The following is a 144179-nucleotide window of genomic DNA, read 5'->3' on the forward strand; positions in this document are numbered from 1 at the left end:
ACCCAGGAACCTCTGGGGTGATCAGCAATACCCTTTGTTGCTGTTTGTAGGTCCACTAACCAGTTTGTGAACAGCTGGTGAATTGGGGAGAAAGACAGATTGGAAAGGCAAGTCAGCTGGCTTTTACTCATGACTTTTCTGCTGTAGGTAATGAGAGAAGACACTACTTGCTGTCACTGAGCCACCTCCACAGTATAAATATAGCATACCTGGGCTGCTGCCTTTTTGGTCTGAAAAAAGAAGGGATCATCCTGTCTCTGCAGAGACCAACAGATCTTATAGTGCCCCTAGTGGGAAGAAGAGTAAACTGCAGCTATTCTCTAGCACCAAAAGCTATCTGTAGTTGCATTCAATACTAGTATAGCTTACTACAAAAACCTTGCTAGGAAAGAAAAACAATGTACTATATTGTTTTCACACACATACCTCATTAACCATTACTAGAGCTGCCAACTAAGTAATAATATTTATTGCAGCAATTTGTTTTGCAGTTAAATTTGCATACTATCAACATTTCACTCAGGATGTTTTGTGTAGATGACTGTATAATTTATAAATAAACACTACCACTCGTTGGAATGAAAGGACATCTTTAATTTATATTACAGTAACATAAGAGATTCAAAGTATTCACAAAAATACAGAAGTGTGCCCTTAACTTTCAGCAGTACCGATTGAAATTTGTCTCTGTTGTTAAATTAACTGAAGTTATATTTGGCTATATACCATTGAAAACAATTGGAGCGCATAGCACAAATCTTTGCTTGTGTGTATGCAAGTGAAAGTGGTTGCTGTGAAAGCTTGTGGCCCAGAGCATTGACTCATCCAGTTATGCATGACTAGTGCATTTGATCGACTTGGCTGGTTCAGATGTTGTTCTGGGCTCTGTTCAGAAAGATGTATTATTGCATGAAACGTGGCTTATGTGGAAGTTTTGTGTCTTATTGCATGCATCCCATGTAGTCATGTTGGACTGGTGAATTTGGTGGGTCTGGCTGATTGGGAAGTCGCCGTTCCAGGCTGTTTTATATAAAAGTGTATTATAGCCCAGAACGGGTATCGGAACGTGGTTTTCGTGGAAGTTTTGTGTCTTATTGCATGAATCCCATGTAGTCATGTGGGACTGGTGAATTTGGGAGGTCTGGCTCACTGGGAAGTCGCTGTTCCGGGCTGTTTCATTCCGTTCCGGAGGGCATTTTGGTTGTTAAAGGGTTAATAAAAATCCTATCGGAATGGTTTTTGTTCCTAAATGTTGTTCTCAAGTGTCTCTAACACATCCCAGTGTTTTTGGCATCAATTTCTTTTATAAAGGGCTCGTTCCGGCCTGTTCCGTTCCGGCTTTTACACCGTCCCCCTTTTCTCTAAACTAGGTTCCACACTGGGCCCAGGGCCCATTATGAAGTATCCAGGTTTCTACTTATGTAATTGTGATGGGTATTTCCTAACACTTGCTATAGTAACGTTTACTAGTGTATCTGAATTTTCAGGCATTCACATTTATCTGGAATAGTCAAATTGTAGATAAATATATACTCAAATGTCAGAATTCACCAATATATTTTTCAACTGAAACAGTACATTGACTGTATTGTCTTTTAATTCTGCATATGCATATTGTTGTACTACCTGGCCAACCTATTATACTATCTTGAAAAATGGAAATGGACTGCCTTCAAGTCAATTCCGACTTATGGTGACCCTATGAATAGGGTTTTCATGGTAAGCAGTATTCAGAGGTTTACCATTGCCTTCATCTGAGAGGCAGTGACTGGCCCAGGGTCACCCAGTGAGCTTCATGGCTGTGTGGGGATTTGAACCCTGGTCTTCCAGGTCGTAGTCCAACACTTCAACCACTACACCACACTGGCCCTCTACTATTTTGAAGGATGATAAATGATGGCCAGCAGGCACAGAGATGCTGCTTTGCAGATGAAAAGCAAGAAAGATCTAGTAAGATCTCATGTTATGAAGACAAAGACATGAAAGGAAGACAAAAGCATACCCAACAAAACAATTTATTTTCCAAAATATGTTACTAAGCAAAACAAAATTAACCACCAGACGATATAGTTGATGCTAACTTTCTTAACAGACACAAACTGTACCAAATTATAACAGTGCAATATTAAACAGCACTATTTACATGCATATTTACAAGCTCTGTTGTCTTTACAGACATTATTTTACCTACTTCTTGGGAAGTTCAACACATACATTTCATGTTAGGAAACAGATCCTACTTAAATCTATTCCATATAAAATGAGGAACAAAAAATATAGGAGTGTCGTGGGCAACATTTTATAAAGACAAAAACAGATGCTTAAAAAGGAAGATAGAATGATGAGCAGACATTTAGAATTTTATTTTCTGTAATATAAAAACTGTTTACAATACAAGTGATTGTATATGGTACCTAAATTACCAAACTGAAGAGGAGCAGAAATGTTGATTTCCTAGCATATTTCAAAGCTACACACATTATTGTGCAACTTTGAACTAAAATCAGTATTGTGTCATTTTTGAAAAACGCAGGGAGGGTAACTAATAGAATTCAGACTTTATACTTTAGTCCTCAAAACAATGAGATGTTGTGGGACTGTCCTCTATCCCTGTTTGCAAACCATGATTTGAAAGCAATCCTGATTAGCACTAATATAGTTTGCCCAGTTTAGGCATTATGGCAAACTGTGTCTAAGGCAAATCAGGAAAAGGGGGCACGGAGTAGTGCTTACAATTTTCATGATTGTGAAATATGATTTGGCAGTTATTGGGATGACAGGTATGTCCTACACAAAGGAGAGGAAGTACTAATGCATTCCATAAGTGATAGTGTAATTTTTGATTCTAGAGTTTTTACTTTCAGAAAGTGATAATATAACAACCCTCAAATTTGTAGATTAATGTAACGTTTGAAATAAAATTTGTTCCAGCCAAAACACTGTTTATTGAACTGTACATAAAATAAACTATGATATATATATACACATTATTTAAGTTACAGGATTTAAGTTTACATTTTTTTTGGCAGATTCTGTTTAACAAAATGGAAATTGCATAACTTGAGTATGAGGAGAAACTTAATTTCCTTTGTTTGGTATGGACATTAAAGATTTTCCATCCTTTATACTTGCTATTCATATCTATGCTGCTCTGTTTTTCTTAAAAAACCACGCAACACCAATATTCATGTGCCGCATCTCACTGTTTCCTCTTGCATTCTGATTCTAAGCAAAATTTTTCATATGCTTCTTCAATTTCTGGGTCCATCTCATCATCATCATCATCGTCGTCAAAATACCTACAAAAGAAATCCAGAAGCTAGATGCATATTAAATACTAGAATTAATGCCCAAGTTCTATACATATATGTGGCCAATGAACAGAGTGTGCTGAATTGACATAACAGCATTCTGTGCAAGTTCATTTGTCCAACTGCATAATTAATAGGTAACACAAAATACTGAGCCCAAGTGCTTAATGAATCAGGCTTTGCAAACTTTCAGAACAGAAACTTACATAGGGCTGAATGCAAGTAAATGTGAATGGAAGGAGTTTATTTATTAAATTTCTATCCTGCCCTTCCAGAGGTTTACGCATTAGTGCAATTCTGCAAAATGTTGCACAAGTGCTAGTAGACAATAAAGTATCTAGAGTGGTGTCATAGTATGCCTGCAACATGTGCCAACATAGGGTGCATTCAATTCCCTGTTGCAAAGCAAGCGTAATGGCCAAAGTGCAGTTTCCCTTTGGAAAGTGCTACAGTACGTAAATTCTCATGTGCAAAGCAAGCCTTGCTTTCCAATGAGGAACGGTTTGTGCTCCAGCCACTAGGTTCTGCTTTGTACATATGTAAAGGATTCCAACTATAAATGTATGGAGATCTTATAAGAAAAAAGCAAACAATCTTGTGCAAACTGATGCACAAGGGTACATACAAACTGATGCACAAGGGTATGTGCAAATAGAAGAACATCTCTTGAAATTAGTTTGCCTTTCCTTGTACAGCACTCTTCTTCTAAGTTTGAAACAGTACCTCTGTCAGTGAACAGGCTTTCTGGTCAGAGCCAAGTCATTTTTTTCTGAACTATTATGGGAATACTATCTTCAAAGCAATTTGATAATGCACCAGAGTATGCAATGAAACAAAATTGGAAGAGGAGAGGCATGCCAATCATGAACGGTATTGTTTATAAGAAGCACAATATTTTTAAAAAGCCAAGCTTTGACAATTGAGCTCTTGAAAAGTGGTGCCCTAATTCAAGATTTCTAAAATCTAAATGAAGTGATGATGTATCTGGGTAAGAAATTCTGACTGTAAGAAAGAACTTACGGATCTCCAGCTCCTGGTAAGACTGTTCCATTTTCCTCATATTCATGAAACAAATCTTGTCTATCAAGGAGTTCTTGATATTTCTCTTGATAATCTACAACAGCATTTTTTTAAAAAAGAAATTAAATTGTACTTCCAAGTTTGGTTTATTCATTATACCCATAACAAAACCTGTAAAATTTGTAAAATAAACAAATGCTTAGAAACACCTAAGTAACAGATGTATAAGCACAATCAGTGTAAATCTCCTGCTCTGTGGGCTCCATTCAGAGAGTTTAGGCACTGCATTTCATCACCCTTTTGTTTCCTGTGGTTTGTATTTTCCAATCAAACCTTGACCTTCCTTAACTTTTCTTAAAATAATGTTGAATTTGCTTAATTGAACTGTGCAAAAATTCATCTCCCTGCTACATGGGAATGCAGTGTTCCACCTGGTAAAGAAAGGTATAGGAGGGACTGTAATGTAAACCAAAGTGGAAACGTTTAGCATCAGGTTACAAAGATCAGATGAAACTAAAAAGGTACCTAAGCAAGCGAGTGTACTGATACAAATTCGCACTCACAAAAATAAAAAAGTTGCAAGAACAAATAAAAGAGGTAGAATTATCACAAGACTTCAACACATAGCAATAATGGGAAAAGCTGCATTTCAATTCTCTAATTTTGCCAATAACTTGCTAACAAATGAAAAAACAGCAATGGTTCTATATTTGGGTGTAGAGTGTCAATATACAAGCCCTGTTCAGGTGTATTGCCTGAATAGGGAATGGCAACATAAGCAGGGGCTGCAGGGACACCCATGCCACCCGCACATGCAGCATCCCTGGCAGCACAACTCCCAAGGCTTCCCACATTGAGCAGAAAGGTCCGAAGGGAGCTTCTAAGCAGTTGAACACAATGTGGGAAGGTCGGAGGTGGAGCAGACAGAGCTAGGGCTGCCACTCACTGTTCAGGCATAAAGAGTCAAGAGTTTCCTGTTGCAGTTCTGTTCTTGTTGAAAAAAAGAGAACGAAGTTCTTGTTTAGCTTCCTGACTGGCGTGTCCTCTACTCCTTCCATAACAGACTTTAAAACTATTTTAATACATTTTTAAAGAGGTTCTCTTTGACATCTGATTTCATTAGTTCCTCAGTTATTTTTTGCATAAAAAGCAAAAATCAAGTTGTTGACGTACCTGGATCTGCTGCAGTGAAAGGCACACCTTCAGATGTATAAAATGTTGGTTCATTCTAAAATGAAAATACAGCTCTTGTATATTTATCAGTAACTACTTCAACTAATTTATCAACCTTAGTACTTTTATACATATTCTGGTAAATGTATCTGAAGCAAGATAAATGCAAGTATTCGTTACCATAAAGTAATTAGGGTCATTTTCTGGAGTTGCTTCTCTGTATGTTGAAGATATATGTACCCTTCCCCAGTTACTTGACCGTAGTTCTACTAGTTTCAGAAGCATATGCTTTACATCTCTGTAACAGACAAAAGTACAAATAAAAATCATTGCGTTCCCAACACTAGGGAGAGGTTTACTCATATGGCTTGTAATCAGAACATAAGGGAGATCACAAAACAAAACTCTGACATCCTTTGATAATTCATTCATGAACTCAGTTTGAAAATGTTTTATTATTTATTTTCACTAGGAACTATAATAACGCTGTGAAAAACAGAAGGGAGCAGAAAAAGAGGAAGACCAAACAAGAGATGGATTGATTCCATAAAGGAAGCCACAGACCTGAACTTACAGGATCTGAACAGGGTGGTTTACAACAGATGCTGTTGGAGGTTGCCGATTCATAGGGTTGCCATAAGTCGTAATCGACTTGAAGGCACATAATATTTATTTATTATTTGATTTATATCCCGCCCTTCCTCCCAGTAGTTTTAACGCATTGCCAAAGGCAATTTAATTTGGAAACGCTAATAGCTCACATTCCCTTATGAACAATTTTGAACTTGAAGTCAATACTCTCATTCAGTCAACAAAAACATGGCACTGATCATCACCTAGGCATATATTACATATATAAAAGAGCAGGAGGCAGCAATTTTTGCCAATCTGCCCTTCCTCCTGTAGTCCCCATGCTATCTTCCACCCTGTTCTAAAGGGTCCCCCAACTCTCTGCAGCTGTTTTTGGTAGTGGAGTGGGGGCTGCTAGCAGGAAGGGGAATTAGCAAAACCCACCCCCCTTCTATTAGCAGAAGCATCCATTGGATCAAAAGCTATTCACTGAGCACAAGGGCATCAGTTGGATTCCACCCAATGAAATCTGATCTGGTAGAGAGCTGTATTACTTAAACAATGACAATTTTTAGCACAAGTTATACTATAGACACCACAATGAATTCTTTACAGAAATAAGCAGAAAGCTTTAAAGGCTGGTCTATTTTACTGTGTAATCTGTGGTGGACAGATTAAGATGGTCCACCTCCTCAGAGACTAATGGAATCCATAGGATTCCTGAATGTCCTGGGGGAGTTCCCAGTAGATAGAGTAGGCGATCCTGTTGAAGCCCTTGTCACGCTGTGGAACAGCGAAGCGCATCGGGCTGTTGACATGGTTGTCCCCAAGCACCCTTTCTGGCATTGTGGAGCCCAGTTTGCATCTTGGTACACCAGTGAGCTAAGGGCTATGAAACAGGCTGGACGACAGCTACAGCACAAGTGGTGAAAGACATGCTGTGAGGCTGATTGGGCATGAGTAGAACATCATAACCGTGCCTACTGTGTGGCGGTGAGGGTGGCAAAGAAGGCCCGCTTCTCTGCCATCATCACATCCTCAAGTAGGCGGCCAGTGATGCTTTTCCATATTGTCAAGGGTCTGCTGACTCCAGGAAATGGAATTTTAGACCCTTCGGAGGCCCGCTGTGAATTGTTTGCAAGGCACTTTGAGGGTAAAGTTGCTCGCCTCCGTAGCAATCTTGATGTCCCATCCACATCTACCGTAGTCCCCAGTAAGGTGTCCAGTGCGATGTCTGTTGCAACTTCTTGGGATCGGTTTCAGTTGACGCGGCCTGATGATGTGGACAAGATGCGGACAAGACGCTTGCGACGATTTGGCCAGCAACATGTCCTCTCAACCCTTGTCCTTCTTGGCTTATTAAAACTTGCCGAGGGGGTTTGACTGAGTGGATCCAGGTTGTGGTCAACACACTGTTGCAGGAGGGAATGGTTCCAGCCACTCTGAAAAAGGCGGTGATCTGACTACTCCTGAAAAAGCCCACCCTGGACCCATTGGTTTGTGACAACTACCGCCTGGTCGCAAAAAAACCTTTTATGGAAGGTGATTGAGAGCATCGTGGCACAGCAATTGCAAGTACTCTTGGATGAAACAGATTACCCTGACTCATTCCAGTCTGGGTTCAGCCCTGGTTATGGGACTGAATCGGCCTTGGCCACCCTGATGGATGACCTTTATCAGGACAGCGGGAGTGTGACCCTGTTATTCTTACTTGATCTCTTGGTGGCTTTTGATACCATTAATCATGGTATCATTCTGGGCCAACTTGGTGAGATGGGTATTGGAGGCACTGCTTTACAGTGGTTCTGATCCTAGCTCCAGGGTCGTTTTCACAGAATAGCATTGGGTGATTGTCTTTTGGCCCCCTGGCAGTTGTGCTGTGGGGTGCTGCAGGGTACCATCTTGTCCCCCATGCTGTTTAACATCTATATGAAGCCCTTGGGAGCGGTCATCATAAGATTTGGGGCGAGGTGTCAGCAGTACACTGATGATACCTAGCTCTATTTCTCAGTAATATCTGAATGGGGAGAGGCCATGCAAGCCCTGGACTGCTGCCTGGACTCGGTGGTGGGCTGGATGAGGGCCAATAAACTGAATGCTAGCGAGACAGATGTTGTGGGTTGGTGGTTCCCGAATTCAGATAACTGGTCAGTTGCCTGCTTTGGATGGGGGTCATACTCCCTCTGAAAGAGCAGGTGCATAGTCTGGGGGTGCTCCTGGATCCATCTTTATCACTAGATGCCCAGATGACCTCAGTATGTTGAAACTGAGGTTATCATACTTTGGATGCATAGTGAGAAGACATGATTCACTAGAAAATACAATAATGCAGGGAAAAACAGTAGAAAAAGAGGAAGGCCAAACAAGAGATGGATCGATTCCATAAAGGAAGCCACAGACCTGAACTTACAAGATCTGAATAGGGTGGTTTGTAACAGATGCTATTGGAGATCTCTGATTCAGGGGGTCGCCATAAGTTGTAATCGACTTGAAGGCACATAACAACAACAATTTCTGTTATCTTTTAGGTGTCTACTGAAGCCCTTCCTCTTTCAACAAGCCTTTTAAGTAGATACCTTATCCCAGTCTGTATCTGTGTTGGAATAGCTTTTTAATATGTTTTAAAGTTTTTTAAAAAAAATGTTTTTAAAGATGTTTTGTTTTAATATGTTTTTAAGGATGATGTGTTTTAATATATTTTAAAGTCTGTTTTTATGATGTTTTAGAGGGGTTTTAGTGGTTTTGTTTGCCGCCCTGGGTGAGATATAAATAAATAAATAAAATGGCAAGGAACAGTAATCATGCTGCAATGGAAAGTTAGGAAACAATTTTGTTACTACCTGCTGCAATTTGCATCCAAGACAACGTTTTCAATTTTCTGTATTACATCATCCATATAAGTCTTCCCTTTTTCTTTCCATGCATCTTCCAGTACTGACCCTGTCAACTAAGGAATATATGCTATTAGCAAAGATATTTTCAAAATGAGACTTTTAAGATAAATGAAATTTCTGTTATTGTTGGTTCTGAGATTAAGCTGTTTCAGAATAATTGTTAATTAATTGCACTTCTAAAAATCTGAAAGCAGGATACACAAACACAACATAAAAACAATAAAACAGTACCATAAAAACACCACCCATGAAAACAAGCTGCTTGGATATACTTCCAGTATTTATACCTTGCACTATATAGGAAACAATCTTATGCATAAATATATTTATTCTTATATTAGATACATCTTAGAAAAGGACGTAATGTAGTCACCAGGCTTTGCTCACCATTGTTGAATACACTTTAAACATTTTTATGATTAATCACATTCTTAAGAGCTCCAAGGACAACACTGATTCAGCTTGAAATTTACACTGAATTTTATAGAAGCCTAGAATAAAAGCCTCTCTTCTGTTTGGAGAATATTATAAAAAATTATACAATTAGGGCACAATCCAAACCCCTTATCCACCACACTGGGGAGGGTACAGATGGGGTAGAGGTGTCTTTCTGCCTGCCCATGGGGTGAAGCCCCCTCTTCTGCTAGGCAGAAGTACCCCTGGTAGACTTTCTGCCAGCAGTAATCCACAGAAATCTCCAAAATGGAGCATTCCAGGGGAGGGGAAAGTTCTGGATCTGAGTCACCACCACAGCCATTACTTGATGGCATTGGGTCTGACTGCTCACTAGCGTGCCTTGCTACTGCCTTACTAAGGAATAAATCCCTTTTCAATCACTGGAAGTTAGTGAACATGAAAAGGATTGTGCTCTTAACTCCTTTTTGAAGGCAGCAAATAACTGACTTTTGTTTCTTTTTATGTATTTAAATCAGGTATGATATTGAAAGCAACCCTAACAGCTAAAGAAAGTTGTTTTGGTAGTAATAATAATAGTTATACATTTCCCCAAATATACAGTCGAAGAACTAGGATTAACAGCATTCAATGGATTAAAGAGGTTAAATAAAATGGGTTGAGTTCAGAGTTGCATGAGTGGACCTCTACTTGTGCAGTGTAGCTTTCTTGCCCTGCTCCTCCCCAATGCAGTCCCTATGCCTCCTGTAAAGCTACTTCAGTGGGTCAAAACACTATCAAATGTAGTGTCTGAGGCTGCATTGGGATGCAAGGTGCACAAATGGAAGTCCTTCTACTCATAAAGGGACAAAGCCAATGTAACATAATAGAAATGGTTATTTATCACATTTATATCCTACCTTCCTCTCTCAGGGTGGGAAATGCAGAATAATCCCATTATATCATTACAACTATACTCCGAGGCTGATTGTGACACATCCAGCCAGTGAACATTATGGATGAGAGAAGATTTAAACCTACCTATCTGGTCCAAGTCCACCACTTTATCCAATGTGACTGAACAGAGAAACCTAATCTTTATTAAAATAATTAATGTCCAAATAATCATCTACAACAATTTAACAAAAGTTCCCCCCCAAAATACAATAACACAACTCCAAATAATGAATATGTCATACTTTCAGTAGCTTCACTGCACAGATTAAATTACTGTCCATAGGATTAGAGAAAAGCGTATTCAATAAGTCATGAAGTCCAGTCTGAAGAATCTCTGCTCTGGTTAGTTGACCTTTAGTTCCTTTAACCTATTAAAAGTATACAAACATTCACATGACCGTAAGATTTAAAAAATATTGCAAATTATTAAAATTCAATTCTCTGGAGTTGTATTTTTCGCTATAAAACCTAGCTGCGTACAGAACATAAAGTCCATGATCAGGGGTTTACAATTTATATCTAGGCTTGGAAGCCAAAAAATACTTTTATTATCCAGGAAAAATATAGCCTTTCCTTTTCCACCAAGGAAGTGCAGGCTGTTCCTCCCACAGAATAAACAAGGGCCAACAGTACAGATGCCACTGTGCTGAACCCCTGTAGCTCTCTTTTTGAAGACTAAACATTGCCCCCACTTCCCTAGGAAGTGTGTTGTAAGAGAACACATTCCCTCACCCCAAAGAAAATCCATTCCTGGTTTTCTGAATTTCAGCAGCTTTCTACAATTAAAATACTTCTCTTCCCTAACTCTTAGCTTCCTTTGCCTTGGGCATTCACTCTTTTCTTTGACAAAGGGTTTTCATTTGTGTCAGACCAAGCGGCTTTTTTCAAAACCAGAGCTAAAAAGGCTAGGAACAGGCAGTGTTTCCCTCCCTCTCCAAAGAAATCCACTCCAGATTTTTCTTCCTTCCCCACAGCCACTCTGTCCTTCACAACCCAGTCATCTATTTTTTTGTTTTTCTTTATTAGCATTTGGAGGACAAATGAGAAGGACTGCAGAGGTGGAGATGCAGAGGGAAATAAAAGAGAGGCTTAAAATTGCCATTGCCTTCTCCTAGTCAGAGGAACACAGGGTGAGGCATGGAAGAATTAAAAATAAGATGCACAAGCCTGTTTTTGCAGCAACCTTTAGCTGGTTAATAGGGGAAATGCAAAAAAAAGGGGGGGTCCTTGGATGCTAAATGTAAATGTACTGCCCTCAAGTTGTTTCCAATGAATAGGTTTTGATGAGGCTGAGAGGCAGTGACTAGCTAATTGCTCGGTCATCAAGGCAACCTTGTTTGGCAACCACTGAGCCCATGTTACCTTTGGGGAAGGGTTGTAGCTCAGTGGTAGAACATCTGCCTTGCATGCATATGGTCCCATGTTCAATCCCCAGCATCTCCAGGTAGGGTTGACAAAGACTCCTGGCTGAAACCGTGGAGAGCCACTGCCAGTCAGTGTAGACAATACTGGGTTAGATGGACCAATGGTTTGAGTCAGTAAAAGGCAGCTTCCTGTGTTCCTGATATAATAGAACAAAGCCTCCTACCTTTTCAGGAGTTTCATTTTGGAGAAAACTCTCAATCCAATATGGGTTGTGCATCGCTTCCCCTCACCACAGGGAAAAAGAAAAAGACTAAAAAAAACCACTAAGTAGTCTCCCCCATACTTATTTAAATATTTATCTTCTTGTCAACAGAATTATCCCTGGAAAGAATTAAGGGAGATTCCTCAAGCACACTAACATAATATAGGCCTGTTCATTTGTTGTACACTAAAAAAGAGGTGAATGTTTGGAATAGCTAAAAGGAAATTTAAGCCCACATTTTTTAATAGCCTATTGAAATCAATGCCACTGAAGTATAACAGTAATTTAGGCTGCAATCTATACACACTTACCTGGAAGTAAGTTCCATTGAACCCAATAGACCTTACTTCCGAGTAGACAAGTATTGGATTGCGACCTTAGTGACCCAGCTGCACCATCTCATCAGATTACAGGAGAAAGAGATGGGACTGTAGGGTTTCTCCAGACACTCTGCTGAAAGACCAATCACCTCTGACTCCTCCTCTCCTTGAAATCTTTAAATTCCAGCTGGTCATTACAAGAACTCTGTAGCTAAGTAATAATGCCTGAAGTTTCTGAAGTGTCTCCTCCCTCCCAATCCACTTTCCTTTTGTATTGGGTCTGTTAGATTGTAAGCCTGAGTGCAGGGACTGTCTTATCACTTTCCTTACAGAAATAAAATGATAAAGGTGTTGGCAGGATTCTACCCAAGTACTCATTAAGCAATGTATACCTCTTAACATCCAGTGTTCTGACAAATTAGTGAAACAGTGCTTGGGGATGTCAACAAGGATTTTGGGCACTTGACAGGGTTTAGTTTTAATAAAAATAATTGTTTTATTAAAATTATGTCAAAAAATAAAATTCTGAACTAAAGGTAAATTAGTTGATTTTAGATTTTTGCTGTTTTTGCCAAACTTATAGTGCCCTACAAATGTACTCTTATGTCTGTATCCAATGTTCTACTCAAACTAGACCCATTGAAATTAATGGATATGACTAACTTAGGCCCAGTAATTTCAAAGGGTCTACTCTGAGTAAAGCCTAGTCGGGAGACAGTCATAAGGCCCTTTGCTCACCACTACGTTTCTGACTAAAAGTTTATTCCCCCCCCCTTACCTCTAGATTTAGATAAAGTTCAGCTAAAAATAGCACATATGCATGAAATCTTTTCCGTGCAGCTTCATCTCCTTTGGCGGCTTCATCTCTATTTTCATATTCTTTCCGACACCTACGAGAGACACATTTTAATCAGTAATATTTTCAATGTTTGCCAGTTCTAGCAATACAAAAAATATACTGAAGTTAAAATATCCAAGTTAAAAATTGATATTAATGTGTAATAGGCAAAGAACAGATTAAAATGGGATAATGTATAATGCAATATCCAGGGCTTCAAGTAATGAACATTGTTGTTCGTTATTGAAATAGATGACTGCAATTTATTAAAATGCACCCTTTGTATACGTTTCCAGTTTTTGGGTTCAATAACACACCAGAAACAGAATCCACAGCAGAGTTATGCACATTGGGCTGGCTCAGGTCTCAACAGCTTCTACTGAGACCTAGAATGTAATGCAAAATGAGATGCTATCAAAGATACAGTTGTGAACAGGTAAAGCTTCCCCACACACTGGAATCACCCATGGCAACTATCCCTCTGAATGTATCTTTATTTTAAGTGAATTCTTGCCAATCACACCTACGTGGAAAAGAGCCATAGTGAGGGTAGAATCTGTCTGCTACCTCTAACCCTGTTTGGTTCACCAGCTACGGCTGTTCCTGGGCAGGCACAGCCTGACTACTGTAGTCCATGAGTTGGTAACCACGAGGTTGGATCACAGCAATGTGCTCTGTGGAGCTGACCTTGGGCCTGGTTTGGAAGCTCCAGCTGGTGCAGGATTGGCAACCAGGCTGCTGATGGGGGCACATGACTGACAACATGCGACACCATTGTCATTTTATTTATTTATTTATTTAATTTCTATTCTGCCCTTCCTCCCAGAAGGAGCCCAGGGTGGTAAACAAAGGACAAAACTCTAAAAGATCTTAAAAACATCTTTAAAAAAAATCCTTTAAAACATCTCAAAAAGCAATTGCAACATAGACGCAGACTGGGATAAGGTCTCTACCTAGAAGGCTTGTTGCAACAGGAAGGTCTTCAGTAGTTGCTGAAAAGTAGCAGAAATGGTGCCTGTCTAATATTTAAGGGGAAGGAATTCCAACGGGTAGATGCCACAACACTAAGATCCACTTCTATGTTGTGCGGAACAGGCCTCCTGACAAGTTGGTATCTGCAAGAGGCCCTCACATGCACTGTTAAAATATCTGCACTGGCTGCCCATCTACTACCGAACCAGGTTCAAAGTCCTTGTATTAATTTACAAAGCTTGGAACAATTTAGGTCCAGGGTATGTTAGGGACTGCTTGAATGCTTATATCCCAGCTCAATCACCGAGATCAACTACAGGAGCATCGTTTGTCATCCTGAGTTGGCAAGGCTCATTTGACAACAGCAAGAATCTGAGCCTTTAGTGTCATCAGCCCAATCCTGTGGAATGCTCTGCCAATAGAGATTCAGCAGTACCTTCTGTTCTGACTTTTAAAAAGGTTTCTATCTCACCAGGCTTATACAGGCAATTGAGAAGATATCTGTCTGCAACAGTTAGTTAATGATTTCTGATTTTAAATTTATATATGGTTTCATCTTTTATTTACATATGTTGTAAACTGCTTTGATTTTTTTTAATGTATAGCAGTATATAAATATTTTAAAAAATAAATAAAAACAAATTTAAAAAGTGGGGTGGCCTAGTCCAAACTGACAGGGACATTACAGAGTACAGAGATACATACTGGACATGCACACTCAACTCAGTTCCATGCAGTAATATAGGCCCTCCCTTATCCCATACATCAAAAGGACCAGGATGCAAGAGCCACTCTGACATTGGGTGTGGTACAGCGGAGAGAGTCTTGTTCTTGCATCAAAAAGACCTGCTCAGCTGTTAACCTCAAGTAGCAACCATGGGTTAGTCATCATATGTCATGCTAACTGCCCTCATAAAGTTATTGTCAGAGTAAAATGAGTATAGACTCACATATGCTGCCCAAAGCTCCTTGGAAATGGTAAGAATTCATATAAAAAATGAAAATGAAATATTTTGCTACTACCCAATAAATCATAGGATGCCAAACTTTCTGGTCCCATAGGCTCATTTGGAACTCTGAGAGAGTGCTATGGACACCACCCTTCTCTGACTTCTCTTATCCTCCCACCCAAAGAGAGAAAGTGCACACATACACTCCCTTTGCTTTGCAAGAAGTCTGGTAAATCTAGTAGAATTAAAACAGATTTTCTTGCATTTGCATGATTTTATACAGGATTGCCCCCGAACACCGTAAAAGTAAAGCTTGCAGTAGTAGACTGCACAGCAAACGTCACAGAGCCAGAGCTTGCCAGTGTCAAAAACATTGATCCAAGTCACAGATCTTCATGATTTGTACATAGGGAGATAACAAATCACCAACAAATCACTGAACACATCTGTGGACACAGAGGTGACCTATGATTTGATGGTGATTTTGAGGGGGTGCTTTGTAAAAAAAGAAAAAGTAAAAAAGAGCATATGTATTTTTGTACCACAGCAGCATTAAAAAGGACGAAATCTATAGAGGGAAAAATGTTGTTTTGGAGAAAGAGGTGTGAATCCAAACTGCTTCCTCCAAAAGGACTTCAAAGGGGCACCCAATGGACGTTGCTGTAACTGCTGATCAGCTGCAACTTCCTTTGAAGTTTGACAAGTCACTTGGCACCATTATGATATGAGGGGAGTGACATGTGAACAGCCCTGCTCACCTAGCTGTCAAAGATGGCCCACACGTGGGGGTGGAGGAGTAAGGATCTGGCCCAGCAGCCAGATCTAGTTCCATACCCCTGATCTAGTGTATCAAAATCTGCAATATTTTCTAGCATCAAAATAAGTAAAACATTAGATGGCATTAAAAAGGGGGCATTTTATGAACACTATTACATATAGAATGCCTAAGCATATCTGGCATTTTTTATCCATCAGAACAATAAACCCCTGCAGTACAGAAACCCAGATTTTTTACTCACCAAGTTATGCAAATTGTAATGTTTATATAAATGGTATTATTAATAAGGACTGTAAGATTTAGGGTTACACATATTTGTACATTTGGGGGTGGGGGAAAGAGAACAGGTTAATTGTTTATAAAAAAGCTCAGGTGGTTTGTTTCCTGCAATCATGCAGGCTAGAAATTTGCATTTAAAAATGAAAGTTGGTACTCTTACAGACATGCACAGATTAGAGAATATTCACTAATAGGCAAAAAACCTTGTGGTTTAAGAATGTGCCTATAGCCCACAGATATTTCTATCAAGCTTTAAAAAGCAGGGAAATTGGACAGCTATAGTGAATGCACCAGGGGAGCAGGAGACCTGACCTCCTTTCTCAGTACTGCCCTACAAATCTGTCAAAATGCAAACACAATTTGGGTTGGCTGTATAATACTAGGCTAGTTGACTGTCAGCAGCTTCTCCTTCAATACTGTAAGATCTGTAAAAACCAGGGCTGTGGAGTCGGAGTCATGGAGTCGGAAGCAATTCTGGGTGGAGTCGGAGTCGGTAGAAATGTACCGACTCCGACTTCAAAATAAATTTTGATTGACACATTTTAAAAAATATAAATTCAAAATGTCAAAGAAGCTTCCCATGAAGTTAGCTGTAGTTGAGCATTTCACCATAACTCAAGATGGAAAACATTTTGTGTGTCAGTGTATGACACAGGACCCAGATGAAGACAAATGCTGTGATGCCAAGATCAGCACATATTCAGGCAGCGATAAAAATGCTCCTATGAGAGCTTCCAATTTAAAGACACATTTACAGCCCTTTCCAGGGCTGTGGAGTTGGAAGCAATTTTGGGTGGAGTCGGACAGTAGAAAAATAGAGGAATCGGAGTAGGAGTCGAAGGTTTGGCGTACCGACTCCACAGCCTGGGTAAAAACAGAACATCCCAGCCAAAACACTAGATAAAAAAGTGGAGAAAATAAACTTACACATATATTTTAATTTGAAGCAAAAATCACAAAATGCTTTTGAAAAACCTAAGAGGTAAAGGGGAAAGCATTTAATTTTGTGACAAAATTGTTCTGGAAGTCCATTAGGCAATGTCTCTGGAATCAGAAGTTTAAGCAGAGAAGAAACACAAGAAAATCAAGTCAATTTTGTGCATGATAGTTTCATGTCATAAAAATACAGATACTTACCTGTGAAGCAGTAATTGTCTGAAGTTGCCACTTTGAGGATTAATGGTGAGATGATGAGACAGATAATTGCACAACCTTGCCCCCATATAGGAAAAATTTGGAACAGATGTAGCCTTCCAAACAAAGGAACAATTGGAATTAGAAAAGGCAAAATGATGTGGGTTTTGTGTACTTATCTGAAAGATTTTCCTGGACCCCTCCACAAGAATTTAAAGTGAACAATCTTCAGCTTAGTGGAATTCACTAATTTTAAGGGCTTCACAACAGCGTACTAACTGGGTCTCCTCTATGGTTAAGGGAACCAGTTCTTATTTGTTATTTAAAGTTATATCCCACTTTTCCATATCTGGTTGCCCAAGGTAGCTAAACAATGGTAACAAACAATCAGAGCTTGGAAAAGTTACTTTTTTGAACTACAACTCCCATCAGCCCCAGCCAGCATGGCCACTGGATTGGGCTGATGGGAGTTGTAGTTCAAAAAAAGTAACATTTCCAAGCCCTGCAAACAATCATACATACTACTAGGTGGTATAGGTTATGTGAATGTCAGTCCTTATGAAGCCAAACAGGCACCATCCATGCACAAGAGAGTAAAATGAGGAGGTTCAGGAGTACCCCAAGGTTTGTAGAAGTCCAAAATATATTTAGGAAAAAACCTAAAATGGGGGAGGCATTCAAAACAACCCAATGAGGACTAAACATGCTCAGTGGTAGTGGAATACTTATTGTTGGATGGTGGGGGGTGGTGGAGAGATGGACAGCTGGGGAGGGGGAAGGGGAATGGAGTGGCTGGAATCCTGAGCATCCATACTCTTGCTATAACATTTTGTTGCTGGTCCACTTTACACTATAAAAGCCAATTCAAACCAGTCTTGCAGATCAGCTAAGTGCTGATGGTGAATTGTCTTTACGCAGGAGACTAGCAACAGAACAAGGAATTGGGTTCACATCTGAAAAATCAACGAGGGGATATTGGGATGTTATGCCCCCAGAATTGAATCTTTGGGAGGAGAGGACACTGGGTGTGGGTCTCACCCTCTTGTTAGCAGAAATGAACAATGAGATCTCTGTCAAGAGTCAAGGAAATCACATCAAATACACACAGGGTCTCCCTAGTTCATTTGTTCACTTTTCCCTGTAAAGGAAATGGAGATGCAGTACGCAAGCCTGAGGCCCACTTCCGATTTCTTCTTAGGAAAAATTCCATGGGAAAAATATCATCTGAATGGGACCCAAGAAAATAGGATTCTATTCAACTGTATACAACATGCAAAGTGTGTACTTGTTCCTTGCCTAGGAATAGTGTAGGAATGTTATGTCTCACTATTGTCTAAGGAGAACCCAATGACTAAAGGTGTGCAGAGCAACCCATGTTCCCTTTACTCCAGGCTAGGGGTTTGGATTAGGTGAAGGTGTCCCTTTGCCCAGTCCTGCAGGCCTCCACTGGCTGTCACTTGCAGAGTAATGCAAGCAGCACAGAAACCAGGGAGAAGCTGAGCCAGCCTGGGATCCAGCGAACCGTGAGCTGGCCCTCCTGCTGTCACATGAAGGCATTTGGTGCAATCACTACACCAGCTCCAGGCTGTTCCTGTTCCTGTTCCCCCAATTTTTGCCAAGTGCAGCAGGGTTGCAGTGGTGGCCTTACTGCTCCATAAAGGCCCACTGGGCAGCAGGGGGGAATTCAGATTGCTCCCCGATAGCTATTCTGAGGTTTCTTCTACAGACAAACATCATTATCTTATGTTACAATATATGTAAGGTTTCCAGGAATTTTGAAGATATGAGGGACAACGGGGAGAGATGGTGGTTGTGTTTTCCCCACAGAAAAAAAAATCAGACATGGGGCGGGGATTGAAATATATGCAATAATTGTTCATCAAACCTAACCTTATTCTGCTGCTTCAACATAAAATGCATTATTTATAACATAAAACTGTACTGAAATTCATAGAACAATCCTATGCTTATTTATTCAAAAGTAAGACCCAGGTAACTTGCATACAACTTTCACTGATGTATTTTTATACTTGTGTTTATTTTTCTTTGTAAGCCGCCTTGAGGGCCTTTGGCCGAAAGGCAGGGTATAAATAAATAAATAATAATAACAACAACAACAACTGTAACTTCAAAAGTATAAAATGCCTTAGGATTGTATCTAACATTAGCTTAGTTGACACAATGAAATTAATGGGCATGTCTGAGGTAAATATGACTGAATAAAACATCGTTGGAAACAGATTTTAGTTTTGAAGCAGAGTGTGTTTTAATCATTTGAAGTGAAAACGTTGACTGCAAAGGAGGGACCAGGTCAAAAGGAATGCAATTCAGGATACAGTAGGGCCCCGCTTTTTGACAGCCCGCTTAACGGCGTTCCGCTAATACGGCAGCTTTCAATTAGAGGCCCCACTCATATGGCGCTTGTTCAGCTTTTATGGTGTTTTTTGGGCATTGGGTGCCATTTTATTGACAGAGTTCCACTTTTCGGTGGGGGTATGGAAAGTAACCCGCCGTATGAGTTGGGCCCTACTGTACTTGCATCTAGAACCTCCAAACAAATCAAAGTTCACAAGAAAAAATGAAATAAAGCAACAAACCACAACAAATGAAAGCACTGTATATTCTTCTCATAAAAATGTCAGTGCTGTTTAGGTGCAGAAATGCATCTTGGAATTGAGTATTTCATATATCTACATCAGTGCTTCTCAGCTGGGTGGGTGTATGAACATCTGGGGGGTGCATTTTAAAAAAATGTACATAGGTAAAAATTAACAATATTAAATTATAATAGTATGAAATGTTATGTTTGGGAAAGTGAGAAGATTGTACACAGCTTATTATCACAACATGGGTGCACAGTAGTTCGGCATTATCTTATGAGCTATCATTATGTATATGCAATACTAAATCATAGCATGAAACAAGTTCTCTTTTTATTTGAGGGTATTGGATTCTCTCAAAATAGCTGCCAAACCCAAAAATGTATATCTACTCTGATATGTTTTCTTAAGCCCAACGTTTTATTTATAATTAAGTCACAATATTTCAATCCTTTTGAAAATTCAAATAAAATAATTAGGGGGGCAGGTTTGAAGGAGGGTGTGGGATTTTTATGTTAGTTAAAAGGGGGCAAGGATTAAAAAAGGATAAGAAACACTGATCTACATAGTATACACAGGAATGAACATTCTGTAATTTTCTTACATAAAAGTTTCCTACTACACATTTTGAGTAAAACCTTGTTAATTAAGCATTTTACTCATTCAAAAAGAAAAAATATTTCACATTTTTCAGTATTCCTCCAAAATTTCAATTTTTTTTCATTGTACAAATGGAATAGATCCTTGAAAATGTTCCTCCCCCAATTTCTCTCTGACCTGGGCCTTCACTATGTACTATGTGTCCCTTTGTAAAATGTTCAAAACACTCCTAGTTTCCTGTTTCTCCCTTCAATTACATAGCTGCAGCCCTGCTACCCCTCCCTTACAGCCTTCCCAGAAAGTAGTCTGTTGTGTGTTACAGCTTGTACCAAGCCCTCAAATTGACTGAGCTCAATTCAAGGCCTCTGTCCTCATTTATAAAACTTCCAAGAAGTGTCAACTTCACTTTTGGCAGAAAGCGTTCTATTTCTACAATTACTATAGCAATTATAATCTAGCTGCATTTATACAATACCAGTACAAGAAAAGGCGATTCCGGTAAGAGGTGGACTTCCGGTAAGACGCTTTTACTTCAGCTCTCATAACGAGAAACTTAAAGCTATTACCAAAGGATTGTTATGAGTAGACAATGTTCAAGATATAAGAAGTAGGGAAGGAAGAGACTGTGGGGTGAACTTTGGCACAATTCTGCATTCCATCCTCCCTAACTTCAGACAGCTCCAGGCTGATACGCTTGTCAACGGATGCTCAAGCATAGGAGGATCCGCCATTAATCTTATGGGGATCCGCCTGCCATCTCTGCCATTTCCCAGAGGACTTACAAACCTGTGATCAAAATTTATGAAGGCTTCCGAAATAAACGCCTAGCTGATTATAGCAGCCAAATTAAACTCCAGTCCCGGCCCCCACTGATTCACCCAGCAAACAGGGCAAGGGGCTCGAAGCTAAGATGGTAATGACTAGAAGCAATTATCAGGAGATGGGTCTAACCGTGGAAGAAACGGTCGCGCCAAATAGTGCCCAGAACAAGATTACAGAATACTTTCTCCCCATTAAGGACCTACCCCCTTCGACGTCACAGAAATTTTTAGCTAACTCTATGAATTCCTGGTCGGAAAATGAATGGACGGTAGCACATCCCCTCTCTGCTAAACTTCACACGACCTTTCCAGCTGCTAAAAGCCCCGCAGAGGAACTGCAGAATGTAGGTTTAAACTTTCCCCCGAGTGCAATAAATGATGAACCGCCTTCAGAATTCCTTACCATTTACTCTTATTGCCCTCTTATGGGACAACCAATTTCCTCAGCCGAGAGTGAAAGGGAAAAAGACGGATCCCTTTCTTTAGACCCCCCACAAGACTGGCAGCCCCTTCTGCTTGCGGAAATGAAGTTAGTTAAGGCATATATTTCAGAAACAAATAATCTACTTACCACGCTGGTGGAAGTATTAGCGCCCTCAAGAGGTGGAAGAACAGCTATAGAAAACCCTATATACAGCTCTGAACCACCCTACAGTCGCACTCCTGACACGGGCAAAAACAGAGGCAGAAAGAAAAAGAAAAAATCTACTACTGCTTTAAACATCAACCAATCTAAAAAATAAAAAAATATTAAGAACAGCAAGCCCAATAATTCTAATAAGATGAACTTTAAACCTTTGTTCAAACAATTGGACGCTCCAAGGAAGAAGGATTCATCAAATGCCCACTGCCAGGATACCCGGAGAAAATCTTCACTGCTGCTGACGGAGCCTCAGTCAGATTCTCAGAGCTTTATCTCGGTCAAGGACATGGCAGAACTTGAGTCTATTCTGTGGGACCACTTGGAACAAAGGTCTGAGCCATCTGAAAGACACTCATCAAGGTGGAACCTGACACTACAATCGGATAAGCTGGTCATCTGTTATAAACATAACGCCAGGGGACGGCGCCCCCTATTTCCGAGTATTCCGTTCTTGGACAATTGTCTCCGCCAGGCGACACATGCCCCATGGCGAACAAATTTCATCAGAACAATGACCAACATTTCCAACAACATGTGGGATTGGTGCCTGATTATTACTTGTCACTCCAGTAGGGAAGCCAATCAAATTCTTAGTGCAAGGGGCGGCTTAAAAGGAATGGGTATATCCGTACAAAGATACTATACTAACGCCGCACCTCCAATACCGTTAGTCAGATCTCATCTATGCAGTTTGACCGGTAGCATGGCCGATTCTGAAGATCCTCCAAGGACTAACAACTTCATGCACTCTGTTCACCAGGCCCCTGATCCTCTGAAGCCACAATTCTCTCCCGCAGTCGTGCCACTTTTGATGCCTGCTCTCCTACAGGAACTGGAACCAGAGGAGCTTCAACTCACGGAGCTCTACGTCCAGCTCCCAGCTTCTGAGAGATCGGCGTTGATATCCAAGCTGCATCTTCTAATCCAACGTCTCAGAGCCGCGGATGGCTGTGAGTCACTGATATCCTCGCCCGCTCCCTCAAATGATGACATAGCAGCTTTTTCCATCACCAAATTTGCGGAGGAACCAAGAACATCTAACAGGCCAAGACCATCCTCACTAGAAGCAATGGTCTCCAGATCTACTAATCCTAGCTGGCGTACGAACGGAGCAGTCTTTCAGGATGTCACAGGTGCCTTAAATAGAATTTCGGCCCCTAACTGACATTCACCCCCCGCTGTTTTGCAGTTCCTATCCTGGAACATAGCTGGCTGGAACAGTAAATAAAGCGACCCAGAGTTGACCTCTTACCTTAACAATTTTGATGTAATATTTCTCCAAGAGACCTGGGCAACCTGTAATCCCTTTTTAGATGGCTTCTCCCCCAGACATCTGCCAGCCACACTTGCAGCAGATAGGAGAGGTAGACCAGAAGGGGGTCTGGCAATCTTGATTTCCTCTGATTTGGCCATCCAAGTTAGAGATCTCCAACACTTGAACTCAACGGCCATGGCAGTGTGCCTAGAATTTAATGCCCTATCGGTCTTGTGTATTAATGTCTACCTCCCTCCCAGTCAGATACGTTCCAACACGGTCACGATTTGGGAAGAGCTTGATAATTACTTGTCAGATTTGATGGCTCAGTATCCCAGAGCATATTTGCTCATCATGGGGGACTTTAATGCGAGGACTGGACCAAATAATAATGCTCTTTTTTCATCAAGGCTATGGGGGGGGGGCGAAAATTGTGACCACCTTATCCCTAATTCTAACAGGTACTCGAAGGATTACAAAATTAACTATGGGGGAATATGCCTAGCTCGCTTGGCTGGTAATCATAACCTGATCATATTAAATGGCCTAGAATATCTAGGCGCCAGTGCAGAATACACCTATATTTCCTCCCGCGGTAGCAGTGTTATCGATTATGCAATGATTGCCCCCAACTACTTAATTTGATCTCTGCCTTCAAGCTAGGCAATAGACAAAATAGTGACCATCTACCGCTCAACATCGAGTGCGTCTGCCCCAAGAACTCCAGGCTAGCGAACTACCATAACTCCACCCTTAGCGGCAAGCATTTTAAGGGCAGAAGGACAAGATGGTCGTCACAGCTGGCCCTTAGGTCTGAAAATTTCCTTTTTTCCCCTCTGGCCACGGCCATTCGGGAAAATTTAAGGAAAGCCAATAACCCCCAGTCAGCCCTAGATGAATATTCATCCTTAATCTCCAATTTAAACACCACCCTTTTTACTAGACAGCTTGCTCCTAAAAAAATCTTTAACTGTAATGCGAAATGGTTTGATGGGGAATGCTTGGCCTTAAAATTACAGCTGAGGAACGTATACACGCATTACCGCCAGGAAAATCTCTCCCAGCTTCCCCCCGAATATTATGTCATCAAAAGGGAATACAAGTCTCTGCTGACTATTAAGAAAAGGCTATCTGTACAGCAAGACTGGGAGTCCTTAATTCGGGTATCGAGATCTAAAGATACCAAAAGCTTTTGGGCCATCATCTCTAACGCTTACCGCACCGAACCTATAGCACCCTGTAATATCCTCCCCCAGACTTGGGAATGGTACTTCACTGACATGTTCGTTGAAGCCCGACCTGTGGATCAAAGTCCCTTTGGCCCCCCGATCCCTTGGCCCTTCTGCCATGGCCTCCTGTTTCCCAGGGAGAAGTAAAAGCTCTGATTGCTGCTCTGAAGGCGGATAAGGCGCCCGGCCCTGACAATATCCCGTCAGAAATGCTGATAAAATTCCCAGACTGGTGGGCGCCTATCCTAGCCAATCTATTTACCAAAATCAATAATACCGGTCTCGTTCCGGAATCCTGGAGCAAAGCGATAAATGTGCCTGTATTTAAGAAGGGAGATAGAGAGGACCCCTCAAATTACAGGCCAATTAGCTTATTATCAGTCATTGGTAAATTATACACTGCACACTTGAAAACAAAGCTTGATGCCTGGTTGGAGGAATACGACATACTAGGCAAAGAGCAGGCAGGGTTCAGGAAAGGCTGTTCGGTTCTCGATCGCTGCCTTGTACTGAGTCACCTGGCGGAAAAATACAGTAAGCTAAGAGGTAATGGCCTATATGTGGCTTTTGTGGATCTCAAAGCCGCTTTTGACTCAATCCCACGGAACAATCTATGGCGCAAGTTAGCAAATACTAACATCGACAAAAGGCTTTTAACCCTGATTTACAACTTATACCAGCGAACCTCTCTACGTGTACGCTGTGGTCGACAGGGAGGCTTAACCGACCCCATCCTCTCTAACAAGGGGGTGAGACAGGGATGCATACTAGCTCCCCTGCTATTCAACCTCTACTTAAATGACCTAAGATCATTTTGCCTCTCTCAGGAATTTCATTCCCCTAAAATCGCAGAAGTAAGATGCCCTTTGCTCCTGCACGCTGATGATGCGGCTCTGCTTTCTCTTTCCAAAGTGGGTCTCAAGCAAATGCTCCGAGCCTTCATGCTTTATTGTAGAGACAACCGACTTATTATCAACTACTCTAAAACTAAAATCCTGGTATTTTCTAACCGTAAAATAACCTCTCCCTGGTCAATTAATGGTCACCAAATTGAACAGGTCTCCCACTTCAGGTACCTAGGAATTACTTTCCACTCCACGATGAAATGGACAACTCATATCAGAGTGGCGATCAAGAATGCCCGTAATATAGTAAAGGGTGTATTACACTTCTTTTTCACCAAAGGGGAGCAGTATGTGCCAGCAGCTGTTCAGGTTTTCAAAGCCAAAATTATCCCCCAAATTCTTTACGGGGGCCCTATATGGATACATTCATTTAACTCCTCAGTGGAAGCAGTCCTCTCCCTTTTCCTACGAAGGGTGCTTGGTGTACTGAGATGCGTCGCCTCGGCAGCTCTTAGGCTACAGTGCGGTGTTTCATCCCTGGAATGCATGGCATGGCTGATGGCCGTAAATTTCTGGGCCGATTGTGCCTACAATACGCAGCCATGCTTTACATCTGCCCTTTGGAATGACGATTTTACATCCAACTGGAGCAAAAAATTCTTTGTGAAATTTTTGAAAACAGGTTTCTCTGAGGAATTCCTAGCATCCCTATCACCTACCCTGGCAAAAGCCCAAATTCGGTGTCAGCTTAAAGACTTGGATTTGCAATCTTCGTTTGAAAGAGCTTCTAAAGCATGCTCTCCCCTCTTCCTGAAGCTAAAAATGGATCCTGGAAATTTTGCCTCTTATCTAGACTTCCTTACAGTACCCAAATTCAGATTAGCCTTTACTAAGGCCAGATTCAACTCCCTATACTCCACATTGCTGAGTGGGAGGTTCTCTGGCCTGCCCGTTGAACAACACCTCTGTCCCTGTGGTATGGGTTCCATCGAAACCCTTCAGCACTCATTTTTAAATTGCCCCCTATACTCACAGCTAAGGAAAAAAATTCTTTCCCCTTTTCTGGTAAGGCACCCATATAAACCTCCAGAATCCATAATATCTTACCTGTTGGCTGGTTCCAATAGGGAAACCTCCCTTCAAGTAGCCAAGTTTATCCATGCCTCTCAACAAATACGGATATCTCTGCCCTCTGGAGTGTAAGTTCTCGTTCTGATGCAATTTCACCTTGTTTTCTGTTTTAATGTTTCACCGTTTTCTTATTTTATTTTCCTTTTTATCTTGCTCTTTGTATATACTGTGGGTCTTTGACCACAATAAACTTACTTACTTACTTACAAGAAAAGGCAATTCCAAGATGCAAAAACCAAGCCCAGTGAGAAATATAAAAACAACTATATGATACAATGTAATGTGAGCAAAGAGACAGAGATCTTTCTCATGATATGAATACTCTTTCAAGACTCAGCCTTTAAAGTTGTGTAGTCTTCTGTTTTAGATGCATGGGTAACAAAACAAAATTGAGTAATGGGAGTGGCATAAATGGCATTTTTCAACATTAAAAGAAATGCCAACTCAGAAGTCAAGAATGACTATTGTACTATGTCATTTTAAAAACAACATTAAATAGTCTCAGACTGTAATCATATACATACTTACTTCTGAGTAAACCATACTGAACACAGTGGGCCTTACTTCTGAGTAAGCAAGCATTGGATGGGTTTGCATGTGTCCTATTCTTAAAGAGATGAATGGCTCAACTGAAAAGAAGGGATTGAAGAGGTGTTTCTCTCTATTTCATATCTAAGAAGTCCTAATTAATCTTTGTATTGATTTCTGAACTGGTATTTACAAATGCCCTACAGTAACCTATCTTCTCTCATGCATTTCATGCTGCCACTATTAAATCATCCCTCAACCGTCCTGCGGAGCTCTTTAGAACTGTCTGAGGGCTTTTACATCACAGTCCTCAGGATATTAGAGAATCATCGGTAACCCGCTGTAATGAGTTCGCTGGGCACTTCCAAGATAAAATCTTATGCATCCGCCAGGACTTAGACTCCAATATTATGGCAGTTGAACCTAATGAGGTATCCGGAGCACGGTCTTGTCCTCATTTGTTGTATGAGTTTCAGTTGGTACAGCTTGAGGAAGTTGACAAGGTACTTGGACTGGTGCGTGCAACCACCTCTGTACTAGATCCTTGCCCCTCTTGGCTAGTGAAAGCTGCCAGGGTTGAAACAGCCAGATGGGCCAGGGAAGTGATAAATGCCTCCTTGAGAGAGGGAGTGGTCCCTAGCCGTTTGAAAGAGGCGGTGGTGAGACCACTCCTGAAGAAACCTTCCTGTGACCCAGATAATTTGAACAACTTCAGACTGGTAGCGAACATTCCATTCTTGGGCAAGGTCTTGGAAAGGGTGGTTGCCAGCCAGCTCCAGGTGCTCTTGGATGAAACTGATTATCTAGATCCATTTCAATCCGGTTTTAGGCCCGGTTTCGGCACTGAAACGGCCTTGGTCGCCCTGTATGATGACCTATGTCTGGAGAGAGACACGGGGAGTGTAACTCTGTTGATTCTCCTTGATCTCTCAGCGGCTTTTGATACCATCGACCATGGTATCCTTCTGGGGAGACTCACGGAGTTGGGAGTTGGAGGTACTGCTTGGCAGTGGCTCTGCTCCTACTTGGTGGGCCGCCTCCAGAAGGTAGGGCTTGGGGAGCACTGCTTGATACCCTGGACTCTCCATTGTGGAGTCCCACAGGGATTGGTTCTGTCCCCCATGCTTTTTAATATCTACATGAAGCCGCTGGGCGCGGTCATCAGGAGTTTTGGAGTGCGTTGTCATCAGTATGCTGATGACACGCAACTCTATTTCTCCTTTTCATCTTCCTCAGGAGAGGCTATTGATGTGCTGAACCGTTGCCTGGCCACGATAATGGACTGGATGAGAGCTAACAAACTGAGGCTCAATCCTGTCAAGACTGAGACGCTGTTGGTGAGTGCCTTCTCGGCCCAGATGGTAGATGTTCAACCTGTTCTGGATGGGGTTACACTCCCCTTGAAGGAACAGGTTCGTAGCTTGGGGATTTTGTTTGATCCATTCCTGTCTCTTGAGGCTCAGGTAGCCTCGGTGGCACGGAATGTGTTCTACCACCTTCGGTTGGTAGCCCAGCTACGGCCCTATCTGCACAGCGACGACCTCGCCTCAGTTGTGCATGCTCTGGTAACCTCTAGATTGGACTACTGCAATGCACTCTACGTGGGGCTGCCTTTGAAAACAGTTTGGAAACTACAGCTAGTGCAAAATGCAGCAGCCAGACTGTTGACTAGGACCAGACGGTCCACACATATAACACCTGTTCTGGCGCGTTTGCACTGGTTACCTATCGGTTTCCGGGCCAAATTCAAAGTGCTAGTTTTGATTTATAAAGCCTTACATGGTGCGGGACCACAATACCTAGCAGAACGCCTCTCCTGATATGAACCTACCCGTTCACTACGTTCAACATCAAAGGCCCTCCTCCGAGTTCCGACTCACAGAGAGGCTCGGAGGGTTGTAACGAGATCTAGGGCCTTTTCAGTGGTGGCCCCCGAACTATGAATAGTCTCCCCGACGAGGTTTGCCTGGCACCTACACTTCTATCTTTTTGGCGCCAGGTTAACACCTGTTTATTTTCCCAGGCTTTTTAAATATTTTAAATTTTTGTTGTTATATAGACCAGGCTGTTAATTGTTTAACATATATGCTTAATGTTACTATTGTCATTTTAATGTATTTTTATTGTATCGTATTTATGCTATACTGTGCACCGCCCAGAGAGCCTCTGGCTTCGGGTGGTATAAAAATTGAATAAAATAAATAAATAAATTTATCAATAATTTGAATCATTCAGTAATTCACTGTATAAAGAATACACTAGTGATATTAGAATATTTTGTAACCTTATGGGTCACATACGTAAATTTGGAAACATTTGTCTTGAAGTCACATTCTCCATACTTGAAATAATACTTTTGGAAATTATAGCATTTTTTTTTTTTTGCTGATAAAATTAGCTTATTATTCAGTGAAATACAACACTAGGAGTATTGAAACTGGAGCTAATATGATATGTATCTTACTGTAAAAATATTTTCAAACATCTTTCCTACAGTTTCAAGCATGTTACAGTAAATTTTCAGAAAGCAAGTGAACTGACAAAAATAAAAAAAAGTATAAGTTTGTTACTCTTTGCTTTCTACAACAAAAAATGTTCAGCAAAGATTAAACAAGTCTATCTGAAGTAACTATAGCAGAGAACACAGGCTTATTTCATACCAAGCTTTTAAAGCAGATAAAGGGAGGACCATCATTTTGCAGCCCAATATGCAAAGGCATGCTCCTTTGTGTCACTATTTTAAACTTGCATGGCAAAAGCTTCATCCCCACTGTAAGCAACTAACATCCAGATGTTCTAAAACTCCTACTGGCCCAAGCCTTTACTATTTCAAAAAATGTGCTTTGATAAATCCTGTGTGATTGCAAGATTAGAAATTCATGTAAATATGATTTTATACATAATATGCAAGCTGTTCATCACACACACACACACACACACACTCTACCTGTTGGTATATGAGCTCAACAAGTTCTTGTAATGCTTCATCTGTAGTGACACAGCCATTTAGAGTTTCTGAAAAATGTGCTCTTTCAGTTTCAAAACAAGCCGGCTGTTCTGCAAGGTGGTTGAGAAAATCCTGCACATACTCTGTTAAAGTTGGAAATCCATCACAACCATCTTCCAAAGATGTTTCCTAAAAGAAATTACAGCCAGCTTTGGAATTGAACTTAACATTTTCAGTTTTCATGAAAATGGCTTCAACATCATCAATTTAGTTCTTGCCATTAGTAGCGGAAAGCAAACAAACTGAAGTTTTAAAAAGGCACAATACAGGAATATACATAAATTTGGCCTAACGTTTTACATGGGAACCTAGTTGAAAATCTTACTGTGGTGTGCCATGCTGTCCCATCCACGCACCTTGAACACCTGGGATTGGGAAATTACAGCTACAGTAAAACATAATATAACATTATTGCTCATCAGTTGCAATAGCACTGGTGATTGTTGCATACCAAGGAAAACCATGAGGACAGCCACCTGTTGGGTATGCTTTCATTTGGATTCCTGTACTGAGCAGGGGGCTGGACTCAACGGCCTTATAGGCCCCTTCAAACTCTACTATTCTTTGATTCTACTCTATGCATACCAGAGGCTTGCTACAATTCACCTGTCTATACTGATATAAGAGAGGTAGCAAGTAAGTCCACTAGCATGTCTGTCCATACATATCTGCTAGTTCAAGGGTGATGACTTGGGATCTTGTAGATACTGCTGGATTCCTATTCCATCAGCCCAGCCAGCAAGGCCAACAGTAAGGGATGACACAAGTTGTAGTCCAACAACATCTGGAGGCCACAGGCTCCCCTTGCCCATTATTATTTATTGTATTTGTACCCCACTCTTCAGCCAAAAAGGCTCCCAGAGTACCTTACATACAATCAATCAATATAAGATAGTCCTTGCCTGCAGGACAAAAAAGCAACAACACACAAGGGGAAAGGGGCAGGGAGGAAAGAAGAGGGGAGGGAAGCAAACTCAGGCACCAATTCTTAAATAGCTGTTCTTATAATGACCAGCCAGCTGTCATGGAAACAGATCAGGAGAAGGAGGTGCCTGATGGAGGCGGTTTTCCTGCAGAGCTGATGAAATGAGCCCTTCTTCCCATCTCCCCCACTGAGGCGGTCTCAGTAATAATAAGTAATATTAGTTAGTTGTGGCCTATATTGTAGGCCCCAAAAGATAAAAAAGCCAACTTTGTAAATATTCTCTGCCTAGTCACCTGGAGGAAGCTCTTACTTGCCAAAAGCAACCAGGCTTGTTCTAGACTCAGTACAGAGACCTTTATGTAATTAACTTCCCTAACAACTTGAGGGCAAACTTGAAGCAGTACATTTTTGCAGTACAGTTTGGATAAGGATAGAATTTTGCTGACTATTCCTGTACTGAAGTAATGAAGATTATTTTTCATGAGCACTTGCTTAGAAACAGATGAGAAAGAGAGCAGCTTAAATACTTACCTTATGATTAGGGGTATATCCTGAGGGGTAAAATTCAGGTGCATTCACGGAAAGCTTTGATATTACCACTGGAGCCACAACCACTTGAGGTTTAGCCATTGATGAATTAGAACTATTTTTTTCTGGTAAAGTTGTAGCTTTTGTCTGTTCTGAAAATTTAAAATTAAGAAACTGAATATTGCATCTCTCTTAACCACAACAGTATTCAAAGCAATTTTACTTTTCCCTTCCCATTTTGACAGAGAAAACATAATCTAGAAAAATTTTGGCATTTTAAAGTTAACAGATAGGTAAATAATTATGAATCCAACTCAGATATGTGATGATAATAATAATTTATTAAACTTAAAAGCAAAGCTTCATCTAGTGGATCCCAAGTAGATCATAACAGTAAAACAATTAGTTTTTATAAAAACAATTTAAACAACTGTTCATAGTAGTAGACAGAAAACAGCAGAAGTCAATATATACCAGATTGTAGCAGTCTAACCATTCCCATGAAAAGCATGGGAAAATGTGCATGTTTTACCTTGGCAGTGCAAGTCCAACAGAGTGGAGGCCATACATTGTGTCACTGCACAGTGAGCCATGTGCAGCAACAGAACATGAAAGGCGCCCTCTGCAAACCACAAGGCCTGGTCCAGTTGATATATGGAAAGATACTCCATCAGATATCTTGGTCCCAAGCCATTATAAGGCTTTTATATGTCAATATTAAATTGAGACCAGTAATGTGCTGGAGCCAGTTCATATCACACAAAAAGTAGTAACATGATCTCATCATGGTACTCCCACCAACAGCCTAGTGGTTACATTCTGCACTAGTTTAAGTTTCCAGACTGCCTTCAAGGGCAACCCCATGTAAAGGTCACAATAATCTTTATGCAAAATTATTCAAGCATACAGCATTGCGGCAAGGCTCTCTGTCTATAAATGCCTAGGAACTGCCCACCAATAGTGTCTCTGTCTTGTCAGGATACAGCTTCAGTCCCCTTCTAAAGAAGCAGTAAGCTGATCTTCAAGAACACCACCTTGTCTGGGAAAACAACTCAAGACTCTTGCATACAAACAAGAATTTCACCCCTTAAGCAGACAGGCCCTTACGCCAACAGACCTTGGACGCGTCTTGTACACATCTAACAAAATAATAATGCTTATGTATAGAAGATTACACAGGATAAAGCAATGTTTTATTTATGAAAGGTTTTGTATAACCAAAACATAACCCTTCTTCCTAGACATCTATGACTACTGCAAAAGATAATAAAATATCGTATATGTAGTGGTAAGCCTCTTTGCTCCATTTTAGACAAAATTGCAGACATTATCAATTTTTTTGTTGATGGACACATGTTACATATATCACAACTGACCAATCCTCCTTGTAATAAACAACTTCAATAAAACTGATCAGAACATTTCTGTTTCAAAATGTTGCCTCTTGTATCCCACTTCACATCTCCATAAAGCCTAATTTTTAAATCCTAGCCTGTTTTCCCTTGCACTTGAGCAAAGGAAGAGTTCAGTATCACTATACTGAGGATATTAACAGTTATCCACCTCAGTGTGTTAAGAGTATGGATAATAGGGTGGAACATCAGTAGCGCTGCTCTAAGATTCTCATTTTCTAGAAGACTGACTGCAAAAACCTGGCTGTGCAAAAACCTATTTGCTTTAATAGTATTTAACAAGGTGTTTTATTGCATAGGGAGGAATCCAATTGGTTCTCCAATTGCTGTTATTCCAGCAGAGGCATCTGCTAATAGCAAAGAAGGGGAGGACATTTTAGCTCATTTCGTCATTCCCTGCAGCCTTCAAAACTCAGAACAGATTTTTAGGGGTGCTGTGGACTGGAAGAGGGTGAGGGGCCAGCAAAAAATCACCCCCTCTCCTCAGTTAGCAGACTCCTCCTGTTGGATCAAAAGTTCTTGTATTGCATAAGGGCACCAATTGGACACTGCCCATAACTATGTATGTAGTGCCATCAACATATATGACACTTTACAGACAGCATAACAATTCTGTCCCAAGGAGTTGACAGCTTAAGTTTTTTTAAAATAGATGTCCTCTGTCCTAAATTTTAGGGATAAGGCAGCTTAGACATTTTTGTACAACAGATAACATATTCCATTCTCTTCATCTCTACAGCATGACTGTTTGCTCAATGTCAGTAACTCCTTTTAAATGCAGTACATAACATATGAGAATCTTGTCACTCTGCTCAATTTTAAACTTAAATCCTAAGGTATCGTATATCACCCCAGGCATTTTTAATAGAATGCAAATAGATATAATACATAGAAGGAATTTCCTAAGAACAAGTTACTGACTTCAGTGGAATTTTCTTCAAAATCAGTATATTTAAGATGTAGTCTTACTGCCTATTCTTACATGTCTCATTGCTTTTTGCATTTTGAGTCTGTAATTCAAACAAATTCTGGTTAATCCTCTTCCACATGTGTACCAATACTCCATAAAGGGTTCAGAGTCACTTTTACAGCCCTGTCCTAAACATGCTTACTTGAATACAACTCTATGCACAACTCAACTGAACTAAGCAGGACTTATTCTGAATAATCACATTTATGACTAGGCTGTGATCCATCCTAATCCTAACCATATTTACTTAGAAATAATGTCCATTAATTCACAAGAGCTTGCTTATGAATAAGCAAGACTAGAATTCCAACATCAGATATGAAAAAGACCTCAACAAAACAAAACAAAACACAAGCTCTTGATTCCTCTGCCTTATCCCTCACTGAACAAACAGTAGCACCATCTTACTATTCCAGCAAGAAGCATGTGTGGATTGGATTTCTGACCTATGGATCAGAAATGCCAAATTATACATACATATACATGTAGCACCAACGTCACACAAATATAGATCAATGATACACTGTTGTACCCATACATATCTACTTATTCCAGGCCATTTTCAAGGGCAGTCTAAAGAAGAGGAAGGGATGTGCAGAGAGATGGCACATCATGCCGATAGGGGGTACATAACCCTTGGTAAATTAATAATCCTGGTTCAATTCTTCCTCTCTGCTAGAGAATTTAAGGCAAGACACCAACAGTACCTATTCAATGACTAAAGATATTTCAGTAAGTGAAATAATGGTTCGATTCTATGCATGTTTACTCCGAAGCATATCACACTATGTTCAGTCGGTCTTACTCCTATTAAAGTCTTCACAGGATTGCAGGCTACAATTATCAACGAAGTTTCAAGGGCCGTTTTTTTATCTATTCGGGATGAAACGGCAAAACCGAGAGGGGGGGAACCATTTGAACACCATCTGATGATAGAACTACTACAGCAATGTCACCACCAACGTAAACCAGTGTCTAGTCACCCTGAATGCAGGATCGGCCAGAAATAGAGGTCCTCTTGAAGAATAACGATGCATGGCTTCAGAAACAAGATAGGACCGAGGGAGGTGCGACGACTCCCCTCCCCCAATCTCCCTCAACGGCGCCCCTACATGGCCCCATGTTAATCTGAGGGACGTTGGGAAAAGGAAGGAGTGGTGGTGGCGGAGAGCAAGTCTCCTTCCTCATCGGGTTTGCACTCTCTGGTTGGCTACAAAAGCGACAAAGAAGGATCCCGACGACGGGCCTGCCTCGGGGGGGGGGGGGGAAGAGAGAGACCGACCATCCCAGTTCCTCTTCCAAACGAAAAACATGAACGCGTGAGGGAGGAGAAAAGGAAAATTGCGGGGTAGGGACGTGAAGCGGCGCCAAGCAATACCTGCGGCGACGCTGGTCCCCGGAGGCACAGTCTTGGGAGGCCGAAGGGGTTCCTGGTGGTGTGCGAAGCCCTGCTTGAGAAGCTGCGCGGGACCCCCGAAGCTACCACTGCTGGTGGTGCTGCCGCTGCCGCCGCCTCCGCTCATCCCCAAGCGGGCCCCGCTCTCAGGAGCCAGCGGGGCACCACCCCCTCGGCCTCGACCCGCACCAGGAGCCCGGTCGAAGCCGTTGTCGGACATGTCGGCCTCCTCAGGCCCTCCTCTTCCTCATGAGGGAAACAGAGTCTTCCTGGGCCTGAAGGAAGCAAGCGCCCGCAACACCGTCCTAGCCGGCCGGCACCGCCGCCCCCAACCCAAATCCGTTTCACTTCCAGTTCCTCCCTCCCGCTCGCTTTCTCGTCAGAAGAAGAAGAAACACCACCACCACCAAAACCGAACAAGAAACACCGCCCTCCCCTTCGCACTAGGGACGCTTGTTGCGTTTATAGATTTGGCACACAGCGCCTCACAGCGCTCTGGAGGCCTCCCCTCGCTCCTGTGTCACCATAGCAACCCAAGGAAATAACGGCCCCACTTGTGAAGAAGATGAGAGGGGAGTGCTGTTTTAGGGTACTAACAAATGTATCATGTCATAAGGCTAGCTTTCGTGGACTACAGTCCATTCCATCAGATACTTGAAGTGTTACTTTCGGGCAAGCTTCAACTTTCACCCCTCAGAGAGAGACAGACAGGCACCTATCAGTATACATATTCAGTCTAGGCCAGGAATGGGGAACCTGAACCCCCCCCCCGTGTTGCACTATCACTCCCATCATCCCTGACCATTGACCATTGACTGGTTGGGGCTGATGGGAACTGTAGTACAGCAGGGCCCCGCTCATACAGCAGGTTCCGTTCAAGACCGCCGCCACAAAGCGAAATCCGCCGTAAAGCAGAACGCACTGACTAACATTGTCTAAAATGGCGCCCGATGCCTGAAAAACGCCATAAAAGTGGAACAAGCACCGTAGGAGTGGGACCTTTCTGCAATTGACAACCGCAGTATCGGTGGAATGCTGCAAAGCGGAGCGCCGCAAAGTGGGGCCCTACTGTACAATGTCTGGACTCCGTCTCTCACACACATACATATACACTCACAGTCGGCATAAAATGAACATAACTCCTCCAAGCAGCTGTGTTAACTGGCTTTACACATGATTAAATCAGGCCATTTTTAACTATGCAAAAGTTTCTTTAAAGCCCATGGCTCCTTGGACCCAAGTTCCACTGAGTCCGATGGGTCCTACTTCCTAGAAAGTGCACACAGGATTGCAGTTGACCAGCACAAACATAGCATATTTACTTATCACCGGCAGTCTCATTATGTTAAATGAGGCTTGCTCCTAGGGACTGTGGTCCCTGTCATCTTGTGGCAAGTATTCACATGCATCATGTCTTGAAAATAGTTTCAACATGCATTCAGATTGCAACATGCATTCAGATTTATTTTTGGCCCCTGAATCGAGGCAACAGCCACCTCAGGAAAATTGTCACCTTTTGTTCTGATTGTGTAGGGTGTTTTGAACACAGTCACTACTCATGATGGCTATATACTGCGCCCAGTATGAGAGGCAGCATGCCTCAGAATATCAGTTGCTGGTAAACACAAGTGGGGAAGTGGTGTTGTACTCATGCCCTGCTTGCAGGCTTCCTATATGAATCTGGTTGGCTACTTTCAAAACAGAAAGCTAGGATAGATGGGCCTTTTATCTAATGCAGCAGGGCTCCATAACTGAAGCAAGAAGCATAGAGTGGGAGTAATTGGACAATTCCCACACTGGAGGGATTGAAGAAGTGAGTTTCCCCAAGGAGCTGAACTGGAAACAGTTCTTTTTCACTTAGGAAACTACCTCATACTGAGTCAGACCACGGGTCCATCTAGCTCAGTACTGTCTACACTGACTGGAAGCAGCTCTCCAGAGTTTCAAGCAGGGAATCTTTCTGAGCCCTACCTGGGGACGCCAGGGATTGAACTTGTGACCTTCTGCATACAAAGCAGATGCTCTATCGCTGAGCTATAGACCTTCCCCTTATTTTATTCAATCTATGAATTGCCAAAAAAAATATTTTCCAGACAAGTTGTTCATAAATGATCTGGAGTTTCGGGTGAGCTGCCAAGTTTGCGGTTTACATCAAATTGTTTAGGGCAGTAAAAACAAGAAGTGATTGTGAGGATTTCCAAAAGGATGTCTCCAAACTGTGGGAATTGGCATTAAAATGGCAATGTGAACAAGTGTAAAGTGACACACATTGCATCAAAGAAAAAAAACCCTAACTCCACAAAATTATTTTATGGGTCCTGAATGGGCCGTTACTGATCAGGAGAAATATTTTTGGGTTGTAGTGGATAACTTGATGAAAATGTTGATTGAGTGTTTAGAAACTGTAGAAAATGCAAACTCCATGTTAGGGAAAATTGGAGAAGTGATGGAAAAAAACCCTGCGAATATCATTATGTTGTTATACAAAACAATGGTACAACCATACTAGGAGTATAGGTTCTGGTCACTGCACCTCAAAAAATATTCTGTAGAATTTAAAACATGCAGAAAAGTGCAATCACAATTATCAACGTGTTGTAGCAATACCTCACTGAAGAAAAGTTCCAACTTTTGGAATGTTCAACTTTTGAAAATTCATAGATATCAATAGCTACTAGTTATTATGACTATATTACTATCTCCATGATTAGACACAAGATACCTCTGAACACCAGCTGCTGGGGATCACAAAAGGAAGAGTGCCATTGCACTCATATCCTGATTGAGGATATGAGGTTTCCCAGAGGCATCTAACTGGCTACTTTGAAAACAGAATGCTGGACCAAATGGGCCGTTGGTCTGATCCAGCAGGCCTCTTCTTATGTCTTTTTTTTTGTATATGAGAGAACAATCATAGACCAACCATGCGTTGCCTCATAGGGCTTCCTGGCCTCCTGGCTTTTATAGAAAGGCAGAAACAATACCTGATGGAACGCCTCTCCCGATACGAAGCCACCCGTACACTATGCTCAACATCTAAGGCCCTCCCCTGGGTGCCTACTCTGAGGGAAGCTCGGAGGGTGGCAACAAGGGAGAGGGCCTTCTCAGTGGTGACCCCCAAACTATGGAATGATCTTCCTGATGAGGTGCGCCTGGGGCCATCACTGTTATCTTTTCGGTGCCAGGTCAAGACTTTCCTCTTCTCCCAGGCATTTTAGCTTGTATTTTTAAATTGTTTTAAATTTTTTAAAATTGTGTTTTAAATTGTTTTTAAAAGATGTGTTTTAAATTTGTATATTTGTTTTTAATGTTTTTAGTTACTGTAAACCGCCCAGAGAGCTTCAGCTATGGGGCAGCATATAAATACAATAAATAAATAAATAAATAAATAAATAAGCCTTCAGTTGCCAAACCTCCTTTCTACTACTTGAGACAGAAAGGTTGCTCTTCCATCCCATTCTAAACTCACAGCTTGCTTCCAAGCAATGAGCTTGCAAGCTTGCTGGACATTCGACAGAGACACAACCCAGTGCACTGGACAAGAAAAGGAACGGGTCTGCAGAGACCCATCATCATCATCCCTCTGCCTTACCAACGCAAGTGCCTTCCTCCTTATTCATTCCTTGCACCCACTTTTCTACTCTAAGTCCTACAGCAGTGGTTCCCAACCTGGGGGCTGGGACCCCCGGGGGGACACGAAGTAATCCAGAGGGGGGCGTGAACAATAAATAAATGATTTTTTCTTTTAAAAAAATAGTCTTCACTTCCTGGACACTGTCTGCTCCCCACTGCCACTGCAGATGACAAAAGAGAGGCAGAGGACTTTTGCTGAAGCGCCAGAGCATCTTTCAGGCACACCGAGGGCAGGCATCTGCCTATAAAACATGTGGCAGATGCCAAAGGAGACTGAGGGTGGTACTACCAGGAAGAAAAGAGGATTACTATCACTGACTCCCATCTCCTTGCACTACTGCTGCTGGTGCTGATGCCCTTACTCATAACAAGAGGAGAGGGCTCTTTTTGTGAAGCAAAAGAAGCAAGGCTGCAAGGAAAGGCTGCTTTCCACCTTTCTTCCTGGCTGGCACCCAGACCGCCTGCCTTTCTTGCCTCCTGATTCACTGGCATCTCCTTTTAAAAATTATTCTTATTTGAGAGGCCACCCAGACCCCGTTTTTGGCCCAGACAGAGCAAAGAAGCAGTGAGGAAGCTCAGGACTTGCTCGCCCCCCATCTCTGCTAAGTGTGTGTGCCAGCATCCCCCCCTTTCTTCCACCTACACTCCGCTCCTCCAATCTCTGTCTCCAAGATGCTGCAGCAGTTAAGGGCTTCCCCCCTCCCAAATGCCTTATTTAAGGCACCCCTGCAAATGCTTGCAGGAGGGGCAGGTGTGTTGTGTGTGCTGACCTGTCTTCTGCTCCACTCATTCTCCAAGTGCACATCAACCAAATCTGATCAACCAGTTCTGATGATCATCCCAAGGCCTAAAAGCACTCAATCTATCCACCCTTTTGTTTTCACAATTTAGCATCCCCACCACTATCACATTGCTTCTTCTTCTTCTTCTAAAGCTCAGCAGGTTGGCTGAGGCTGGGGTCCACATACTGCAGCTGAAATGTATTTGTTTACTATTGCATTTATATCCCACCTTTCCTCCAAGTTGCTCAAGGTAGTGCACGATTTCCCCCCTTTCCCTTTTATCCTTACACCAATCCCGTGAGGTAGGTCAGGCTGAGAGACTGTGTTCGGTCCAAGGTCACCCAGCGGGCTTCATGGCTGGGTGGGGATTTGAACTTGGTTTAGTCCAACATTGTAACCCACTGGTGTTGGGAGACAGGACTGTACATCTTCAGACTGTGGGGAGGGGGGATACCAATTTGATTGGACGTTAAGAAAAGAAAGCAACACCTCCCTGTCTGCAGGGAGCTTTTTATGGAAAGGAATATTTGGAGATGTGATTTTTGCCATGCACCATTTTTTCAATTAACAGATACTAAAATTACAGCTAGCATGGGGGGAAATCACAATTTTTTGAGCTTATAAAGGGGGTACTGTACTCATAAAGCCTGGGAACCACTGTCCTACAGTAAAGGATGGCGGCGGAGATGGCTGCAGTACCGCAAACAAGCCGTCCACACAGCGCAAAGCACGCCCATGCGCACTCCAGGAGCGTCGGGAGCTCTCTGAAGTCGCATCACGTGCTCGAGACCCTCTGCCGCCCCCTCCTTTTGGGAGAGGCGAGAGCGGCTTCTCGCCACGTGACCTCGGCTCGCTCTTTCTACCTAGACAGGATATCAGCGTGTGTGCGCGTCTGTTCGCTTTGCTCTCCCATCCAGTCTCCCTCCGATTCTGGGCCGCTGGCGGCTTCAGCTCCGCCCACTTGGCTGGGGCTTCGCGCCGGCACAGTTCCCCGCTTCCCGTCTCACGCCGGCTGTAGCGAGACGGGAAGGTCAGCGCGAAAGCAAATTGGCAAACCGGGGCGATCGGGCAGGGCGCAAAAGGGCGGGTAGGTAGCCTCTGTTGTCTCCCTCTCCTCCTCATCCACCCGATCTGCCTTTCTTTCCCACCACGTAGGGCTTGGATTGTTCGCGAACGTTGCCTGCTTTGATTATACTGTATTCTCCTGGGGTGAGGGTTAAAACAGTTGCATTTCCCCTCCATTTTTTTTTTAGCTTCCCGCACGGTTGTTACATTGCAGTGTAGGGTTGGACGTCTGCATGTTTATCTTTACATCCATCACGGTTGCGGGGAAGCGCCTCAAAGCGGGAACTGGGGGAGGGGGAAGAAGAGGGGGAGTTTTATTGCAGAAAAGCCGTCTCGAGCCCTTCCATCCTCATCCTCATTACTAGAACAGAGTTCCACGCGAAGGGTTAATCCGCCGCTTTCCTCCCCAGTTTTTCCTCCACGCACAAACCGCAACTTTGGCAACGACGAGTCACAGAACTGTTGCTATTCTAGGCCTGCTTGAAGTTACGGGCAAAGGAGGGGGATGAGAGCAGATGCTTCCCATTCTGCAGTTATTGTTCGAAGTCAGTAGACGGAGCAGAATAAGGCTGGCTACCCGCGAGGAGGCGCCTTTCACCCCAGGCTTAAATGGGTTTAACACGGGAGGGGGGTCACCTTTGCCACTGGGTTCCCCTGGGGGAATCAGTGGAGTTCACTGTGGCAGGTCTGGCCTGTTTGCTCGGAAAGCCGCTGCCACAAAATGATTAAAGTAAGAAAGAGCTGGCACTTGCAGGTGAGTCATGGGGAAGCCACATACCTCTGAAGTAAAAAGAAGCTTTCTGGGGTGAGGGAAGAGCACATAGCAGGAATGTACTTTTATGGCATTTGGGAGTCAACCCAGTAAAGCTTTAATGCTGTGTGGCGAAAGAATCAGTTGGAGGGGACAAAAATGTGTGTTCCAGGGTGAGAGCTGGTTTTTCAACTGTCAGAAGAGAATTGCAACAGTTGCTAAAGTCAACATCGCTGCCTGTCTGTTGTGTGGAGGTCAAATGTAAGGTGGGAATGGAGGAGATGACCTTGTATGAGCCTTGCAAGGGGCAGCCTTCAAGATTTAATGAGGCCTTTTTAGTATAAAGGGTGGGAGAGGATCTGGGAACAAGCTTGAAATGAGTGATTTAAATAATTAGGGTTGCTTGCTTCCCACATAACTTCAGAAACCACAAATCTCTTCATCGGAGTCTCTTCTTGGGAGTTGCACCCTTGTCTTTAAGATGTGAGCTGGAGGGTAATGGTTCTCTTTTCCCTTTCTTTAATTAAAACTCTCTTTAAGGCCCTGTTTAAAAGATGCGATTACAGATTTAGATTGTTATACCTTTGAAACTGCATTGCCCTTTAACACAAGATGTTGTGCCCTCCAAATGTTGGACTACAACTCAAATCATCCCTGCCCATTGGACCTGTGTGGGCTGGGGCTGATGAGAGCCTGAGTTCATCAACATCTGAAGGGCTACATGTTAGCCTCCCCTTCTTTAAAATATTACTTGAGAGATGTGTAACTTTCTGAAGTTTCTTGGAATACTGTTGACAGACAGGTCTTGCATCTTTATTTGGAAGTAGCTCTCACTGAGTTCAACAGGGTTTAGTCTGTGGTTGGGATTGCATCCCTAGCTATTAAAAGAATGTAGCAGCCCCTTTACTGGACGATGACTAGTTATGGTAGGTAGCTGGTGGGGATGCACTCTGTGTTGTCTTACTCTAGTGTGCTAGGCATAATTCAAGATGTTGGTTTTTGCCCAGTCTGGGTCAAATACACCTAAGAGTCAACTCTTACTGTACTTACGGTTTGCAGTTGTGTACACCAATAAAACATGAAAGGAAAGGTATGTGATGGGAACATGTGCTGGGAAATCGCGGTTGGCCTGCAGCAGCCTGGCACATGTCCATGTACTGTCCCCAGAGGTATGGACATACAGATTGCCTGCCTTGTACTCCGTGTTGGATCTAACAAGACTGCCTCCTTCCAAAACATCTGGAAGGCAACAGGTTGGTCAAGCCAATTCTATTTTGATCTTCAGAACTGGTTAAGACCCCCCTTTGAAGATACCATCTATCTGCCAGGATTGCACTGCAAGGGCATGAAGACAAGCAACAGCTGCCCTGCTGTAACCATAGAACTCAATTCCTTTGGAGACTAGAGAACATTTTTTGTGGAAATACTATGAGACATTATTTTTGAGTTGATGTCCCATATTCAAGTTAATGCTAGACAGTGGGATTTAGGCTGCAATATTGCACACACTTAACCTAGGTGTACTTCTGATGAACCATGCATATGATTGTGCTGGCAGTATTACTTCGTGCTACTCTTAATTATAAATGGATATTTTATGCATCTGTGCTTGAGTTACAGACCATGAATTCTTGGGATCACATGGTCATAATTTCAAACTGGAATACCTTACAGATGTAATGTGAGATGAGAGAATCAATGCACTGATGCCATGTGAATTTGAAAAAATGGAAGCATTTTTTTGGTGGCGGTGGCTTTTGTTTCCCTGACAATTTTTCTCCCATCTCTCCGCTTGGAAATTAATCCTTTTTGATTTCAGTAAATTGCTGATTACTGCTGCTGAAGAATTACTGAAATTAGTAAACAGAAATTGAATGTTCATAAGTATGTTACACTTCTGAAATAAAGATAAAAATGCAAAATATAAAGTAAAAATTAAGAAGCCATGACATAGTCAAAGATTTAACTTTTAAAAAAATCAATGAGCAGGATTAGATATAAAACACAGGAGTTCTGACCTACAGTTGCAAGCTCCAGTGGTAAAGATGTGTGGATAACTTGAAACTGCATGTCTTGGAAGATGATTGGACACTGACAGCAGGCTGCATAAATTAAAAACGTCATGACAGCTTTCACAATGAATGAATTTAACTTGGAGGCTGATAAGGAGTTGTATCCAATCATACATCTCTTTTGCAAATTGCACGCTGTGTTGCTGTCAGCAAGCAGCCAATTGGAACTTGCTAATGAATGGGAATTCCAGCTTCTTGCATTTCCTGCAGACGTGGTACGCCTGGGTACTCAAGGGGCATTAATGTGGGTTATTCATTTAAAGAGACACTTTTTTCTGGCAGCTGTTCACTTCTCTTAGCAAAGAGCTAACTTTCTCTTGGAGGGAGTATATTTCTTATGCATTTTGAATATCTCTTGAGTACGTGGCACAGTCAGTCTCATAATGTTATAGTGTTTTCTATTTATGGCAATTGCCTTAGAAACGGTGCCTACTGGAAACTTTTTATTACAGTATAACTTGTAGGTAAAGCAGAAAAAATAAGAGCTGTCTTGAAATATTGTAACTGTTTATTGGGTAGCTTGTGGGAATTAGTTTTCAGTGTTTTTTTAAAAAGAAAATTAATGGAACAGTTAATTTGTTCTGTGCATTGTGTGTTTTGCTTTTCTCAGTGCTGAAATAACTATTTTTGATTAACAGCTTGTGCTGCAATCCAGTACACACTTCCTTGGGAGTAAGTCACATTGAACCCAATGGAGTTTACTTCTGAGTAGACATGTATTGAATTGCAGCCTTAGCCAGCAAATTAGCTTAGTACCCGTGCATGCTTTTTGTTGCTTGGTATATTTGTTAAGATATCACCCCCCCATGGATATTTTATTAAAATGATTTTTTTGCTGCAGTGAAAATATGCAGGCTTTCATGATGCATGAACTCTTCAGGCTGAATGCCCCAAAGTCCTGCTATTATTCTTGGTCTTTTATATGTTGCTATGGTGGTATTAAAAATAAATTTCCAGCCGAATAAAAATTAGTTCATGGGCTACACATTATTGACTGGTACCAGTACTTTTTTTGTGGCAGTACTCACTGGTACAGAGTACCGGCACATTGGGTTTTTTTGCTGCCCATGGGCAGTCATTTTCTGCTGGTACCCATGCTCTTTTATCAGGATATAAGTACTGGCACCTCACTTTTTAGCCCCCCCCCCAACCAAAACAAAACTCCACTAACTGGTACCAATATTATGAAATACCTGTATTTGCTGCTGTGTAAGTTTCCTTCAGCATGTGGTGTAGTTTAACAAATTGTGTCATAGGTTATCATCTGTATATACTTTGGGCTGCTTCTTCTGGCTTGCCTCAATTGGCAGTCTTCATCCATGAAAGCAATATACTTAATCATTCCATTTTTTGTTTTCAGAGAAGAAAATAATCAACACAGGTATCTAGATTTAATCTAGTTGCCAGGAATGAGACCTAAGCCCCATTGAAAACTTTAGTAAAACCCTCACTAATTTACAATACTGTCGGATTGTACCCAGTACTTTTTTGAAGTCTTATCACTGGTGATAGCAATGGTACTTTTGAATGAACTAAAGTTAGTAGCTGTATATGGATTTGACGTAATTTTATATTCACTGCAGTCAATTTATTTATGCATTTGAAATTCTTCTATATGAAGGATGAAAGTAACTTAAACATGAAGGCTATAATCTTGGAACTAATTTAGGAGCGCAGGAAGCTTCCTTACACAGAGTCAGACCATTGTTCAACATAGCTGAAGATTGTCTACACTGAGTGCAGTGACTCTCAGTGATTTTAGACAAGAGTCTACCCTGGAGATGCTGGGGTTAAACCTGGGACCTTCTGCATGCAAAGCAGATGCTCCTATTACTGAACTATGGCTGTTATATTGAAATAAGATGAAATTGCTTCCATGTAGTTGTGTAGGCTAGAAAGGATAGAATTATTGCATCAACATCATGGTGAAATGAAATCTGTATATTATAATGTGATTGCGTAAAATGTTCTTAAGATGCTGAAAGTCTCAAAATAGTGCTAAATACTACTTTTTACAAAGCAAAGATCACGAACCTTGTCAAAAAAAATTTTGAAGTCTTGATGGGTGCGGATTGTGTTTCTGAATTAAACTTGTTTTTAATAAAAACTACTTTATGCTTTCCAAGTCTCCAGGGCCATGAGTTGCTAAAGGGCTAATATTTTTGTATACATTAGGACAGCTGTGTGGCTTCCTAACGGGCTGATCATTCATGCTGGATCTCGGGCAACATGACAAGTCTTCTTCTGCGTACAGTTGCTACTAGCTGCTCCAGTCCTCTTTTCAGCAATGTGCTGTGTCACAAGGTGAAGACTGTGAAGACGCCATGCCTTCGAGCATTCCGCATACACCGGGTGCTATGGTGCCAGGCGCCTGTCAAACTAGGTATGTGAGTTCAATGGACATGCATCATTTCAAACTAACAGGTCTGAGTTTTGCTATTTGTAGAAGCCACTTCCCAACCTGCCAGTCCATTCTTCCAGCATTCTGTCACTCTCCTAATATGATCAAGGAAAAGAAACCAGGATGGCTTATGCTTCTCAACAGATATGGTTATCAGGGCAAGTTTATGTTTCTGTTCTAATGATGATTCTGTTCCCCTTTCTCCCATTATAATTGAGTGGTTGCTACCCTCTCTTTCAGGGAAAAGTAAAACAATAAACTTTGGGATTAACTGTTTTTGAGGGCAGAGCCTTCCCTAAGCCTTCTCAAAGAACTCAAATGTGAAATTGCTGATCTGCTAACTAAAATATGTAACTTGTCCCTTGGGTCCTCCTCCGTGCCTGAGGACTGGAAAGTGGCAAATGTAACGCCAATCTTCAAAAAGGGATCCAGAGGGGATCCCGGAAATTACAGGCCAGTTAGCTTAACTTCTGTCCCTGGAAAACTGGTAGAAAGTATTATTAAAGCTAGATTAACTAAGCACATAGAAGAACAAGCCTTGCTGAAGCAGAGCCAGCATGGCTTCTGCAAGGGAAAGTCCTGTCTCAGTAACCTATTAGAATTCTTTGAGAGTGTCAACAAGCATATAGATAGAGGTGATCCAGTGGACATAGTGTACTTAGACTTTCAAAAAGCATTTGACAAGGTACCTCACCAAAGGCTTCTGAGGAAGCTTAGCAGTCATGGAATAAGAGGAGAGGTCCTCTCGTGGATAAGAAATTGGTTAAGAAGCAGAAAGCAGAGAGTAGGAATAAACGGACAGTTCTCCCAATGGAGGGCTGTAGAAAGTGGAGTCCCTCAAGGATCGGTATTGGGACCTGTACTTTTCAACTTGTTCATTAATGACCTAGAATTAGGAGTGAGCAGTGAAGTGGCCAAGTTTGCTGACGACACTAAATTGTTCAGGGTTGTTAAAACAAAAAGGGATTGTGAAGAGCTCCAAAAAGACCTCTCCAAACTGAGTAAATGGGCAGAAAAATGGCAAATGCAATTCAATATAAACAAGTGTAAAATTATGCATATTGGAGCAAAAAATCTGAATTTCACAAACACGCTCATGGGGTCTGAACTGGCGGTGACCGACCAGGAGAGAGACCTCGGGGTTGTAGTGGACAGCACAATGAAAATGTCGACCCAGTGTGCGGCAGCTGTGAAAAAGGCAAATTCCATGCTAGCAATAATTAGGAAAGGTATTGAAAATAAAACAGCCGATATCATAATGCCGTTGTATAAATCTATGGTGCGGCCGCATTTGGAATACTGTGTACAGTTCTGGTCGCCTCATCTCAAAAAGGATATTCTAGAGTTGGAGAAGGTTCAGAAGAGGGCAACCAGAATGATCAAGGGGATGGAGCGACTCCCTTACGAGGAAAGGTTGCAGCATTTGGGGCTTTTTAGTTTAGAGAAAAGGCGGGTCAGAGGAGACATGATAGAAGTGTATAAAATTATGCATGGCATTGAGAAAGTGGATAGAGAAAAGTTCTTCTCCCTCTCTCATAATACTAGAACTCGTGGACATTCAAAGAAGCTGAATGTTGGAAGATTCAGGACAGACAAAAGGAAGTACTTCTTTACTCAGCGCATAGTTAAACTATGGAATTTGCTCTCACAAGATGCAGTAATGGCCACCAGCTTGGACGGCTTTAAAAGAAGATTAGACAAATTCATGGAGGACAGGGCTATCAATGGCTACTAGCCATGATGGCTGTGCTCTGCCACCCTAGTCAGAGGCAGCATGCTTCTGAAAACCAGTTGCCGGAAGCCCCAGGAGGGGAGAGTGTTCTTGCACTCGGGTCCTGCTTGCGGGCTTCCCCCAGGCACCTGGTTGGCCACTGTGAGAACAGGATGCTGGACTAGATGGGCCACTGGCCTGATCCAGCAGACTCTTCTTATGTTCTTATGTTCTTATGTTCTTATGTTCTCCACATTGGCACTAGGTGACCAAGTCCCTCACTAACAGGGATCCTGCAGGAGGGCGAAATGCATTGTGAGGGTCTGAGTATCATAAGCATTGATTCTATATTTATTTATAAAAATATATGTATAGTGCAATTTCATATAAAAAAAAATCAAAGCCGTTTACAAACAATTAAAATACCACAAAAAACACACACAACTTTTAAAAGTTCACTGGCATGGAAAATGTTTCTTAATTGTCTGTATAACCCTGGCAGCCAAGAAAGGTTTCCAGCAAAGTCTGAAAGTTAGCACTGTGCCTGCTGAATCTCTACTGGAGGAACATTCCACAGGAGTGGGCGAATAATACTAAAGGCTTGCTTCCATGTTGATGTCAAATGAGCCAAACCAACTTGGGGGATGACTAATGATGCTTCCACAGATGATCTCTGTGATCAAGCTGTTAAATTACCCTGAACCTAATTTGCTGAGGGCTTACTGTAAGGACCTTGAACCTGGCTCGGTAGTAGATGGGCAGCTAGTGTGGATGTTTTAAAAATGGTGTCACATGTTGGTGACTCTGTGCACCCATCAGCAGTCTGTGGAGCTTCTGGACTGGGCTGAAGGGCAGCCCCACACAGATCACATTGCAGTAATCCAGCTTCGAGATTACCAGTGCATGGACTACAGTGCTTTCCCTGTCCAGGAACTGTAGATAGCTGTAGCTGGTGAACCAGACATAGCTGGCAAAAGGCATTCCTAGCTACAGAGGATACATGGGCCTCTAGTGACAAAGATGTATCCAGGAGTCATATCTGCTGCTTCAGAGGGAGTGTGACCCCATTCAGAACTGGTAACTTGCCTGTTTCCAGGACATGCGAACCACCCATTTACAGAGCCTCCATCTTCCCAGGATTCAAGCATAGTTTATTGGGCCTCATCCAATCCACTACTGCATTCAGACACCGATCCAGAGCTTTCACAGCCTCTCTCGTTTCAGATGTTATATGTACCCTGCCCATTCTTATGACCAGCAATTTGCTAGTAAAGAGAGGCATACTTGGAAGTTACAGAATTGTTTCTTGGAAATGCATGTGCATGTTAACCAGCCTTCCATTTAGTCACCTGCCCAGGGCAAGGCAAGTCCATGAGGAATTGGATACTGGCAAGATAAAAATACTTCTGCAGCTAGCAAAAACGTTCTGTGCAACAGAGCTAATCTAAGTACATCCACAAGTCTAGACGCTCGTGTGTTCAGGGTATAGCTTAATCTGCAATGGCTGAGTTTCACAAAACATATTCTACATTATCCTTTTCTTTTTCACGGGACTAGACATTTTTGGGTGGAGCTTGCAAATTTGTTAATCGCTCCCTGTTACTTCCTCAAACCCATCTCCATTACTCCTTGTCAGCCTCTGACTTCTTCCCCATCCCTATTTTGGCTGCCTGAACATAAGAAAACATGTCACTTTTTTGGTTTGTACATCACCTAGTATGCTGTTGGTACTCTTTGTGGAGTTAGATAGTATTAGCTAGTTAAAAGGTACATGCAAATGGATGCATGCGCACAAAAATTTCTCAGGATGCGTGTGCACAAAAAATACGACGGTGCTTAACTAGAGAAGTTCAGCATTCTTTGAGATCTTAAATTGGAATGGATTGTGAGAATGAAAGTGCACTTGAATGCAGAATTTTGCCATTGGTTATGTAAACTTTGTGGTCATTGTAGTTTAGAAGCTTTTGCAGCCTTATATTTAACTACTAGTCCGGTAGCCATAGGAGGCAAGGAATTGCACACAGGCAAACACATGGAATGTATGCAGGTGAAGATGGATTTTTCCATTGCAGAATATTTTCTGTTATATGTTATAAAATGTTTCCTAGATGTTCTAACTAGTATTTCATATGGAGCTACAATTCAACTTAGCTCTGGTGACTTCATATGGTCTGGAAAACTGGAGAAGTTGTTGTTGACATGATTATACCAACCCATTGTTTTCTTTTCCAATGATAATATAAGATGGCCATTCAATGAAAACATAAACAGCAAGCATCTGTAAAAACAGTTTATCTCCATAATTTCTCTGCTTTGGGTGAGCTTGCCGTGGCTTTGAAAGCTTTATAATATTAAATGTGCATGAGCTGTTTATCTCACCTGAGATAATGTGCATGAAGTTCTTGAACACGCAAAAGTGCCATATAAAAACCAAGTATTATGTTGATGACCAACTAGCCCATCTAGTGCAGTCTGTTCTCAGGGTGGCCAACTAGATGCCCATGGGAAGCCTGCAAGAAGGACTTGAGTGCAGTGGCGCTCTCTCCACTTGCGATTCCCAGCAATTAGCATTTAGAGCTATACTGCCTCTGACAGTGAAGGGAGAACATAGTGATTGTGGCTAGTAGCCATTGTTAGCCTTGTTCTCCATGAATATGTGTCATCTTCTTTTAAAGCCATCCAAATTGTTGGCTATCACTACTGCTTGTGGGAGTGAATTCCATAGTTTAACTAGTTCCATAGTTTAACTATGCGCTGTGGGAAGAAGCACGTTCTTTTGTCTGTCCTGAATCTTCTAACATTCAGCTTCAGTGGATGTCCATGAGTTTAGTGTTATGAGAGAGGGAGAAAAACCTTTCTCTATCCACTTAATCTTCACACATGCATGATTGTATCCTTCATGTCCACTTTAACTGATGTCCACTTTAACTTATCTTTGATCTAAATTAAAAAAACCCACATGTTATAACGATTTGTCATAGAAGAGTTCCTCCACCCCCTTGATTGTTTTGACTGCCCTTTCTTGAACTTTTTCCAGCCCTCTGGAGTCTTATAAATTCTTTTGACCATCCCTGTGATAATCTTGGATCAAGCTGAGAGGAAGAGAAGGCATTTGTGGTCATTTTGTTTCAGTAGAGGATTTCTATAGTAGAGAATAATGGGTGTGGGAATCTGGGTAGATTGGAGGAGTGTGCCTGAAGTGATGATTTAATGGAAAGTTAAGGAATGTAGGGAGAAGCCTTATACATGAAAAGCAAAGACATCATTCTCCCAGGTGCAGTGTATTTCCATAAGTACACGCTGCTTGACATCTCATCTGGTTTTTAGTCATGTAGTCCTTGGATACGGAAATCCTAGTTTACACAGTGGTGAAATTGATTAAGAAAAGATGAATAGAGAGGACCAAAAGATTGTGGAATTCTAGCAAAACGCAAAAACCACTTTCACCACTCAGTCCAAAATCCTGTAGATAAAATAGTAGTTTGCATTGTAGGAGGGCCCTCACTCTGTGGAAGGCAACTCACTTTTCCTTGAAGAGCACTAACTTGCCAGTCTGAGTGAAATGGGAAAGATTTTTCTCCGGTTAAATCACTGAAAGGCATGTTTACACTTGTGCCTGGTATGTTTACAGACAGTCTTCCCTGTGGCTTGACACACAGGCAGGAGGCAGAGCAGTGGCTCTGCATGACTAAGAATAGCTCAATTTTTTTTAAAAAAAAGTCTAAGGAATAAACAGAAAGTGAAAATCAGTGTCATGTTAATGGTTTGAGTTGCTCTTCTGCTTCCCTTGTTTTGCAGGGGGAGGGGGAGAGAGACATGGCAACTGATATTTTGTCATTCACTGGTGTATAAAATATTTATAGTCTGGTTTTGGTGGTAGCTATTATGAGATGCTGAAGGTTGAGAGAAGTGGAAGTGGGTGCCAATGGAAGTTGCCTACCTTGAACTCTTGAGAGCCATGGTTAGAGATCTTTGAACTGACTGGCCACTGCTCAGCCATTGCATAAGCCATGTTTGCCTATTCCCATGCTAAACCATGGTAGGACGATGAACAGGATCTGTCACGAGCTTCTGGCTCACACACTTTCCTCTCCTGTTCAGTCAGGAGGAGGATTTTGGCAGCTCTTAGTTTCACGTTCCCTGAATCTCTTCCTGTCCTTGTCTGGACCAGGGATCTTTTTTCCTTTTTGAATCTCTAGTGAGTTTCAAAACTAGCCTATTTCAAACTGTAGCTTCTGAAGCTGGCTTGTTCAAGGGTTTGTTATAAACCACAATCCCTAGTTAGGATGACAAACTGAGAATTCCAGGCAAGGGAAGCTAAAACCCTGCTGGCATCCTCCTGACCGTGTGGAAAGAGGAGAGGGGAAGTAGGAAAGAGGAGAGGGGAAGGGGGGAGCATGCAAGCTCAAACGGTGGTTTATTGTGACCTGTAAGTATTCTCCCCACTATTGGGGTAAAGAATAGTTTTAATCATTTAGGATGATTAATGAGTTAGCCTAATAACTAGAGGATGCACGGAACTTATCTTTTGCAGTTAATTCCACCACTTGTTTTATTTGTGAGAAGAAAGTAACGGTGCCTTTTATATAGAGATCAAGATGAGTGGTGACTGCGGTTATCCTTGGAATTAGCTTAACATTGCTATCTCATCCTAAGTCTTCTCACCTATTGCATGTGAATCCTGCCATTCATACCCTTTCTTCCCTCTCTTCCGGCATGCCAGTGGCGGCTGGCGACTCAATGTCAGTGGGCCAGTGGAGTCTGCTCTGGGTGTTAGTCTGAACTAACTTCAGTACCTTGTCTTTAAAGCATCCTTATTCAGTGTTTCATCTTTGTAGAAATCGTTGCTTCTGGTGAGTGACCTGGTAAATGGGAGAGAATTGTTGGACCCTTTCACTGTGTTGCCCCAAGCTGTCTTGTATCTTCATGGGGAAAGGGGTGGGGGTGGAAGGGAGAACCTTTCTGCAAGGGATGAGGAATTGTGGTATACTGTTAACTCATTGATGATGATGATAATAATAATAATAATAATAATAATAATAAATAATTTTTACAAAGCGATGAGGAATCCCTCCTGGCTAGGCTGTTAGTAAAGAAGCTCCCACTGGTTCCAGCGGGAGCCATTTTTGCTGAGCAGGGGCAATTTTCATTGGGATTGCAGTTGGGAAGCAAAGGGCTAACCCCTATCTTCCCTGTGCACTATGATGCCAATGAAAATCTCCTATGGTGCAACAATTGGGTTTGGGGGGGAAAGTTTCCATTGGTGTGAGTGCGAGCTTTTTTCTAAGCCTAACTGCCATGCCTGTGTGTGTATTTTCCTTGGGATGGCAGCTGGGGAGGGAGGTGGAGGGAGAGAGAAAATGGGGCTGGGGTGGGGAGGGAGAGAGAGAGAGAAGGGATGGCCTGATTCACCCCTGATATGTGTCTTCCAGGAGAATTCCTGGAAGGAATGTGGTCTTCAACGGAGGGGGGGGAAGTTCCTCACCTCTGCTTCATGGCTATTGGCGTTTCTGGCATGATAACGTGTGAAGGAATGGTTGTCACAATGTTTTGGAGCAGAAGTGTCCTTTATAGAAACTACGGCATGGTCAGAAACAATAGAGCATGGTCAATTAACATGTCAAATATGAGCTTGTGAGACCTTCAAGTGCAGTTCAGCCATAGTCTCCCTAATTGGCCTCAGACAGGTTGCTGGACTTAGGTGGACTCTTTTTCATCTTTAAAAAAAAAAGCTATACCAAGGTTAACTGTAAAACCGACAAAGACGACCGTAAAAACCATTCATCTTTCAAATGGCTATAGAACTAACTGTAAGGGATTTTAAAAAAAATATTATTCATGCCAGCAAGTTTCACCCCTGAAATCTGTTTTGTTTGAGAGAGGAAAATGTTTGAAGACTTGTAGTGCTAAGTTCACACTTAACTGCTTTTTGTCAAACTCACTCAAGCACATACTGTTTTATTTAAATGGAACTTGGGCTGTAATCCTGTGCACTCTTAGGTAGAAATATGTTCCATTGAATTCAGTGTGTTTTATTTCTGAGTAAAGAAGCATGAGATTGGGCTTAGTCACTTGAATTGTGTTTATCTTTTCCATTATTATGAATTGTTAACATTTTTTATTGAATTACCCTTGCCACCTATTGATTGCTAGTAATGAGTTTTTATTCATTGATATATAAAGGTAGTCCTGCCTCATGTTTGTCAACGGAAGCTTTGTACTTGCAAAAGACTTTTTCCACTGGAAGTTGTCCTTCCCAACCCCACCCCAGTATAAACTAACAAAGGAATTGCTGTTTGGTTCTCTTTCGTTTACAGGTATCCCATATAAACAACTGACTGTGGGCGTTCCCAAGGAGATCTTTCAGAATGAGAAGAGAGTTGCCTTGTCACCCGCAGGGGTTCAAGCTCTGGTTAAACAAGGGTTTAACGTCGTTGTGGAGTCAACTGCAGGAGATGCTTCCAAATTCTCTGATGACCATTATAGAGAGGCAGGGGCACAGATCCAAGGGATAAAGGAAGTCTTGGCTTCAGATTTAGTTGTCAAAGTAATTATGACTTTTTTGCAATATTACCCTGTTGTAGGGGAGGGGAAATTCTTCCAGTCCAAAGGCTACATTCCCTCATGGTCAGCCTTTGCAGGGCTGCATGCCTGAGGTGGGTGGGGCTATCAGCAGTGATGGCTGGTGCCCATTGTGATTGGTAGGGTGGAAGGCAGGGAGGACAACAGTAGGTGGAGCTAGAGCCAATGACCTCCATTGGCCAAAGGTGCACACAGGCGTCACCAGAGACAGAAGTGGACAGAGCAATGGATGGGCGACTCTTGCCTTTGTACAATAGGCTACATTCCAACCAAGCAAAGTTACAAGTTCCATCTACCCACATCTTTACCCCAGCAAGCAAGAGGCATTATCACAGTTGCAAGGACCCATGCCATCTAGGCAAAAGCATTGAGGAAAAGGGCACAGGATTTGGGCAGTGTGGGGCCTGGGGACAGTCCCAAGGGATGAATAGAGAGACTTGGAGGGGCTGCATTTGGCCCTTTGGCCTGAGGCCCCCATCTCTATCCTATCGTATGAATACTACTACTACTTTGGTTGTTGCCAATTGAAGAAATAATAATACCAAGCTTAGATTGCGTTATAGGGTGTGGTCAGGCTGCAGCAAATTCACAGACGGCAACAAATTTGCTGCCAAATAGCAATGCTGGCACATGCTACATCCAGAAATGTTGTGTCTGCACCTACGTGTGGGATCTTAGGTTTCCCCCCCTCAAGTACTATTAGGTTGTGTTAGATTCTAAAATGCTTTTTATCCTGTAAAGTGGTGGCTTTCCAAACTTCTAATTTCAGAGAATTCTGGCATTTTTGGAGGCTTATCCTTGAAGCCAAGTTCAGTAAGATACTTGCATACAGTTTGAACATGCAGTATAATGAGGCCTAGCATGCTTGTCTGGGATCCCTTGCTAAGCGAGAATGGTGCGAATGCTTGGATTCAATGGTGCAACATACAGGAATTTGGTAGCAGACAAGTCAGCATAGGACGGACTCCCCAAGGGCAGGAAGATGTGAAGGCTATGGCTGTATAGTGCATAAATAGATGTGAGTATTTGCTCATATGAACAAGCGACAGGGGAATACCAGAAATGCCGAGCTGCATTCATAGAACTGGCACATACTAATCTGTGCATCCGGACTGTGGACGTATAAAGAACATTGAAGGAAGTCAGTGCCACTTAGTCATGAGTGTGTTCTTTGGTCCGTGTGTGGTCAGTGTACCTGCACACACACCCTTGAGCATTCTGCCTTAGGAATAAAGCTCTTTGGCTCCTTGTTGCCACCAGAAAACCTATGTAGTACAGTTGCCACCAGAAAACCTTTTGAAACAGCCTCTGTGTAGTAGTTGCTTCATATTACGGGGATTGTAATGTATGGAGCAGCTCATTACGTAGGTCATCTGCTCTGTATGGAGAATTTCCATTCAGCTAGCTGGTAGGAAGGTAAGTTATGCCTTTTATATGGCAATCACAGCCCATGGATCTATCCTAACTCTCCACATATATTCAGCAGATGGTGTGTGGGTGGGCTTTCTCAAAATTATTGATTGCATGTTTATATTTTGGTCTGTGGTTGGGTATATTGTGAATATGAGCCACAGTGGCCCTACTTGCAGTCACTTTTGCTGGCTGCATTTATTACCTTTAATCGTCTTGCAGAGCCAGTACGCACGCACGCACACACGCATGCAAAATACGTGCAATATTATAAACATTAATGATAGAGTTTCTCTGTCACAATATCTCCAAAACATGTGCAAACAAGTCCTTAGATAGAAAGCAAACCTTAGTTGCTGTAGTGCAAATGCCCTTATCGCAAGGCATATTATCGGCTGAACAAAGTCCATTCCTGTTATTGCTCTTGAATGGCAATGTTGTGCTAAGACTTAGCTCCTGTAGTCTAAACATTTCGCAACTGTATATGAACACCTAAGAAGCCGCCTTATACCAAGTCAGGTCAGACCATCTAAGCCAATATTATCTACACTGACTAGGAGCGGCTTTTCAGGGTTACAGAAAGGATTGTTTCTTGACCCTCCCTGGAGATTCCAGGGTTTGAACCTGGTGCTGCAGTAATGAAATACTGTCAACTGACAGCTAAGATGTCCTTGGTTCAAACATGAATGCATGACCGGCCTTAAGCAAATGACTGTATCTTGCCCTCAACCCATTCTCTTCTTCCCCACCCCCTCTGCTGCAATAATAATATATTAGCTTGCATTACAGATTTATTTTAGGATCACTGAGATGCTGTGTGTGAGAGCTGTAGTAGTGTAGTGACTAATAGACTGAGCTCTGAACCATGGATTACTTATTTCAAATCTTACCTCTGCAGTTAACTTAGTAGGTAGTTTTAGGCAAGCCACAGCTCTCAGGGGTGAGCTAGATAAGACACAGCATTCATGGCATGAGATCCTGGGGCAGATTTGGACCCTGGCTAGGGGGGAGTTTAAGGGGCATTAACCATTTGCCTTCTGCTATGGCCCCAATCTGTATTGGGTGTCCTGCATCAGAAGAAAAGCTTCTAGAAGAGTTTTCCCAAATGCAAAGAGCAGATGTAGGCCTCCTGATCTGGACTGAGACTGCAACTGGAGAGGGGGGCATAAAGTTTCAATGCCCCCCAAATACTAGGGTCCTGATCTGCACCAGTCTCCTGCACCTGCTATTTGGTTTTTTTTTAATCCATTCATGTTGTTGCTAATTGTTTGAATGTTACCTATTTTGGACCTCAGCATCAGCCCCTGCAGTATTGGAATAAACACTGCCCTTCTTTACATGGTGGTGCTTAAGACTGCTGAAATGATTTTTGAGAAGAATATTAAACCATTTTTAGTGCTACAAAATACTAAGTAGTATCTATTAATTTTTGTGCATACCCAGGTTTATGATGCAGGATTGTGTGACTTGTGTTTTCCCTCCCTTTCAGGTGAGGGCTCCGATGTTTAACCCAGCGCTCGGCACGCATGAGGCAGATCTGTTTAAGTCATCTGGTACCCTTATCAGTTTTATCTACCCAGCTCAAAACCCAGACCTCCTGAACAAGCTAGCTGAAAGAAAAACTACAGTCTTGGCTATGGATCAGGTCCCACGTGTGACTATTGCTCAAGGATATGATGCTCTCAGCTCCATGGCCAACATTGCTGGGTAGGAAAACACAGTTTTAGCCAGCTCTGCTTTTACACAAATGGACAGTTTGGCATTGAGTGGGATTCATACAAATGTACATTCTTGTTTGTGAGCAGTATACTCCAGGGATAGCCAATGTGGTGCTTTCCAGGGATTGTGGATTGTAACTTCTGTCATCCCTGATGTTTTGCCATGCTGGCTGGGGCTGTGATGGAACTTGTACTCCACCGTATCCAGGAGTCACCATGTTGGCCATCCCTGGGATAAGCTTACTGTCATGATTGGCTCCTGTTGTGGAGATACAGCTGGAGGTGGAATCAAGGCAGATAGCCAAGCTATCCATATGGGAAAATATTTAAGAATCGGTATCTGTCTGAGTTCAAGGGGTGTATGGGAATCTGAAGTCCAGTTAGTTCTCTTGAATAGTGAGTTTGGGGATCTGTTTGCTGGGAAAAGAATTAGGAAGGTATTTCTTGTGGTCGAAGAATCTGAAACTGTAAAGGACAGTGGTGAAAAAGCAAAATAATACTTGCACATAGAAAGGAGTTTGTAAGCTCCTGCAAATTTGACCCCAACTTTTTAATACTCAAAGAGGCTGAGGCATGGACCAGATCAGAGACAGGGTGGCATTGACAGCTTATGCATCTCTTGCGAAACAGTATGTTTTGAACAAGGTGGAGATTTGCAAGTCCAGGAATGTTGATGCATTTCCTTTTCCCCCTCTCTTCTTGTCTCTCCCACTGCCCTAATGGGCATCGTGTCCAGAGTTGCTGTTGATTACCAGCGCTCGGCAACTCTGGTGAATTCAGGATGCCTGGTTTATTTAAACCAGCCACAATGAGGCTGTGGTAGGATTCAGGGACTGGTTGTGAGAATGGGAGTAGAGGTTAGGTGGTAGGTTTACAATCATGGGTGTTTCAGGCTATATCCAGATGAAGTCATAGCAGATGCCACTACTGGTTGTACCTTTAAAAAAAATAAAAATATTTTATATAAATAAAATAAATATGAGGTTGAGAAGAATACTGATACTTCTGTTCTCCCTTGCCTCTGACAGTTATAAGGCTGTTGTGTTAGCAGCCAATCACTTTGGTCGTTTTTTTACGGGTCAGATCACAGCAGCCGGCAAAGTCCCTCCAGCTAAGGTACGTGATGGGAGAAATGTACGATGTTAACAAATTGGCAGGCACAGTCATCAGGTGATGAAAATGCGTTGTGTTCTTTGTGGCTTTGTATGCAATAACTACTGGCTGGAATTTTGTTTCACAGAGTGAATATCCCTTTCCTTTAGTATCTGTCAGTGAGTCGAATATAAGGTTTTTTAAAAAGTCAGTAGGCATTTCTTTGGATGTAACTGATGCTGGTTGGTTTATTTATTAGCAACTTTCAGATTTTAAGGTATTCAAATTGTAGGCATTTTAATATAAGATTTGGTTTGCTGTTGATGGAAAGTATGGAAGAAAGCTTTTGTATTCAGCTATGTACACATCTTGTAACTCCTGGTTATTAATAGTATGCTGTATGAATTGCAATTATTGTTAAAGAGATGTGATTTTTATGTAGATTACAAGCTAAATAACAATATTGTGCTGGTGTGTAGAACTGTAGTTTAAATGTCTTGTTTTTATGGACTCTCATTTTACAGTCTCATAAAGTGAAATCCATAGCCACCCATAAATCTGTACAGGCATACCCCGCTTAACGTCGCTTCACTTAACGTCGCCTCGCTATAACGTACATGCTCCATATGCCTGTATTTCTCCAGAAACACAGCTAGCAAACCACTTACAGGGTTAGGGTTAGGGAGAGGCGCGGCAGCGCAGCAGCAGAGGCTTTAAAGCACGGGGTTGGAAATAGATGCAATTGCGCCACTGCAAATCAGCTGGGAGGCGCAATCACAATCAGCTGAGAGGCGCAGCAGCACAGCAGCAGAGGCTTTAGCATGGGGCTTTGAGGCTCCGCATGAAGGAGAGGGAAAAAACGTTTTAAAAGGTAGTGCTTCACTTTAAGGACATTTTCGGTTTACGTACTTGCTCTGGTCCCATTGAGTATGTTAATGTGAGGTATTACTGTATTGAGATCAATGCTATTTTGAGTGTTGTGTGCAGATACTAAAGTACAAAATACATGTGTAGCTCAGCACACAGATATGGAGAGTGCATGTGTGTATAATTTGCAACTTCCCCCTTTAAAAATGGGGAAAGATTGGGCCCATGCTTTAGTGTGCTTTAAGGGACAAGTAATGTGCGTATGTTGTTGACTATTTCTATGCAAAATATTGCACTAGATATGGCTCTTGCAAGCGGAGAAAATTCAGATCTCTAGCAGCAACATTGAATCTCTTGGAAACTTGCTGTCCAGACTGTGTCTATTCTGCATTAACAAAATCAGAATTTAGTGGTGGGAAAAGCTAAACTCCATTGTTTCTAAGTTATGCAAATTCAGCATGTATTTTCTTTAGTTAGCATAATGTATCCTGCTTCAGCTGGGTATGCAGAGAAGCAGATTCGCCCTCCTGTGCTGCAATTAGTGATTGGAAAACCAAGGGAAGCTTTTTTCCCTATTACTAATTGGTGTGTGTGACTTGCAGGGAAATTGGGGGATAGGAGGGGAGGGGAGAGAAGGCCACAATTTCCTTTTCTCATGGCTATAGTCCTGCTGAAAATTGCCCCCTGCACTTACTCTTAAGCAATAATAATAATAATAATAACAACAACCCCAACATGATTGGGTGATGCACCTAGCACCATTGTACTTAGGCCTTCAGTTTTGCTGGATGTTGAATTGTGCTCCCAATACCTGCTTGCAAGGAACTATGGAATATGCATGTAGTCCTCTGTACTATGCTGCACAGGGATAGCCAATGTGGTGCCCTCCAGATGTTGGTGGACAACTGTCATAATCCCTGGCTATTGGCAATGCTGGCTGGGACTGATGGGAGTTGGCACCACATCTGGAGAGCACCACATTGACTGTCCCTGATGTAGCACATGTAAAGGTAATAGTTTGTGGTCTCTGATCTAAGCTTAGTGCTATCACTCCTCTGCTCCCCCAGATTCCCAAGGTATTACCTAGGACAGGTAGCAGTGGACTTAACTATAGTCTCTGACCAAATAGTTGATGGCTGCCTCTGCCTGCTTACAGATTGTGCCTGGCTATTGTGTGGTTCTTAGTTTTTTGAATCCACCTTGCTGCCCTTTTTTTCAAATACTGTTGCACTGCCCAAGAAGATCCACGAGATAGCAAGGGCAATACAGAGATTAGATTAATGCTAAACTACTTTAGGTATCTCTTGGCATTGGAGGATTATGCTAAGGACTAAACAAAAGTTTGGGAGAATGGAGTCTTAACTACATGTAGAAGAAGATAATCCTGAAATTGGTCCTAAGGATGTGTAAAGGTCAAAGAAGACACACTGGAGTGAGAGCAATATGTTCATTTTTGCAGAAAATATAAAAAATGTTCCATGACTAGGAATATAATATTGGGTAGGCCCCATGATAGTGAAGGTCAGCTTAGTTTCCTAGACAAACAGAAAAACATATTCTTATTGTGTAGTAAACCAGATGGATAAAATGCTTGTTCTGTTTGGGTTGTCAACAGAACAGCCAAACTGGGTTTAAGTAACATCAGCTGGTCAGAACCAGGATACACCAAGGTGAAAATATTTGTCTTTTTGTATCAATTCATTCTGATTTGCAGCTCTCAACAATGAAAAAAGATCCTTTCTCTCTTGAGACTTCAAAAAAGTCATTAAGAATTTTCAACCACTTCCTTTACGTTCCATATGGGAAGGCTCAGGGGTGGGGGTGTTTGTAAAAGAAAAGTAGATGGGTTGCCCAGTGATTACCAATATTGGGTCGCCCTGAAATATCAGTAAAGACTCACCTGTTTGCCTGGGTGTTTATGAGTAGTTAGTAGCTGCTGCAGTGGGTATTAAATTTTATTGTTTCATATGTTCACATTGCTAGAATTGTTCTTATTATATTTTATTTATTTTTAATGCTATTGGTAGTTGCTCTGGATGATGAAGGGTGGGATACAAATTCTAAATGAATGAATAAAAGATTACTTGTAAGAGAGATGGGACACATAACTTCCATTACTATATATCAGCTGTGAGAATGGGCTTTGTGCTTATAACATGCACTTGTTACTCCAAGGCACGTACCAAATTTTCATGCCTCTTCTGGTAAATGTCCACACCTACCTAGAGGAGCATGCCTCTCTTTTTTAACCACTGGGCATTGAATTGTATACCCGGTGCGTGCTGCACCTGGCAATCATGCAACTTGTACTTACAATAAACAAACAATAATAGTAATGACTTTCTCTAATGCAGGGTCTGTAGTCAAGATCACAAGAGACCCACAAGTTAGACCAGCAACAAAATGTTGCAGTGTGGAATGCTCTGGTTCAGCCATGCCTCCTTCCAGAATCCAGCATTCCATGCCCACTGAACATGCTCATTCATTTGTTTTGGGGGGTTTCTCCCTTTTTGAGTTTTTGCATTTCTGCAAACCTTGGAGGTCCCTGACCCTGCAGATGCTTTCCTCTTGTTTGTAGATGGCATAGCTTTGGCTACCCAAGGACCAACACTCATTTCTTGTGATCACTATTATATGTGATTGTCTAACCAGCCTTTTGTACTCTTGATCCAAGTGGTGCATGAGGAGACTGTTTGACCTTTTCAAGGCATGACTATGTCTGAATTGGGTTTTAAAATCTGCAATAGTGATTGTGAGAATAGGACCAAGGAATTGAGGTATGTGCATGATCACATGTATGGTTATGGATATGTGGAATATTATCTCTCTGTAGTAGGTCCTCTTCCAGTTTCCTGAATGTTCACAGGTGGCCAGACATCCATCTGAGAGAACCTCACAATTACTTCTAAGAATAGCTCCTCTTGTTTACAAAACAACTCCCATATTGTTTGGAAGCTGCAAAAAGCATTGAGAAAATAATTTCTTTGAACCCCTTTGACTGAATTATAATGCCATTTGATTGGTTGATTACTACTTTCATAAGGAGTTTCATACATGTGGTGAACTGCACCCCCAGTTAGACTCTGCTTGAAGCTAGCTTGTTCTGAAATACTCTGTATTAATTGACACTAAAATGATGACATTTGGTTTGTGGCTTAATTGTAATGCATTGTGCGGATGCAGGTTCTAATCATTGGCGGTGGAGTTGCTGGGTTAGCATCTGCAGGAGCAGCTAAGTCAATGGGAGCTGTAGTTCGTGGGTTTGATACCAGGTATGTGCATACACATCTTCAATTATAGCTAGCAACATTACCATTTCATCTGTATCCAACTCCTCCTTCAAGGAGCTTGGGGCAATATAACGTTGATGGAGTCAGGTGTGTGGCAGATAAATGTGGGGCTTGGACGAAAGTGGCTTTTCAGGTGGCGATGCCTACAAAGCTCCTTGGGCGGTCCTTCCCAAGTGTCGACTGTCAGCTGATTGTCGTCGCTTTGGAAGTGCCGCACACACTTCTTTGCACATGCGGTTTGATTTCAAGCCACGCAGGCAAAAGCAGCTTACCTGGAAACATTGTGACATCAGGTGATTTATATATAGCCACCCCGCCCATCTGTCAAATGTGGCCCAAGGAGGTGTGTGCAGGTAAGGATGTGGCCTGGTTGCCAGGTCCAGTCCTCCCATCCCCCACCTCCGCGCTCTACACTGACTGGCAGTGGCTCTTGAGGATTTCAGACGAGCGTTTCTCAGCCCTACTCTGAAGATGCTAGCAAGTGAACCTGGAATCTTTTGCATGGAAAGCCATTGCGCTACCGCTGAGCTATGATCCAATTTATTCTTGCAGCAACCATGTGGGCTTTGTTGCTGAGCAATGCCCTGAACTGTACTGTGCCATGCCACTGATCTGCTTTTTGCTTTGGTATTCGTAGGGTATGATAATGCTGTTCTGAATTTTTTTGATTGCATCCAAATACTTTGCAAACGATTTAAGTGCCATTTAGTAACTTGTACACTATACTTATTGGGACACTCCCCCATTCTGCACAGTTTTATACATGGTACCCAATTGGCTTATGGCTAAGAAAACCTTCAGAATATCGTTGCATGACCTGCAGTCGCATGTATCTTCCACGGTCCATTTGTTGACTGACCATCCATGCAAATCTTTGCTGTGTTTCTGATTGCAGAGTATGTCAGATGTTGTCTTCCTCCAGTTCAGGAATGTGTGGAAGGGGAAGCAGGACTGTGCCTGCTAGCCCCACCCACTTATGTTCGCATGCCTTCTAACCCACTGGCCCCATGTGTCAGGATGAACAAACAAATGGATTCTCTGCACAAATACAGCTTACACACACCCAGGAACTATAATCATACAGAATTGCCAGTACATGATGCAGGGGATGCCTTTTTGGCTGAATGTGCAGGTGTTTGCAGGGTCTGGGGAAGCAGGAAGAGAGAATGGCACTAAAGGGTACAGCCTATTGGAGAGAAATATCTGATGAGACCTTATGTGAAAATGGAAAAGTACCCAATGCAAAGTTTAAGCACAGTCATGGTTTTTTACATAGCCACTTTCTCCTGTGAAAGCTGCAAACTACCTAGTTTTTAGCTACCTAAAAATTCAATTCTGAACTGTCTGTTTCTGCAGTAAGCTAATTTTATATTGGGTAAGGCTTCCTCTGCAAGAATGCATCATCTGAATATATCCTGAGCCTCTTCTGGAATGAAACCTCTGCAGAGATTATTGATTATAGATGGCAAGCAACATGATTTCATATTTTGAAGACCTATTCAAAAACAATTATTAGATTGAGCTTTCACTAATATTGTCCTCCCCCCTGCCCCAATAATTGTTAATATATTGTTTTTCTTTTCACATTGTAGAGCTGCAGCACTGGAACAGTTCAAATCACTTGGTGCAGAGCCTTTAGAGGTTGACCTAAAAGAATCTGGGGAAGGCCAGGGAGGCTACGCAAAAGAGATGTCTAAAGAGTTCATTGAAGCTGAGATGAAACTCTTTGCCAAGCAATGCCAAGAGGTTGACATTATTATCACAACAGCACTCATTCCTGGTAGGTTTCTTGTGGAACAGGCAGGCGTTTTCTTAAAATGAAAATAATTTGTTGACTTGGATAGATTTGCTGCTTTACTCTAACTTGGCATCAAAACTGCATGTGACTCTAAATGCATTATTGGAAACTGCATCAGATTTTAAAAACTTTAATAGGCATGTGTGTTGATGGGCTGATTTTCATTGGGACCAGAATGCGCAGGGAGAAGAGACTGAACTGTTCCTTCCCCAGCCATGATCTTGACAAAAATTGCACAATGCTCAAAAAAGCGTTGAGGTGCATATATGAAAACCAAAATGAAGTATAAACATTTAATACACATATATTGTTAAACCAACATAAAATTACTGCTAAAATGCTGCCTGTGGTATAGAATTAATACCCATATAAAGTAGATTACAGAAATGTATCAGCCCTTATCAATGAAAGTAATGAAGAAGGGTAAGTGGGTTTACAGTATTCTCTTCCAACAATCAGCTGTTTTTTGTTGTTTTAAACATCCAGAGACACTCACCATTAGTAATTAATGTCTTAACATATTTTTATCTTTTGCCCTTTATAGTGTATGCCTAATAAGTCAGAACGCCACTGAAGAAGACTTTTTTTTGAAACTTGTTTGGCTACACTTTGTGTTTGTATCTTATTTTGCAGTAGCATTGATTTTTTTACGACTGCAGAATTTTATGGTTTTTATATTCTATTTTCTGTATTCTACTTTATATGGGCATTGATTCTATACCACATGCAGCATTTTAGCAGTGATTTTATGTTGGTTTAACAATATATGTGTATTAAATGTTTATATATCATTTTGGTTTTCATATATGCAACTTAACTCTTTTTTGAGCAGTGTGTGTTTTCTGTTTAGGTACATTTTAACTTTCCAGTTTTGCTTGACAAAAATTGTCCCTTCCTTGTGCTGCTATTAGCCCTTGGGAGGAAAAACTTGGGAGCTTTTCCTCTGAAGGCTAATAGCGGTGCAGGGGAGAAGTGATTTTCATCAGGATCATGGCTCGGGAGGGAAAGCTTCGATCTCCTTTTCCCTTTGTGCTGCGGTCCCAGTGAAAATCAGCCCTCACGCCTGTTAAAGGTTTAAAAACCTGATGCAGTTTCTAGTGATGCATTTAGAGTTGTGAGAAGCTTGACTCTCACTCTGGAAGGAGTGGGCGGAAGGCCAAGAATCTATTGCCCACACTGGGTGGTGGGTTAAGAACACAAGGAACCGTGTTGGATTAGGATGAAGTTCCATACAGGCATACCCCGCTTAACCTTGCCTCGCTATAACATAAATGCTCCATTCGTCCCCATACCCCGCTTAACGTTCGCGCGCTTCACAATAACGTATACTTTATTGACATGATGCCGCTGCCATCTATTGGTGATTGCGTGCAGTACAAGTGAAGACAATTGCTTCACTTAAAGGTTATTTTCGCTTAAAGTATACTCTCTGGTCCCATTGCATACGTTAAAGCGGGGTATGCCTGTATAGTCTAGCAACCTGTTTGCCACATGGACTAGCCAGGTGCCTCAGGGATGAAGGCAATTGCCCTCTCCCATTGTTGTTTTCCAGCAGCTGTTTAGTGGATAGGCCCCATCTGCCCCATACACTTAAAACAGTGGTTCCCAGACTTTTCCCCCCATGGACCACATGAAAATTGCTGAAGGTCTCGGCGGAGTTTTCTGCCTGTTGTTGCAACTGTAATGCACTGTGCTTGGTGCTCCATGATTTTTAATGGTATTTTTGTTGCTGCTTTTATTTCTTGTATTGTCTCTTATTGCATTACGTTGCATTACATAGAACTCAAATTGTACACAAAAATACAGTATAAGAAATAAAATAAGTAATATAAATACAATTAAAAATCAATATGTATATTTCATGCAGACATGCTATGGACCACCTGAATGAAGCTCATGAACTACTGGTAGTCCACAGACCATGGTTTGAGAACCCCTGATTTAAAGCAGCATTATACCACTTCAACAGTCATAGCTTCCTCCAAAGAATCCTGGCAACTGTAGTTTGCTAAGAGTTGTTAGGAGCCCCCTGTTCTCCTCATAGAGCAACAATTTCCAAAGTGATTTAACAATCTATCCCTCTTCCCAGGGAACTCTGGGAATCGTAGCCCTGGGAGGGGAATAGGAGGCTCCTAATAAGTCTCAATACCTTTAACGAACTACAGTTCCCAGGATTCTTGGGAAGAAAGTTATATAATAGTGCTTTAAATGTATGATATGGATGTGGCCATATTAGCTTTGAATCTGAAAGTTCCATTTTGTTGCCTTTGCTAATAGTCATTGGTAGACCTGTTCTCCATTAATTTATCTAATCCCTTATTAAAACCATCTTAAGCCAGAGTCGTCACCATATGGCAGTGAGTTATATAAATTAGTGTGGAGGTTCTCTTCTTTTGTCTTCAATCTATCATCCATCAGTTTTCACTGAATGACCTGAATTCCAGTATCATGGTAAAGGGACTAAAAATAATTCTGTTTTCTCCTAGCCATAAATAGCTACAGGAGATGGATCACAGTGGAATGTTGTGTTTATTAGGACAGACATCATTTTAAAAATGTGATTTTCTTGTACTTAAAGTATTTTAGGCTTGATACTTTCAATCTTGCAACATCTTCTTCCTTTTCTTTCCAGGTATAAAAGCTCCAATCCTCTTTCGGAAAGATATGATTGAACTGATGAAGGAAGGCTCAGTTGTTGTAGATCTAGCTGCTGAAGCCGGGGGAAACATTGAAACTACGAAGCCAGGAGAGCTCTATATTCACAAGGTACTGGTTTCTTAGAGGCCACCACGTATATTCTGTGTGACCCACAACATGATCAAACTTGTTAAGGGCAAGTCTAGGGTTTTCATTGTCATCTGGGTAAGTCCTGAGCATGCGAGCGTAGAAAGCTGTCTGATAATTGAATCAGACCATTGGTCCAACTAGCTCTGGGATGGGGAACCTTTGGCCCTCCATATGTTGTCAGATGCTAGTTCTCATCAGCGCCAAGCAGCGTGGCCATTGCTGGGGGTGATGGGAACTGTAGTCCAGCAACATCTGGAGGGTCACAGGTTCCCCATCCTTGATCTAGGTCGTCATCATTGGTTGTTCATATGTGACTTTTCCATGATAAACTCAGAGCACATCAAAACGTCAAAGCGTTTACCCAGGATAATTCACTAACAATTAAAAGACATAGCAAAATTTAAATTAGTCATATAAATCAAAGGCTAATAAAAACATCTCATATTGGTATGCAGTGAAATTAAATAATCCATTGATAACTCATAACAAGGTCTAAATAAAAGTACAAGAGCATAAATCCAGTTGACAGCAAAAATACTACATCTCAAAAATGTGTTTTTCACCCCAGCAAGAACCCTTAAACAATACCCCACCCTGATGATCAGTATGCACCTAAAGCAGCCTTTATAGCTTTATTGTCAAGGCCCCATCCTCCCACATCAGGTGGAAATGGGTCGACTGAGAGCATGGACCAGTCCTTGCAGAACTTACAGCAATATGATCTTTGGCACCCTCAGCAGCAGGCTTTGTAGGTGGAGTCAGTGAGAGCCGCACCCTCCCAGGCCAGTCTTGTCTACACTTACTGGCAGCAGCCCTCCAGGGTTTCTGACAGAAGACATTCCCAGCCTTACCTGAAGAACCTGGGGATTGAAACTGTGACCTATTGTATGCAAAGCAGAAGCTCTTCCACTGAGTTACGATGTGTTCGTTAGATCAGAGGTTCCAAACTGTGGTCCACGGACTTCATGCTGGTGGCCCAAGGTGTGTCTTTGAAGAACAGTATCTGCTCTGTCAAAATCTAAGCCTGGGCTTTGAGCTGTAAGTTTCCCCTGCGGCTAGTAAAGCAATCAACATTCCCATTGTCTCTTTCGCTGACATTTACCCAGGATTGATGTCAGTTCTGATGGCCCATCCTGCGTTTTCTCTCTTTTTCTCTTTGCATGTGTGCCGAGGGTCTGTCCAGGCACAGAGTTGGTCAGACAAGTGAAGGCTCGACAAACAATATTTTTCCCTATCTGCTGTCACCAACTGCTATCATTACCCTCTCTTGCACCCTCTATGCTTCCTTTCCTCCCTCCCCAAGGTCTGTATTTTATTATTATTATTATTGTAGCCCCCTTTAAGGAAAGGCTTCTTTCTTGCTCAACAACCTGGATGTTCTCAGTATGAGTGGTATAACTGAGAGACACCAGGCAAGGAGGGGTAAAGATTTCTGGGCTACTTTCTCTTTTCCAAAGCATTTTAATTTAAGTTAACCTGATTTTCATATCTGTTGTACTGATTTTAGATTGTTCTTATTTTATATGTTCTTATTGTATTATATTGTGTATTTTATTGTATTCTCTGTGTTCACCACCCAGAGAGCTATTGCTAGTCGGGCGATATAAAAGTCTAATAAATAATAATAATAATAATAAATACTTACTTGCAAGTAAGCACCATATAGACCACAGGGCTCCTTTTGAGTAACTTCCAAGGCTGCAGTCCTATGCATATCTACCATTGATCTTAGTGGGGCTTGCTTCTGAGTAAATATGCATAGGAACAGCTGCATGATGAAGTTTGGAGAGAAAAAGAGACAAAACCATGATTATGTTTGGGTAGGAAAGGACTGCCAAGACCCTCAGCAATTTTCAAGTGGTCCATGGGAAGAAAGTTTGGGAACCACTGTGTTAGATGGTTGTTAATTAGAAGATTATTGGTTTGGTAAAATAGGCATTTATTACCATGTGCTTAGAAGCTGATTTCTAGGAATGGGATTTTTCCTGATTCTGTCTTCAGGAGTTGCGTCTCAATTTATTTAGCCATGAAGCCATATTTTTGTATCTACAGGGAATTACACACATAGGTTACACAGACCTTCCCAGCAGAATGGCTACCCAAGCCAGCACCTTGTATTCCAATAACATCACCAAGCTCCTAAAGGCCATTAGCCCGGACAAAGAGAAGTTCTACCTCAACATAAAGGATGAATTTGACTATGGTACTCTAGACCATGTTGTAAGAGGAACAGTGGTAATGAAGGTGAGTAAATATACTGTCTTAAATTGGGAGTGTAAGCCTTGCTCTGTTGATGATACAATCTGATTTACAACCAACTCTAAATTTTTAAATTCCGTTGGATGAATGGTCTTCAGTGTGCAGGAAGCTAGTCTTATTTCCATTCATTCTGTATTGCTGATTCTTATTTTACAGCATCATTCATGCACCACTTAATCCTTGGGCACATCCATCAATTTGACTTTGGAAAACCCAAGCCAGCTGAATCATAAGGTTCAGACTAAACATTGCATGCTGATGCACGAAACATTATCTGGACATAACAATCTAGCTATTCCTGTATTGATTCTTATTTGTTAAAAACACTTGTGAATAGCTCCTTGCTAGCGTAAAGCCCTTGATCAGCAGATAAGATTTACTGGAGAGCCACATTGTCAAGGTAGGAGAGGATGGTGGGCCAGGCCCTTGCTGGCACTTCCCAAATCAACTGTTGCAGATCCTATGTCGCAGCCACTGCTCACTTAATATTTTCCTTTTGCCTCTGAGTTAACAACTGGCAAGCCTGGACAGGGTTTTTGGCCCTGGAGACGGCACCTTGTAAATCCTCTGATCTGTTGGATAATACCGTAACTGCTTTTTCTCAGGATGGAAAGGTGATTTTTCCAGCGCCACCTCCAAAGAATGTTCCTCAGGCAGCACCCGTGAAGCAAAGGACTGTGGCTGAGCTGGAAGCAGAAAAAGCAGCCACTGTTACACCGTTCAGGAAAACAATGACAACTGCTTCTGCATACACAGCAGGTGAGAACGCAAGCGTAATACTCTGGCCGCTCGGTGGAACCTGCATCCCCAAATGTTCCAGAGCGTTATAATATCCAGAACTAAGGATTGACCTTGCCTGTTAAATTATATAGAGCAGGGGAGGCTAACCACTTCCCCCTCTGCCGGCTGCATGTCAACTGTGAGTCTGGCCACCCCACATTTTCTCTCTCACACTCTTGCATGTGTACATGTTCACACCCAGATACCCATGCAGTAAGCTGAGGTGGGGAGGGGCTATTGTCCTCTCTCCATTCAAGTGATCTGGGCACTGGGCTCACTCCAGTGTCTACTTTTTTTTTTTTTACCACTGCTGCCGAAATCCGTAGGGTCTTGGGAGATCAGAAAAGTTTGCATGAGGGGTGGTGGCCCCCCACAGTCTTCTTGAGCCATCAAGAGTATAGTCATACTGTTAATCCACTCTGAGCTGTTGAGCACAGGGTGTGAGACATCTAAACCAATAACATAAATTAATGGCCATTATGTACACAGGATCTTGTGTAAATTCCCTTGCTCACTGAGATCTTCAGGGGAGATCATACTCCTTATCTCTTTCCTTTTTGTTGTTGTTAAATTATTTTGTTGATGTGTTTGCTGCCCTGGATTCCTTTGGGAGGAAAGGTGGGATATAATTTCAACAAATAATATTAACAACCGGGCTAAATTCAAGGTTCTAGTTTTGGTGTACAAAGCCCTATACAGCTTGGGACCAGGATATCTGAAAGACCGTGTTATCCTTTATATACCCAGTTGATCACTGCGCTCTGCATGTGGGGCTATCCTGCAGATACCATCAGGAGGTTTGTTCCACACAGCATAGGAAGCTGACCTTTAGCATAGTGGCAGCTATCCTTTGAAATTCCCTCCCCTTAAATATTAACAGGCGCCATCTCTGTTATCTTTTCAGCAGCTACTGAAGAGCTTCCTCTTTCAACAAGCCTTTTAAGTAGAGCCCTTATCCCAGTCTGCATCTGTGTTGGAATTGCTTTTTAACGTGTTTTTAAAGCTTTTTTTTTTAAAAAAGATGTTTTTAAAGTTTTTTGTTTTAATATATTTTAAAGTCTGCTTTTACGATGTTTTAAAGAGTTTTAGTGCATTGGTTCGTTGCCCTGGGCTCCTACTGGGAGGAGGGGCAGGATAGAAATCTAATAAATAAATAAATAAATAAAAATTATTCTGCAAGCGAATGATTGAATTGTGTTGTATTTTACATCTTAACTGTTCTCCGTTGAAGAAGGAGGCAGGGGTTGAAATAAGGGATTGTACCCTGAACATGTACACCAAATTTCATACCAAAATCTCAGTGCGCAAAACAGTTATCATGTAACAATGAAGCAAATTTATAGTGGCAATAGAGAACAGGCAACCTAAAGGGCAATGTTAGAAAAGCCTCGCTCATTCCTGACCCTCAAAAGCAGATGGAGTGTTGAGTTTACTCCCTAGGCTGGTAGCTGTGCAGAATGGGTCCTTCTCCATAGTGGAACTTCATTTTTGAAACTCTCTTCCTAGGAAGGCCTGGTCTGTCTTAATGCTTAGGAAGGCAGTGAAGGCCTCCTTTTTATTTATTTATTTATTTATTTATTGAATTTCTTAGTTGCCCATCTGGCTGGCTATCCAGCCACTCTGGGCAACGTACAAAATAAGCATACAGATACAATTAACATTAAAAATCTGGACACAAGTTAATAAAATCTAGCCCACCCCAAAAGCCTGCCTGAAGAGCCAGGTCTTCACGACCCAGCGGAAACTCATTATAGAGGGGGCATTTCCATTTGTACTATGCTTATGTATGTTTTCTTGCTTGTTTTGTATTTTTATTGCAGATACATACTGTGCCCACGCGCGCACAGACACACAATGAGTAAACTCAACACTCCCACCTGTTTCTGAGAGGGTCAGGAATGAGCGAGGCTTTTCTAACATTGCAGTTTAGCTTGCTTATTCTCTATTGCCGTTGTAAGTTTGCGTTGCTGTTACATGATAATTCTCTTGTGCACTGAAATTTTGGTGTGAAATTTGGTGCACATGTTCAGGGTACAGTTTCTTATTTCAGCCCCAGCCTCTTTCTTCAGTGGAGACAGTTGAGATGTAAAATACAACATTCTCCCTGGATGGCTATCAGATGGGATAACAGTTCGACCTAGTGTCGGCAGGCGGGAATTGTATATTTTTTGAGGAAGTAGCAACCCTCACGAGATCCCAGACCATTCCTGCCTCCTGTGTCTAGGTCGATTGCTTTTCTTCGCACCCCTAAGTAGCTTCGTTCTTCTCTAATCTTTCCAGTTCGTCTGTTATTTCCGAGCCCAATATCTTCATCTCTTCATTATTATTTTTTTAAAAAACCCTCTTTTTTAGGAGTTTTGGGGGCTTTGCTGAGGGTTTCTGGTGAGAGCACATTTGTTCGGGGCTCTCTTTTCTCCCCCATCCCCCCAGGCTGTCTTCCCTGCTCTGTAGAGTGGCAGCACAACGGCTCCTCTTTTCAGTCATTGCTGCAGCGGGCGCCATTTTGAATGGTAGCACTGCTGCCACCTTTTTTGTTTTCTGGCTGTTTTCCTGAGGGCTGATTTCACTCAGGGCTCTCCTCTCTCCTTTGTTCCCCCCAGGCTGCCTGCCCTGCTCTGTGGAGCAGCAGCACAACTGCTTCTATTTCAACTGCCGTGCTGGTTCTTTTGAGAGGTGGCATGGCAGGTGGGCGCCATTTTGAGCGGTAGCGCGGCTGACGCCTTTTTGTTTTCGAACATCACCTCCCATATCCAGTTATTGTTGGGTTTCCTGTTTTCTCCCATTTGTATACCTCACTGTCTGTGAGGTCCTAAGTGTTTTTTTTTTTTTAAAAACAAAACCTCATCTTCCTTTTTTTCTCCCCTTATCACAAGGTTTCACTTCATCCCTTGTGTGTTCACCTTCTGCCACTGTATTACTTGTGTATTCTTTTTTTCTAATTAAAAAAACCCTCTGTTTCTCTTCCTTCTCAATCCTTCCTGATCTGCTGCAGGAAAAGTTAACTGTGGGACTGAATTAGTGTCTATATTCATACCAACTTAGTGGCCATTTGAAATATGCTTCCTCCACACACCCCACCAGCGCATGTGAGTTGAGCAGCCAGCATTATACCCTTCCTCCATGACCCCCATCCGTGCATGTGAGTTGAGCTGTGCTGTCATGGCGGGTGTATCTATTGTTGCTGATGTCCCAGGCCAGAAGAGTGGCACAGTCATGCCAGATGATGCAAATGACATAACCCTTCCAGATGCAGACTCCTCCATCTCTGTGGCACATCCCCCTAAGGTGTCTGCCTTAACTTCCACATTACAGCACAAAAAGGCACTTAAAAAGAGAAAGCATGGCAAAGCTGCCTCTCATGCTCACACTACGGAGAGTGCACAGGATAAGCTGACAGTGCACAGCATAAGACGGATGATAAGCCTCATCAGGCACAAACGCAGTCCGCTGTTACTAGGGCCACTAAGAGAGCACTGTACATTGGCATGCTAGAGCATGCAGGTGGTGTCCATTCAGTTGCTGACAACAAATGCCCTGAACATGATTGGTCTGTACCTCAGTCATCTGCCAGGGACCCTACCCTGCCTCCACCTCCAACAGGTCCTCAAATTTTGCATTTGACTCCTGAAGTTCTAGGAGATGCCATTGAAGATGCCTTTTTGGGGGTGCTTTCAAATGAATTATTGCAGCAACCTCAGGGACTACGGCCAATGCAGATGCAAGGTCACACTACTGGCCCTTACCAGGGACCTTCACTTCCTTCAACAGAACACTGTACTGCGGCCCAACCATTGCCTCAATATGCACATATGGCCAGTGGCCATTCCTCAGAAGAGGAAGACCATGGGGATTCCAACCCCATCACCACTGCATCTCTGGGTCGACTTGCTATCCAATCCAAAGGTCCATTGGACCATCCTGACCCGTCACTGGAACCTGATAGTGATGAAGGAGAGTGGAGTGATGGGGCTACAGTGGAAAAACTTTGTCCCATAGGCTTTTTGAACCAGTACATTGCATGCCTTTACTTTGTAAGACTTTAGAGGCCTTGCACTTGAAAATCCAACTGCAATACTGGAACCTACCAAAAGTGCATCTGTTTTAAAACAGCCCTCATCTACAGGTCATTATATACCAGTTGTGGGACCTTTCAAGAAGCTCACCAGCATGGAATGGGAGGCTCCTCTACCTTCCAAGCGCATTCCAGCAATGGCCAGCAAATTTTATAACCTTGACCCCGCCTTCATGGATGTCCTAAAAGTCCCAAGAGTGAATCAACCTATCTCTATTCTAGAGTCTCGCTGCTCCCCAAAGAAGATGTGCAGTTCAAAGACACCTCTGAACATCGCCTGGACTTCACTCTGCACAAGTTGCACGAGACATCTGCCTTTGCACTCAGGGCAGCGTGCGCAGCTTCTGTTTTTTCTAGAGCAGGCATGGTTTGGCTCTATGAGCTCCTGGATGAACCTCATCAGGATCCGGAGCACATCTGTAAGACTGCTGAAACAACACAATTCTGCAGCTTTTTGTGTCTGCCACGTTGGATGCAGTTCAGTTCACTGAATGCTCCTTGGCTACAGGAGTGGTGGCACGCAGAACCCTCTGGCTCTGTCATGGGATGCAGACACAATGGCAAAAGTAAATCTTTCTACTGTACCTTATGTGGGTCATAAACATTAAAGGGCAGTGGTTGGATCAGGAAGCTCACCACAGTATCAGCTGGCTGGAACTTCAGGTGGCAAGCCTTGCCATACAGTATTTCACCATGAAGTTCAATCTCTTTCACATCCTGTTGTGCACTGACAATACTACTGTGAAGGCACACTTTAACAGGCAGGGGGGCACGTGCTCTCGAAGCCTGCAGCTCGAGACAGCCTCTTTCTTCAACTGGACGGAACTACACCTTCTGTCAGTGTAGGTGGAGCATCTGAGTGGCAACTTAAATCTCACAGCAGATTGGCTCAGCAGACAACAGATAATGCTGGGAGAATGGAAATTGCATCTGTCGATCTTCACAAGGATCAAACAACATTTCGGCAAGGTTACTCTTGATCTGTTTGCTTCTTGCTACAACTGTCAAGTACCTTGTTTCTACCCAAGGTACCAGAGGAGACGGACAAGGCAGAGGGGACGGACGCCCTGTCAATGCACTGGCCACAGGATCTACTGTATGCCTTCCCCCCAGTGCCTCTCAATGCACATTGCCTTCAAAAACTGCAGTTGGAGAGGGCAGAGCTGATCCTAGTAGTGCCATTTTGGCCTCACCACTTGTGGTTCTCAGAACTCCTCCATCTCTCGACAGCTGCTCCATGGAAGCTGCCCCTGCAACAGGACCTTCTCTTACAGGGTCCAGTGTCTCATCCAGAACCCACGTGGCTGAAACTGTGTGGCGCTTGAGCGCCAGTTCTTGAGATCTTCTGGTCTCTCTTCAGATGTAATTGATACCTACCTGGCAGCACCATGGCCTTCTATGAGAAGGATCTATCAGTCAGCATGGAAAGCATTTGCTCTGTGGTGTTCACGTAAGGATCTACTTCCTTCTAGGGTTTTTGCAAGATGGGTTTTTTGCAAGATTGTCTCTGTCTGGGCCTTAAAGTGAATACCTTACATTGACATGTCTTGGCCATCTCTTCAGTCTTGTCACTTCATTCTTCAGGAACAGTTGGGGTCTCATCCACTTGTCAAGGGTTTCCTTCATGGGGCAGCTGCCTCTTGTCCTGTGGTTGTCCATCATTTCCCCACGTGGAACCTCTGCAAGATCTTGCAGGCACTCTAGCTCCCACCATTTGACCCTTTAAACACAGTACCTTTGTGTATGCTTTCATTGAAAGTTCTTTTCTTGGTGGCAATCACCTAGGCTAGGAGAATTTCTGAATTAAATGCTCTTTCCGTGGCCAAACATCTCTGTGTTTTCCACGTTGACAGAGTAATTCTTCGTATGGACCCAACTTTTATCCCTAAGGTGCACTCGGTGTATCATCGCCAGCAAGAACTGTTTCTTCCCACCTTCTGCCCCACTCCAATCCATCCACATGAAAAGGCATGGCACTCGTTGGACATCTGGTGAGCATTGAAGGTTTACATTCAACGAACAAAAGAATTTCGACTGTCTGAATCGCTTTTTGTGTCTTTTCATCCAAAGACTATGGGTAAATGTCTCTCATCCGCTATCCTTGCTGGGTGGCTTAAAGCTTGCATTAGTTTGGCTTACAAGACATTGCACCTTCCTGCTCCTTCACATGTTATGGCCCACTCTACTAGGGTGGCGGCAGCTTCTGCTGCCTTTGCTGTCAATGCTCCCTTGTTGGAGATTTGCAGGGCAGCTACTTGCTCCTCACCAAATACCTTTATCTCCCACTACAAGATAGATAAATATGCCTCTGCAGAAGCCGTCTTCTGCAGATGCGTTTTACAGCATGTTACCATCCGTACCTGAAGCATATGTGATGACTTTCTTTCTATTGAATTTCCTGTTCAGTCTCATGTAGCTTCCCACCCTTTGCCTTTGGATGCTTACGTACATCCCATCTGATGGGCTGTTCTCCCAGGAGAAGAGGCTGTTTGTCTTACCTGAACATAATTTCTCCAGGAGAACAGACCATCAGGGCCCACCTGTGGGAGGAAACGGGAATCACAGACTGGCTGCCCGAGGTTGGAAGTAACATTGTGTGTCTTCCTCACGTTAGGGTTATATAAGATGTTATTGGGAAACATTTATTCTCAACATTCTTTGGGGAATGGTTGTCATAAAATAAATAATGAAGTCTTTTCTTTTTTTAGTTGTCTTTTATTGCTTTAAGAGGAAGTAGTGTTAATTAATTAATGTATGTATGTATAGGATTTTTTCCTTTTTATCTGTAGGTTTTTCTCTCCTTTAAGTGCATATTAAAGAGGAAAGCACAAAAGCAGGACTACAGCTGAACGTCAAAAAGACTAAAGTAATGACAACAGAAGATTCATGTAACTTTACAGTTGACAATGAGGACAATGAACTTGTCAAGTATTATCAATACCTCGGCACAGTCATTAACCAAAATGGAGACAATAGTCAAGAAATCAGAAGAAGGCTAGGACTGGGGAGGGCAGCTATGAGAGAACTAGAAAAGGTCCTCAAATGCAAAGATGTATCACTGAAGACTAAAGTCAGAATAATTCAGACGTAGTATTTCCGATTTCTATGTACGGATGTGAAAGTTGGACAGGGGAAAAAAGCAGATAAGAGAAAAATCAATTCATTTGAAACGTGGTGTTGGAGGAGAGCTTTGCGGATACCATGGACTGTGAAAAAGACAAATAATTGGGTGTTAGAACAGATTAAACCAGAACTATCACTAGAAGCTAAAATGATGAAACTGAGGTTATCATACTTTGGACACATAATGAGAAGACATGATTCATTAGAAAAGAGAATAATGCTGGGAAAAACAGAAGGGAGTAGAAAAAGAGGAAGGCCAAACAAGAGATGGATTGATTCCATAAAGGAAGCCACAGACCTGAACTTACAAGATCTGAACAGGGTGGTTCATGACAGATGCTTTTGGAGGTAACTGATTCATAGGGTTGCCATAGGTCGTAGTTGACTTGGAGGCACATAACTACAACAACAAGTGCAAATTAGGTTGTCATCATTACAGTATCCTTCAGGCTGTTCGTCAGTGAATGGTCTGGGATCTTGCGAGGGTTGCTACTTCCTCAAAAAACATACAGTTCCTGCCTGCTGACGCTAGGTGACACTGTTATCCCATCTGATGGTCTGTTCTCCAGGAGAAATGATGTTCAGGTAAGGCCAACGGCCTCATTCAGTCATTCGCTTGCGGAATTACTGTTGTTATTATTTATTGAAGGAGTCCAGGGTAGCAAACACATAAACAGAATAATTTAACAACAAGAACAAGAAAAGTGTTCTAAAAACAGTTAAAAACATTCTTAAAAACAAAGAATGAGATTGGAACGACCACACCAGTTTTCATTCAAGTGACATACTATATTTTTGGTTCAAAACTGAGTTTGACCCCTGCAAGTATTTTCAAGAAGACGAGAAAAATACATAAAATACATTGGGCCATAATCAGCTATCTCATTTCATTAGTGGAAGCCAATGCAAGGATTCCCACTAGTACTATGGGTCTCCCCCACTCTCCAAAACTGCTCCAGAGGGTCAGAAGAACTCCCAGAATGGGGGGAGGGGAGGAGAGGTGAGATTGTTCCATCTGGTATGTCGAAATGCTTGTGCTGATGGAATAATATCCTTTGGGTTGTATTCATTTCCGTTGAGTGTTTGAAATAATGCAAGTTGCTTTATGTGTACCTTGATAGCCACCAGTACCTCAGGCCTTACATCTGTTTTTACAGGGAGAGGAGAAGGAAGAGATGAAATACACATTTCAATAAGATATCTGAGGCAAGGTCTCTATCACTCTGCTTTGCTAGTACTTACGATTGATCATGTGCTCTTTAGGTAACCTAAAAATGCTAGAAAAGTTACTTTGAGAAAAATGAATGACTTGGTTATCTTATGTCAGTATTTAAAACTTACAATGAAATATACCATTTCTGCTTTCATCTATTGAAGCATTTAATGTTCTCTTCTTTTGTAGGACTTGCTACTATGCTTGGGCTGGGTGTTGCAGCTCCAAATTCAGCTTTCACCCAGATAGTGACAACCTTTGGCTTAGCTGGGATTGTTGGGTACCACACTGTGTGGGGTGTGACTCCTGCGCTCCACTCACCACTCATGTCTGTGACGAATGCCATCTCAGGTATGACAATCACCAAAGTGTTGTTTGGTTTCAACACTTGACATTTCTGAGGGGTGATTTTGTGCATTTGTGTATGTGATCACCATGTTTGTGTCATAGAGGTGCTCTCAACCAACAGCCTGAAGATGGGTTGCAGCTCCATGTTTGGGGGGTACACTTGCAGGCAACTTTGAGTTTGCTGTCACATAATGTGTTCACAGGCTCAAAGTTTGGGATTTAGCTACAGTTACCAAAAAAGAAGTCATAAGTTCTATGATACCTTAAAGACTTAGACTGCATCTGCACCCTTCATTTAAAACTGTAGTATACCACTTTATCATTCATGGCTTCTCCCAAAGAATCCTGGGGGTTGTACTCAACATAGCGCTAAGGCAGTCATTCCAGTAGCACAAGGATTTCTCTGTTCCCAAGAGAACAGTTTTCCCCTCTCTTCCCCTTGTGTCCTCTGTATATCTGTTCCGGGTTCCTCCAACCCTCCAGAGCAGTTTTGTACATGGGAAGGGGGAGGGCCCACATTGAATAGTTAGTTGAATACCTTTCTAGGAACTGTAGTTTAGTAAGGGTGCTGAGAATAGTTAGGAGACCCCTATTTCCCTCACAGAGTTATTGTTCCCAGAGTGGGGAATCCATTTTTTCAGGGAACTCTTGAACCTTTTGGGGGTGGAGATGAGCACTGTGTGGCTCTCTGGCCAGATCCGGTTCTCCACCCTGCTCTAGATAATTTGCTAATGATAATTTGCTGTCATAATTTGGTAATTAGTTTCCAACAGGACACACTGAATGTACAATGGACAAGATAGTCCAATTCAAATTTGAAGGTATTGCCTACTTAGTGTTTGTCAGTTCTTGAATCAGAGGTGTATCTAACCACTGGCATCTGTTCCCCTGATGTACAAAAACTTAAATGCAGTCTGTCTTTTTTAAAACAACAACAGGGCTGACGGCAGTTGGTGGATTGGCCCTAATGGGGGGGAAATACTTCCCTGAAACGATGCCTCAAAGCCTTGCAGTTCTTGCAGCTTTTGTGTCTTCTGTCAACATTGCAGGTATTGACAACCTTTTAACTCTCTTGTTTAATGTCTTCAGGAAGGTTGACCCAAAACAGTGGTGTGTCAAAATTGTAATGGCAAAGAGATGCAGTATGTTTGTGTACCTGAATTGAGAGAGACCAGCAAAATAAGTTTCAGGCTGATCACTGGCTCATTAGTTCTCTGTTCACCACAAACCCAAGTCCTAAAGTCTGTATGGTGGCAACAAGATCCACCAATAATAATAATAATAAAATAATAAAATTTTATTTATGAGTCGCCTATCTGGCCGAATTAACGGTCACTCTAGGCGACGTACATTGACACAATAAAATACAATATAAAACCAGAAAACCGCATTCAATAATTAAACTAAACAAGCGTTCTGATGTTAGCGGAAGGACTGTAGCTCAGTGGTAGACTATTCGTTTTCATGCAGGTTCAGTCCCTGGCATCTCCAGGTTGTGCTGGAAGAGGCTCCTGTCTGAAATTCTGGAGAGCTGCTGCCAATCAGTGTAGACAACACTGAGCCAGATGGACCAGTACATCTGACTTGGTATAAGGCAGCTTCCTAAGTGAGCTGGAGGTATGCTTGGAATGATTTTGCCTATGTTGGAGGGCCTTTCCATCCCAGACCTGCCTTACTCTGCTATTTCAGCACAAGACAGTGCTCTGAGAATTTTCAACAGACATGAGCCGAGGGCTTCTTGGACCTCTGCTACTCCCATTTGGTATGTGCTGATGCCATGCCATGAATGTGGCTCATGCCCCACTGATAGCTAAACATCTTCTAATTGCATGAGGATGCTCCCTAGGGGAGGTTGAGAGTCTATTTTTAAATTGAGTCTTAAACTTCAGAATTATTGCCTATTTTCCTAGCATTCAGCAATACTACTGTGTTGGTTTCAAAATCTAATTTTCGTTCTCTCTTTTTATGGGAAAGGTGGCTTCCTAGTCACCCAGAGGATGCTGGATATGTTCAAGCGTCCTACTGATCCTCCTGAATACAATTACTTGTATCTGTTGCCTGCTGGCGTCTTTGTAGGGGGATATGGAGCAGCTCTTCAAAGCGGGTATAACATTGAACAGGTAAAACAATCTCTCGGGGACCCATAGTATCATTTTCTTTCCTTACATAAAGAAAACATAACTTGACAGTCTTTTTTTAGCATATTACACTCTTAATATGAGGCTGAATTGCTAATAGTTATAGCCAGAGCTTGGAAAAGTTACTTTTTTGAACTACAACTCCCATCAGCCCAATCCAGTGGCCATGTTGGTTGTGGCTGATGGGAGTCGTAGTTCAAAAAAGTAACTTTTCCAAGCTCTGAACTTATAGCTAAGTTATATGGAAATTTCATCTACCTTGAGATAGGCATTTCCCCCCCAAAATGCACCTCTTTTCGCTGCAGCTTGTCCCAGTTGCTCTATTGTGAGAAAATGGCAGAACCTTCAGGATTGGCACACTGCAGTGCAAATAGATTGGTAATGCGGAGAAGATAATAGTCTAAGGAAAGAATATTTATTTATTTATTACTGGCATTTGTTAGTTGCTTTTTTTCAACAGTAGAACTCAAAGCGACTTACAAGAAAAAACACAATAATTGAAATAACTTATAACAAGAGCAAACAGTTGCAAAACAATTTCAAACAAAATAATACAACCATAATAAAAAAACAAATAGCAAATATTACAACAATACAAGAATTAATAATAAATAAATATAACATATAATAGAAGGCCACATTACACATCCAGTCAGTACTACAAAAGTAGAAAAAGAATTAAAGCAGCTTCAACTTAGCCTCCACCAGCCGCCACCCTAGTTCTTCCCGGCGGCCCAGTCTCAGGCAGTGGCGACAAGTAACATCAAATGGCTGACTGCCTGGGCTCCTCTCTCTTGGGCAGCAGCGGGGCACTGTGGGGAGGGACGGCGGAGGCACAGGGCTCCTTTCGGTGTGGGGGTGCCGTCGGGGGCGGCAGTGTGGCGCTGCACGGGAACTCTTCAGATGGGGAGACCTTGAAGGCGGACAGAGTGAAAGGAGAGGGGGATGGAGTGGAGGAGGAAGAGACGGTGAGGTGGCTAGAAATAGAGAAATAGGCATCCATGTGTTCTGGTTTGGCTTAGTAGCTGGTCATTAGTGGTGGTCTTCACCACACCCTCCTAAGAATCCTTTTGCTTGCACAGTGGAAAGACAAAGTTGTTTTTTGTCTTGAGGCTTTAGAGAGAGGCAGAAGCAGCAGCAGAAATTTGCACTGCTTCTGCCTTCTCTGATGTCCAGCACGAAGCGAGAGACTGACCCTGCATGTACCAGAGAACTTGGAGGAAGGTGAGATCTGTTCCTATACTTGGCTCAGTGAAGAATGTCTCCTTCTTCTTAGTTCATTGCAGCTTGTGCTAAAATGCCCCAGTTATGCCAACACATTCAACAATTCTGCAAAAGTTCCATATAATTGCAGTCAGCGCAAATGTCATTCTTCACAGCAAATGAGACACTTTGGCATTCAGCACTCCTTTTTCTCTTTGCGATATGCATAAACAATCCTGATTTGCCCTCCGTTTTCTTTCCTTCCCAATGTGTCTTGTCTTTACATTCAGATTTCAAACCTGTGGGTGAGGTCTATATTGCCCCCCTTGTATTGCATGGTGTCTAGCAATTGCAGGAGCTATATTTTCTATTTATGTTTTTTAAGATGATGTACCTGGGATCAGGCTTGTGCTGTGTTGGTGCTCTGGCTGGCCTCTCTACCCAAGGAACAGCTCGACTTGGCAATGCTTTGGGCATGATAGGCGTTGCTGGGGGTTTGGCAGCTACTCTTGGAGGTCTGAAACCATCACCTGAACTGCTAGCGCAGATGTCGGGCGCAATGGCCCTTGGGGGCACCATAGGTAAGTACAGAGCTAAAACATCACCTGGCTTAGAAAAACCTGAATGCAGGTTAGTTACATGACATCACCTCATTGCAATTAAACTTACTGTGATGTCACTTTTTCAGGCATTCAAATTTCCACGTATCTGCATGCTTTAGAGAAATGGAGAAATCTGTTTTGCTTGTAGCAGATAAAGGAGGGGTGGAGAACCTTTTTCAACCCAGGGGCCACGTTCCCTTCTGGGCAACCTTCCGGGGGCGGAGCAACGGATGTAAATGTTACCTTTCTACAGTAAGCTAGCTGGTACACACACTTGCAAACCCCCTTATATCTACCATTAAGAAAAGGAAGAGATACTTTTGAGAGTTCAGGGACACATTCCAATCAGGCAAAAACACTTGGATGCACAGTAGGTCCAGAGAGGGGTGTTGCCTGCTGAGAGTCTTGAGGGACAGGTAGAGAGGTGTGAAGGGCCCCATTTGGACCCTGGGCTGACATTCCTCATCACTGTGATAAAGAGGACCTGGTGAAGATGGACCTTGACTAAAGTAGTCAAACCCTTATTATTATTATTATTATTATTATTATTATTATTGTTATTATTACATTTGTATACTGCCCCATAGCCGAAGCTCTCTGGGCGGTTTATATATAGTGCTTCTGGTTGCAGAGTAAGAAGCGTGCAACCCTGTGCATGCCCTCTGGTTCAAAATGAGAAAGACATGGAGGGACATAGCCTGAGGGTGCAGGTTTGCTTTTGGGATGCCAGACTGAGAAATGCTTTCCATGCAGCCTTGAAGAGTTAGCCTTCATGACCAGTCACAAGTCAATTGACAGCTGACTGGGTGGACCATTGTAGTCTGATGTGGGTCATTGTAAGGCAGCTGTACAGAGGAAATTTGCACAGCCTTTTAATGAGCAAGTTTGCTTTTTCACTCCCTGCCTCTGTCAGAGTAGGCAGGACCCAGGAGTCCTATTTGCCATCTCTTCCCTTCAGATGCTTTCTGTAGTTAATGAAAAGGAGCACTGACACAGGGCTGAAGCACGTGCTTTACATCAGGCCATGGCTATAGTCTCCATTTAGCAGCTCTTGAGCTGGACTGGGAAGGATCCTTGTCTGAAATCGTAGAGCTGTTTGAAGTCAGGGGTAGAAAATAAGTGGTACAAAGCAGCTCCTTGGTATTTTGGTCATAGATACTGACTGTGTTTATATTCAGTGTAGCCAACATGGTGCCCTCCAGATGTTGTTGAACTATAGCTCCTGTCATCCCTGACCATTGACCATGGTGGCTGAGGCTGATGGGAGTTATAGGCCAACATCTGGAGGGCACCATGTTGAGTATCACTGGCTTATATGGCTTTATTGCAGTTGCGTTCAGTGCTTTCTAGATTTCCTTTCAGGCTTGAAATGCCAGCCATAGGGATTGCAAGTTGGCACTAATGCTAAAAAAACATTAATTGCTGTAATGCACACTCTCTAGCTTGATGTTCATACATTCGAATGTCAATTTGCACTTAATGCACAAATGCATCTAATGTTTTACTCCTTCTGTCTTCACAGGTCTGACAATTGCTAAACGTATCCAGATTTCGGATTTACCTCAGTTAGTGGCTGCCTTCCACAGCTTGGTTGGCCTGGCTGCTGTTCTCACCTGTGTAGCCGAGTACATGATTGAGTATCCCCACTTTGCAACTGATCCAGCTGCAAACCTCACCAAGATTGTGGCTTACCTTGGCACATATATCGGAGGTGTAACCTTCAGTGGCTCTCTTATTGCTTATGGAAAGCTGCAGGGTAACTTCCCCTTATTTTTGGGTAGTGCACTCGGTCCGTCACTGTATATTCGTATGCACACATGCATGCCAAGACTAGGGCTATAAACACACTAGTTGCCAGAGCAAAGCATTTCTTTTAGCAACACCTGGAGGGGGAATGGGTTGATCTACTGATCAGTTGCAAAATCTCTTTGAAGCTGAATTAAAACAAAACTCAAGCTGCTTTTACAGTAAAAAGGGGCAGGGTTTGGCTAGTGCTGTGTGCCCCTGTTTTCAGAAGAGAGAGGTGGAGATGCACTGGAACTGGCAGAGCAGTGAGTGTGTTTTTACCTTGGTCTTGTTCGTCTTTGGTTTGGTTATTGCAGAGGTGGTAAGCCTGTGTCTTGGATTGTACCACATCAGACTCACTTGACTTGAGCAGGCTCACTTGACTGAACACTTTCACATGCACAAAATTCCCTTGCAGATAGAAAGCTAATGTGTATGGCTGTAGTAGATCTTTTCTTCCTGACATCTAGTTTCCTAGGACAGGGATGGGGAACCTGCAACTCTTCAGGTGTGTTAGATAACAGCTCCAATCATTCCTGACCATTGGCCGTGCTGGCTGGAGCTGATGGGAGTTGGTGATCCAACATCATCTGGAGGGCCACAGGTTCAGCTAGTGTGGAAGGAAGAAAGACTGCGATTCTAACTCCACTTACCAGGGAGTAATCCCCATTGGATTAAATAGGATTTTTGAGCACACATGGTTAGGATTGCACTGTAAGTGTGTGGGCGCACCATCATGTGAGCCCTGACGTGTAGTCTGTTGTGGTACAGCCCAGGCAGAAGTTTACTACCTCTGTGAGAGCGAAGCTTTTGCCTTCGGATGGTGTCTGTATGATGCAACTCAAACTGAAATCTTTTTAGGAAGGTTTTTACACCATTTTGGTGCGAACGGTGAAATTTAGATTCTAATGCAAAAAAGCCTTTGCAAAATCCTAGTTTTCATTTTAAGAGCACTTTTCCAGGCTCTATGAAGGGAGGAAAGTTCTTCAGAAATGTCTAGACCTAGGATGGGGAATCTCTGGATCTCCCAGATGTCACTGGATTAAAACTCCCATAATCCCTGGCCTTGGCCACGATGTCTGGGGCTGATGGGAGTTGGAGCCCAATGTGATGCGAGCAACATCACACCCAACAATACCAGGAGGGCCTCAGGTTCCTCCAGCCTGGTGTAGATGTTCACTAGCTGCTGAAGCAGGCCTGGAGAGCTTGTTGTCAGCCCAGGAACTCTTGATCGATTTGCACAGCAGCTTCTGATTCTTTGCTTGAGGTACCTCAGGTCCCTTCCTTGTGCCAGGCACAAACCAGGTGGGATCATGGAATAATAATAAATAAATAAGAATAAACAGTTGCCTTATTGGGACATATTTGAAGTGTACAGTCTGCTGTACGTATAGAGCTGGGGAGGAACTGTTTTGCCTTCCAGATGTTGCTAAACTACAGTTCCCATCAGCCCCAGCAAACATGGCCAATGGCCAGGGATTATGGGAGTTGTTGTTCAGTGACAGCTGAAATATTCCCTAACCTTGGTATATAGAGCCTCCCTGCATTCTGGGCAATCAGGGTTTTAAATTGTGCAGGGATCCTCTATGTGCATATTAAAAAACACTTCAAAAGTTATGCCCCAGCATGGCAATGGAGGGGGTGGGAGAAGCCATATGGCTTTGGGGGCTGGGGCTAGACATGTCATACAGCCCCTTTCACCATGCTTTTCTCCATGTAATTAGCACCTGAAGACACCTGCTATGTCTCTAGTTTCTGGATGCCGGGGAAATGCGGTGGACTCTGGCTCTTATTTCATGTTCTGCCTGTGAACTTGCCATGAGATGTGACTGGCCACAGACTAGTTGGACCCTTGGTCTAACCAGGCAAAACAGTTCTTATGCTTGTTAGATGAAATGTACAACTGGAAGATGTTATTGGCCCAGTACTTTACTGCTGGAATGCTATTAAAGGAAAACAGTCCCTATGCCTGCTCCCTGTTGACAAAGTCCATAATGGATTGGAGCAACAGCCACATAGAGCATGTAATATTTGGGGCTTGACATTTGGTTTATGGGCTTTAACCTCCTCCCAAACCTCCTGATTTTCTTGTCTGTTCTTTTGCTTTCATTTTTTCCCTTTATTAAAAGCTACCAATTTCTTTTCAGCAAGCCAATTCTAGGATTTGAATGAAATTGCTATTTTTTTATTTTTATCCTGCAGGTATCCTGAATTCTGCCCCACTCCTCTTACCAGGCCGGCACTTATTGAATGCCAGTTTGCTAGCTGCAAGCATTGGAGGGATGATCCCCTATATGATTGATCCTAGTTATACAACTGGGCTGACCTGTTTAGGGTCTGTGTCCGCTTTGTCTGCTGTTATGGTACGCATGGAATGTGAAGATAGGGGGTGGTTTGGAATGCTATACTAGTAGAAATGCTGAACTCTGATGCAGATATTCACATTTGTCACTAGGTATACTGAATATCCAAAGCTGAAGTAAGATAGCAGTTATAAGCCAGCCAGTTGTATGGTATGGAGAATCCCAGAGTGTTTCCAGAAAGAACAAAGCAAAAGAAGTAGGGTGGAACTTTTTTTTTAATTTTACAGGTGGGCAACCTGCACTCCTTGACCTAATTTCATGTGTGGCAAGGAGGGAAAAGTGGGGTGGAGGTAAGGGGAGGGAGTGGCCCTACTATGGAATGCAGCTCCCAGCAGATTACCCTTGAGGGGAATGCAGACCTCGACAGAAAAAGGCTGCCCGCCTTTGTTAGTTTGTGCGGATTTTTGGAGCAACATTAGTTGACTCAAAGGATACACAGAGTTCTTAAGTTTGGTCTAGCTCTTTCTGTAAAGGCAGACTTGACAGCACTGCTAGGTGAAATTCCAGTGGCATTAATGGAAAGTAAAGAAATTGTTAAGAACTTACAAGTTCCCACCAGGGTCAACTCCCAAGCCCAGGGCAATTGATCCCAGCCAGGCACATCTCACGCCCCCCTTACCAGGTCTGAGTTAAACCAACACCAACCCTGCAAGGTAGGTTAGACTGCCACCACCCCTTAAACCTGGTCACCTTCTCTGGGCCAAGAAGAAACCCAAAGTGCCAAGAATAGATCTGCCAAGGATTCCAAAAGGCAAGAGCCAAGAATGCACTCTTTGTCTTGGAACCTTAAGGCAAAATACCCAACTACACAATAGTCTGTGGCTAATTGGCCAAGGTGCTAGATTCAGAGCAAATTTCTCCCTGAAATGACACACACTGGTAAATAAGAGGTAGCTTTATTAAAATAAAATATACATGCAAAAAATGTAACAGCAAAATAATTCCTTAAACCAACCAACCCCCGAGTTAGGTAAAATAAAAAAGGCAGAGAGTTCAAGTCACAAGTAAAAAATAACAAAGCTGTCTAGCCTAATCTATACTCACACAATATAGGTAAACCAGCAGCGTAACTTCATGGTTCCACATCTCCTCAGAGATGTATAGCCTAGATGGAAGATGGAACCCCAACATCAGATAGCACCAAGGAACATTGGGGAACAAAGACCCAGAATCACAGTTCTATTTTTATAGGAAAAAGCCCAGCAACAGCTAGGAATTAATTAGCCAATCAGGGGGCTTTCTGATTATGAAATCTTCTGGAGCTTTTGCACCTAACAGTCACATGCTTCTCCAGCCTTCCCAGGCCTGTGGCCTTGAGGCACCAGTCTCAGGCTGATAAGCAGGTGTTCTTACTCGCTGCCTAATTAACTGAGTTCAGCTGTGAGAACCGATGGTTTCATGGCCTCCCAGAGGCCCTAAGTCAGGCAAGATGTCCCCCCCAACAATTCCTTGCTACAGAACCATTTTAGCTGACAACCTTACAAACCAGGCATTCTTGACAGAAATAATATGCAGAATTGCATAATAACACAAGAGACCATAGAGGTAATAGTTCTTTCTTGACACAGTATTTCAGTGACCTTGGTAAATAATTTAAGATACCACTTTAAAAAAAGCAAAGAAATGCACACAGGGCCTTGCCTGTGGGCTCTGGAAACCACTCAGAGTGGGGTTTTTTTAACAGATCAATATGCCTGTCTGATTTTTAATATTGGTTTTATTTCCATTCCACAGGGTGTCACTTTAACAGCAGCCATAGGAGGGGCTGACATGCCAGTTGTTATTACTGTACTGAACAGCTATTCTGGCTGGGCACTCTGTGCTGAAGGATTCCTGCTCAACAACAACTTGCTAACGATCGTGGGCGCACTAATTGGTTCTTCTGGTGCTATCCTGTCTTATATCATGTGTGTGGTAAGGAGAATGTGGAAATGTGCCCTCTCCCTTCAATATGTTGAGAGGACCGAATCATTCTTTTGTGAGGGAAAGAGTTGCGTTCAGCCTGTTCCTCCCTCCTTGTCATCTGCCACCCTCCCTGGTCTCTCCTTGTGGCTCTTTTTCCTTTGTGGTTTTTAATTCTTCCACTGTAAGGCTTTGAATGGAATTGTATTTTATAAATGCAGGAAGTCAGTTGGGAAATAAGGAAGCGGCCATGTACTGAGTCAGACTGTTGGTCCACCTAGCTCAGTATTGTCTCCAGGATTTCAGATAGGAGACATTCCCAACCCTATCTGGAGATGCCAGGAATTAACCATGCAAAGTGTGTAAAGCTGTACCACTGAGATACAGCCCTTCCTTTTTGGAGTGTGTGTTTCAAGTTAAAAAGCAGGATACAAATTCAATTAATGCCTCTGCTATTTGGCCGCTTGAGTGCTTTCTTCTTAGTAACAAGATTGTGTAATGTATAGTGGTGTGGAGGTGCTGTAGTGTACAGAAAATGTAAGTCAAATGGCAGAGATTTAAAATAAAAAAGGACTAACTATAGAAGAAGGAAAATAAAGGGTTGGAGTGGGAGTGAAACACAGAGTGGATCCTTTAAAACACCCCAGGGCAGGATGTTTTCAGCAAAGAGGGAAGTTCTAAGACCTACTATCTGAAAGGAGTGAGTTCTTCACTGCAGTTCCACCCCAGTAAAAGTGGGTGTGGCTGTTGACATTCTAGAATCAATGAATGCGATGTGAGATCACAGGTAGTAGCTGGAGTCTGTTTCAGAAATTGCTCTTATTTTACAGCTGCTGCTTGTCTGCTTATTTATTTAAATCTTTTTTTACCTCAGCTTTCTGACACAAAGGAGCTTCCAAGGCAGCTACAATATAATCACATAAAAAATAAAATACACTAACAACCATCTGGTGTATAGCCCAGTAAACCAGCAGCAGAAACAATCAACATCATTTGCAACACTAATACCAAATCCAGGTAGATGTTCAGGCACCACCATGTTTGCTGAGGCAATAGCATCTTAACCTGGTGCTTAAAAGATTACCCAAGAAGGAGAGCATGTGGATCTCTCAGGGCAACAGATTCCAAAGCTGTGCCAGAACTGAGAGCCCTCTCTTGCAGCTCTACCAACTGCTCCTCAGATGTGATGGTTATCTCAATGTGCAGGTAGGTTCATATGGGAGGAGGTGATGCTTTAGATCAGAGATTGGGCAGACTTCTGGTTGTAGGATGTACTTTTTGTTTTATTAGAATCCCAAGGTGCACAAACTAGAGGAAGAGTATGTGAGGCAGGGACAGGAGCTTATTAGTTAACTAACTATTAATTAACCCCATGAGTCATATACAGGGATGGGGAGGAGGCTCAGAGGCAGAATGCATGTTTTGCATGGAAAAGGTCCCAGTCTCAATCCCCACCATCTCCATTTCGGGCTGGGAGAGACCCCTATCTGTAATTCTGGAGAGCTGCTGCCCATCAGTGTTGACAATGTTGAGCTAGATGGATAAATGATCTGGCTTGCAGTTTTCTACATTCCTTCCTATGATGACATCTGATGTAGGGCACATCAGAGGTGTTAACAGCCTGTGTTTTTTTAAAAAAAACCCATTGTTTTTTGCACTTGAATCTTTGCAAATTTTCTGTAAATAATCCAGCAGTCTACCGGTGGATCCAAATTTACTTTCTGTAAACCACCTTTAGATATTATTTATTTATTTATTTAGGCAGATATCCTCCTCCTGACCTAGATCAGGCCTGATCCCTGCCCAATTCAAAGGCTGATTGCGACTCAGGGCTCAGAATCATCACACTGAATTGGGCTTGGAAACAAACCAGGCAACTCATGAACATGGTATTATTATTGGTGTAGCATGCCATACATTTGAAGCTATTCCTTAGATGGTGGGTACATAGGATCAACTTGTTAAAGGTGGTGCAGCAAGGGTGAGTTTTCTTTTTCTTGTGCTTGACCACCCCTTTCAGATTACACACCTAAATATACTGTTCACAAAAACTCCAAATTATGATTAGAGGTATAACTAAAACGACTCTGCTTGTAACTTGTGGTTTTGTTTTGTTTTTAAATAACATTCAGGGTATAACTTTTGGATGACCACCGAGTGGCAGCAAATATGCATGAATGAAACTCTTAATACAATACCACTGGAACTCTTTGTAGACGTTAAATCATACTGATTCTACACTCTCTCCCTTTTAACCCCCTTCCTCGTTTTTTTTAAATGGGTAGATAAACCCCAGTAATTTTCAATTGGTGTTAACACAGATTCTGATTCTTCTCTAACATTTTAATCTTTCGTGGTCCATTCTGTCACTTTTCCTTCTCTTATCTTCCAGGGACCTGAGCTTTGTTGCCTTCAGGAATGTTTTGTATTGCATTATTGTGTCTTGACAATAGGGCAACTATAGAAAATCAAAACTTGGAGAAACCTGAAAAAGGAGAACTTAAAAAAATTGCTGATGTTTTGCTTTGTGAAACTGTACCCATTATGTTTTATCTTCAAAAACTACCTTGTTTAAAACAGTCAAGGGTGGTTGTTGGTTTTTTTCCCTCCTTCAGGCCATGAATCGCTCTCTTGCTAACGTGATCCTTGGTGGATATGGCACTACTTCAACAGCTGGTGGAAAGCCGATGGAAATAACTGGCACTCATACAGAAGTGAATGTGGACAATGCAGTTGACATGATAAAGGAAGCCAATAACATCATAATCACTCCAGGTAAAACTGAAACTACTATTCATGATTAGTGGTTGTGTAGCCTGTGCCAAGAGAACCAGATTCTGTGCTATGAACAACATATGTAAATTAAGAATATTTGCTGCGTTTCTATAATACAAATTGTAAAAGACCACAGGATAAGTAAATGTTTTTACCAGCCTAACTACATATCCACACCTAGTTGCTTGTTAAAATAAATAACTATGTTTTGTAAGTTTTAATCATTTGTTTCCCCACCCCAGTGGGCTGTAATTATTCATACAGTGACTAAACCCAGGAACTATAAAGATTGGGCAAAAAGCTGACCCACCACCAATGGGATATGAATCAATCCCGAGAGACTGTGAAAACCCACATGATGATAGGAAGCCTACAGCCTACCACTAATATTTTGGCCATCTTACCTGTCACCATAATCTAATCACAAAGACATTGACACCCCATGCTTCTTTTCAGCGTTGGAGTTGGAATAGTCAGGACTGCCTTACTTACTTGAGCAGAACTAATTCAAGGTGGTGTCTGTCTTGGTGGCAAGCAAACTTATAATGTCATTGTTGCAGCCTATGTATTCATCATGTTTTTTTAAGTGGTTAGACCTGTAATAATTTGCAGTTTTAGAAACTGATTAGTATGGCTCGTAATGGCTCCTCAAACAATGGCGTTTCCACAAATAATCTAAGTGCTAGACTTTTCCCATCGTCCTTCCTTTTGTTGCTTACCACATTCAGAGTTGAGGTTGGAACAGAACTGGCTGAACCGTTTATCATCTTCTATGGAGTAGAATTAGACCTCACCATCTCTTTTTTTCAGATAGCAGCTGTATCTGCAATTATAGGGGCAATTCATTTTATTATCACCTGTATTGACGTAAAAGCCTCAGTTATCCTACAATAGCAAATACCTTTTATTTGTGTGGTCCATCCCAGTTACTAGGCTAATTACACAATAGATTAGCATTTCAACTGGAAGGTCCAAGAAGGATAGAATTTGCAAGTTCCCTTCATTTGTTTAAGTGACAGTTACAGAGGTGCATGTTCTACTAGGTCTGAATGCTTGCTGGGTGTCTCCTAAAATGAATCTTTTTTCGAAATGAAAGAGTGTCATGTGAAGCTACCTGGACCTTGGCCTTCATAGGCCTGGTTCATCACACATGCTTTTTGCAAAATCTAGAGTTAACAGAGGACAATGAAAGGAAGCTGCCTTATACTGAGTCAGACTATTGAGTCTTCTAGGTTAATATCATCCACATAGATTGGCCATGGCATCCAGCAAAGTAGTCTGCTGCAGCCTTTCCCAACCTTTGGTTCCCCAGGTGTTGCTGGACTACAATTCCGATTGCTCCTGACTATTGGCCATGCTGGCTGACTCTGATGGGAGTTGTAGTCGAACACATCCGTAGACCCAGAGATTGGGAAAGGCTGGTCTTTTGTATCTCTTGATTGAGATTTAGTGGCTTCTCAAGGCCATCTAGTGAGCATGTGGCTTTTTAGGTTGCACCCTTTAGCTTCTCTGCCACATTCACTTCCTTACCTGTGAAAGATTGCGTTCTTGCCACTGTGCTACTGTTTAATGTAAGCTTCTCTTGCATACAAATAAATAGCAGTTTGGAATATTTTATTCTTGCACCGCAACTTGCTGCAGGCTCTCATTTCTCTGTGGTGTTTCTATTTCTCCACAGTGGAAACACATTTTTCAGCAAATTTGCACAATATTTTGGATTTCTCACTTTGTGGAATGAGTTAACTCTTTTTAAAAAAAGAAACTGAGTTTAAATGTGTTCTTATCTAAACAATCATGGGGAAAAAGTAGGGCAAAATGAAATATGAAGACTAATGTATGAACACTAACATATAATGAGTATATTAAATGAAAGAGCAAATTGTTGCATTAGAAGAGGTAGCAAAAGTGTGAACTCCCTGCCTGTGGCAACCCTCTGCACCCGCACTATGCCTTTCGCCTTTGTCATTTCTGACACTGGATATGTGTGTTCTGTTTTATGTTGGATAAGTCATAGACCACAGCAACAATTGCTCTTATGTTTACAAAACCCTTCTCTGTAAAGCATGATTGTTAGGAACTACTTCCTTCAAAATTCTGTCCCAGTAGCTTGGGACAGGTGTCCTAAAGGTGTGGGTGGGCATAATATCTGCAGCCTTTGTCAGTCTACTGTAATAGAGAAGGCAAAGTGAGGGCACATCTGGGGAGTGGATAATTACGATTTGATGGCAACAGCCAGACATCCCAGTGCACTTTTCTGTCATGTTGGTACCTACAGTCAGAATGATAAAACCTAGCAGACAATCTTCCCAGGTACAGACACGGACATCCACATTAATTTTTTCTGGGGGGAAAAGTAAATGCTGCAAACAAATAAATAAATAGGCTAGTTTCTCTCAAAACAACTGAAGAGAAAAGCACCTACACATTTTGCCTCATACCTCAGGTTCTGCTAATGCTAAATACTTGTTTTTTTAAAAAAAATGAAAGCTGGGAATCTGAGGATCATGGTTCATTTTGGGGAGGGGGTAATCCCCCATCCCCCCTGCAAACACCCATGGGTGCAGACCAAGCTGTTCTTTAAGATCTTCTGAAGAGACCCGACTGGTTGTTCACTTTTACTTGGTTGACAACTTGGCAATGGGCCGCTTTAGTGATAGCACTCTGCAATGTCCTCCCTCAGGTAATTTGTGAGTTGGAGACAGTAATGACCTTTTAAGGGTCATTTAAAAAATTTGTAAGAACATAAGACCCATCTGTTCCAGGATCCTTTTCTCCCAGTGACTAACTGGATGCCTCTGGGAAGCCCTCAAGCAAGCTCTGAGTGCAACAACACTCTTCTCACTTGTGTTCCCTGGCAACTGGAATTCGAAGGTTTACTGCCTCTGGCAATAGAGGTACAACAAAACCATGTTGGTTAGTAGCCATTGATAGCCTTATCCACCATGGATTTTTCTAATTCTCTTTTAAAGAATTTTATAATTGTAAGTTGCTTGGAAACATTTTGGTAGCAAGCAATGAATAAATGCTAATAATAATAGTCATCAAGCTGATAATCATCACTATATGTTTATCCAACCTTTCCTGGACTCTTAGTTATTAATTTTTAATTTTCTGTTTTGTACCCTGCTCAGTTTTATTTGTGATAGTTTTATTTTTTATCTTGTTTTTAGGAAATTGTATTCAATGTTACTGTATTTTTCTGTAAACCACTTAGATTTTTATTAAACAGTATACAATTATAAATCTAAATAAAAACTAATATTTGTTCCTATCCCTTTGGGATGAAGTATAGATTTTATGTATAGCCATCAGCATGTGCATGTACAGAATTGGGGTTGATTAGGTAGCCCTTTTGGGTGGCATGAGTTTTCTGGAAAAAACTGAATCAGAAATTTTCTGTTGCTCTAAACAGGTTGAGATCTGATTTAGCTTGTTTGACCTGCTTTTACATTTTTGCTTACTGCAGATATGCTATGAATTTTACATGCTGAAGAAAACCACCCATTGCGAATTTCCCCCCCTAAGTTGCTAAAAGTATTTGAACTAGAAATATTTGATTGGGAAAATAAAATCACTAAAGTATGATTTAAGCGCAAACATATTCAAAGCTCTACTTGGACACTTATTTTTATTGTGACACTTTTAAGTATTTTAAGACACGATGACTCAAAAGCATTCATAAAGCCAATAATGCTTTAGGATGTTGAATGTTTGAAATGTATGTTTTGATGTTTTTATTGTGATTTTATTGTACTTTATAGTTGTAATAATTTTATGCTGTGCACCGCCCAGAGAGCCTTCGGGCTTTGGGCGGTATAAAAATTGAACAAAATATTTTTTTTCATGCATTGTTTAGTTTTTTAAAGGGGTAGGGGTGAAGAGTGCATTTGAAACTCCTACCATACTAATTTTAGCATGCCGAAAGAGCTGTGTGAATAAATAAAATCCATGTGCTTCCTAGGACTAATCACCTGAAAAACCTTAATTACATTAACAAACTTGGCTGATGGGTAGGTAATCGTTCCCAGTTAACTAGTGTATTCATGTCTTGAAACAATGTGTTTATTGTTCCATTGAAAAACGTAGCAGCAGAAAATGTTTTCATCGCTAGTCCATCCTTTTTCCTGTCCCTTTGTATGTAATATTTCTGAAATTTCTTGGTACATCATAGCATTTTGCTCTGAGGATTCTCTGTTTTAGGATTGGATGTGTGGAATGGTAAAGACATTCAACATTATTCACTTAGGTTGTGTGTCTCTCCCTCCCTCAATTAAACTGGGAAACACACAGTGCATTGTTAAAGCACATCATGCATCTGGATTTCCCCCCTCCTTCCTCACAGGTTATGGTCTGTGTGCAGCAAAGGCTCAGTATCCTATTGCTGACTTAGTGAAAATGCTGAGTGAACAAGGCAAGAACGTCAGGTAAGTGGGTTGGATGGGAAGGAAAATAATGTGTGGAGAACCAGGCGGTTTTATTATTTTGAAAACTACTTAGAGGTTTTAATGATTAAGTGGTTTATAAATCTTGTAAATAAAAATAAAACCATATTGATATCAGTTTCTGTGCCTTGGTAGCCACATTCACACTATAGTCGCATCCATACCATACATTTAAAGCATGTGGTTCCCCCCAAATAATCCTGGGAACTGTAGTTCATTAAGGATGCCGGGAACTGTAGCTCTGTGAAGGGGAAACTACAGTTACTAAGATTCTTTGAAGGAAGTCGTGTGCTTGACCTGTCACATTTCCAGCTTAACAGGCTGAGCTATGAACAAGCCTTGTAGCCCTGCATACACCTGCTTCACTCCTCCCTCGTGCAAGCCAAGAAGCAAAACAGTCTTTAGTTAACTATAGTTTGCTGTTACCGTCCACACCAGGAAACTGTAGACAAGCCAGGGCAGGAAGCCAACTGCTGTAAAACATGCGTTCATAGCCTGCCTTGTTTGGAAGCTGTCTGTAGTTCACTTTAGACTCCTTTGCTTGTTTCTCACACATGCAGGGTAGCAGCAAAGTGGCTACATGTGGGACCACAAGGCTCATTCATCTGCCAAAATATATAGAAACGTACTTGAAATAATTTTTTTGGTGGTAACATACCTCTAGAAACATCCGTTTGGAAGTATGTCACAAGTTAGTGTTTTGTTTTGAAAATAAATGAAGGTTATTTTCTTCTACAAAATGTTTGTTTGCTACCCTCCCGTGGGAAAAGGTTGCAGCATTTGGGGCTTTTTAGTTTAAAGAAAAGGCAAATCAGAAGCAACATGATAGAAGTGTATAAAATTATGCATGGCATTGAGAAAGTAGATAGGCAAAGGTTTCTCTCTCATAAGTCCTTCTCATAAGTCCTCCCAGCCACCCTGGGCTCCTGCTGGGAGGAAGGGCGGGATAGAAATAAATAAATATTAAACCCACTGAAATCAGTGAAGCAAAATTAGTCATGGCTATTAACTTCATTGGGTCTACTCTGAGTAGGACTAGAATCCTACTCGGAGGCATCAAATGCCTCCCTAAGCCTATGGATTTGTAACTGTAACAAAAGCATATTTGTTTACCTCCATATCCAGTTATCTCCCCTTCCTCTACTAAACTGTGTTGAATTACTATAGACTGTAAGTCCCTTGGGGTAGGGACCTGTGCTCTTGTACCTTGTAAAATGCCGTGCACAGGGTTGAATATTCTTTTTAAAAAATAAAATAAAATACTGCAGAGATAATGTGTGTAGTGTCTGTGACCCGTTCCGGTTCTCCTCATATCCCCAGGACTGCTGGTTGTCCTATCAGTCAGCCTTCGGATCTCCATATGCTGTTGTTAAACGCCAGGTCGGTCCAGCATAAGATCTCCCTTGTTCATGATTTAATTGTGGACGAGGCGGCTGACCTGGCGTGCATAACCGAGACCTGGGTGGGTGATACAGGAGGAGTTGCTCTTTCCCAGCTTTGCCCACCTGGGTATACGGTTCAGCATCATGGTAGAGCCGAAGGTCGGGGAGGCGGGGTCGCCGTAGTCTATAGGAGCTCTTTCTCACTCACTGAGCACCCTGTACAGGTGATGACTGGATTGGAGTGTCTCCACCTTGCGCTGGGCCAGAGAGACAGGCTGGGAATTTTGTTGGTGTACCGCCCGCCCTGCTGCCCAACAAATTCCCTAACTGAGCTGACAGAGGTAGTCTCGGAGGTATTGTTGCAGTCCCCTAAACTGCTGGTACTGGGGGACTTCAACGTCCATGCCGAGACTGCTTTATCTGGGGCGGCTCAGGACTTCATGGCGTCCATGACAACCATGGGGCTGTCTCAGTTTGTTACTGGCCCGACACATGTGTCGGGACATACCCTTGACTTGATCTTCGCCACTGGACAGGGAGATGGTGATCTGGAGGTTGGGGGTTTTTCATCTACCCCATTGTCATGGACAGATCACCGCTTGCTGAGGTTTAGGCTCACGGCGACCCTTTCCCTCTGCAAGGGTGGGGGACCTATTAAACTGGTCCGCCCCCGGAGACTAATGGATCCTGAGGTTTTCCAAAGGGCTCTGGGGGATTTTCCGACTGGAAGACTGGCGCTCCTGTTGAAGCTCTGGTTGAACTGTGGAATACGGAGATGACCCGGGCGGTTGACACGATCGCTCCCATGCGCCCCCTCCTATGTAGAGCTCATACAGCTCCATGGTATACCGTGGAGCTGAGAGTGATGAAGCAAGAGAGGAGGAGGCTTGAGTGCAGATGGAGGCGGACTCCCGACGAATGCAATTATGCCTTGGTAAGTGCCTGCTCTAAGCGATATACAGCAGCGGTGAGGGCAGCAAAAAAGAGATATTTTGCTGCCAGTATTAAGGCATCACTCTCCCGCCCAGCGGAGCTTTTTAAAACTGTACGAGGGCTTTTACATCTTGGCCCTCGGGATACTATAGATTCATCTGTAGCCCGCTGTGATGAGTTCGCAGGACACTTCCAGGACAAGATCGCTAGCATTCGTCGGGACTTAGACTCCAATATTATAGCAGCTGGATTCAATGAAGCTTCCAGAACACGGTCTTGTCCTTATTTATTGGATGAGTTTCAGTCTGTGCAGCTTGAGGATGTTGACAAGATCCTTGGACTGGTGCGGGCGACCACGTCGGTGCTGGATCCTTGCCCCTCTTGGCTGGTGAAAGCTGGTAGGACCGGAACCGCCGACTGGGCCAAGGAGGTAATCAATGCCTCTTCGCGAGAGGGAGTGGTCCCTGACTGCCTAAAAGCGGCAGTAGTGAGACCACTCCTGAAGAAACCCTCCTTGGACCCAGATAACTTGGACAACTATAGACCTGTGGTGAATGTTCCGTTCCTGGGCAAGGTTCTGGAGCGGGTGGTGGCCGGCCAGCTCCAGGGGCTCTTGGATGACACTGATTATCTCAATCCGTTTCAATCCGGTTTTAGGCCTGGGTTTGGTACCGAAACAGCCTTGGTCGCCCTGTATGATGACCTTTGTCGGGAGAGGGACAGGGGGAGTGTGACCCTGTTGATTCTCCTTGATCTCTCAGCTGCTTTTGATACCATCGACCATGGTATCCTTCTGGGAAGACTCACGGAGTTGGGAGTTGGGGGTACTGCTTGGCAGTGGCTCCGCTCCTACTTGGTGGGTCGCCACCAGAAGGTAGTGCTTGGGGAACATTGCTCGATACCCTGGACTCTCCATTGTGGAGTCCCGCAGGGATCGGTTCTGTCCGCCATGCTTTTCAACATCTACATGAAGCCGCTGGGCGCAGTCATCAGGAGTTTTGGAGTGCGTTGTCACCAGTACGCTGATGACACGCAACTCTATTTCTCCTTTTCATCTTCTTCAGGTGAGGCTGTTAACGTACTAAACCGTTGCCTGGCCGCGATAATGGATTGGATGGGAGCGAACAGACTGAAGCTTAATCCAGACAAGACCGAGACGCTGTTAGTGAGTGCCTTCTCTGCCCAGATGGTGGATGTTCACCCTGTTCTGGACGGGGTTACACTCCCCTTGAAAGAACAGGTTCGTAGCTTGGGAGTTCTTATCGACTCTTCCTTGTCTCTTGAGGCTCAGGTAGCCTCAGTGGCAAGGAATGCTTTCTACCATCTCCGATTGGTAGCCCAGCTACGTCCCTATCTGGACAGTGACGACCTCGCCTCAGTCGTTCATGCTCTGGTAACTTCTAGATTGGACTACTGCAATGTGCTCTACGTTGGGCTGCCCTTGAAGACAGTTCGGAAACTACAGTTAGTCCAGAATGCAGCGGCCAGATTGTTGACGCGGACAAGAAGGTCCGCTCATATTATACCCGTTCTGGCTCATCTGCACTGGCTTCCTATTTGTTTCCGGGCTAAATTCAAAGTGCTGGTTTTGACCTATAAAGCCTTACACGGCATGGGACCGCAATACCTGGTGGAGCGCCTCTCCCAATATGAAACTACCCGTACACTGCGCTCAACATCTAAGGCCCTCCTCCGAGTACCATCCCATCGAGAAGCTCGGAGGGTGGTGACTAGAAATAGGGCCTTTTCGGTTGTGGCTCCCGAACTATGGAATGGTCTTCCCAATGAGGTGTGCCTGGCGCCGACGCTGCTATCTTTTCGGCGCCAGGTGAAAACCTTTTTATATTCCCAGGCATTTTAATGCGTTTTATTATATGTATTGTTGTATTTTGCTGCTGTTTGATTATTTTTGTTTACCTTTGTTGGCTTGATTTTATTGTATTATTGTATTTATATATTCCTGACTGTTTTATTTTATGTACACCGCCCAGAGAGCCCTTGGGCTTAGGGCGGTATATAAATTAAATTAAATAAATAAATAAAAAATAAATCTTTTGAGTGGTGAAAGCCAACTCTGAGAGGTGAGAATCAGTTGAAGAGCTGACCCTGTTGTTCTTAATTTGTGTTGGTTCTTTTATTTTTACATGAATTTAGAACTGTATTTTATAGTGCTGTTTTATAATGAAATAGTGAGAAGCAGGGTATACATTTTAAAATAAAAATTTATCTTATGTTGAGCTGTAACATCCATCTAACTCTATGTAGCTCAGTGAGGTCTGCTCCTGGCTCTCCAGCTCTAAATGGGAATGTCAGGATTGCAGCATGGGGCCCTCTATGTACAACTGTGAGTGATGCCTTCCTTCCAGTGATTGAAGCAAAAGTTGAACCCAACTTTCAGTCAGCGCAGCCAACAGGATGCCCTCCAGATTTTGTTAGTCTGCAACTCCCACCAGCCTCACTTCACTATGATGTTAGCTGATAGGCGAGTAGCCCTAGCCACCTGTCAATTTTAGTAAGTAAGTAAGTTTATTACGGTCAATGACCAGAAAGATATATCATACAGACATAGACAGACATAGATATTACAAAACAGGGTTAACTATACAGTAGCCACTAAAAGTATGCATATACAACATATTTAGGCAGATGCCGCAAGGTGCGGCAGTCCCTGGCTTATAAGTACTTTGCGTAAGTCGATCGCTGCAGCAAAAAAATTCGCGACCAATACAAGAATCTGTGTCTGCAAAAAAATAATGCACATAGGAAGTTACGTCCCTACCCGGCAAATTCTGAAAAAAAGGGGTAATAAATCGTCTGCAGAGATCATTATAAAATATACATTCTAGTAAAACATGGTTTGCGGTCTCAATAGCCCCTGTATCGCATGGGCAATAAAGTCCCCCCCCATCAAATTTAACCTACAGAGGGGATAAGAATCCACTTCACTGCACCTGGTACAGAACATACAATCCTGCTACTGATGGCTATGAAGCAGGAGTGGGGGGACTTGTGGCCAACAACTCTAATCAGCCCTGGCTATACTGGTTTGGAGGCACAGAATTTGTAGTTCAGCAACATCTGGAGGACACCACATTGGCTGCTGCCCCTATTCTAAATCATTTGGAAAGATGGTGGTTTGCATTAGTGGCATCTTTTGAACTGAGAAGGAGAAGGTGGAAAATGATTTGAGAGAGAGAAGGGAAAGCAAGAGGCTTATAGAAATAATAAAGTTACAACTGAGATGAAGATGCACATCCTATGTTGCAAAATGGAGTTTTATGCCCAATTTCAGGAGCTGGTATAAACTTATAGAGCCAAAAACAGTTTGGGATCAAGTTACCTAAAGGGCCGCCTTCACTGTTCAGCCTTGGAGGTTCTCTTTGTATACCTCTCCACCAGTGTGGTCAGTTAGATTAGTGGGCTTGAGAGAGGGGCCCTTTTTGGTGGTGACCCCTCAACTATGGAAATTCCTCAGGTGGAGTGCAAATGGCTCCTTTTCTGCAGGCTTTTCAGTGGAGACTGAAAGATAGAGACTCTTCTGTTTTAGATGGCTTTCTCATAAAAGATGCTGTGGTCCCGTAGGGCTTAATTTGGCTTTAAGATTTTTAAGGCTTAGTTGGCTTTGAACAGCTTTATGCTGATTTGAATAGGTCTTCCATTGTTATGGTTAGTTCTGTGGTTAATCTTTTGCAAAATATGGTGCATAATATGGTGGTCTTGTAATATATTGCTTGGGTGTTTTTTCTTTTGAGTGTGTATATGTATTAATACTGTATGGAAGCCGTCTGCCATAGTTCTATACTCAGGTTTTATGCTCCGTACTTATTTGGAATGGGGACATACGATGCCATTACTGTGGACCATTTTTTTCATTCAGGTGATTGCAAGTAGATATTTCAAATGCCAGAATTGTTTGTGCTGCTTGTTGAGCTCCTTTGAAGCATCAAGCTGCCATCTTTCACCAAGTAAAACAAATTGGGTTTTGCTACTACCAGAGAAGTGCAAATGTTATTATGGGGACAATTTAAGGGTAATAGCCCCACACTTGCGGTTAGAACATAAGAGCGGTCACTACATCGGCCCCAACTGCACTATACATTTAAAGCACTATTGTACCACTTTAAACTTTAAATCCTTGGAGCTGTGTTGCAGCTCTGTGAGGGGAATAGGGGTCTCCCAACAATGCTCAGTACCCTTAATAAACTAGAGTTCCCATGATTCTTTGGAGGAAGCCATGGCTGTTAAAAGTGTTATGATACTGCTTTAAATATATAATGCAGATGAGGCTTTTATTGTAACCCACCAACAGGGCCGGCTCCAGGAATGCGGGGGCCCTTGGGCATTAGCCTGCCCCGGGCCCCTCTGCTTCCCTTCCACGATCCTGTGGATCGCAAGACGAGCTTCCGAACCACCCGCCATCCCCCGCCATCCCCAGCGCTTCACCTACCTTTCTCTGCTGTTCGCGCAGGGTTGCCATCAATAAAGATGGCAGCCGAGGTTTCCGTAAGGGACTGAAGCTCGTCTTGCGATCCGCGGGATCGCGGAAGGGGAGCGGAGGGCCCCTCAGGGGCCCCCCAGGGGCTCCTAGAGCTGCGGCGCCCTCGGGCCAGTGCCCAACCTGGCCGCCCTTTGGAACCGGCCCTGCCCACCAACTGTAAATGAAGTGCTGGCTATCCTTTCTCTCCTCTTCCTCCCCCCCCCCTTTGACTCCTGGGTGGGTCTCTCTCTCTCTCTCTGTGGGGGGTGGGAGGCTTGGCTTTGTGTGTCAGCATTGTACAGAATAAATATGATTGGAGCTTTTTGATGTAACTGCATTAGATCTGAAAGCCCATTTTGGCAAGCATTTCCCACAGTAGTTACCTAAAGGGCTTTAATGAAAGAAATCTGTATTTACTGTTTGTGGTAAGTGGGGTCTTTCATCACGTTACGGTGCACCCATGGTATTCATTGAGTGCAGCTGCTTTCCCTCTACTTCCTGTAGGCCCATGGAGCCTCAGGACACTGGCATACTCTGTGTCCCAGATGTAGTGGTATGCTTGCACATCTGTGGCAGATAAATGCCAGCACAGACATACGATTGTCATCAGTGTGTAATACCTGTGCTCTGCCAAGAAAAATTGCATCTGTCATCCTGATAGCATGCCTGATCTCTGTGATTCAGAGACACTGTTGTTTTGGTAAATCTTGCGCATAGCCATAACATGTTCCGGCGGGAAAAAAGTCAGTGATTGTGTAACATATCACATTAATACTTCTGCTGAAGACTTGTGAATCTGACATACAGGAGAGATTTTGGGAGAAAAATGTCTGAGTAATTAAATCAGCGTTTCTTAACATCACCATTTGACATAAGGTTTTCCTTTGCAGCAGGTTTCATCATTAATGTATTAATAAAACCAGGCAAGAAAATGTGCTTGTAAGATAAGTTCCTGCTGTTTCCCCCTGCCATATCTTACTGCATAATGCAGTAAGCATCTTGAAATGGATGTGGCATGTTTTGCAAAGAAGTATTTTCAAAGCCTTTTTGTAGGGCTGATTCTCTCCTGAACTCTTAGCTAAATAACGTGAAGGTAAATACAGGAACAGCCTCTTTTGATAAGTATTGGCATCAAAGTGAGGTGGTAGCAAACCTCTATCTGTGCTGTTTCTATTTAGTGATGGCTGTTTCAATAGATGTTGAACTGAATAATGAAAACAAAGGTACAACAAGCAACAATAACGCACCAAGTGTTAATTGGCCTTAGATTGTGATTCTTAGAGCACAGATGCTTGAAAATAAGTCCCCTTGGAGTCACTGACCAAATTCACAACATACATTTATGGTCCTGGACACTGTTGTTGCACTTTAAACAGTTATGGCTTCCCCCATAGAATCCTAGGAAGTGTAGTTAGTGCGGGGTGCTGAGAGTTGTTAGGAGACCTCCTATTCCCCTTGTAAAGCTGCAGTGGCCAGAGTTCTCTATGCTGAGTGTTAAACCACTCTGGGAACTATAGCTCTGTGAGGAGAATAGGAATCTCTTTAACTCTCAGCACCCTTCACAAACTACCCTTCCCAGAATTCTGTGGGGGAGGCCATGACTGCTTAAAGTAGAATAATATATTTTATCATTATTTATTATTATTTATTGATTTGATTTATATCCCATACTTCCTCCTAGTAGGAGCTCAGGGCGTCAAACATTAGCACTAAAAACACTTTAAAACATCATAAAAACAGACTTTAAAATATATTAAAACAAATACATCCTTAAAAATATATTAAAACAAAACATCTTTAAAAACATTTCTAAAAAAAGCTTTAAAAACATTTTTTTAAAAAAGGTTTAAAAACATATTAAAAAGCAATGCCAACACAGACAGAGATTGGGACAAGGTCTCTGCTTAAAAGGCTTCTTGAAAGAGGAAGGTCTTCAGAAGGCAACAAAAAAATAATAGAGATGGTGCCTGCCTAATATTCAAAGGGAGGGAATTCCAAAGGGTAGGTGCCACTACACTAAAGGTGCATTTCCTATGTTGTGCAGAACGGACCTTATGATATGATGGTATCTGCAGGAGGCCCTCACCTGCAGAGCGCAGTGATCGATTGGGTATATAAGGGATAAGACGGCCTTTCAGGTGTCCTGGTCCCAAGCTGTATAGGGCTTTGTACACCAAGACTAGAACCTTGAACTTGGCCCGACAGCAAATGGGCAGCCAGTGCAATTCTTTCAGCAGCGGGGTGATGATGTTGGCGATACCCTGCCCCAGTGAGCAGTCTTGCCACCGCAGTTTGAACCAGGTGCAGCTTCCGGACCAACCTCAAGGGCAGCCCAACATAGAGCGTGTTACAGTAATCGAGCCTGGAGGTTACCAGTGCATGGACAACAGTGGTCAGACTGTCCTGGTCCAGAAACGGCTGCAGCTGTCTTACCAGCCGAAGCAGATAAAAGGCACTCCTAGCCACTGAGGTCACTTGGGCTTCTAGCGACAAAGATGGATCCAGGAGCACCCCCAGACTACAGACCTGCTCTTTCAGAGGGAGTACAACCCCATCCAAAGCAGGCAACTGACCAGTTATCTGAACTCTGGAACCACCAACCCACAGCACCTCCATCTTGCTAGGATGCAGACTCAGTTTACTGGCCCCCATCCAGCCACCACCGAGTCCAGGCAGCAGTCCAGGCCTTGCACGGCCTCTCCCGATTCAGATCTTACAGAGAAACAGAGCTGGGTATCGTCAGCATACTACTGACATCTCACCCCAAATCTCCTGATAACTGCTCCCAAGGGCTTCATATAGATGTTAAACAGCATGGGGGACAAGATGGTACCCTGCAGCACCCCACAGCAGAATTGCCAGGGGGCCGAAAGACAGTCACCCAATGCTATTCTTTGAAAACGACCTTGGATATAGGATCGAAACCACTCTAAATCCCCACTGACCCAGCCAGGAGCTGATGTAAGAGGTTGCAAGATTAACTGCAGCCTTTCTCTGGAGTCAGGGTCAGGCTGGGGGGGGGGGTGCCAGTCCTTGTAGCACTTACCAGGGACTTTAGCTGTCTCAAGAGACGGCAACCCAGAGGAGTGAGCAAGCAAGCACCTGGATGCTCAGGTACTCCAAACCACCAATGCTGTAGCTTTTCCCAAGGACCCAAAGGGCAGCCTGGCTTTTATGTCCCCTGGCCCAGCCAGGCGCTAATGCAAGAGGCTGCAAGATTAACTGCAATGTGAATGTGGCCACTGAAGTTTAACGAAGTTAGACTTTGGATTGAAATATTGGTGATAAGAAAATTTCCCTGGTGGTGGGGTCAGCTTGTTCCCAGCTTAACTTTTCTTCTGTGCTTTTATTTGTTAAGCTTAGAAAATGTCTACCTCCTTTTTTCCTGTAAGGGAAGGAAATGTCATGTGACAAATAGGGAGCAGGTGCATTGACTCGCAGCACCATCAGTTAAGGCAGCAACAAACGAAGAGGTGTAAGAGCCCCCCCTTGTTCTTGTCCCAGTGTCAAGATTTGCACTAAGGAAGGATGGAAAAGGTTCAAAGAGTGTGCAGCAGCAGAGAAGAGCTCTTCCCTTCCCTACTTGTGAGTTTCTCAGAGGCATTGTTGAAGGCAGTACGCTAGGAATCGCAAGTGAGGAGAGTGCTGTTGCATTCATGTCCTGCTTCCTGTAGGCATCTGACTGGCCATGGTGAGAGTAGGATGCTGGACTTGATGGGCCTTTTGGTCTGGTCCAGCACTGGGGTTCTTAGGTTTGTTGGCTACTGGCGAAAATAGGTTACTACTAGATGGACTTTTTGATCTAGTCCCAGAGGGCTGTTCTTATATTCTTATAAAGGTAGTGCATTCTGAATTTGTTCCAAGGCACTCTGTTTCTTCCCAGGGTCCATGTCCTTGTTCTAAATCAGATTCTGGATCTGAGGTCTGACTCGCATCAAGCCCTTGGTACATAACAAGATTTCCTGTGTCTTTTCCACTTCTACAGGTCAGGTCACTTTTTCTGTTTTTGCAGACTGGAAATTCTGGTATGAGCAAAATCATCATCTAACCATCCTATCGAGTGCATAGGAGATGGGATTTGAACCCAGGTCTCTGTCAGACCAAGATTTTTTTTAATTTTTGTTTTGTTTTGTGGCATTAATATGTTGGGCCGCTGAAGGCTCTTTTAGTTTATGGTTCCCATTTGCTTTTTAAACAGACTGTGTAAACGATCTTCACACATTTTAATGTTCTTCACAAAGTGTTATATGTCTTGTTTGAAACTCAGAGATGTTTCAGTAATTCAGTCTACTAAATGCCACTTTTTAAATTTAGAATTCATGGCAACATTAAGAACAGGTGAACCAGTAATATCACAAACATATTTTTCCCTCCTGAGTGCTGAACTGTAGAATGTAAATATGCCCATTCAACAAAGGCATAAGATAAACACCACAAACCTTGCAAGTCAAAGGTTTAGTGTCTTGCACCTCCAGAACACAACTTAATTAACAACTGTTTGTACCACTCCCACTAAGACAAGCCCTGCACCCTAAAATACTCATTTCTATTTGGACATTGTGATGCATTGCAACAGTTCTATTCCAGGGCTATCAGGCACCTGGAGAGAGCTGTAAATCCTTTCACAATTCTTCTCCTGTGTCGACATGTTGAATATAAGGAATTGCAAAACTGTTGTTCAGTTGTTTGTGGGAAGAATTCTATCCCCATTTTCTGCTATATACAAAGCTCAAGGTGGCTTGGTAGTTAGACCTGACAACCGTGACAAGGAGTGTTGTTTGGTTTTTTTAAATTAGCTTTTATTATTACCCTGAGAATCCTGCTTTCCTCCAGGGAGTTCAGGGTAGTGTGCTTAGGATGTCCTGGTTGTCTTCTACTTGGGAATTGACCAGGACCAGACCAGACTTGCTTAACTACGGCAAAGTTGCTGCCTCATGCACCTTCAGACCATGTCCTGCTTCCATCTTGGTCCACAGAGAGATGTTTTAAAGTTCTCTGCTGTCAAGTTATGTTCTAAGGAAAGCTGTACCTGGCAATCTCAATATAGATAGGGGCCGTCAACCTGGCACCACCCACCAGTACTCCTTGGTGCCCTTGAATGGTCCCAGTGTTCCCTCAAAAATCCACTGTGCCCCAGAGACTGCTTGCTCTTCCTACTTAGTTCCTCTTTGACCCCTGTGCTGATGGTGATTTTTTGTGTGAATATGGAAAAGCATTCAGGCATGCAGTAATTACTGTCTGAAATTTGGCAAGAGCCGCACCATATGATTCTGCAGATTCTGCACTATACATACATTTAAAGCACTCTTATACCACTAAACAGTAATGGCTTCCCCCAAAGAATCCCGGGAAGGGTAGTTTAAGGGTGCTGGCACCTCTGATCCCCTCACAGAGCTACAATTCCAGAGTTCCCTGGGAAGAGGGATTGACTGATAAGCCACTCTGGTAATTATAGCTCTGTGAGGGGAATAGGGATCTCCTAGCAACCCTCAGCACCCTTAACATTCAGCTCTTAATTTTGGAAGGTTTTTGGAAGGCTTTTGATGCTATAGCTCTTTTAGGGGTGGGCTGTTCCATACTGCCTTTTAAATTTATGTACTGTGCTGTTTAACTTTTTATTTGTTTTAGTTTTTTTAATTGGTTTTCATCTGTTTATTGATTGTAAGTTGCTTTGGGTATGCTATTGTGAAGAAAAGTGACTGATAAATAAATACAATGATAAACTATATTTCCCAGAATTCTTTGGGTGACATTATCATCATCATCGATAATGATAACGTTATTGTTATTACATTTAAATCCCACCTTACCTCCAAGGAGCTCAAGGTGGCATACGGGGTTCTTCTCCATTTCCATTTTATCCTCACAACAACTGTGAGGTAGGTTAGGCTGAGAGACAATGATTGGCCCAAGTTCACCCATTGAGCTTCATGGCCGATCAGGGATTTGAACCCTGGTCTTCCAGGTCCCAGTCTCACTCTAACCACTGCACCACATTAGTATGATACTGCTTTAAATGTATGGTGTAGATGGGGCCTTACATCCAAGCAAGTAAATGTTCATTTGTGATGGTGATTTTTCTGAGATGCAATGTAATGTCTTGTTACATGTGATCCCCTACAAGTCTTTACTGTCAATAAAGTTGAGGGCTGCATTTCCTCAGGGGTAATCTGGGAGAGGCCACATGTCAGCAGTGGGAGGGGCTGGAGCCAAAAGTGCGAAGTGCAACTCCTTTCTTGCTGTCACCTCCTCTCTCTCTCTCTTTTTGTCACCTCTTCTCCTTTTGACACCTGCCCATTGGGCTACCAGGGAGGGATAGCCAGAGGTCTGAACTCCTCACTTTTGGGGCCACATGAAATAGGTGAAGGACTGCATTCAGCCCTAGGGCTGCAGGTCGCCCACCCCAGCATGGTGCAAGAACCATTGGGCCAGCATGAATGAATGAATGAATGAAACATTTTTACCCCGCCCTTTTTCCAAACTGGAACTCAGGGCAGCTTACAAATAAAACTACATGTAGTTAAAAACATACAAAAATATACAATTAAGATACAATTAAACTATACACAACCTTAAAACCATGAAACAGGCACTTAAAATACTAAAAACAATTTAAAATAATACAAACAACAGCATAAAACAATAAACAAACCTTGTAGAGCCCAGCGTGGCAAATGCAATACTTGTCAGAGCAGAGTACTGACAAGTTACAATGCCCCTATATCGGGGACCGTTGTGCTGTGCTTCAGTTCTGGAAAACCGAATCAGTTCTGCCTCATAATGGTTTTGGATCATAGTAAAGGTATCTTTTGTGTCCAAGGTTTGAGGAAGTTCATTCCTGTAATACTAAACTATGGTTAAGTGTTACATCTGAACTGGGCCCCCATCTACAGTATGAATAAATAGAAGTGGCCTTCATATTATAGGACAGGGTCAAAGATAGGGCCCAGGTCTGAAAATGATGAAGACTTTGGCTCTAGGTTGACAAGGAAAGCTTCCTAAACACATGGAATAATTTCTAGTTTTCTAAAATGTGCTTAAATTCAATCACAGTTCAAATCCACGTTACATTCCCTCACTGAGCAGGGGGTTGGACTCAGTGGCCTTATAGGCCCTGTCCAACTCTACTATTCTATTATTATTTTGCTTATTATTGGATGGGGCTTTATGCTGGCTACCAGTCCAGCAGGTGCGCAGGATGTCCTTTCAGGTTTTCTTTGTCTTTTAACAGGCAGCAGTGGAGAAGCCCCACTTGTGTATGCAAGGCTGCCCATCTGGAATCCAGCCAACTCCTTATTCTATAAAGCTGGAAAGAATATGCTATTACTGCACAGGCACAATGGAAGCTCATGCGTCCAACCTGTCACATAATTTGTTTACTATAATTTAATTAATCTTGTGTGCAAATAGCGATTGTTGTTGCTTTTGCCAAAATTTCTGAGACATACGTGATCCTAGTCAGCTACATCTGCTGCTTTATGCCTATCTCTGCTTGCTCAACAGCATTTCTGAGCATTGCTAAGTGTTATACATTTGCTGTGTAACACCCTCTGCTAGCCACTCTGCCTCTGATTATCCCAGTGCGTGCAACCTTGCTCTGTTCCCAGTATGCACTTGGCTGGCAGTTTTCCTAGAAACACACACTCTTTCTGTTTTCACGAGGAATATGATATGAATGATAGAACATACAAACATACTTACAGTGTTGTGCTTGTTTGGAATACATGAAAAGACAGATCCCAAAGATAAGAACCTGCAAAGGGAAGTAAGGAATTTAAGGTTTTGTAAGCTATAATAGTTCAACTCAGGTTTGCCTGCTTGTAGTGAGGCAAGAGGAGTGTTCACACGTTGCATTCAATGAGTATACTGCCTTCAGTGAATGTGTAATCTGTATACACAAATAATGGAGATCTTCACTCATATAGTTTTCCATATGCAATATTAGGGGTGTTTACATGTTACATTCAATGAGTGTACAATCTGTGAACCTATGTACACAAATACCTAAGCTGTATGCTTGTTCAATTATTACATTACATTCACATGTAATGTTCAATGAATGTGCAGTCTGTGTATGCAGTAGCTGAGCTGTACAAATATAATATAATAATATATATAATATAATAATAATAAATTTTATTTTTGAGTCGCCTATCTGTCCGGGTTAACGGACACTCTAGGCGACATACAACAATATAAAACATAATATACATATCAAAACAACAATCATAATCAATTTAAAACCAGCCTTCAATTAAAACATTATAAAACTAATCCACCCCAATCTTATAGGCCCGCCTGAATAGCCAGGTCTTTAAGGCTCGGCGAAAACTTATCAGGGAGGGAGCATGCACTCCTTTACACATGTGAACAAGCCTAGAGTCAAAGATTTCCCATCACAGGGAACATTGACAGCTGATTTCCCTTGCATCTTAGACCAGGATGCAAGTCTGATTTAGAAGCAATTGTTGTAGGGTCAAGCAGTATTGTGTGACCTGTTATGGCCTATTGTTAAGAAGCTTTTTTGCTGAACTGGCTGGTTTCCTCTTATCACCAGACTTGGGTGGCAGCGCATAGGCTGAATTCCCCTTTTAGAGCAGGTCCCTATTACATGGTTGAGATCTGTCACCGGTAATGTACAACAGGCCCGAAAAGAGAGATCATGTTAGGTGAGCAAGCATGTTAAGGCCCAGAGAGCCCAGGGCCTTTTCTGTAGTGGCCCCCGAATTGTGGAACAGCTTACCAGAGGAGATACGCCTGGCGCCTACGGTACTTTCTTTCAGGTGCCAGGTTAAGACCTGGCTATGCTCCCAGGCATTTTAATGTTTAATGTTAATGTTTAATGTTCTAGTTTTAAAATCTTGCTGCTATTTGTTATTGATTTTATTGTAATATTGTATTTTAACCTTGTACACCGCCCAGAGAGCTATTAGCTACGGGCGGTTTATAAATTAAATGAAATAAAAATAAATAAATAAATAAATACAGCCATAAAGTGCACTAATATGTTTCCTAGTTGTCTGGACTAGTTATGTAGATGGTGTAAGTAGAAAAATCCTATGTTTTTCTCTCTAGCCCCCCCCCCCAAAAATAGGGATAGTAACAATTTAAATGTTAAGTCAGTATCTTTCTTGGTTAAGGACCAACACTGAAATCCAGTTGCATGTATGTGTATTGTTCAAAAACCTTGAGGGAGGGAGATGAGTAATAGTATACAACCAAAATTTGCCTTGTAATAAAATCTACTTAAATATCACTTATATTAGAAACAAAGGGAACTGTATTCCTTGACTGAATTCTAAGATGAGCTTCAGCATAAGAGGTCTTCTAAAAGCTATTGCACTATTGAAGGGTTTTCTGGAAATAGGTGGACTGTTTCATATGGCTTGAATTACTGAGTGGCTGGCTGAAACTTTACGCTGCTTAATATTTTGTCCTATTTGTTTTGCTGTTGTATATCTGATTATACATCTCGTCTTTTCTAGAAAGATTGCAAATATTTCCCCTCTGAAGTATTCTTGGGGTGTGTGTGCAGTTTTCAGTTGTGCTTTGTGACAAAATGACTACTGTTTCCATCAGCTTCCCCCCCACCACACACACTTCCATTCCCTCTCCCCAAGTTTCTAACCCTGTTGATTTTTAAAAAAATATAGCTGAAAACTGACAATTTCTTCCAAGGTAGTTTAAAATCATGGAAATACTTCCACAAACTGTTCAGCAAAGGGGAAGTATCTGTACATACGTGTATAAAAGCACAAATATGGTGCAAACCCAGATTTAGTTTGATGAAGTGTATATTGCCCTGAAAGTAGGCATGAATAAATCCTTCTTGTACTGATAATTTTTGGACCAGCTGAGACCCAGACTGGGATGAGGTCTGTACTTAAAAGGCTTGTTGAATGATGGTCTTCAGTAGGTGCCGAAAAGATAACAGGGATAGCACCTGTCTGATATTTAAGAGGAGGGAATTCCAAAGGGTAGGTGCCACTACACTAAAGGTCTGCCTCCTATGTTGTGCAGAATGGACCTGCTGATAAGATGGTATCTGCAGGAGGCCCTCACCTGCAGAGTGTAGTAAATGACTGGGTATATAAGGGGTAAGAGGAACTTTCAGGTATCCTGGTCCCAAGTTGTATAGGGGGGCTTTGTATACCAAAACCTGCACCTTGAACTTGGCCCAGTAGCCGATGGGCATCTATTTGGCCTAGTGCCCCTGTCATGGTCCCCAGTTTCCTAATCCCATATTTAGGAGATTGGGAATGTTGCAGGCAGGTTCCCTCTCTGGAATTTCCCATTTCTTTCCATTTTCAGAGTGAAACACAGTGTAGCATTTGGTCTGTACCAATGTTAAAAGCCTAACGATTGTTAGCTTTAACCAGGGGTTTGCAAATGAGCAAACCCTGGTATGGACCCTGGTTTGAAACTGACTTTGGTTAGTGGCTGACATCAGCACAAACATAATGCTGCACTATGATTCTTTCTAAGAAGTGAAGGAGTGGGAGGTTTACAAGCCCTCAATAACTCTCTTTTGGAGAAGGTGCACTTACATAAGGTCTGTGCTATCACAATAATCTTTTCCAGGACCACCACCATAACATGTGCTTAAATACAACTTACCCAGTTCTCTGAACGACCAAAACCAAGTTTCAGAAGCAGGTTTTCACAATTAGTTGCCCTGGGCATGGGAAGAGTGGGATATCAACATTCTCATTCTCTCTCTCTCTCTCTCTCTTTTTAAAAAACCTTAATAGCATGCGTGATGCTAAGGTCAATGGAAATATTGGTTCGGTGTGCTAAACTGGTGGAGAAAGATCATATTAAGGATTAGGATAGATGAAGAAAAAGTCTGATGCTGAAATAAGCATCATCATTGCTGTTACATTACTTTACATTGTACCCACATCTAGATGAAGCACAACCTAATATGTCTGGGTTGGCAGACTTTCTATACAGTGGAACAAGATAAGGAGAAGCTTCTTTCTTATGACCCCCACCCCGTCCCCTTTGCACAGCTGCTGCATGTTTCTAAAATGGAGGTGTTCCAGCAATACAAGGCAAAATGTTTGAAAAACATGTTTTTAATGTCCAAGTGAAGTTAATTAAGCAAATGGGTCCCCACCCCTTCCTGCCATTGGTTTAATGTTTTCAACAATTTTATGGCAACAGTCACTCCCATTAACTTGATAAATTCAGCAGTTCATTCATAGTGTATTTGAGACTTGATCCAGAAACTAAATCTTCTCCATTTGGGCTAGATCTGGGCTGCAAAGAAAATCTTATGTGTCATGTTAAATTCTTGTAGGAAAGAGGGTTTTTCATACAATAGCTTTTTATCCTTGAGGTGTTTGTGAAAAGCTTTTCAAGTTCAGCTAAATTTTAAATCCATCAAGCGGCTCAGTTCTTATGTAGACTCTTGGGACCAGCTCTGTGACGCGGTTTTTATTTTATTTTTTAAAAAAATAAAGAATAGACAACATCCTCATCTTGCTTTTATATGGTTTGTATATAAAAAATGTGGAGTGCTGAATTGGTTCATGTAACATAATGTAAATATAGCTGTAAAATAAAAGCCTAGCATTTTGAATTGAAATCCAAGCTCACTGATGCTAGAGCTCCACATGGATGCTTTTTTTGTAGCACCTCCACGTTAAAGCAATAATACAGAAGCATATAGAAAGGACCCTGACTACAAAATCCTGTTTCTCACAGTGGCCAGCCTAAGGCCTATGGGGAAGTCCATGGACAGAGCATGAGAGTAATAGTCCTTTCCTGCTAGTGTTTCCCAGCAACTGATATTCCGAGGCATGTGCCTCTGATTCTGGAGGTGTGCAGCCATCATGACTAGTAGGCATTTATAGCCTTATTGTTCACGAATTTGTCTAATCCGCTTAAAGCTTTTAAAGTGATGCATATTGGATGTTGCTACATCTTGTAGCAGATCCAAAGTTTTAATTCTGTACTGTGTGAAGAACTTCCTTTTATCTGTCTTGAATCTCTCACCATTTTGTTTCATTAGGGGAACTCAGGTTCTAGTATATGAGAGAGGGAAAAAATTCTCCCTATCCACTTTTTGCACATGTGTAACTTGATGCATCTCTATCATGTGTCTCCCTTACTCCCCTCTTCTCTAAACAAAAAAACTCCGAATGTTGCAACCTTATAAGGAAAGTGCTGCAACTCCTTGATCATTTTGGTTGCCTTTTCTGAACCTTTTCCAGCTCTGCAGTATCCTTTTTTTTTTTTTTTTGAGGTGTGGTGACCAGAACTGTGCATGTTATTCCACGTGAAATTGCACCTTAATTTGTATTGCAGCCTTGTACAGTGTCAGTTTTATTTTCAATCACTTTCGTAATGATTCCCAGCATGGAAGATAAGACTACATACTACCTCCAGTGTCACAGGTAGTAGGCCCCTAAATACCAGTTGCTGGGAATAGCAGGTTGGAATAATGCTGGTCTGTTTGCAGGATTAGATGTGCCATTGGCCTGACCCAGCAGGGATCTTCTTTTGTTCTTAAATGATTCTCTCAGCCTTGGGTTTCTGCCTTTAAAATATGAGGTTGTAGTGAGCTTACTTGCTCTGATAACACTTCTGATGCTTACCGCATACATTATTTTGCTGCCTTTTTCTCCCACTACCCTTTTTAAGGTTTGGTATTCATCCTGTGGCTGGTCGTATGCCTGGACAACTGAATGTTCTACTTGCAGAAGCTGGTGTACCATATGACATTGTCCTAGAAATGGATGAGATCAATGAAGACTTTCCAGGCAAGTGATACTCTACTATATTTTTGCTTTCACCTGTTTGTGTTCTCTAAAAGTCAGCTTACAATTCAGTTAGTCGATTTTGAAATTGCAATCAATCTAAATTATGCCAGTTTTTATCTAGAGTACTCTGTTAAAAGTAATTCTTATCAGTTGCTTTGCTAAATGCACATATTGGAACTTCATGCTGGTTTTTTATTCATTTTATGTAATTGTTTTAAGCTTTCAGGAAAAACAGCTTAATGCGCTTCAAGTATTAGTTTAGGGAAGGCCACCTGTGCCAGTGTATAGCTCCCTATAGAAATTCAGGGTTCTGATGAGGGCATCCTCATGCTACTATGATGCAAGCTGCTGTTAACTGATGGAATTTTATTTCACTTCATAACTTCCTGTGTGTGTGGTCTCTTTCCCCTCTTATATTTTACTGCAGAAACTGATCTGGCCCTTGTCATTGGAGCTAATGACACAGTTAATTCAGCTGCCCAGGAAGATCCCAACTCTATCATTGCTGGAATGCCAGTTTTAGAAGTTTGGAAAGCAAAGCAGGTGGGTTACAAAACATTGTGGCAGAACTGTTGTGTTTTCTCAACCTCTTTAAAGCTATTATTTTATTTAGAAGCGTACTAATGATGTCCCACACCTTCACAAATCTTTCTACCTGCTTTCTCCTCCTGGACTACTTTGCCAGTATTGGCAGCAGAGAAAGTATTGCTGAGAGGGCAGGAAAGTCTTACAGCCTTTTTACCTGGAAGAGTGCCTTCCAAATTCTCCCACCAGCTCCAGGACTACATAATGGAATACTGTTGCTGTCCCCCACTGCAGAAAGCTGTTAGTTCCTTAATGATATAAACTGCTGCTATTCTAGTCCCCACACATATGCTGGTAACATCCTTCTTTTGTACAGTTTGACAACACTTAAGCTAATAGGGTTCTGAAGCTTTAAGTGCATAGAGAAATATGTTTGAATACTGGTAAACCTTGGTTATATATAATAGTATATCATCTTGCACTTACACTCTTAAATTCTGTAGTTTTCTTGTAAGAAGTCCTGCCTAGGTAAATGTATCAGCTGGAGATAGAAATTTGGTCACTGGCTTAAGGCTCTTGGTTAACGAAAAGGTTGACTGGAAAATATCAGAAATGATTGGTCATACCTTGTTTTGGACATGCTGACTTGCCAATTGTAAATGACACAGGAACTGACTGAAAACAAGGATGAAATGTGCTCATAAGGCTGGAGGTTCTGGATTTACTGGGAAATCAGAATCTGATGCTTGTAAAATGTTAATGATTAATAAACAATAATATTCAATCAAGCTTCCTGGATCTACCCATAACATTCATAACCCTGGTCCCAGGCTACGGTCTGAAGGCGCATGAGGCCAGCTCCCTGCTGAAGCTAAGCAGGGTCACGTCTGGTCAGTGCCTGGATGGGAGACCGCTTGCAAACCATATGTAAGCCACCTTGGGTTTCAATTATGAAAAGAAAGACGGGGTAGTAATAAATAAATAAGTAAATAAACCCTGTTTTTTAATTTAAAAAATCGGTGATATTGATGTTGTCCTTCCTCCAACCCCTCACTGCTGGTTTGCTGCTGTGGCCCTTAAAAATATTCACAGAGCTTCCTTAGGCCTACCAGCATCCACCTCAAGGAAGGGGGCTTTCTACAACGTTCATTAAAACTGCTCAGTACATATAATTGGCACCCCCCTTTTCATGCTTTCCAGTCACATGTGGCCATAGTGCCTCGTAATATAATGATAGACTGCCTCACCGCCCCCCTTGGCAATACTTCAAAGTCTTCTGTTCCCCTCTTAGGTTTCTGAGTTTTTTCTTCTAATTTCATCCTGACAAGGAGCCAGCTGTCTCCCAACTTCATTCTCAACTGCGCTCCAATTTGAGTAAGGGGTTGAATTATAACTCTGCAGTTTTGATTCAAATGGCGGTGCTGAGAACATGCTTGTGTTCACTTAATATACTGAAAGAGAATAGTAGCCCCTAGCAGAGTATGGTTGGCTTTTTGAAGCCAGTAGGGCAAACTTTAGTTATTTGATTTATTTAAATATTTATAGAGCACACTTTTAATAAAAATAGAGCAAGGTGGTATACTACATGCAAAATTACAGTAACTTTGATAAAAGCAGCAGTGAAAGCATCAATAAAAGCTGGCTGGGGCAGGGGAGGGGATCATGTTTCAAAGTCCTGTCTGAATAATACCGTTTTCAATAATGTCTGAAAATAGGCACAATAGGGACAATTGCTGACAAGCTTCTACTGGCCATGAGTTGCACAGGGCAGGGCCTCCCAAACTAAAGTCTTGGTTCCTAGTAAAGGCTGACCAAACTTCAGGGGTGTGGGGAAGAATCGCTAAAAGTGCCCCATCAGGGAATCTCAGTGAACGAGGTGATGCATGAGGAATCGGGCGGTCCTTAAGGTACTTTGGGCTTAAGTTGTTTAGTGCTTTGTGAATTAATACAAAAACCTTGAATCTTTAGCTCCAACCTGGCAAGAGGACTGTGTACTGAAATAAAATTGTTTGGGGGGGGGTAGGGATGGGATCCGCATTTTGGTGCCAGTTCAATTGTCACTCCATCAAATTTCCTTTTGGTACCACTTAATAAGGGATCAGGGTTCGCTATTTGTGATAAATACTGATTCAGTTTTCCCCCCCACAAAAATACTGATGTTTACATTGATATTTTTTAAAAACATCATTTTTACAGATTTTTGAAAAATACCGATATTTTCCTCAAAATGCCAATATTAATATTGGTATTTTAAGGGAAATATCACTATATTGATATTTTGAGGAAAATATTAATATTAATACTGATATTTTTGAGGCAAATTTGAAAAAAAAATCTGCTTCAGCCATGGAAAACCGCTAGGAAAAAAAACAAATCCGTGAGGACTAAAAAAAGGTGAATAAATAGGGGATTTGAGCACATCCCTAACGGTGGGGTGTTATTTATTTTATTTATTTAATTTGTATCCCGCCCTTACTCCCAGCAGGAGCCCAGGGCGGCAAACAAGGCACTAAAAACACTTTAAAACATCATAAAAACCAATCTTAAAATACATTAAGACAGAACAGCATTAAAAACATTTTAAAAAACTTTTAAAAAAAGGGTTAAAAACATTATTAAAAAGCATATTAAGCAATTCTGACACAGACACAGACTGGGATCGTTCTCAACTTAAAAGGCTTGTTGAAAAAGAAAAGTCTTCAAAAGGTGCCGAAAAGATAGCAGAGATGGCGCCTGCCTAATAATATTCAAAGGGAGGGAATTCCACAGGGTAGGTGCCACCACACTAAAGTTCCGTTTCCTATATTGTACACAATAACCTCCTGATAAGATGATATCTGCAGGAGGCCCTCACCTGCAGAGCACAGTGATCAACTGGGTATGTAAGGGATAAGATGGTCTTTCAGGTATCCTGAACCATACATAAATGGCCACATGCTGCTGCTGCTGCTGTTACTAAATATTTGTATCTGTGCCATCTGTAACATGAGTTTCTCATTTCAGGTCATTGTAATGAAGAGATCTCTAGGTGTTGGCTACGCAGCTGTGGACAATCCAATATTTTACAAGCCCAACACTGCCATGCTCCTAGGGGATGCTAAGAAGACTTGCGATGCCCTGCAGGCCAAAGTGAGGGAGTCCTACCAGAATTAAATGCCTCTTGTTAAAAGAGGTATACTACCCTTTGGCCAGTATGAACAAAAGAATCTAAAAAGTGTTACCTACATCAGAAGTCAATGGTGGTTCTTGAAACAAAGGTCTATAGAAAGAAACATTAAGGTTCAGAAACAAGGTGAAAATTTATCTGACAGTATATGGGGGTGGGGGACCTGAAGTGAGCTCACTTAGGGGGCCAAAATGTGGAATTTTAGAATTCTTGAATGCAGTGCATTTCAGAGGAATTTTCCCTTGGTAGCTAAAATGACACTCAGGAATTTGGAGGATCTGTCCATTTAGTTTGACATGAGATATAAAGAAACATGCAGGGCAGCTGCTATAATTTTTTTAAAATAGGTTCTTTGGCTGCAATTCTTGTTATGGGTTCTAAGTGAACACAGAATTCAGCTAAGTTGTTTTTCCAGATCTCAGACCTCTAACCAGATATCGTACATTTTGGCTGGCTTTTACTTGTGACATTTTAAAATATTTTTTGTGCTGCTTTTGAAATGCATTTTGATACATTCTCAACCAACATGTTTGTAATGCTGGAAACGGGCAATTTCTTGTCCAACATACTTCAAATGCTGGGGGGAAAAGATGCAGTTCTAGACCACTGGTAATACCTTTTTAATTATTAAGAAAAAAATCATGCGGGTAGCAAAGAAACCCAATAAGCTTTAGAAAAGAAAAGGTTCTGATTACTGGTCTTCCTTTTTTAATTTAAGATAATAACTATTGAAACTACAGTTCAGTGATATATCACTGTTTTTATGACTTCCAGTCCAGCCTTGATTATGTTTAGAGCACTTGAGTGGAATTCAAATGTTTGACTAATAAAATGAATTTGTCATGTTTGCATAATGATGTAGCAACCGTGGTGACAGAGGCAAAATAAATAGCTGTAATTGTGTTAGAAAGCCTTAACATCTGGGCAAGACAGACTACTATGAAGTGAGTTAAACTTAGCCCAACTTGACTGTTTATAAATCCTGATTTTTATCATTGTGCTTATTGTGACCTTCTAATTTAATAGCAGATGAAAATTATGTCCATTTAGCTACCTCCTGGTTGTTGTTTTTATAGTGAGGTTCCCATAAGTTGAACATCACTAGATAGCAGAAGGCTAAATCCACCTAGGAGCTTCCAGGCCCAGTAAACCAATCAAAGGGATTATTTTGCTCAGCTTCCATTCATTTCAGTGGGACTTGCTCAGAAAATGCACTTGGATAGATTGTGCAGCATGTTTTTAGAAATCTATCATCATTCCTGGCTCAGCAGAAAGCACCTAATTATCAAGAGGCTGTTCTGATGCATAAGAATATTTGAGCCACAGCATTATAATGCAAAATGTTGGGGCAGCTGTATTTTAGTAGGATCTGTTCGGGACCTTGATTTCATTATACTGGGGCCATACATTTCTAAAAAAAACCCTATACTTAATGAGGGTCACCACACACAATAATACAAACAACAAGATGATCCAGAACTCTATACAAATGTATATTAAATTCTCATAGTTGCAGTGCATCATGCAAACAATAAACAACCATGCCAATTACTATGAGATACCAGTAAGAGTCCGTTTTGACTAGATTGAGTCTTTATCAAGTTTGTATAACAAAGCACTTTAATTTGTATTGTTTTCCATTGTTTGTATGGTGTTTTAAATTATGAGAATTTAATATACATTTTTATAAAGCTCTGGGTCTTCTTTTGTGTATTATTTCCATTCATTTCTATACAACCTGCACAATATGGTCAAGAAAAGGAGTGCTATCAGAGATAGTCTTGTAATGTTTAGTGCTGCCTTAGAGGCTGCAGTGTCCAACCTGTTTAAAATGTTGTCTTTCTTTTAATTTGATGATATACAAGCAGCTTGTAAAGAGGACCAGAAGTACCAATGTTAACATTTCCATTGTTTATATTATGGAACATGAGAGAATTATTAAAAATAAATAAAGTGAACAAAATCTGAAGTCTTGATGCAGTATTTCCCAAATACTAAAGTGCTAATTTTCACATTTTGTCATTCAACTTGTTTTTATTGATCACTGAAGTGATATGCATTGAGCCAGTCCTTCAGAAATATGTATCTATGTACTTAGAAATACAAGTGGTGAAGAAAAATAAATTTGGGTCTTTTTTTAAAAAAAACACGTGCCCCACCGTTTCAAATCCATCTGCAACTTTTGTCATCACACTCGTCTGCTGTCAACTAAGGAATAACTTAACTTATTTATTGCACATCAAACATAATGCATGATGCATTATCTACATGCAGCAAATGCAGTAAATTATTAATGAATCTTAGTATTTTTGGGGGGGTGGGGGGTGTCTCATTTACTCTCTATCCATTTACTGGATAGTAAAAGGAAGCTGCATATTGGGGAAATCAGAAATTAGGTCTGAGTTGCAGCTTAGGGTAGCCAGCCAGCCAGCCAAGTGTAGTGTACAGAGCAATATTTCTGTTCTTTTAGGGTTGTTTTCATCCTTTGCCATCAAGTAATCAAGAAAAAGAAGGGGGGGAAGCCACTATGATTGTGAGTGCTTTAAAAGAGTAAAGGGTAACTTAGGGTAGATATTTTTTCACATGACTTTAAGTTATATCTTCATTTCACCATTTAGCAACAAGCACCCAATCCTGTTCTACTCATAACTGCAGAATAAAACAACTCTTTACTACTAACTGCCAGCAAATAAACATGCTTCTTTATTGCTGGCTGGGTAGACAGCACAGCTGAAACCAGAAAGCAGAGCAAAGGAAAGTCCAAGGGGTGGAGTATAACTCTAGCCCAGAATACAAAAGTTGTAATATTTAACTCTTCAAGCATCATGTTACAATACTGGCTATGTCCCATCCCCCCCCAGTATCACTTAAGTAATTATAGGGTGATTGTGATCATGAAAAATCTACCCTCAGTCAGGAAAGTCTTCAGTGAACGGATTTCTGGGGTCTTCCAGATGCGGCTTTTGTTCTGCACTTGCCCTGCCTTATTCACTGAATTTTTCAGAGGGCCCTATTCTTAAATTGCTTCTGTTCTTAAAGCAAGCTATCATTCTTTAAATGGAAGTTGTCATTATCATGTCATAAATTAAGGCAATTTCCCCCAAAACTCACAGGGGAGGCAAAGCATAGCTGTGGTGGGGGCAGCACCCCCATCTCCCCCGGCTAGAAGCCTGTATGTCAGGTGCTCCCAGGGCATTGTGGGAAATTGAGAGAGGGGAAGAATGGGCTTGGGGCAGGTCATGGTGGGCCCTGCTGTGGTACAGGGACCTTGCCTAGGGCTGTCAGGGCTCCGGTTTTTGCCCAGAGACTCTGTTTTTTGAGGGTTGTCTGGATTTCCAGGTGAGTCACTCCAATCTCTGGACACGTAACTTTCATTTTTAAAAAAAGTTTCTAGGTGGTCTGGTTCAAGAGATATATATACCAAAATGTCAGCCCCCCCAACTTCTGTTAGTACCAGCTGCTCTAATTCCTGCCCTTTCTGATTTTTAGCCAATAAGTGAAGTCAGGGTTGTGGTTGACAAGGGATTTGTTGACCTCCAGACAATAGCTAAAACCCATTGCAAGTTCTGAGAACAGTTTCCTTTTCCTACTTGTCTGCACATCAGGAATTCAGTAAATGTATAGCTTTCAGCAACATCAAGAGTACTTTGTGCAGGAAATTGAATAAATTGGAACTTGCTTCTGAGCAGGGCCAGCTCCAGGCATGCGGGGGCCCTTGAGCATCAGCTTGCCCTGGCCCCCCGGTGGGTGGGTGGGTGTGCGTGCGCGTACGCATGTGGCCCCCCGTGCTCCCCTCACGGCCCCCCTACCTGTCTAGTCTTTACCATTGCCCTTAATGAAGATGGCGGCCGCTGTTTCCCTAAGGGGAATGAAGCCTCCACCGCCATCTTTGTTGATGGCACACGTGCGTGCTACGTGCACACATCTCTGCTATCAACTAAGATGGCGGCAGCGGCTTCAGTACTTTAGGGAAGCTGCGGCCGCCATCTTAATTAAGGGCAATGCTAAAAAGCCGGCTGACAGGTAAGTGGGGGGCGTGGGGGGCACGGATTGCGGAAGGGGAGCAGAGGGCCCCTCGGGCTCCTGTAGCTCCGGGGCCCTCGGGCCAGTGCCCAACCTCGCTGCCCTTTAGAACCACCCTGCTTCTGAGTAAACATGGATAGGATTGCACTAGCACAGAAGATCAGCAGAATCTTGGTAGGCATGCACAGTAAACAATTTCAGTTATAATAAAAGTGTACATGCAGGGTTTTTTAATTACTTTAAAAAATAGCATATTATACATTTTATGTTTCAAATAATTTTTGAACAGAAATTTTAAAAAGTGTACATGTGATAGCTTGTGATGCCATTACCATGTGCTATACTTTTATAATTATGAGGAGTCAAACAAGTTTAAATTTTCCTGGACTGTTGAGAGGACAGTTTTTTTGTCTAATTCATAGCCTGTTTTGAAAACCTTGCCAATATGAAGCTTTAATCTTATACTCACTGTTCTGGGAGTAAAGCTGCAATCCTAATCCCACATAGCTTTGAGTAAACCCCATTGAATTCAGTAGGACCTTTGAGCAGACATGGTTAGGATTGTGCTGTAAATGGAAGTTTTAAGTGAACATAAAGGATTGTGTTGTAAATCTCCCCCCCCCCCCAAATTCTTTTTTTTAAGCAGTTAGGCACGGTTTACTTAGGTGTCACTGCTTTTATTTGGTAGGAAACTAATACTGATTTTTTTAAAAACAAAATGTTCTGCAATGACCAATTGGTTTTGATAATAAATTATTATATGGGGTGTATGTATTTTTACATCTCCTGTGTGTGTATGTGAAATCTTTCCAACAACCCTGTGAGGTAGGATTGGAAACCAAGGCAGCTCAGAAGTAATAAATCCATTTAAAAGTCAATAACCATAAAACAATTGCAAAACAGCTTAAAGTGTCATGATTCTGAATTTTGGGTTGGGTGAGTGAAGTTCCTTATCACTTGAGGTTGCAGTCCTGTGCAAGCTTCCCTATTTGAGTAAGCCCCACTGAATACATTGGGATTTGCTTCTGAGTAAATATGCATAGGATTGCACTGTAAATATGCATAGGATTGCACTGTAAATATCTTTACAAGTTCTGTAAATAATAAACATCTTTGACTGTCATGCTTATATAAATATTTCTTCATACTATGTCTCGATATGTATCTGATTTCACACAATCATTGTACTTTATTATTTCCTCTACATTTTAAGAGTGCCATTCTTCCTTAGGGTGGTTATGGTCCCCCTTTGTTGTTTTCACCCTAAGGAGCAGATTAGACTGAGAGATGGTGAGTAGCCCATGGTCACCCAGTAAACTTTGCAGCTGATTTCCATTTTAAAAGTTAACTAAAATAATTTATATGCAGGCAAAGTTTATGAAGTCATGCAGATCCACATAATACATTTAAAGCACATCCAACTCGCATTTAAAGCACGTCTTTCCCCAAAGAATCCTGGGAAGTGTAGTTTCCCCCTCACTGTTATAATTCCCACCGCCTTTAACAAACTATGGTTCCCATGATTCTGTGGTGAGATTCATATTCTTCATATGTTGAATGTGCTTTAAATGCATGGTGTGGATATGCCCTAGGTATGTTGTGCATTTGTTAGTGAATTGAAAAGAACAATGTTAAAAAATACTTTTTGAAATAGAGGAAGGGCTGTAGCTCAGTGGCAGGGCACATGCCTTGTCTGCAAAGGTCCAAAATTCAATCTCTGGGTAAGACTATTGCCTGGAATCCTGGAAAGCCAATACTAGTCCATGTCATCAGTACTGAGCCAGATAGTACCAAATGGCTTGAGTCTGTGTAAGGGAGATTCCTTTGTTCTTAACAGAGAAAAGAGGCCCAAGGTCCACAGTGACTCTAAAATGTATTTATGTATTTTACTTACAACAGTTATATATGGATTTATTGCAAAAAAAACCCTCAAAGCCATTTGCAGAAGGAATTAAAACAATAAAATTATTGGCAAAAACAGTTAAAAACAGGTATTTAAAAACATTCAAAATAATAAAACCAACAATGAATTAAAAAAGATAAAAAGGATAACAGCTTCCATATGCCTGGGTAGGCTTGCCTAAACAAAATGTTTTTAGCAGGTGTTGAAAAGAGTACAATAAAGGTGCCTGCCTAGTGTCAATAGGCAGGGAGTTCCAAAGTGTAGGTACTGCCACACTAAAGGATTGATTTCTTACAAGACCAAAACAACTACTATGTGGCATCTTGAACTTGGCCTGGTAGCAAATAGACAACCAGTGCAGATTGCAGAGCAGAAGTATTATGTCAGCAATTGTGCTGCAGCATTCTGCACTAACCAGCTCCTGGGTCAGGTTGTGCTGCATGGGGATTTCTGACTGGCTGCCAAGCTTTTTTTTAGTTTTGGTTTTTGATTAGGAACCCTGACTGGTTGTGGGATGCTGAGTTTTCTGCCTTATTCATAGGAATCTTGTGGTTGGTATGGTATTGCATTTAGGAAATCATGATTTTTCTATTTGCATTTCATTTACCTTTGACCTTTGACCTCACTGCCTTACATCCATAGAAGCAACAGTGGTTGCATCAACCCTTGATGCACCTTGTTATTTGCATGACAGGTTGTTTCTTGCCCAATAGCGGTAAAATACAATTCACATACTGGCAAATTTAGCTTTAATTGCTGTTGTTCCCAAGCTGCTGCCTGTGAAGGTAGACCAAACCATGTGTGTTTTCTCTCTAATATTATTCACTGGAATTGGGTTGGCTGTCAGAGTGAGTTTATAGCAGCCCACAGGGTAGGCAGGAAATGGTAGAGAATCTTCTTTTACTCATTTCTCAAACCTCTCGCTGCAGTGAAGTTTGGAGCAGCCACATTAAAAGGCAGGGCATTCCAGGGAAGGGGTTCCAACCCTGCTTTTACATATGGATATTTTTGCAGATGATCCCTAGTCAAGCCTTACCAACAGCACAATCCTAACCATATCTACTCAGAAGTAAGTCCTGTTGAGTTCTATGGGGCTTAGTCCCTTAGTAAATGTGTTTAGAACTGCAACCTTCAGAAGCATCCATCTTTACTCCTGAGTGCTCCCATCTAACATCTCCACAATACTGGGCTCCCTTCTTCCTACAATGGCCTTCTGGTGACTGGCCTGGCCTGAGGGCACTTAACCCTTCTTGCCAGAAGCAAGTAGGCTAGATTAAATGTTCCCTACCCAGGCTGCCTAAATTGGTGAGAAGGAATGATCCCGTCACTTCTGCTGGACCTGGGAACACCCTCATTAAGCTAAGATTCTACCTTAATTTCCAATCAGTGAATTTTTTTTGAGTGGTATGCTCCAAGCAACTGTGGTTTATGCTTAATGTATCGTGCTGAATGACACCACTAGGGCCCAACCCTGATATCACTTGGACCCACCCCAAGAAATCTCCGGGTTTGGGATGCTTCTGACCTGGCAACCCTCGCTTTGCCACCTACCCAAGGATGCCTGGTGCCTCTGGGCCTCTTGTTCTTATTCTAGTTAACTTTTCTCCTATTTTGGCAGAATTTAAAAATAGAACCATAACACAGAACGTCTCTTCACCGTACTTGTTATGTGCTGGAATTTTAATTGCCTATGTGATAGAAACTGTTCAGAAGACTCAACAGGAACTAAAAATTTCTTGCACTTCCACTGATTCATCCAAATGTAAGGAGTTACATTGAAATCTTTCTCCTTTTCCTGCTGTGTGTCTGTGTGTAACAAATACACTTTCCACTCCAGGCCCTTAGGAAAACCTCTGCTGTGGAGAATTTGAATGATGAGAATGTTAGGGCTGCCCTCTTGTTTAAACATTGAGCTCCTTGAGAGCTGCTAGTTTTTACTGGCTGCTGTTCCAGCAACTGTGGACTGGTGACCAAAATTCTTCTGCTCTCATGGCAGTGACTTGTATAATCCAGCTGGTCTGAAGTCACTTAGAAGAAACAAATAATTCTGTTAATTAGAGCTTCAGTTTGCAAGCATGTGATTCTTGCTAAATGAGACGATCGGAAGGCACCATTGTAGCTGGGTACGGGGCTAATCACCAAGTTATTTTACCATCCAAATAATTAAATTGTGCGAAGTATGCTTGTAACGTGAAACACTTTTTTTCCAGCAGATCTTTTCCTCTTGCCTATGATCACAAATTGTTTCTAGAGTGGTGTGTGTATGCATATATATGTATATATTTCTCCATGGGATGGATAATGAGGGGGATAAAGACTTTAAGAAAATTTCTAGCCAATTATTTCTACTAATTTGTCTCAACTTTCCCCCTTTAGACCTTTGCTGCAGATTTACCCACAGCAGTCATTTTGCAACCATAATATAGTTTGGGTTCCAAGATATCTTCCTAAGTTAAAGTAACAGTTGTGTGGAGAATGCCTTTTTGGTTCTTTGTCTTTTGCATGTTTTACTGCTGCTTATTTAAGCTGCTGTTCTTGTTCAGGAGAGGAGGGGAAAAGGTAGTGATCTATACCACAACATCCCAGCACAGCTTGGAATGTGGCTTAGTGTATGGAACTTTGATGTATATAATCAAGTCCTAGCACCAATTAATACAGAGTGCTGCAGCACCTTATTTCTTTTATTTATTTAAGACATTTACATACCACTTAATCATTAAGTGGTGTACATGAAAACAAGCCATACATAAAAACAACAGACCAAAAAAATCACCATGAAACCAAACATTACCTAAAAACGCCTGTTGGAACTAGAAAGTTTTAGTCGTATGCCTCAAGTTCAACAATAAAGGTGCCTGTCTAATCTCAGCTGGAAGGGTATCCCAGTGGCTTGAGCCCACTACAGTGAAAGCACGGCTTTAGTTGTTACGAGCTGTGCATCTGAAGACAGATCTGTTCCATACTTAATAAGACAGAGGTTGTAGATCTTTGGATCGTGTTGCTTTATTTTATTTATAGCAACTCCCCTATGAGAAAAGGTTACAACATTTGGGGCTCTTTCACTAGAAAAAAATGTCAGCAAGGGAAGAATTGATAGAGGTGTATAAGATTATGCATAGTGTGGAGAATATGTATATAAGTTTTTCTACCTCTCTGGTAACACTAGACCCCAGGGCCATTCAATGAAGCTGAAAGTCGAAGCAGTTCTTCACAAAACATTTGGGCACCATCTGCACTATACATTTAAAGCAGTATCACACCACTTTAAACAGTCATGGCTTCCCTCAAAGCTTATGGGCTTCCTATAGGCATCTGTGAGAACAGGATGCTGGACTAGATGGGCCTTCAGTCTGATCCAGCAGGCTCTTCTTATGTTCTCTGCTTTTCTCCCCTACCTTCTCTCAGCTTTAATGCAGTTACTATTTATGGTGAAGTTTCAGCACCACAAGTGCAAAACAACATTATTATTAATGTATGGCAAGCTCCGATAAACAAGTTAATAGCACTTTTTAAAAATAAATAAATAAATAAGAACACAGTATATGTGTTTCTTTACAACAGATATAGCCCTGCCACAGCAAACTAGTCAATCTTTCATGGACCATAACTGCTTTTCTTATACAACAGACTAACCTAGCCACTCCTCTGGAATTAAAACAGGTTAATCAGCTGTCAGCCCCCTTTAACTTTGCTGCTGTGAGCGCCATTGGGCTGATTGGAAAGGATGGATCGCGCTCTCCACATTCCTTTTCCCGGAATGCTCACGGGTAAAATTTGGATCTAATCCACATTAGATATAGAATGGTGGGTTTGTCCATTATTCTGGATGATTAGCATGGGGCAGAAGGCTCTGATCTTTTGGGCTGCTGTGGATTTTTTTTTAAAAAGTCCCAGTGGTCTTAGCTGTTACATAGTTACTTCAAACAGAGAAAGAGCTTGAAAAATGTGTGGACAGTATTTCATAATCATGATAACAAATGCGTTATTTGTGAAAGCACCCAAACTAGACTGTGTGCTCTACAGGGGGGATGGAGAACCGCTGGCCCAGGGGCCTAATCCCCCCTCCAGCCCTCTCTGTCTTGCCCTCAGAGCTCTCCTCAAGCCACATCTCTCCCCAGGCCACACCTTTCACTGGCCCTGCTCTGCACCCTGAGTGTTTCTGCCTGGCTGGCATGCGTCCTTGAACTCTGATACCGCTTCTTGCTTGCCTGGATGGAGGACAAAGAGGTATGTGTGTAGAAACCAGCCCACTGTGCAAAGGTAATGTTTGCATTTGTTGTTTTGCACACTTTTCCTTCTGCCCCGGCCATCACTGGCATGTGGTCCCCGGAAGGTTGCCCTGGTAGGAATTCTGCCCTTATGCCAAAAAAGGTTCCACACTCCTACATAAATAAAAAGAATAGGTCCCTATCTGTGGACCCTCTGTCTAGAAAACAATGCAAAAGGAGAAGAAGGGGGAGAGGAAAGAGATTTACACTAGTTGAGAGAGATGAAGGTGGCAATAGAGCCACCCCAAGAATTTTTGATACCATCCCCTTCTTTGTTTAGATTGGCAGCTGAATCTGTCTTCAACACTGGCAATGGGACATCCTCCTCCACCAAACCTGAGGAGAGGAAGCTAGCATTCCCATCCTCCCTGACCATTGGCCAGGCTGGCTGAAGCTGATGGGAGTTGGAGTCCAGCAACAACTGGAGAGCATCATGTTGGCCACCCTTGCTATAAGGACTCTAGATGAGGTTTCTGGTAGCTGCAGGTAGAATTTTCATAGAGTCGTCATCTGCCCACCCAAGTCCCTGCATCTTCCTTGTTAAGAATGCTGTGATGCTTTGGAGTGCATTGATGGATTTGGGCTGATGGCTCTTCAGTAATAACTTTTAAGAACTAGTAATGAGTTGCAATGACCACTGGATGGCGCTTACTCTGCACAAATCTTGTTTTTGACGGTCTGGGAACAGTGGAGATAATGTGCTTTTTGAGAATACGGCCGTGGCTGAAATGGCTGTATGATTTTTAGGATTTCAGGGGGAGAAGAAACCTGAGCAACTTCTAGTCAGTTTTTGCATGTGTGTGTTAAGCAGGATGCTCAACTTTCCAAGTATTCAAAATTGTGTGTGTTTTATGAAAGTGCTAAAGTATTGCTAGTCCCATGTTAATGCCTTCTTTAGAATCTTCTAAGTAACGTAAAATGAAATACCAACTATTACAAAAACACTAAGAATGTGGCTTTCTGGAAGGGGTCAACTTTTACAAAATGTACTGAGTCCGTGTGATCAACCTGATGCCCTCCAAATGTGTTGGACTATAACTCCCATCATCCCTTACTATTGGCCATGCTGGTTGGGGCTCATAGGAGTTGTAATCTAACAACACTTGGGGAGCACCATGTTGAGTTTGTCTGAGCTAGAAGGTTGGACTTGGAAAAAGTCCTAGGTTCAGTCATGAGGTGCACTGGCTGACTTTGGGCAAGTCACTTCCTCACAGTTTAATCTACCTCATAGGGTTGGTGTGAGGATAAAAGAGGGGGGCATGTATTCTGTGTCCTGAATTTCTAGGACAAGAAAAGATAGAATAGAAACCACAACAATGGCATTGTTAGAGCTGTGTATCCCAATCCTGGAAAACTGAAGCAAAGATTGCAGTGGGATGTGGGTTTGTATTATTAATTATTATTGGTGAATGTGGACTCAGGTTGCACAGTACCATAGCAAAAATGGGGTTTTTTTTCACAATCATAATTTCATTAGATTTATCTTTTAAATGTTTTAATTAAAATTAGCTACATTTGCCTTTTCCAATTTTGCACAGCTGTCTCAGTGAGAATGCAACACATTCATTCTCAGATGCTTCTTGTGCATCTAGTCGTTCCGTTCCTTCAGTTGATCTTCTTAATTAGTTCATTCACATGATCAGGCAGGAGGCAATGTGTTTCAGAACACATAATTCTATTCAGTGATGATAAGGAACACTGTACTATTTAGAAGAAGCCTTAGAGTCAAAACTGTTCAGCACCCAGGCCAGAAATCCCCAACCGTAATGGATGATCAGTAGTGTGTTTCAGTAAAGGAATAATATATAGGATATTAGATTTGTTTCTGAGTAGACAGGCATTAATTGGTGCACTAATATAATTAGAGAAAGTAACTTTTAATTGGGGTATATGTTATTTTTTTCTAGGCTTATTTATTAATTTAATTTATATCTTGCCCTTTCTCCCAAAAGGATGGCAAACAACAAGTGATAAAACAATAAAAACATCTTAAAGACAAAACATCCTAAAAACTTCTTAAAAACAATTCCAATACAGATGCAGGCTGGGATAAAAGCATCTACATTAAAACGTTTATTGAAAGAGGAAGGTCTTTAGTAGGCACCGACATGACGATGCCTGTCTAATATTTAAGGGGAGGGAATTCCGAAGGGTAGGTGCCACAACACTAAAGTACTGCTTCCTATATTATGCAGAATGGATCTCCTGATGAGATGGTATCTATAGGAGGCCCTCACCTGCAGAGACCAGTGATTGATTCAACTGGGTATATTAGGGGTGAGTTGATCTTTCAGATATTTGATTCTGAAATGTAACTATAATTTACTAATAGGCAAAAAACCTTGCAGTTTAAGAATGTACCTATAGCCCACAGATATTTCTATCAAACTTTAAAAAGCAGGGAAATTGGGCAGCTATAGTGAATGCACCAGGGGAGCAGGAGACCTGACCTCCTTTCTGAGATATTGTACTGCTCTACAAATTTGTCAAAATGCAAACACATGGCTGTGTGGGGATTTGAACCCTGGTCTCTCAGGTCGTAGTCCTAGGATAGGTAAAAGATAGGACTAGGAGAGCCTAATCAATCAGGAAATCTGTAGTTGCATCCTGCATTGCAGATTTTACATTGAAAGGGGTTGGGCTAGATGACTCCCAGGATCCCTTTCAACTCTACAGTGCTTTTATAAATCAAACAAACAGATTTGATAACTACAACCCACTTCCAGAATGGACAAAACCCTTAGGATTCAGCAACATTGGATTACCATGGTTAGAGCAGCAAGTCTTATGGAGGTGTCCAGAGCACTGTCTGTTCCATCTGTGCTGGATCAGTTTTGATGTTTGCAGCCTGAGGATGTGGAGAAGCTGCTTATATGGGTGCTGCCAACCCCCTGCCCTCTTGACACTTGCACATCTTGGCTTCTTAGAGTTAGTTGAAGGGGACTGACTGGGTAGGTCCAGGGAGTAATTAATGCTTCATTTGAGGAGTGACAAGTACTGTGCACCTTGCTGGAGGTGGTGATGTATCCCCCTCCTCTTAAGAGGGCCTCCCTGGACCCAGACGTGTTTAACAACTATCACCCAGTGATGAATATTCCCTTTTGGGGCAAGGTGCTCAAGTGGGTGGTGCATGCCCAGCTTCAGACATGCTTGAAAGAACCTGGCTATTTGCATCCATTTCAGTCCAGTTTCAGGCCTGGTCATGGCACCAAAACTGCCTTGGTTGATGACATTAGAGATGGGGGTAGTGTGGCTCTGTTCATTCTCTTTGACCTCCCTATGTCTTTTGACTACCATTGACCATGATATCCTTTTGGAGAGATGCTAGAAGGTGGGGGTTGGGGATACTGGATTTGAATGGTTCCAGTCCTACCTTTGGGGCCATATCCTGAAAGTATTTATGAGGGGCTATTGTTTGATGCTGTGGGAGTTGTCCTGTGACATCCCGTAGGGCTACATCTAGGGCTCAGCAAAGCCCTTCTGCCCTGCTCTGCCATGGATCCAGCCCTGAATCAAGGGGTGTGTGTTAATGTTTAATTAAACATATGCTTGGGAGGGGGGCAGGGGAAAGAGATGCTGCATGTCTTTCCCCCCTCCCAACCAAAAGCAGGGGTTCAATCCTGGGGGATGCTCCTGAGGGGAAGTTGCTTGTGAAGGAGCACCTGCAGATTGCACCATGCAGGATCAAATCCTCCACGCAACAGCTGTTGAGTGGAGAATTCAATCCTGTGTGATGCTGCTTCAGGGGGTGGGATGTCAGGCCCAGTCCTTGGCCAAATCTGGCACATAGCCCAAGTTTTAAGCTGCTGGGAATTGTCATCAGGAGGTTTCCAGCTATGGCTGATTTGCCAGCTACAGCCCCTTTTGGACAGAGCTAAATGAGCCACAGTACTTCAACCTCTGGTAACGTTCAGATTGGATTATTACAACATCCTCTACGTGCGGCTGCCCTTGAAGATGAGTGATAATCTGGTCCAAAATACAGCATCCAGATTACTGTCAGGGTTTCCATTTAGAACATCTAGAACAGTTGCACTGGTTGCTAGTTTGTTTCTAGGCCCAATTCAGGATGCTCACATTAGTGTATAAAGCCCTACAACAACTTAGGCCCCAATTATCTGAAAGACTGCTTCCTTCCCTGCAGACCTTCTTGGGTGTTAAGATCAGCAAAGGAGGTGCTCTTGGTAATTCCACCGGTCTTGCAAGCATGGGTGGTGGTGCCCTCACTCCCAGAGGTTCAGGACACTCTGTGTGGCAGCTCCTAAGCTGTGGAATTCCCTCCTCACAGAAGTGGCCTGACATCTTCATTGAACGTCTTTTGTCATATGCCAAAGACGCATCTTTTTACCCTAGCTGTTGACAGCTGAGATACACATTTTAGGATCCACTCTGTTCTTTGGATGTCATCGTTTTAACTGAGACCCTTCTCGGGGTGCCTATTCTGAGAGGCTGTGTCAAGTGAGATGACCTTTTCATTTGTGCTCCCCCCGTCTACAGAATGCTGTTCCCTGACTGGTGCTGACATTGCCAGCATTTCCCAGGCATTACAGGGAACATGATCCCCATATTTCTATGCTTTGTTTTGTTTTTGGTGTAGAGGTATTGTTGTTTTACTATTGAATTTGGTGATTATTAGTCTACGAAAGTCACACAGATATTTTGTATTAGACAACAAATAAATCTGTTTATCATCATCATCATCAACAACAATTATTTAAAATTCTAATATGTATCGTGAAACTTTCCTGCAGTTGTCTAATACAAAGAATCCCCTGTAGACATGGATCTTTCCCTTCTTTTTTGAGCTGCATCTCTTCTTTTGTTTTCTCTTCCTAATGCCACTTCTCTGTTTCTGCTTCTAATTAATTTGGACCCTGCAATCAATGACACCTGGGCTGAAACAGCTTGCCACTTTAACAATGAGAGGCAATCTTAGACACGGATTGGAAAATGGAGCTCATGGCTTTAATAAGCCACTTGGTGTGGTAATAAATATAAACGTATGCTAATTTTGGTTTTAACAGCCAACTGTATTTTTGGCCAGATTTGAGTAAATAATACCCCACAGGATTCGTCAAAAAGCTTAAAAACTTTTTTGTTGCGAAAGACAGCATCTTTCTAGGTCTGCCTGTTTTAATTAACCATGTGTGAAAAAGTATGCTAGGCATACACACTTGTGGTTTAGGATATTATCCATTTGTTTTTTGCTGATTTTCCTACAAATGTCATGGGGCCCTCCTTCATTTGCCTAGTGCTGCTTGAGGGATTTGATTTGTGTGCATTCTAATGTGAATGGACCTGACCCACACCTCCCAATATTGTTATGAATGGGCTTTCACACTTCCTGAACAGTCAGACACAGTTTTAGGTCCAAAATGTATCAAAATACATGTAAACATGCATATACCTTAAGGACCACCTGAACCTTTATATCCCACCCTGATCACTGAGATCTTTGGGAGAGTCTCAGTTGGTTGGCCCCCCATGGCTCAAATGCACAACTTGTGATGACTAAAAGCTTGTAACAGCTTGTAATGACTAAAAGATCCCAGGCTATGGTCTGAAGGCACATGAGGCCAGCACCCTACTGAAGCTAAGCAGGGTCAGGTCTGGTCAGTGCCTGGATGGGAGACCACTTGGGAACCATATGTAAGCCACCTTGGGTTTCTATCATGAAAAGAATGGCAGGGTATAAATGTAATAAATAAATAAATAAAATAAAAAGCTGTGCTTTCAGTGTAGTGGGCCCGAGCCTATGGAATTCCCTCCCAAATGAAATTAGACAAGTACCCTCTTTGTTGAACTTCAGGTGCAAAACTAAGACTTTCTTGTTCTAGCAGGCATTTTAAGGTAGCGTTTGGTTTTATGATGATTTTATTGTTTTATTGTTTATTTTATGCATGGCTTGCTTCTATATAAACCACTTCGAAATGAAAATAATTCTGCAACAAGAGAAGTGGAAATCTGTGGCCTATGTAAATTTATTAAATTTGAACAAATGTGCATAATTTCTCTTATTTTTCAAAACTGTATATTTTTACCAGCAGGGCAAATACCAGCTTTGGAGGAAGGATTTATAGCACATGTCTGTGCAAGTCTACTCTAAAGTAAGTCCCAGTGAATGTAGTGATGCTTACTCTGAGAAAAGTGGGTCCAGGAAAATGGCAGAAAGGGAAAGGATGAATCTGCCTCCAGCAGTGCTGCTGGTCCAGTCAGAATCAAAGCAAAATGCAGTTGATTTTAAATAAAAATAGAAGCATGGGAAATTCAAGTATTGACCTCTTGTGAAGTCTGGCCCTATGAGAATAGCCTAGGTGAGAACTAGATTATGGCTACCTCTGCCATCCAACTCTGCCTCTAGGTGGCCTCAGCCCTCCTTGAAATTCCACAGATGGAATGCAAGCATCTTTGTGCCCGGGTTTGTCTGGTGGTAACATGAGCCACCATTTTGCACAATGTCCCAATGTAGCATAGCTCTGGGGCGTTGTGGGGGAATTTAAAACATTAGTTTTCAGAGGTGGCCATTTTGACAGGGCCTTGGGCAGGTGTCAGTGTTGCTGGGCCCTGTTGGGGTGTCAGGTACTGATACTTTATTAAGCAATCTCATTTTTGTACAACAGTTTCAGTGTGTGTGAAGCAGACTGTGAAGAGAGGTTTGGCCAGTTAGTTCATACCTCATTGGCTGATGTCATTTTGGTACCGCTATTATTCTTAGGGCCCCTATGGGACAATGGAATTGGTTGTCCTATGGTTCACCTAGTAGGGCAGAATTCAGATGCAGACCATTAAAAAATCATCGGCCATTCCACCATGTTGAGCAATTTTACTGACCCAGAAATTACTCTGTTACGAAACGAAAAATGGTTAGATTATGCTAATCTGATCTGACATTCAAAAATGCTTCTGTGCAGATTGAATAATTTTGCAGGAAACTGGAGAAAATGAGCCGTTTTCCCACACTCTGAAGCTGAGAAGGGGACCTGAGCAGGCAGTTATTTTTGTCCAACCTGTTTTCTCGTCACTGACATTCAACACATTCCATCAGTTACACAATGAAAGCTGGGGCAGATGAGGTTGAAAGTGTCAAGTGTGGATTTCTGGGGAAGAGGTGGATGTGTGTGCTGCAAAAACGGAGTGAGAGTGATCTAACCTTTTAGAAAGGCCTGCTTGTTTTACTTCTAATTTTACAGAAGATGATGAAACAATAACAACATTGTTTACACATTTTCCCAGCATGTTCAGTCTGTTTATTTGCCAAGGGGGAGTTTTGCACCATAATCATTCCAGCTAAGAAACAAATGGCCCCTTTCACAATACAAATATGCAAAGTTTATGTTACTTTTGCCCCTCCAACAAAACAACTGTAGCAACACTTGTATCTTTCCCCTCTTTTTTAAGCAAGTTCTTCCTGTCCGTTTTTGCCACAGTGGTCCCACTTGAACCTAAAGCTCAGTATGTGATAGAACATTTGCGATGACAGAAAAAGTAGACTGTGGGTAGAAACATACACACTGTCCTTCTGGTTCCAGTGAGTCTCCACCTCTCTTCTGAAAATGGGGGCACATGATGCTAGTTAAACCCTATACCTTTTTCCTATAAAAAGCAACTTGAATGCATTTTTTTAAAAAAAAATCAGCTTCAAAGAGATCCAACTGACTGGCAGATCAACCCCTCCAGGTTTGGCCAATGGAAACTCTTAGATCTGATGACTAGTGTGTTTACAGCCTGTGATACAGCTGGATCCACAGGCTGAACCTGGTTTAATAATAATGAGGCCATTGGAAGAGCCATGCTGGATAACATCAAATGCCTTTTGAGTCTATCATTCCATGCTCACAGTGGCCAACTAGATGTTTATGGGAAGTCCACAAGCAGATGATGAGTATAATAGCACTCTCTTGCTTGTGATCCTCAGCAGTTGGGAAAAAACTATCAGTGATCATTATTGATAGTCTTACCTTTATGAATTTGTCTAATCCCCTTTTAAAGCCATCCTAATTGGTGGTCATCACTACATCTTTTGTAGTGATAGCAAATCCCAAAGTTTATGTGCTATGTGAAGCAATAGTTCCTTCTGCTTGTCCTGAAACTCTCAATATCCAGCTTTGTTGGAAGACCCCAGGTTCTAGTATTATGAGAGACGGAGAAAAAGCTTCTCTCCATGCTATGCATAATTTTGTAACTTTGACACTTTTGACTTGCCTTTTCTCTAAACTAAAAAGCTCCAATGCTTAATCAGGCATTCCCTTTTATATCCCTTTTTTCCTAAATGAAAAAGTCCCAAGCTTCATGACCTTTCCTCATGGGGGAGTTGCCTCGGCCCCTTGATCATGTTGGTTTCCCTCTTTTGCACCTTTTCCAGCTCTACAACATCCCTTTTGAAGTTCATTCCCCTCTCTGTCGTTCTGTAACTGAGGTTAGAGATGTCCAAAACAGCATTCTCTCTAGTTTTGCTAAACTACAATTAAGAAAAATGAAATGTCTTGCTGGAACATGGTGTACGTAGTCCCACATCCTCCAGGAAGCCTACAAGGATGGCAAAGTCAATAGACTTTCCCAGCTGTAGTCCCACAGTAACTGGTATAGTACCTCTGCACATGCATGTTCAACAGGTTCAGCCTCAGGACCTTTTTTTAAAGTAGGAATGATGATGTCATCTGCTAGAGTACCACAGTCATTGATGCATCTTCCTAGCTCTGGTAAGTATATGAGGTTTGTTTGTGAAATATCAGCATAAAGGAAGGTGGAGATGGAGGAAAATAATTACACAGAGGCTAGAATTTAGGGATGGACAAATCCCTTCATTTTAGTTTCTCTCTGTTTCTCATTTTCCCAATCTTCAGTTTGCTTCATTTTTGCATTATTTTTTGTTTTTCTTAATTCTGCACAAAATTCATCTGCATTTTTGTGAATATTTCTTGTAATATGCACATATGAACACAGCTCTCTGTAATTTTAGACTCTTCCTAGGAGTGTGGCTATGGGGGCTGTCATGATTAGCTCTTGCATTCAGTATTTGCCACTGTGCCACGGGCTACAAGCCATTGATTGCCTTCCCCCCACTGAATCTGTCAAATCCCCTTTTAAAGCCCAGGCAGGAGCGATGGAAGAATTGGGCATGTTTAGCCTAGTGAAGAGAAGACTGAGGGGAGATATAACACTCTTCTAGTACTTGAAGGTTTGCTACACAGAGGAGGGCCAGGATCTCTTCTCAATCATCCCAGAATGCAGGACATGGAATAATAGACTCAAGTTACAGGAAGCCAGAGTGGCTAAACATCAGGAAAAACCAGATCGGCTGAACATCAGGAAAAACCTCCTAATGTTAGAGCAGTACAACAATGGAACCATTTACCTAGGGAGGTGGTGGGCTTTCCAACACTGGAGGCATTAAAGAGGCAACTGGACAGCCACCTGTCAGGTATATTTTAATTTGGATTCCTGCATTGAGTAGGGGGTTGGACTTGATGGCCCCTTCTAACTCTGTGATTCTGTGATTCAACTAAAGCTGTTTAAGGTAGGGGCCATATCCACATTTAGTGGCAAACAGTACCATAATTGAAATAGGCACTTTGTGATAAAGTACTTCAGAGTCCTGAATCTATAGCCAATCAATTTAATTGGATGATCCAAATCCCAGATGTATAAGAAAGAGAGGGAAAAACCTCTGTCTGCTTCCCTAGATAACACATCAGACCATTTAACCCATCTAGCTCAGTATTGTCTACTCCAGGTGTCCTGGTAAGGAACCCTTGGCCCTCCAGATGTTGCTGAACTATAACTCCCATAATTTCTGGCCATTGGCCATGCTTTCTGGGGATGTTCAGCAACTTCTGGAAGGCCAAAGGTTCCTCACTCCTGACTGGCAGTGGCTATCCAGGGTTTGATGGGGGTCTTTCCACCCCTACTTGGAGATGACAGGGATTGAACCTGGAATCTTCTGCATGCACTTCAGATGCTCTGCCACAGAGCTATGGTTTTTTCCCTATATGGAACCAATATAGGTTTGTTTTGTAGATCTGCCCTGAGTTTCTCTGAGGATAGTATAATTCGCCTGCTCAAAACCTGAAGGATCTTTTCCACCCACTTGGTATTATTTCTAGTAACATCTAAACCCACTTGTAATTCATACTGATTTGCCAACTTTGTTTTAGGTAACTGTATGTTTCAATGCAATAAACACTTCCCCTCCATTTAACCCAGTAATGAAGTGTGCCCCAATTCTCCCTGCCTTTCTGCCCTATAATGAAATTCATATAACTTAAATTTCTAAAATAAAAGGGGGAAAATAAACAAGCTGATCAAAAATGGTAGAATCATTATCTACTCATTTTCTTATATAGTGATCTTTGCAGTCTGGAACTGATGTTGTCTGGAATCCTATACTTAATTAATGTTGGTAACTTGGGACTGGATGGCATAACAGAGTTGCACCACTGAACTAATCAGCTTCCAGAAGCCTTCCCAGTAGTGCAATAAAATATCAACTCATATTGAAAAATCAGGATTTGTGTATGCGATACAGTAAACACATCACTTCATCTGTTAATTTAACTCATGCCTTAGACAGGGGTGGACAGCTCCTGAGGTTAGACAGCTCCTGAGATCATTTAGGAATATAGGAACATATGAAATTACCTTACACTGTAACAGACCATTGGTCTGTCTAGCTCAGTATTGTCTGAACTGATTGTCAGTGGCTCTCTAGAGCAGCCTCTCCCAACCAGTGTGCCTCCAGATGTTGTTGGACCACAACTCCCATCTTTCCTGACCATTGGCAATGCTGGCTGAGGCTGATGAAAGTTGTGGTCCAACAACATCTGGAGGCACACTGGTTGGGAAAGGCTGCTCTAGAGTTTCAGAGGCAGAGGTCACTTCCAGCCCTATTTGGAGATGCTGGGGGTTGAACCTGGGACCTTCTGCATGCAAGGCAGATGCTCTACCACTGAGCTATGACCCTCTCCCCCAAACCACACCCACTCACCCACCCACCAGCAGATGTCACTAGGGAGGCCAGGGTTTAATCCTGCCTTGGCTGTGCAAGCTCAGGGCTAACTAGGATCCCCCCTCCCGCATCAGCTGATGCAAAGAGAGAGTGATTCAAACAAGCACTGTTTGAAGCGAGTTTTAAAGGGGTGGGGGAGACGGCTTCAAAAAGCGCTGCAAAACAAGCACCTGTTTCTCTGTTACTGCATGACAATGCAGTCCCCACCAGAGCCGATATCTGAAGCAGGCATGGCTCTGGCAGGGACTGCTCCATCACACAGTGATGAAGAACTCCCCCCCCAGGTCTGCTTGCTTTGGAAAGCCCACCCTGTACTGATCCTTTTCGGAGGTTGAAGGGATTAGGTGGGGCTGTCCAAGCCTGCCCCGTGTCCCTTTTTTCAAGCTCTAATTGCGGAGCTTGAAAGAAGGGGCATGGGGCAGACATTGCAAGCACAAGGGATTTTGGGCGAAACAAACGTATCAGTCATGTGGCATCATAGTGACATCATGTGATTGACAGGTGTATTGCCCCACCCATCTGTCAAGGTTGGCTCTCGGAATAGGGCCAGATAAAGATCTGGCCTCCGGAGCTACAAGGATTCTCCACCCCTGCTTTAAGACCATGTTCATGGTCCTGTGCATTGGGTCAAAACAGTCAGACTATGCAGTCAAATGCAGTAAATTATAATATGTGTACAGGTTCATTTAATTCTTGTCTCTGCTGCAGAGAGTTAATACCATTGTTTGAGTATTCTTAAGCATGCCACTACCTTTAATAGCAAACCTAGGTGGTGAGTGCCACCAGGATTGAAGCCAAAAAAGGCTACAATAGAAAAGAGAATACTTGAAGGGACTTGAAGATTTGCAGAAGTACAAAAAAAGATTTAGCAAAAGAAAACCTAAGGGGGCAACCCACCCACCCAAAATAAAACAGCCTAATAATGACTAAAAATAATGGCCACAGTGCTGAGGGTGGGTAGAAAACCTTGGGGCAGATGGCATGTAGTACGATGGAAAAGGGCAAGGTTGGCCGTCTGGATGACACACTGAATAGAAGCATTTTATGCTATAACATTTTGTTGCAGGCCCCTCTTGTATAATCATTAAAGGGAAGTTTTAAAGACCCTATTTATTATTTTTATTTATTTATATATTTACCATTTTATTCCACCTTTCCTCCAAGGAGCTCAAGGTTGCATACATGGTTCCTCCTACCTCTCCATTTTATTCTCACAACAACCCTGTGAGGCTGAGAGACTAGTTAAGAGTAATCAGTTTTTCACACACCTCTTTCTTAGGGGAACAGCATACAGAGTAAAATTTTCTGAGTTTGTAACAGTACATTTTCCTTCATTATATCTCAAAGACAAAATTATAGATCTGTGGTGGGTTGCTTTATTTGAAAAGGTTTAAAAATTTTATTTGCAAAATGTAGGTAGGTAGGTAGTTACAATAGATTGAAAAAATATTTATAGATCCTCACATGTAATTGATTAAAATATTAATTCTGAAAGGCTCGCTTCAGAAAAATACTGTGTTTATAGTAATCCCTGCTCAGACACATATGCATTATAAATATACACTATAATTATTCAGTGCTATAATTTATTTAAATAGGTTCCTGTGTACTGGTACAACAACCTATAATATAATCAATAAAAACATCTTCTAAACAGATATTACAGTGTGGCTAGTATTTTCAAATATACTTAAAATAATAGCTTAAATTGATAAATATCCATGTTAGATTTTATTTGCATATAGTTTGTAAATGGAGGCCCTTCTCTCAAGAAAACTCCTTATGCTCCTGATGCCATTTCTCCATTTAATATATTCAGGTAGTTTCCCAATTTCTGCAGTGTACCAAATCATTAACAGCCACATCTTTAATGACGGAACTTCCTTATTCCCCCATTGAGTAGCAATGAAGATTCCTTTGGTAATGAACAACATCCATACCAATGCTGGGTGATGTTCCACCCAAATAATGTATCTGTGGTATTCACCTTGGGAAGAAAGTTCCCAATGTTCTTTCTCCCTTGGTTGGAAGTTTATGTTGATTCCATTGTGGGGTGTTTTCTTTTTTGGAAGGTTGCACCCAGAAAGCTATCTACCACAGAATATAGTGATGATCACCAACTTGGATGGCTTTTAAAATTGATTAGACAAATTCATGGAGGACAAAGCTATCAATGGCTAATAGATCAGAGGCAGCATGCCTTTTGCTGGGGAACACAAGTGGGAAAGTGCTACTGTAGTCATGCCATCATGAAAGGACTAGATATTTAAAAGAAGTTTAGACACATTCATGGAGGACAAGGCTATCAATGGTTAATAACCACAATGGCTATGTTCTGCTTCCACTGTCAGAGGAAGTATGCCTCTGTATACTAATTGCTGGAAATCACAAGTGGGGCGAGTGCTGTTGCAGTCAGGTCCTGCTTGTGGGCTTCCCATGGGCAACTGGCTGGCCACTGTGAGAACAGGATGCTGGACTAGATGGTCCTTTGGTTTGATCTATTAGGGCTCTTCCTATGTTCGTATCCTGGAAGAAGCAAGCTCCTTATCTATTCCATACTGGTAAGAACTTTCTCCTCCTTTCCTTATCTTCTCCCAAATTCATTTCAATTAGCTCAACTTGTCCCTGATATTTTGCTTCTTGTGAAACATAGCGGCTTAAAAAAAAAAGTATATGCAATATCTAAGCATGCATCTTTAAATTGTTCTGATACAATATCAGATTGTTTCTTTTCTGGAATAATATGCCATTTCCCAGAAACAACCTATCCTGCTATGGTTGTCTGTTGTCTCTCTTGATATATATTAATTTGGCTTGCTTTAGGAAATGGAATTCCTTTATTTGCTCTTATGGATGATATTCCATTGCAGATCCACATGGCTACTTGCTTGCTGATTTTTCTTGAGCCCCCAATAGCTTTTGACTCCATGTAGATACAAATTCCAGAGCGGTTGCCGTATTAGTCTGTGCCACAAAAGTTACAAAGAGTCTCATAGTACCTTAAACATTAACAAATGTATCATGGCACAAGCTTTTGTGGAGTAGACTCCACTCTGTCATATGCAACTGAAAGTCCACAAAAGTGTGTGCTGTAATATATTTGTTAGTCTTTAGATGATGCAAGACTGTTGTGTTTGGAGGTAGAAGTTGTCTTTTCACAGACTTTATTACATGCTGTTTCCTTCATCTAGGAAATTAACAAAGAAGTGTGTTCTTTATCATTTGGACTAGATCAGGTGTGGGGAACCTTTAGGCCTCCAGATGTTGCTGAACTACAACTTCCATCATCCCTGGCTATTGACCATGCTTGCTAGGGCTGATGGGAGTTGTAGTTCAGCAACATCTGGAAGGCCAAATGTTCCCCACTCCTGGACCAAATGTAGTGCTCCACACGGGGCAGTGTTTTTTCCATTGTCATTTAATGTCTATGGACCAGATCAGATGATACTGTTCTGTCACTCTAACCCTGTGTGGATGGGGAGCAAATGCATACAGACTCTCCCCATCTATACAGTGCGGCATCCTTCCTGTGCAGGGCCACCTTTAATCCCAAACAGAATCTCTGGAGGGCCACTGCTAGTCAGTGTAGACCAGGGGTTGGCAATGTGGCCTCCATGGATACATATGTGATCACAAAGGCTTTTCCTGGCACCCACACAG

At 42.1% G+C, this 144179-nt stretch overlaps 2 protein-coding genes across 4 annotated transcripts; one reads left to right on the top strand and one right to left on the bottom strand.

Moving 5' to 3' along the window:
* Positions 1-2006: 2006 nt before the first annotated feature.
* Positions 2007-35566, bottom strand: PAIP1 (poly(A) binding protein interacting protein 1). Its single transcript, XM_061617430.1, has 11 exons — positions 35089-35566; positions 31332-31480; positions 29816-30004; positions 17220-17332; positions 13044-13155; positions 10561-10686; positions 8915-9021; positions 5685-5802; positions 5505-5559; positions 4332-4425; positions 2007-3299 (listed from the first exon to the last, which is right to left on the bottom strand). Exons 1-11 carry the CDS (start codon positions 35324-35326, stop codon positions 3200-3202), a joined length of 1401 nt encoding a protein of 466 aa, XP_061473414.1. The 5' UTR covers positions 35327-35566; the 3' UTR covers positions 2007-3199.
* Positions 35567-40324: 4758 nt separating this feature from the next.
* Positions 40325-121289, top strand: NNT (nicotinamide nucleotide transhydrogenase). 3 transcript variants are annotated; one of them, XM_061617444.1, is made up of 22 exons: positions 40325-40608; positions 45585-45792; positions 53839-54068; positions 57003-57220; positions 58260-58347; positions 62374-62462; positions 64073-64260; positions 66911-67044; positions 69118-69309; positions 69930-70083; positions 78702-78863; positions 79799-79909; positions 80835-80980; positions 82587-82782; positions 84326-84559; positions 86791-86951; positions 88686-88865; positions 91469-91628; positions 95971-96052; positions 115511-115629; positions 116057-116172; positions 119158-121289. In XM_061617444.1, exons 2-22 carry the CDS (start codon positions 45639-45641, stop codon positions 119305-119307), a joined length of 3264 nt encoding a protein of 1087 aa, XP_061473428.1. In that variant the 5' UTR covers positions 40325-40608; positions 45585-45638; the 3' UTR covers positions 119308-121289. The 3 variants fall into 3 exon arrangements, with proteins under 3 accessions (XP_061473428.1, XP_061473437.1, XP_061473447.1); XM_061617453.1 differs by lacking the exon at positions 40325-40608 and adding an exon at positions 41242-41340; XM_061617463.1 differs by lacking the exons at positions 40325-40608; positions 53839-54068 and having other exon boundaries at positions 45708-45792.
* The last annotated feature ends 22890 nt before the right edge of the window (positions 121290-144179 follow it).

This window comes from Rhineura floridana, chromosome 1 (assembly GCF_030035675.1).
Source record: "Rhineura floridana isolate rRhiFlo1 chromosome 1, rRhiFlo1.hap2, whole genome shotgun sequence".
Taxonomy (NCBI): Eukaryota; Metazoa; Chordata; class Lepidosauria; order Squamata; family Rhineuridae; genus Rhineura; species Rhineura floridana.

What these genes read in the sequence shown, in the direction of transcription:
- PAIP1 (XM_061617430.1), bottom strand. Translation starts at nt 35,326, where the DNA reads ATGTCCGACAACGGCTTCGACCGGGCTCCTGGTGCGGGTCGAGGCCGA. An exon ending in GATATACCCCTAATCATAAG is followed by an intron (nt 30,005 to 31,331) that starts GTAAGTATTTAA and finishes AATTTCTTTTAG; the next exon opens with GAAACATCTTTGGAAGATGG. An exon ending in ATGACCCTAATTACTTTATG is followed by an intron (nt 5,560 to 5,684) that starts GTAACGAATACT and finishes TTTTCATTTTAG; the next exon opens with AATGAACCAACATTTTATAC.
- NNT (XM_061617444.1), top strand. Translation starts at nt 45,639, where the DNA reads ATGACAAGTCTTCTTCTGCGTACAGTTGCTACTAGCTGCTCCAGTCCT. An exon ending in GTTCGTGGGTTTGATACCAG is followed by an intron (nt 62,463 to 64,072) that starts GTATGTGCATAC and finishes TTCACATTGTAG; the next exon opens with AGCTGCAGCACTGGAACAGT. An exon ending in TGCTTATGGAAAGCTGCAGG is followed by an intron (nt 84,560 to 86,790) that starts GTAACTTCCCCT and finishes TTTATCCTGCAG; the next exon opens with GTATCCTGAATTCTGCCCCA.